Below are 144,179 nucleotides of genomic sequence, written 5' to 3'. Positions count from 1 at the left end.
TTATAGTAAAGAGGTGTATTTTTGATGCTATATATCCACAAGGAAGTGATTCTGTGGTTATTGATTGCAACAAATGTTTTAACTGTGCTTTCATATGCAATAAAGTCCCACTGTTAAAAAAAAAAAGAGAAAAAGAGTTATTTCTGAACATGTGTTTAGTGTCACCTGTTCACTCTGTGTTTATAGCATGCAATAATCAGAGCAAGGATCTCTAATTCATCCTTTAGGATTAGAGATGTGCCAGTGGGTGTATCTCCTGATTTCCATGGGCTTGGCCTCAGCCAAATGCCAGAGCTCAGTGTTGCCCTTCACACAGCACATCCCCAAGGGCTCTGACCAGAGGACATCAGCAGCCTCTGGAACAATGGGGAACTAGAAATATGGGTTTGGATATCCCTGTGCTTGGTCCAAATACAGCACGATCAAGCTGCTCTCACCCATGCCCTGCTTGCCACATGTTGTAAACACCAGCCATGACTACACTATCACAGACAGTGGCTCTGGGGACAAAACAACCACTTGCCCATGCTCCTTACCACAACCTTCCCCAAGCTTTGGGGCCTCTCCCACCACAGCTGATTTCCCCAGGGAAAACTGCAGTTGTACCCAGACTTAATGCATCCCAGAGGACACATTTCCCATGTGCGCTGCACATCCTCCAAATATCCTTGTTACTCGTGCAGTAACAATGCACCAGGGATGCAAAATGTCCATCAGACAACTGAGTCCTTTACCTGGGCATCCCTGTCTCATCTGCTGCAAAAGAGAGGAGAATTTGTTGGCAGTGTGGACTAGAGTTAGGGGAATGGAAAAAGGACTGTTGCCAATAATGAAATTGAGATCACCTTACAAGGAAAAATCAAGGATCAGTCTTACAAAACAAGTCCATGACAGTGGAAACCTATTTCTGTACTCTGATGGAACTGGTAATGTACCAAATCTGGAGAAACACTCTCACTTTTGAACTAACAAAATAAAGTTGTCTCAGACTGTCAGGGGGAGGAGTAGGGCCTTTCTTTGTGGACCTTAGTACCACCTTGTTTCATAGAAAATGCAGAGGAGAGTGTGTCCATTGAGCAATTTTCCCATAATTGCACAAATATTCCATTTTTTGCTACTCAATATTCATCACAATCTACAGTAAAAAAACCCAACTGGACCACATTTTCCTAAAACTCTTTGTATTTGGTGGAAATATATTCTCCATGCTCAATTTTGTAATTTTCAGTTATAAGTAGGCTTCCAGACTCCAGACTTGTTGTCTAAGATTAAGTGTAGCATGAATCACTTGAAATTAAATTATTTTTCAAAATTCAGTCTGCCCAATCAAGTGATATAAGGCAACTTTGTTTGTCACTCCCCTCAAGAAAGTGGTATTTTAAGAAATAGTATTTTTACAAGGTTTTTTAAAGAAATGCTAAGATGTGCAGAAAGAAAGAGGAAGGCTCTGAGACTAAACAAGAAGTTATCAGCCCGAAGTCAGGCTGAAGACAGTGGATTGCCAAACTGAGCAATGCAATCACATTTGGTTTATTTAACTTCCCTTTGATTTTTCAGACAATGGTGAGTTACTGAGTGGGACAAGGAAAAGGCATCTTTAAATATGATCCATATGCTGTCTGCAGAATGAAAGGTGGAAACCCAGAGCTTGATGCCAGCTCTCCAGGAAAGGAGAGGTTTTTGCTGCTTTGACCCAGTGGTTCCCCAGCAATCCTACCCATCAGCAGCACAATGCATCCCTCTCCTTCCAGATGCATCTCCCTCTGTCAGGGCAGACTTGCTACAGTGAGTCAGACTGCCTCGACAGCCCTGGGTCCTCTGCAAGCTGCCAAAAACCTTCACTTCCAAGTCAAAGGGCTCCTTCTGAAATCCTGCACTCCCGTCTTCTCTGCCACACTGTGCAATGGAAGACTTCCAAGCATTGCCAGCATAACATTGTTAAGTTTTATGCCATGCATTTACAAGATATTACGTTTGCCATTTGTTTTCATGGTTTTGTTGCTCAATATGTGAGTATTTGTATGAGATTAAAAAGTTCAGGGGGTTTGTAGGCATTTGGCTCCACCGCAAACTGCTAGTTTATGCAGGTTCCTCTTCACAGGAGCAGCGGTAAATCTTTGAAAATCCAAGTGAAAACCAAAATCACCATTTTAATTTTGTTTTTGTTAAGACGAAGAGTATTTTTGTAATTGTTCCTTAAAAAGCTTTGGCCTCCATGAGACATACGTGTGCTCTGAGAGCAGCAAGTAGCAAAATTTACCAGGTCTGGGTTCAGCTGCAAGCTGAGACAGGCATTGCTGCTCTTTGCTGCACTGCACCATTCAAGCCTGACAGAAAGCCCATTGATGTCTCTTTAAGAACTGGACTTTCAGTTAATTGTAGCCTTTTTTTAAAGACACAACTTCTCTTTCAAAACCTCTGCAGCAGGAAACTGTTGTTTTCTAACTGCCTGGTTACTTTACAACCTGCAAAGCTTTTCTATGTACAGCACTAATGATACATTTATCCTTAGACTGGATCAACACATCCCTGAGGACCGGCAACATCCAGTTCCTCCCCATTACCCATGAGAAAGTAAACTACTCTCAGTATGGGATAAAATCTTTCCATCTGCTATAATTTAAGGACAGAGTCTTGCTTACTTAGCAAGTCACAATTTACACATGGAAATGCACAAACACTTGTATCTATCCATTGAATAGAATTTAGTTGTGCAAAAAGAAGGTGAGGAAATCTCTGGGTTTGGCGGGTCGGTGTTGGGCTTTGGGGTTTTAAGGTTGATGAGCTATCTTTGCGTCCTAATTTTTCATTATTATCAACTTCTTTCCTGTTTGAGAATCATGCTGACACTTACCATAAATCTTTTCCCAGCTGGGTTAAGTTTGGGGAACTAGTAAAACATGAATCCAAATGTCCTTGGCAGGTTCATGACTATATTTAATGTTCTACTTAAAAACAGAATAAACAGACCTATATTTAACTGAACTGCCTGCAGTGAGACACATGGACATCCGTATTTTTTTAGGTGCCACTGTGAATGCATCTCATTCAGATATTACAACACAGTTCCAAAACAATAGATTTTGTTTTTTTTTTTTTGATTCTTGGGGATTTTTTTAACCAAAAAAAAAACTTTAAAACTTGTACAAAAAGCTTAGAAGTGCAGCTGGTCAAAGCATCACATTGGCCCAGGAAATTGCTCAGCAGTGAAAGCTGACATCTCCAGCACTGGCATCAGAAGGACCAGTCACTACCCACATATTTCCTCTGGATTCAGCATTTGGTGGGAGTGGATTTGAAGTCCTGGCCCAGGGTGGCCTGAAGTTTTAGTGATGTTCTTCACAGCGAAACTATTAATGAATTAATGGGTTATGGGTTAAATTCTCTTATTTCCATTTTGTCTCTATAACCTTTGTGAGGTCCCTCACTGAGATCTTGTGAGTGATATAAGGTCCTTGTCTTAGCAGGACAATGAGGGAACAAGTCTGATCCATGCAAATCCCAAGTCCTGCTATCACTAAAAACAAATGAGAATTATTCAAAGAAAATCTGACGTTGTACTATCTCCACCCACTGTTGCTTTTTCAGGTTCCATCTGCTAATGTAGTTATAGCCCAAGCATGATGCATATTTGCCAAAGGCCACTAACACACCACTTCTAAAATAGCCACTGAATTAAATATTTTCTGTATTAAGAACATACCTAGTCCTGCTCAAAGTTTTTCACTTTGAAAAGAAGTGAACACTGTAAACAGAAGTTTACACTTCTGTTTCTTAACTCTGTAGGACACTCAAAACTCTAATGAAAATCTGTGTTATCCAGAGTTATTATTTTGAAATTGAAGTTCAGTAATGAAAGCAAAAATTGAGAACAATTTCTAACTATTAAAAATTGGTTTCTGACACTTAACCACATACATATAGTTTCTGTTGAAGTTTGCAGTAATTCTGCTGCCACTTGTAAGCAGAACTTCCTAATTTACTTGGTAGGCACTGTAAGAGCTTGGTTTTCACCATACACACCCAAACCTCAAGGTCTGTGTTTTACATGGCCAGGGTTAACACATTGTTTTCAAAATGGAAAAAAAAAAATCCACCAACTTTTCCTGCCCAATTTTCTTGTTACACTAATATGCAACACAAAAATGTTAATATATTGCATTTTTTGTTCCTCTCCCCAGAGAAATACTGTGAAATCTCTCCCATTGGACATGGGGAAAATGGTTTGCTTTTGAAGAACAATTTGCATTTACCACATTTCTAACAATAATATTTCAATCAGCAGGAAGGAGCACATGAACTTTGTATCACTGAACGCAGAGGTTAGTGAATGGGATAGAGAATACCAGCAAGGACTCTGGCACTGCTGTTTCACTATATAGGGGATATAAACCACTTTCCCACTGCAGCTGTCATTGGAACAGTCTGTTTCCCACCCCACTCAGATTTTAAGTCTCTGATAAATTGCATGCATTTTTCACTGCCCCACATCCAGTGCAGCACAGCAGTCCCACAACACATAGGTCCAATACGCCAGGATAATGCAGGCAACTGAGAAGCTGAATTTCTCCCATGAGGAGTTCACGTTTAGCCGATCCATTTGCTACATTAAAACTAAAGCCAGCGCCACCGAGAGGGATAGAAATGTCAGCAGAGATTGCAGTGGCCAAACTTGCAGGGCACGTCAGAGGACACCGACAAAGCTGAAGGAGCAGAGCGATGATGGCTCCTGTGACAAGACAGTTCCCTCTGGTGTCACACACGAGCCACTGTCCCCATGAGGAATCTCCTGTGCCCTGGAGCAGGACAGTTCCTTGAAACCCTGCTTGAAACCCTGAGCTGCTGCTTCAATTATTTTTCCAGTCTCCAAGCAGGTCGGAGCGAACCAGAAGGGAATGGTAAATCTGAGATACACCTGGAGCAGGTTGTTGAACCATCTTTGTCCACAGCCCTTTGCCACCCATTTCTCCTCAGACAACAATTGCTGAGGATCATAGATCAAGCTCATTGATGCCAGTTTGGCCATAGCTGGAGCACAAGGCAATGGGAGCATTCCCCACTGGAGCACGGGAACCAGCAGCACATGGGGAGCTGGTAAGCGTGCCCAGGATTTGCTTCTTCAGCACCTCCTAGGGACATCATGCTAGGTCTTCTGGTACAGATGAAGGACCTTCACCTCACATCTTCTTTGCCCTGGAAAGATTGTGTCTGAGGAGGCTCAAATCTGGCTTTGCCTCTTTTGGGAATGGCAGTATTAGAGCTGACTAAAATGTACCAGGTCATAACACCTAAATGGCTTCAGACCCCCTCTGCAGTGAGTCTCTGCTTTATTGTAGTCACCCTCCCCCTTGGACTCGTGTCTTAGAAAACAGGTATCCTCATACTGTGATCAGCTTTTTTTTTTTTTTTTTTTCTTTTTTGGTTGGTTGGTTTTTTACTTATGTTTTTTGTTTTGCTTTGTGTTTTGGTTTGTTGTTTTGGTTTTGGGGTTTGGGGTTTTTTGTGTTTTGTTTTGGTTTGGTTTTATTGTTTTTTTTTCCCCAAGGGAGCCCTCATTTGAATCATTAAGGCTCACCCTCACTTGGTCTCTTGTTCAGTTCCTTTTTCTTGGTCCCATTCCTGAGCCTTGCTATCCAGACCCTCCTGGTAATTCAGGTTTCAGGAGGCTACAGTGAAGGGATGGACAAAATTCAAGGTACAATAAAAGCAACACAGAATGCCCAGGCCAGGGTTTACAGTTCAAGTCAGATTCAGAAGGTGCAACTGTAGACAGTGGCATATGTCTTTTTGCACAAGGCTAAGAGCAACTGGAGCCAAATGTTTCCAGAGTCACCACACCCTCTCACTATCCCTGTAATCACTCTTACTCATGAAGGACCCTCTGCCCTGAGCTCACTCCATCGTTCCTTCTGCCCATCTTAATGTCAGTGCTTTTGTGAAAAACGCCAATCACTTGGTTTTTTTTACATTTTAAAAGTTTAATAGTAGTAATATAATCAGAATAATAAAGTTTGAACAATTGAGGTTAGGACAATATGAGACAATAAAGACAAAGAGATACGGACATCTGGGTACCTTTTTCTGGGCAACATGAGCCCGAAAAAGGACCCTGGTTAACAAAGGATTAACCCTTAAAAACAATCACCTGTTGCATATTCATACATCTCATACATGATGCATAAATTCCATTCAAACACAGAATTCTGTCTGGTCACTGTCAACCTCTTCCTCTTAATCCTTATGGCCTCTTCCTGTCTGAGCAAGGTGGGAAGAAGTTCGTTTTCTGCTGATAAGGGAGCAATAAATTCCCTTTCTCTGAAAGATTTAGGTGTCCTGTGGCCTCTATCTGGTGCAAGTCCTTTCTTAAGCAAATATCTTACATAGCATAGGTTCTATTTTAACATTATGTTATAACCTAAAACAGTATTTAATAGTTAATTTAATACTTAAGAAAATTAATACAGCATAACTTTCTAACATACAATATTAATTTTAATACTTGCGAAAAGCCAATCATAAAATACACATTTTTCATAGCTTTCTTTGCATTTCCACCAGAAGGTGGCATTATTAAACTCCATTGGACCTGAAAGTCATTAATGGTTAAAGCGAGGCAAGTGGATGAGCAAGTACAGAGTGTAAAAAATATGTTTATGAAAAGTAAGAAAAAATTAGTCACTACATTGTGCTGATGGAAGAAACATCAGTTTCTCTGGGGTTTTATTTATTTGCTGGTGAGCAAATGAAAGTCTGTGGATGTAAAATTAACTACAGGCAGTTTCACCAACAATTCACAAAGCACATCAGAATATCCTGTGAATCACAAAGATGACAGAGATGCTCCAATGAGCCTGTCACAGTTTTATTTTGATGTCCTGAGTGGTTTCCCCTGCTACTAAAAGTGAACTGAATGTTGTATAATTTGGCTGTACAGATTGTGTTGAACAGGACTTGCAGTGAAACAGCTTTTTCCTGAGATAACAGAGTGCCTGGGCCTTAGCAAACATGGAAAGATTAGTAATCATTAGTATCAAGTATTAGTTCTTTCTCCCTATTGATCCTCTGCAAATACTTTAATTTTTTTAACTAGCATCCTTTATACTACATCTGTCTGGAAGGAGCATGGCAGAAGAGGCTTTGAAGATGTAGATGTTTAGGATAAGGCCAGACATTTAATAAGATTTTAAAGGCTACCAGCAACTGAAGTGTTTGAGACTTGGGGGCACCAACACAAAGCACACAGAACACAAAGCCTTTACACCACATTTCGTTCTTCCTCTTATCTAGACTCATCACAAAAGTGGCCTGAGAACACTTCTGCTTTCACCACAGCCTTTTTTTTTTTTTTTTTTTTTCGGGAAGACCCGACTTTAAGAGGACCTCATAGTGATGACTGAGACATTTAGGAAAAGAAAATTTTCAATCTCAGGTATCAGCTGCTCCTCAGAGTGGAAACAGCCCAGACTTCTTACGCACCTGTACAAACTGCTTGGTGACATTTCACAGATCACTGAACATGACAAAGAAAGCTCCCTGCTGTGCCATTTCACATTTAAGAAGAATAACCTCATCACCCCTAGAAGTGCCCCTGATGTTTTTTGCATCAGTGGTTTTTATTTTAAGTAAAATTCAGCATAAAAAAGACTATTTCTGTCATGTTTGAGGTGAGAAGTTTCAGTTCTTTTTTTTAAATGAGGAGTTCTGTCTATAGCAGCTTTGCAAGCAGAGCATGTAGAAAGAAAGCAAATTAGGCTGAGGAAAAGGATGACTGACACCATTCACAGAATCACCAGAGGATAGGAACAGTAGAATGCACAGGACTGGTCCACTGAAAGAAAAAAATGAGTGGAATTGCAGCAAGGAAATAGCATTGAATAAGGAAAAGAGGTTTTTGGCTTAAATAATTTCTTTGTCAGCACAAACAGCTATCTTAGCCAAAGGGAATTCATGCATTCAAAAAGATTGAAGTAAATTGTGAGTGAATCACCTGAGAAACAACAACAGTGGTTGTCTCTAAACCTAGGAAATTATTCACTTCCCTTTTAAAGTTCTCTTTCTGTTTTGCTTAGGAAATCTGGAATACATTAAGAAATTACAAAGAAAGGAACTGTACAATGAACTGGTAGCGCACACACTTTGCTAACAAGGAAGAATGGGAGCTACAGATGTGCAAACTGTGATCCAAATTCACCTGAATTGGAAAAGAAGAACCCTGCAAGGCCAGACAACACACAAAGGAGCTGGGTACCTGGTGGAAAGAATGGCTTGATAAGAAAGGTAAATGTTTGTCCATCTGTGACTTTGGCAGCCTGGATCCACGCAATCAATCATAATACCAATTCTTGCAATAGTTATCCCTTTTTATTTACTGTCATCTTCTTCTCTTGTGGGCCAGCCTCTTCCAAATGAGGACTAGTCTGAATAATCCATCCCTGGCCAGCGCTGAGATCAGACAGAATGGATGGTGCACTGGCATATCAGTTGTAAGTGTCTACTATCTACTTAGTGGGTTAGGCAAATGTCTATCTCCAGTTCTTCCTTGGGCAAAACTCCTATGCCTCCTGTAAAGTGGCAAATTAATTATAAGACTTGCCATAAAAGATGGGAGGGGCAGAAATAACCTTTAGGTGAAAAGCAAAGTTTTTTATGGTATGGGTTGTTCCACATTTTGCTTTTATTATGTTCCTTCCTGTTGCACTTAATGTGCCACCACACACACCATCCCATATAAAAGGTTAATCTCCTTCCAGTCGGGCCAATCAGGTTTGGTCCAGCCTGTGATTTATTTGGTCAGTGTCACATGTCCTGATACCTGTTAGTAAAGAGTAAAATGACTTCTTCTCTTCTTCTCTTCCCCTGCAAAACCTTTAGTTTTACAGCACCATGGCTGAGAATGCTTTCCCTTTTCCCCATAATCTTGCCATCTCCTGCCATTTTCCTTTTCTTAGTCTCTGCCAGGTTCTCCAAGAAGCATCTGAAAAAGACAAGCTGTTACAAGGGACCTCAGAGCTCCCCTACTGGAGACTACAGCTGTACTCAGTCCCTTCCACTCTCTCCCCAAGCAATTGCAGGACCTGCACTCACAAGGTCTTTCCTCTATTTTCTGCATTGTCTCGTTTGCTCAGAGATTTTTTTTTCCATTTTCTCTCCAGTTTTCCCTGCAGGATCTCCCAGGAACTCTGTTCATCAGAAGCCATCAGAAGGTATTTCAGGATTAATTCACATCCTTTTGATTTTCATGAACTGGCAGATAAATTTTTTCATCTTCATTTCTGGAGTTCAGACATCATAAATTTTCAGCATCTGTAACTGCAACCATTTTTCTCTATTTTTTTTTTTTGGCTGAGCATTCCTCTTTCTGCAGAAACATTCTTGCTCAGTTTCCCTATGAAGACAGCCCTTCCCATCTGGCAATTTAGCATGAAGTGTGTTGGTATTATGGAAGGTGCATTTCCTACTTGAAAGCCTTCCAAAGATGGACTGGGCAAAAAGCACTGTGCCAGGTAGGTGCTTTCTTCAAATTAGTGCCATATGGATCATTCTAAACTGGAATTCACATGGCTGCAGACTTTTTCCCTCCTGACAGTATGCCTGAAAGATCAGAAGCATATCTGAGCTGCAGCATGTGTGCTAAGGATAGGTCTCGAAAGACTGGTGATGATGGTCAACACATCTGCAAAATGTTGCTGCTGATGGGAAATCATTCCTTAACCAAACAGGGTTCTTAAAGGGTCAAAGAGATTTAGTATCTGGATTCAGTTCTATTCACCTCTTCATCTGGAAATCAAGAAAAATCCTCACTGATGAAATTCAAAGAAGATATCTAGTTTGATAGAGCTGAAAATAATGAGTGGGACAAGATAAGCATGCAGATGCATGGTGGTTTATTGAGGAGAAAAAATTTACAGCCAGAACTAAGAAACATCAATGCCTAAGAAAGCATTGTAAAGAGCAAGGGGTGTTTTTTTCCTGAAAAGCATGTACTTAAAGAAAGATTTCTGTCATAGTTGTTGTGGCTGAAGAGCTGAACTTGTGGCTCTAGTGCAACAACATGTCAAAGAATAGATTAAGGAGGCCCTTACAGAGACAAAGGACAGCAAGAGGAGCAGCTTCTGGTTTCTGTGAGAAGAACTGATGAAACAGGTACAACATTGTTGTCTGCTTACCTGATGTCCACATCCTCTAAGGACTGCTAGTAAACCGAAGAAAAAATGTAAGTGATCTGCAGAGCAATAACCTGTGCAGGACGAACGTCTCCCATAGATCAATTTAAAAATCTACAGACACAGCTTGTGAAAGATGACTGACAAGGTCCTTCCCACACAATTGTTTTATTCTGGCAAACCTGAAACCAGTAGATCCTGCATTTCATGCTTCAGGGTTTACACATCACAATCACATCAATCTTTTCAGCCAAACAGAAGTTATTGGGCAGTGTAACAGTGTCAGAGGCATATGAGATAGTAGCAAATGGCATAACTGAACAAAAGCTATACCTGCGTCTGGAATAACACCAGAGAGCAAATAAGAAAACATATGAACTCCTGTGGACAGAGATGTCTGATTCTTCCTACTCTCACTACCACCTTCTGTAGATTTCTTGTTTCTGCTTCTCATTGTGTATTTTCAGTTTCTGCTGATCACAAGAAAGCAGGCTTCCCTGTTGAGAAATGGCTTGTACTTTTGCTTGGCTGGCCTTTTCTGGGAAACAGAGGAGACCAGCACCTGCCAGCTGCCAGCACAGCTGTTCTGTTGGCAGACTCACAACCACCCCGCTTGACTGCCACATGTCCTCTGCGCTCTCTTCTCCCTTCTCAGAAGCCCCCAAAAGACAAATAAGGCCCATCTCACTCTCAGGAGGAATTCATAGAAGCTGCTGAGCTTCCTACTGTGACGGAGAGCCTTGGTAAACCTCAGCACTTTGCACGCTCTGCCCTTAGACCACACGCACGTGCACACATCCTACTTCTTATTCAGTATTCTGACCACTGTTTCATTCTGTGCTGGGCAGTGTTAGGAGGTAGATTTGCTGTGTATACAACTGCAACAGAAAACACCAAGCAAAAAGGTAGTGTGAATTAACATGCCTTAGTTTCTAATGAAGTAAGATAAGCAGAAGTCAGGAAGATCAAGCAATAGTGATTAACTCTTCTACAATTACATAATGCAACTTGCAAGATTAGTTATCTGTCAGAGAAGGACTAGAAACACACTTCCCACACACCCACCAAGCGCCTGCCTCCTCTCTGCTCTCTACGGAGGATTCTTTCATAAGTTTTTTTTCTGAGATTAAGAAAATAACAAAGTTTCAGTTGAATGAGAACTGAGTGACATCTATGCTTAGTGACATCAGTTTTAATGATTGTTGGATGAAAAGAAAATGCTTTAACTCAGTAATCAGTCTCCCAGTGGAAATTATGGGGTTTTTTTAACATCATGTGTTTAATTCTATTTCTGACTTGAAGGGACTATCTCTGATGAACTCTGAGGAGAGAAGTAGTTGTGATACAAGTCTAAGGAAGTCAAAGCTTCCGCTAAGAGACACAGCTACCTAGTGATATCTGCGTTTTACATCTGGTGAATACTGCTGTGTGGGTAACACCTCCCTGGCAGAGCTACCTGAGGATCAAGAGATTCTGCACCCTTAGAGCAAAGAAGATTCTTCATATCATCTGAGCAGAAAAGAGAAGAAAAGGTAAAATTCATAAAATGATTTTGCTCAAACTTTGTTTATCACGTGCACTCATGATATGCATGAATGTAATGTATTCTCATTTACCTTTTATAGTTGCTCAGGTAATTTTTTAAGCAGTTTTAAGAATTCTTGCATCATCAGAAGTGGGGTGTATTCTGTGAGCATATGTTTTTAAGTATTCAAATGTATTATGCTGAACCTAGATTAATTTCAGGTATGTCTGGGTGCAGTTGCTGTAAAGCTGTCATTTCTACACAACTGGTGTCAAATAGTTCTGTCCTTTTGACTTGTTAATCACATTAAATTCCTCTCTGTGTAGAATGGAACAGAATTGTAGGCTGGAAAGGTGTCATGCTTGGGAACACACACAGTAGGTCTCAGATTAATGATAATTAACATTTAATGGTATGCAGCAGCAACACACAGGGCTAAGACAAGTAAAGCTAAGAAATTCACTTCTCTTCTGCTTTCCATTCATGAAATTAAGACAAAGGGGAAGAAAATAGCACAGGCTTAGAGTTCTGATATGTTAGGCTAAAAAAATGCCACTTGTGATGTGAATAACGCACACAAGTAAGAACAGAACTCAGACTTAAATTTCTGGCATATTAGGCTAAAAGAATGATGCTGTGATGTGAATAACATATAGACTCATAAATCAGCAAGATATTTTCCCTGTGTTCAACTTACATCACTTAAAACTCTGTATCTGCCTATTAGAAAAGGACATACATATGAAGATGACAAATTCCTGTTATTCATTTAGCCACTGAAAATAAGCCCTTATTGAAAGCTCATGACAGCTTTCAGTAAAGGTAATTTCGTAAGAAAAGTCTGATGCATATTTATCACTGTCTTCCTATGGTGGGTGACATATACCTGATGGGAAAGGTGGGCGAGTGAAATTCTGAACTGCTGTGAACAGTGAGTTTGCTTTTTACTTTGCTCAGCATGGAACTCAACCCTCTCTGATCTGACACTTGCGGCCCACTTCTTTCACTCCCATTTGCTTTCCTGTCATCCATTTGAACGTCCCTTTGTGCTTGACATGCAAGTTGCACAGCACTGCAAGTACATGCATGCTAAGGACAATACTTTGTTCAATGCATCCATCCCATAATGCTTACATAATATCTGACAACCTGCAGTGAGTCGTGTCCAAGCTGTCACTCGTGATTCAGGTCTGTGGAGTAACCATGAGGTCTTGATACTCTGAAAGTCACTGACATTTTTATATTCTTCCCTTCTCAGAACCGGGGGAAAAAACATGAGTTCTTCAAGCACAGAGTCCCTTGAAGTCGAACCCTCAACCTTTTATGAATATTACGACAGTTATTATGATGCTCCAAAACTATGCAGTAAAGAAGGCGTCAGGAGGTTTGCAGCCTCCTTCCTACCCATTCTGTATTCCCTGGTATTCCTGGTTGGGCTCGCTGGAAACATTCTGGTCATCGTGGTCCTCTTCAAATACAAGAGGCTGAAGAGCATGACTGATGTGTACCTGCTAAACCTCGCCATCTCAGATTTGCTCTTCGTTTTGTCCTTGCCATTCTGGTCTTATTTCACAGTAGACCAATGGGTTTTTGGAACTCCCTGGTGTAAAATCATTTCGTGGATCTACCTGGTTGGGTTTTACAGTGGGATATTTTTTATTATGCTTATGAGCATAGACAGATATCTGGCAATTGTTCGTGCAGTGCTTTCCTTGAAAGCAAGGACCACCTTCCATGGCTTGATTACTAGCCTTGTTGTGTGGCTGGTAGCTCTTTCAGCCTCAGTCCCCGAGCTTGTATTTAGAGAGTCTTTTAATGAACATAATTTTACTACCTGCAAGCCGAGATTTCCAGGCAATTTCACAACATGGAAGCTTTTTTCCACTTTGGAAGTCAACATTTTAGGGCTCCTAATCCCTTTTATAATTATGACATTTTGCTACTCCATGATCATTAAAACATTAGTTCACTGTAGAAATGACAAAAAGAATAAGGCTGTGAAGATGATTTTTGTTGTCATGATTGTGTTTTTCTTTTTTTGGACCCCCTACAACATTGTTATTTTCTTACAACTGCTGGAATTTATGGGCGTCATTAAAGACTGTCAAGTGAGCAGGAGTCTGGACTATGCTTTCCAGGTAACGGAAATCCTCGGCCTTTTTCACTGCTGCCTCAACCCAGTCATCTACTTCTTCATGGGGGAGAAATTCAAGAAGTACCTGAAGATGCTCTTTAAGAACTGGCAGTTGCCAGGGTATTTCTGCAAGTGGTGTGGAGTTCACATCACCTACCACACTGAATCTACCAGCTCATTCCACACACAGTCTACAGGGGACCAAGACGCTCTGTAACGCATTTCAGACCAGCCACTGAACTCAGCAGCAAGCAAACTGACAACAGCAGGGACTTCAAAAAGCAGGAACTTCGAACAGCAGGAACTTTGAAAAGCTAAGCAAATGCAGACACATTTAACAATAAGCTAGTGCCGGATAATTACTTCAGCTTTATTTGTGCCTCTAGATTTTCCGAGTATTATGACAGAAGGTGTCCCAAATGTGGAAGACTGAGGACGGACATGCAAGGTTTCTCTGCTGTGATTACAAATCACTGCTCAGCTCTGTGCAAAGCACTGCATTGCGTGGCTTCTTTTTCACCAGCATCAAGACATTGATGGGCAGAGGTGAGAGAACACCTTGTCATCAGCACATGCACTTGGGAAAACATATCCATGTATTCGAGAGGGATGATTGTAACCATACTTTTTTATTCTGCAGTTGATCTGTGTAGGACTTGTTCACTTGTGACTCTTAGGCAGCTATTAGCAGTACCTGCTACATTTAAATGTTTTGTTTCAGCGGGGATGATATATCCCCTGTCATTAAGAAAAAAGGACAAAATATATTCTCTACGTGCACAAAGACTCAAAGCAAAGACATTACTTTTCATTGTAGGTGCATTTTTTTTCAGGTTGACATACATGCCCATATAATATGTATATATAGGCATTTTGAATTACTTTATCACTGTAATTCAGGATAGCACTTCTGTATTTTAATTAAAATGGAAAATATTTTGAATATTTTTGAATAAAAGTGTTTAAAAAAACTTATTTTCCAGCATGCATGAATAAACTTGAAGCATCTTGGTTAAAAGTATTTATTTTAAAATGAATATCCTTTCTTCCAAAAATACTTAACCCCAAAACTCAATTTTAATTCGCTGGAGATGTATCTGGCAGAACAAAAGAAAGTAAAAACAGAGATTGTGTAGAAAGAGTCTCTCATAACTTAGAAACCACACATAAAGACCTTGCATTTGATAACAGCAAAATGCAAACAATGAGATACCCCAGTAGCCACTCACAGGATATTAATTCATGAGAAATCTGTAACAGGAAGGAAACTCACAGAGCAGTGTTTAGATTTTGGCACAAAAATTATTTTAAAAGAGGCAAAAAATCAGTAATGTGGTAGCAGACAAATTAAGAATTGAAAAATATGTATTAGAAGATACTTCTGGTGTGTCTTTTTGCTGGACAACAATTCAGAAACAATTTTCTGGAAACAATTCAGGTTTCTTACTATAAACCAGATGAATTCTTTTCTTACACTGTCAGTAATAAAGTGCTTGCATTCAGCCAAGGCTGCAAAGAGCAAACAAGGAATTAAAATGCATCAGGAAAGGGCTGAAGAAGAAATGTTAAAATATTGTAGTGCCATTGTGCTCATCTCTCTCAATGAGAGACGTAAATTGAAGCTCATCTCCATGTGACCTCTCTCATGATATAAGACTGAAGATAAAATGCAGTACTCTGAATTCTCACACACACATGTATCCATCATAATTTTGGGAATGCACTACCATTTGCTGTTTGCTGAGGATGACAAGCAAGGGTCTGCATTAATGCAGATAATCATAATAGCTGTGGAAGACATTACTTGAAGTAAGATAGGACCTTTATTTTCAAGAAAAATACATAAATTCTTAATACTCAAAACGTTAGAATCCACTATGTAAATCCCTTGGGGAAAACTGATAGAAAGAGTGGGTTATGCCACCCATCACCTATTTTGTAAAGGAAGACAAATTTAAAGTGTGAGGTGCCTCAAATTCTCCCAGATGACACTGAAGCCATCATAACATCTCCAAGGGGGCACGGCACATCATCCTCACAGCTGGTGATGCTGACAGCAGAGGCACTGGGAGCTGCCCTGGAAGCCAGACAGCTTCCACTGCAGCTTCTTTTTTTTTTTTTTTGTCCTGCTCTATGATCCCTCTAGTCAGCAAGAATGGTCCTTGCTTTCCAGACTAATGGAAAGGCTGCCTGTGCTAGGCTGGCAAAAATGAGGATCAACAAGGAACAAACAAGATGAAGGCTCTTGACAGCTGTGATGTAAGAGACATCCAGGGCAAAGAGTGTTATCAGGGAATGGATTGCAGGCTGATCCAGGTCTGGGCAAACTCTGTGGTGAGAAAGGATGCTGTGGAATTAATGGGGTGCACCCAGCAGCCATGCAGCAATGCCACAAACAGAGGCAGTGCAGAGCCCTTCTCCCACACAAAACTCAAATGTGCCTCATGTCATTGCTCAGCTTTGTACCCCATGGCCTGTGCACGTTTCCCTTGCTGCAGAGAGTGCCTGGTGCAGCCAGAACTCCTCCCAGGAGAATGTTGTCTTGTTCCTCTGTGCCAAATAGCCTCTCGCAGTTCTCCCAGTAATATTCACAGCTGCTCAATGCATGTGTGGAGAGCAACTGAGCTGAGCTGAGCTGAAAGTTGAGCTCTGAGCAGCTTTGCTGGGTTGGGTGCAAAGAAGAGCTCATGTTAAATTAACGGGTTCAGGAAATCAGGTCCTGAGGCTGGAGCTCATTGAACACGGGTGGCTTCCTCCTCTGTCACCTGAACAAACCCCCCTCCCACATGCACCAAGCTGCAGTGGACAATGCTACTCCTCTTTTGAGAAAGGGTTTTGAAATCTGCTGATGAGAAAGGACGAGATAATAGTATTAATACAGACAAAAATAAAGTAGGGATTTTCAAAATGTCACTTGACAAAGGTGTTATTTCAGCTGAACAAGAGTTTCCAGCAATGAAGAATATATGTACAAACCCACTGAACCATGAAAGACGATGGATAGACATTTGAGTGAAACAAAGCTGACTCATTCTTAAAGCCACATTTTTACATTAAGGCTCCTCAGAAGGCCACCCTGCATCCTCCCTTCACTTATGCTAAGCAGCCACAGAAAGGTAGAAGAAGGGGGAAATCAGCTAATTAGATTGAATATAAATAATCATGAAAAGATAACAAGTTGATTGGTTTTCATAGCATGCTTAGGCCACCACAGTCACTCCCTAAACAAAAAGCTGAATTACACATTTGCTCTGGAGGACAGCTTTACCCCTTTTAATCGTGCAGAAGCAGCATCATGGTCAGCAGCCTGCTCCCAGACAATCTGCTCCTCTCAGTCTGAGAGCCAGTGAGGAATTGCAATTCTCCTCCTAGCCTGCAACTGCTTGTCACTGTCCTAGCACCAGTCTGCACACCTGCTCTGAAGGGGAGTATAATTCCACAGGCACCATAATGCCCCTCTGTAACCAGGATGCTTCTAAACTGCCGGCAGGGACATACATCACACATTTTCCTCCAAGAGCTCTTAATTCTTTGCAGTTTTATCCAACATCTCTCTCTTAACACCACCAGAGACCTGCTTCGTCACATCCTGCCTCATGCCAACATCTCCATCTGCCTTGATTTAGTTAGAAGTCAAGGGCCATTTAATAATATCAATCAAAATAATCATTAAAATAGCACTTAAGGCAATGCCTACTGAAAGTTTAACTTTGCTACTCCAGTCATGAAAGGAGGAGACTGGAAATGATACAATAGTGGTAAGATTTGTAGCATTTGTATGACTGATAAGACCATTCAAAGGAGAAGGAGTGGTGGTTGTATCTGCAATCATCTTACTGTGACACAGCAAGTGCCAATGGCAATCACAGAGAAATCAGTCTTAAAGCAGTGAGCCCTACCACTGAGGAGACACCAAGTTAGAAGCTCCCAGGATGATTTTCTTTCTCACAGTCATCCAGCAGCAACCCCCATCACAAAACTAGCAACATCCCATCTTATGGGACAGTCATTGAGCCAAAGACACTTCTCACAGAAATGAAGCTCAAAAACAAAGAAGCTCTTTATCTGTTCAAGGCCAACAAAATCAACTCCTCCATGTTAATGTAGCCCAAATACATGATTGATGAATCGATCACACTCCTTTAGTTTTTGTACTTTTTACTTTTTTTTTGTTTGTTTCTCAAGTAATGTTTGAAGGGTTGAAGTTTCTCTGAGTTTTATTTTCTTGTTTCAAAACAAGTAACAGAACACATCCAGTATAAGTAGCTCTGTAACTTCATAATGCAAGCTCTTTGTGAATTCCAAGTGTTGCAAAATAAAACTACTAAGATGCTGGTTTTTAAGGCACTAAGAATTTTTTTAAATTCCAAGATTTTTGCTTTCTCGAATTAAACAACAATGGCAAGTAATCAAGAATCTGATCTGCAAGAACCAGATCTTTATCCATAGGTATGAAATGCTCATAAAAAGTATTCTTGATGATGCTAGCAACATGTAAGACAACAGAGACTGAATGAAGATTGACATTACTGAAGGCCCTCTTCTTCTCCTCAAGAGAGACTAGTAGCATACAATCAGCATTTTCTAAGAAGGTCCAAGCAGCCAAGTTCAGGAAGAGACTTTGTATCTGGGACAGTTATTGGAACAATGGGTGGACATCCCTGCATGAAAAGCATACTTGTTTCTTTTGCACAGGAACTTTGCACTCCTTAAAGAACCTCCATAGGAGTATTGTGGTTTGGGCAGGACAATGGAAGAGAGGGGCCCTCCCTGGCATTTAACCTGTCACCATTACTCACAAACAGAGAGAGCAGTACCGGCTCATAGTAACATAAAAGCATCTCAATCAAAGTAAGGAAAGACCACAACACATCTCTGTACTTGCTTATAACTGGTAAACTGAAATTTGACCTCAAGAAAGACCATGACTGCAGGCTGAGTGAGCGACTTGCCTTTTCTGCTATCAAAGTACGTGGGAAAGCTGTAAAAAGTGCATAGAAGGAATATAAGGATGGATTTTGCAGTTGCTTATGCCCTCTTGCTCATTCACAAGCACTGGGAATGGAAAGAAAATGTCTGGATGATTGCAGGGAGCAATGACATGTTCTGCAGGCCCTGCAGACAAACAGCACTGAGAAGCTGCAAAGGACAGCTCTGCCTTTGCTATCAAGAATCTTGTTTATGCTTTCTAGAACAGTGAAACCCATAGTACGAGGTGTCACACAAAACTCCTCAGTCCTACCGAGAAGGGGCTGAAGGGTTTATGAAGGGAAAGATTCCGGCTGTTTTCTCCTCAATTCTGTTTTACCAGCCCTGCATAATGCAGGTCACTACTCACTTCCTTTCCTCAGAAATATCAGGGAACCTCCAAAATCTCCCGTGGGAAGGTTAGCGCCTGTCTGCTGCTGCTCTGGCTTTTTGCATGAACCTCACATGCCACCATCTCATCTCCACAGTCACATGGAGTCACTCCATTCACTTCCTCACTGGCTTAAGCTCACGTTCTCTGCACACAGAGGTCACGCAGTGGGATGACTGTCTTGTCGTGACACTGCAGAGTGTTTTCCTTTTGACAAGGCAGTTCCATGAAGATGTCCCTGCTCATTGCAGGGGAGTTTGACTGGATGACCTTTAAAGGTCCCTTCCAACCCAAAGACTTATATGACAAAGAAAATATGGAAAGGGCAAATTTTTGATGGCAGGTGCACTGGCTAATGATAAACATCTTTTAGCCTAAAATTTCCTCTACATTTTCATTTCATCTTCACATTAAAACTATTTTAGAGTAAGCCAAGCCTATTTGTCAACATTACTGCAACAAAGTATTTCATTAATTCTGCTCTGAATTCTTATTATAATTTCATTCTGATGGGGGAAATAATTTCAAAAGTCCTCACATAACCAAAAAATGTGTAAAAAAATTCAAGGATTAGTCTTATTTAATACACTTAAACAGCTTAAATAGAATAAGTCCACCACATTGCTCAATAAGTAGCTTATTACACATATACATAGGAATGCACCAGAACTTAGAAGAAAAGCTACCATTAGAAGCAAAATTTCAGTGAAGTGATGAGTGCTGAAGACTACTGGATAAAAATATGAATTTTTCTTCTGTGTTTTTTTTTTAATCTACTGCCTATAGTGTAAAAGACTACAGCATTTTATAGACTCCATCAACATGAGACTGAATAAAATTTAAACAATCAAACATCATATTAACATTTATGAAAGGTCAATTCTTAAGTGATAACTATTTACAATTTGCGTCAGAGACTGAGAAAGCAAGGTTAGTACTAGATACACAAGGTTCTGCTGAATTTTAATTTGCATGTTGTTTTTTTTTCTAATTCCAGGAACGGGTGTGCACAGAGGCAGAGCAACTATTAATAGTGTCAGAAACAGGGGGGAAGAAAAAAAGCCCACCTTTTCTCTAAGGTAATTCACAATGAAGGCTTCAGTCATAATATGATACAACTGAATGTGACCTGAATTTTCAGGAGGGCACATGCCAAATTCTTGAATTGTCATACCAGCATAATTCAGTGGGTATTTCGAGGCTTCCAGGTTCCTAGAGAAATGTGAAAAAACCCTCTATAACTGTCAACTAATTGTACATAGATATCTGTGGAAGAGCTGATACTGCCCAACAACGGAGCAAAGAGGCAGCTAGTATCAATGTTAATTTTAGGAACACCTAAAAAAGTCTGCCATGTTTTCTAGACCTGAGGCCACAAGATTCCACAAAGTTATTGCTTTTGCAAAAGCAAAATGAAACACAGTAAAAAAAAAGAAATTAAAAAAAAAAATCAGTGGGATCCTTCACAACAAAAGCCCCAGTAGCCTGGTCAAGGAATGGCGCGGGGCGTGAGTGCACTCCAACAAGAGCAGCGGCTGAGGACCTGGCAGGCGAGACCTCGCACAGGCTGAGCAGCCAGAGGTGACATTTGAATGAAAGTCAGTTTCTCCTCTGTGACTGCAAATGCAGAGTCCCACGCAGACAGACTGTGGTGGACGGGGGCAGAATGTAATTGTCAGCAGCTGTACTTGTGCAGATAATGGTCATGTTTAAAAAAAACCCCATGTTTTATTAACACCACCTTACTAAATGTCCTCAACTGTCTGCACTGGCTTCCTTATCATGGTGGTGCAGACTTCAACCAGGCAGAAGTAACCTAGCCATATCAGTACCTCTTAATCTGAGTTAATATATCCAAACCAGACTGTAGTACCCTACTCCTTTACTTCTCCCTGAAAACAAAGGAACCAAATCTATTGAGGTTCAACTTTTAGCTTTGCAAGGGATGTTGGTCAATCCAAGTCTTGCATTTGCCACATAGAAATCAAAACTCTGCCTTTGTAAAACAAGGCATTTTGCAGATGAAAAGTACTACAATTAGATAGTATTACAGAAACAAAGATCTGTGTATTACTTGCTAGATTCCTTGCTTTTCTTGTCTGAAGACATCAAGAACCATGCACTCTCATTTACTCACAGCCCAGAAAGTTTAATCTCCTTCCACAGAAGATGAAAACAACTTCATAATGCATTATTCTAAACACAAGTCTTCATTTTTGAGCAATTTCTTCCAAACATTTCTCAGTCAATGGGTGATTGTCCTGAATCATGAAGGTTTGAAGACTAAACCCCTACTTCTTTTTAACTTGCTTGTCCAATTTAACTGAGGTTTTGACATTTGTAATCAGCAGGGGGTTTCACCAATTTGCATGAACACACTAAAACAGGTAACACGAAAAAACAGAACTTCACAAGAAAGGATAGGAACATTCTTTCAAACCCAAACCAGCATCACAATTTTGTATCAAAAGGTCTACAGCCTGACAACAAATGAGCAACCTCCCAAATACACTATACACTATGAAGCACCAACCAAGACTGTTGAACAGAACTTATACTTTTAAATAATTTCAATTGCTGTACTCATTTGCCTTGCTGAGCTTTGGGATGTTATTTTTGCAAACTGAGTCATGGCAAGCGAGCAGCTGAATCAGCAGTCAAAGCTGAGTCTGTTATACTGGAAAGAGCTTGAAAGCACTGAAATTCTAGCTCAACTTTGTATGAAAAAAAGACTTCACTTTAAATTTCCAAGTCCTGAAACTCAAAAGAAGATGATCTGATATGCTCTACTTCAAAAGAAGATACTGGGCTAGATGGACCTTAGGCAAAATCGGTGCCATTATTCTTATATGAAAAAAACAAAGTTTATTAAATAAGATCAAATGCAACAAAAAATATGAGCTGGTCTTTGTGTATTTTTAAAGCCCTCAGCCTCTGAGACAAAAGGGTTCTTGTGAGCTGTGGCAAATCCTTAACAAACTCAGAGAGAGCATAAACCTTGGCAATCTCTGAAGGTTCCTTCACTCACCTTGCAGAAGTACAACAGCATGGTTAGGTGTCCAGAGAAGGTGCTTGCTCACCAGCAACCACAGTGAAAGCAAACCAGAGATCATCCAACCTATTGTTTTGTGAACAGAACAATAGATGATGCCTGTCAATGACTGACAGAACCAGCATGGTTTCTGCCTTGCTTGGATAAAATGAAAGACAAGATGGTGATGAGCAGGTGGGGAGAAAGTACCAGCAGAGCTGGTACTGATGGACATTCCCCATTCTTGCAGTTAGGCAGATTTTATTAGGATTTGGATGAATTTTCCCCACTTTCCACATCCAGCCAGGGGAGATGAACCTTTACTAGAGTTCACCTCACTTCTTTCATGTAAAAATTCTCCACTTGCAGCTAAGAAATCTGAAAATTACTACTACTAAGAGCTCAGCATCATTCACCTTTGCTAGTTTAGTGAGATGCAAGGCCATAGCCTGCAGCTGGAGGTACCAGAAGGGGAAATTATTTTCCTTCCCCTCTCCAATGCCAACCTGATTAGGTTAAAAAACAAAACAAAAACAAAAACAAAAACAAAAAAAAAAAAAAAAACCCCAAAAAAAAAAAAACCAAAAAAACCCCCACAAAAAAAAAACAAAAAAAAAACAAACCCAAAAAAAAACCCAACAAAAAGCAACCAAGGAAAGCAAAGCCAACACAAAACCAAAACCAAAAAAGAAAAGAACCCACTATTTACCCAACATATTATTATGCCTTCCTCTGTCCTCACTAGGCTTCACATCCAGATCATGCTTTGTAACACTGAATATTCTTTTTTGCTTGTAGCTCCATAGTGCTTAAACATTCCCAGTTACAGCACTTTGTACTGTACCTACAGGAACAGGGGAAACAACTTTCATGCAAGTCAAGTATGCTACTACTGTGATCTCTTTTCAGCACCTTTGCACGGACTGAGTTTTTCAGAATTTAAAAGAAAAAAACAAAACCACAACAAAAAGCCTTCTGGCTCATTTCAGCAAAGGTAGTGTCTGCTCTTGCATCTAAATTACTGGTATCTGTCCAAGTTCTCCTTATTTCCTAGGATGGGTGAAAAAACTTAGTTTTGGGATAGTAATGGTATGTGGTCCCTCTTATCACAACAAAAGACATTAAGAAGAGTACAAAATTTGGCTAATCCACACAGGATCTACCTTTTTATTTTTTTTTCCAGCACCTCTGAAGCCTTTGAATCAAAGCAAATAGACCTGAGGGGTTAGACTAGAAAAAGTTAAAAATAGGCAGCTTGCTGCTAGCTGCTTCTGCTAAACTTTCCTCTACTTCAACATAAGCTACATGGACTCAGTGCTTTAAACAAAGTCACATCTGAAAGTGTTTCTGGCCACAGTCGAAAGACTCACATTGTCTTGACTTCAGCTTTTGAAGTAGATACTGCTCTGGATCAAAGGACCAGCAAAGCAACACAGATGGGGATGCAGGGTAGCAGAAGACAAAAGACATTATTTTGCAGGAAATCATGCTAACACTTTGTGAGTTCAGTATAAGGTTCTTGGGTTCTTCAGCACACTGAATCTACCTATTTATTATGAGTACAGACCACTTCCTAAAATTGAGGGGGAAAAAGCAAAACAGCTTAAAAGAAAATATGTAAAGTGTATGCAGGATCCAGACCCATCTCTTAAAGTCTTCCAGGAAAGACCTTGATGGTACAGCAGAATGTTCCAACATCCAGAAATAGAATTTAACATGGAAGACACAAGAAAAGAGTGCAAATTTTTCTTCTGCGCAGTTTCTATGTTATTCCATTTCTATTTGCTGTGAAAAGAGCAACCAACGCTTTCAGCACACAGAAGATCCAAAGCTCAGCAGCAGGCAAGGCATGAGAAAAGTTACGAGCAAGGTATCAGTTTATTTTTTTTCCTTCTCCTCAACAGTTCATCCTGTGCTTTGGACAATCCCTTCTCCCATAGCACAGGAACAAAACCAGATCCCACAACCACAAGACACAACAGCAGTTCACCCTCTCCCAGAGCAAGTGCTTTGGACAGCGCTATTGGACAAGTCCACAGCCAGGGCAGACTTCTGGCTAAATTTAGACTAGAGATCCATAAAGAGTGTTCACTCAGTACACCTGACCAAGAGGAGTTTGAGAAAAGGAACATCTGAATGAAATTTGAAAGAAAGGAGACAGGCATAAGCAAGCTGGATGCACAGGCATCTTCATCCACCTTGCAAACTGCCAATGGGTAGGTGGAAGGATTGGAGATCAACTCCATTTTAGACAAATAAAGACATATTGAAGGAAAATTTTTCAGTTTCTCTACACGTAAGACTTCCCTACTGTGAGAGGAAGAACCAGCAAGAGTTCAGGAAGAATGAAACAGGAAATAGGCAAGAATTTCTTAGCTACAGCATCAGAGGGATGAGTTGTTAGGCATCTGCCCACTCTGGCCCAGGTCTGTGCTCTGGCCCACGTTTACAAACACTGAAAATGCTCAGTTAATATTAGTATAGAAGCATGAGCCCTGCAGAAACACCAATTTCATAAAAATAGTGCATATACTTACAGTGAAAAAGAAAACAGGAAAAACCTTTCAGAACATAGATACTGGCTGCAATTTCCTACTGAATTTACACTGATATTCAACAAATCCACTCTACTTAACAAAGGTACCTCCAGTTGGAATTTCAAACTCAATTCTTAATTTCATAAGGCTGCCTCATAAGTTTTTTTCCCCTCTCTTGTCTACCAAAAGATCTTAAAAGGCTAAATTATGATCATGTAGCTGTAAGCACAACACCAAAGTGCAACACAGTGATCTTACCATGATGCTGCCACAGGGTCTGCTATCAAAGTGTGCTGGGGAGCCTCAGGAACAAGTCTGTGCTTCCCAATCCAACTCTATGGAGTTAAATGTGGGACCTTCCTAAGACCCTGGCTTTGGAGCTCTGTATATACTTGCCTCCTGAGGGACAGGTGTATGTACTAAAGCCCAAAACAGCAGTTCTTAAATATATTCCAAATTCCTTGGCCACACCATATATCCTAGTCAAAGGGGATTGCATTACTTGAAATGAGCTCTGGTTTTGTGAAATGTGTTGACCTAACACAGACCTTCAACATTTCCCCCAAAGCAGGGGAAGGTCACTACTCCCATATTTGATAATGTAACAAGCAATAGGAAACATCTTCTGAAAAGGGATTTTTAAACATACACACTTTATTCAGCAAAAGCATAAGAAAGATCCTTGTGATATACTTTTCCATTCAGCCCATGGCACCAAGTTCTAGGATAATCTATTTCTGCCTAGTTTTGCCTTATCATTGAAGGACAACCACCAAAGCAGACCCCATTCTTCTGCAGTTTCCAGTTTCTTTTGTCACACAGTCTCCCAGCCAGGATTTTGAGGTTAACTGCTATGCCTTTAGGTCACTACCTGCAAGACAACTTTCTTGCAATTCAGTAATTTCTATCAAAAAGAGATGCTTAGCACCTGAACCAAATCATTCAGGAGCTGGTTGCCCTTTCACATCTTTACTAAATCTTCTCTGTGTTACCCTGCACCTCTTAAAATTTCTCTAAATACAGTTAAAAGAGAGCTAAGAAAGTAAGAGAGAGGTCACAAAACAGCCTCAGAGCACAAACACACTTTGTGTTGGCTGTGGGCAGTGAAAGTGGTAACTGGCTTACACACAGCAATGATGGCTTTGGTTACTGCTAACAAGTTTCCCAATAGTAAACACTGGAATAACTTGCCCAGGAAAGACTGGAGTCTTCATTACAATAAATCTTGAAGGCTAGGTTAAAGAAACACACTGAGAATATTTAAGAATATTCATTTATAGAAATGACTTTGCCTTAGGGTAGAGAGACATAGGGCTAGATCATCTCTTACAAAACTTTCATCATGTAGTATCTGTTAAAATGTTGTCACCTTCTCAGACAGTACAGTAACAGCATTACCTCCTTCAGAGCACACTGCAAACCACAGGATTATCCTTCTTCTGTAAATGTAATTTCTGAACACCTGACACATATCTGTCAGGTAAATAGTGCTTGCTGTCCAGGCAGAAGGATTATTTCTAGTCACTCCTGCAAGTATTCAAACTGTGCAAACAAAAAATTAATACTTCATCCAAAAAAACTGCAAAAGAAAACAACAGGCACTGTGAAGCTCCCAAAGAGATTGGATAGCAGGAGATTGGAGAGCTGTCTGCACCAGAGAATCACAAAAGGCACAGAGAGTCTGAAGGAGGACATGGTCAAGTCTCAATCCTGTCATTTAGGGACTAGAAAATGTTGACTAAACTTAGTAAGATAGTGACATTATGAAAGAGTATCATACATAAGTTAAGAAATATAATTCAACTATATAGCACACTGCCAGTTTTTGTTCTTCTATTTGCTCATTCATCCCAAATAATCACATTTAAATACTTTCATTCATGCATAAACAGGATTATAGACTAAGTCTACAAACCCCACTCCAGAGCTGAAAAAAAAAAAATCTGTGCTAAGCTGAGCCACTATAGCTACTCTACAGGTAGATTTCAAAGGGCATCCCCCTACAGAATTATAAGCATTTGCCTACCTTCCAGAGGGGATCAGTGTAAAACTTCTGTTTTTTATGAACTAATTCTGACCAAATACCATACTTGTACGGTCTGCCAAAATCAGAAGACACTGTGCTCATTACTCAGCTCCAGTGCAAGGAAAGCACTTACAAATTCCCAAGGAGATGCACCAGGAAAGATTTGAGCACCCACAGTTTTAGCATTAGGAATATCCCTTCTTGCCAGGCCTTCAGGAGGCAGATGGCTCCATCAGAGGGACCATCCTGCTGAACTCTAGCACTTGGAATAGTTCATACAACTACACCAGATACCAGCCAGGGGTCTGACAATGCTTTCACACCTTGCCTTTCAAAACCAAATTGAAACTAGGCCCACCATTGCCTTGCCCACTGGGTCAAAGTGAGCCAGGCAACTCCCTGTGTTTCCTCTTCTCTTACTCATTTTCCCTCAGTCAGATGGTTTGATTCTGATTACATTTCCACTTTGGACATGGCTGAACTGCATTTGAGGACAAGTTAAAATCAGTGACCTGCCCGAGGCTGCAAAGGAGGAAATGCCACGCTGTCCTGTTCTGCATCACACTCAGTCCCAGCAGGACTCCATGCCAAGGCCAGGAAACCTAAGGTAAGTCCCAGGCATGTGGTGTGGGCACAGTGCCCCAGTGTGGGCACAGGCAGGGCAGAACACTCAGCTGCAGCACCTGCAGACACATCCTTGGTAAAGCAGCAGCAACTGGCAAGAGGTTCCTCCTGATAAAGTTGTACTCTGAAGGTCCTTTAGTCACAGGGACCTCCCTTCTGCATACTCAAATAATATCTCCAGCAGCGTTTCCATGTAGGTAGAAGAGGATTCGGAATTCGGGCCACAACTTTCAGCTCTTTCCCATAGACCACTTCACTGAAAGCAGTAAATAGGGAAGTATGCTAAAGAAGCTATCTAGAGCCCTACTTGAAACACTTGAAACACATTCTTTACACATTGTTATTGTTATTCTTAGAACTAACCACATGCATGTTTATAATTTTTGATGCAAAGCCTTTCTGCTGGTAATATTACACAGTTGTGGTGAAAAGTGGAGTCTCACAGATCACACTGTTTTCACAAGTACAATGTAAAGAAATTAGAGTGAGAACCAGGAGTTCCACTGCCCTCACAGCACTAACTGCCATACAAATAAAAATACTGCCAGCTGTAACAGAACTGAACTTAAATAATACATGAATAGTACTGTCATTCTGCACACTCCAAGCCACAAAACCCATTAGTTAAAAATGAATTCTGTTTCATCCTTTACTTTCAAGGCCTAGCTCTGAGGTAATGAATAACTGATAATTAACTGCATGCAGAGTACATTCCAGGTTCTCCATAGGGATGGTGCCAAGAAACAAAAAAATCTGGAGTCAGAGCAGACCATTCCAAGAATCAAGCATGTCTGGGTATGGAACACACAGCCCTCAGACCCTGGAACTGACAGGAATGGAAATGTCAGACCCTGACATTTGAGGTCAGAATTTAAGAGCAGAACTGCTCTATCCTGGATGAGCCACATTTGTCTCCTTTGAAAGCCCATCAAACACACCAAACATGTGGCAGACATGAAGTGGGTGGTGCTCTTTTACACCCTCTTCTCCAGCGAGAGTATTGGTCCTCATCAGAAGAAATAGCCAGGATCTTGCACTGGCCATCTCAGAAAAGGGTGGCACCTCCAGTGTATGTTCAGCCCATTATAGCTGCTTCAATTTTTTCTTTGTACAGATCTTCGTAACAGAGAAAATAAACAAGACATTAACAAGAATAACTCCTCACCCACTGAGACTTTACAATCTCATTTCTCCCTTAATACTGCTCAAAATTCTCGTATCTTTTTTTTCCGTCTCAAACACACAGAGGAAGAATTTAATCTTTAAAGAATCACTTTAATAATGTCAGACAAAAATCAAAGGAAGAAATCACAAATTATGAAAATACTTGATTTGATCATCTTCTATTTTTTTAAATACCACCATGGAATTTGCATGACTGACACCAAAATCACAAGAATCAAAAAGAAGATTCTGTCTACAGGAAGTCAAATGTACTGATGGAGTTTGTGCATCTTTGCAAATATCAGGCACTTACAAAGAGCATCAGTTTACTGAAACAAAACAATTGATGTGAATTAATGACTAAAAGAGAAATAAAATTCTTTAACTTAAAGCATTCCACTTCCAAGGTGATGGCCTATGAAAAGCAGGTACACCATGACCAAGAGGGAAAAAAAAGAAATAAAACAAACAAACAAAAAAACCCCCAACTCAAACAAAAAAAATTAAAGAAAAAATTCATCATTTTAAAACCACATTTTGCAGGCAGGTTAGTCAGAAGTTGTGGTTCCACCAAAGCAGCCTAAATTTCATGTCCTTGTACTTCTTCTTTACTTTAAGTCTTCAGAGATAGCAATAGGGAAGCAGTAAACTGGCTTTCCGAGAGGGGACAGATGCAGAATCCATGTTACTGCTGTTTGGACCAGCTGGCATTTAATGCTCATTTCCATAGTTTTTCTGTGGAAAAGTCCTGTAAGAAGTCAACTGAAATTTTCTGAAAGTCACTTGCATTAAAAAATGAGGCCCGCTCAATGCTGGCAGTAAGCCCAATGAAACTAAAATGATGTTGATACTCCCATAAGGTGATTAAGGAAGCTGAAAGTGTCTTGTTTATTGGCAGCTCTGACTTAAGTCCACTTAAATAAAACCAGCAAGGTAGAGGGGGCTGCACACCTTTTGTAGGCTCCTCTCTCCAGTTGCAAAACATGGTAAAAAATAAAAGAATAGAAAGGTTATTGCAGTATAAGCGGAGTACAAGGACTACATTTTTACTAGGCTGATGGAAACAATACCTTCCAGTTGAGTTCAATTTCACAGTCCAAGGCAAATTTCAAAGCTCCAACTTTTATTTTTAAAAAGAAATTCAACATTTAACTGAGAGATTTAAAAAAATATGTCTTTGAAGAATTTAAGAAGTTGCCTCACCCAAACAACTTCCCTTTTTCGAAGACCCTCTGTTACACAGTATGGTTTTAGGGAAAGAGAAGCAAAGGGCTGAAGGTGGAAGATAAAGAAATACTCAAATTATTATGGATGCTTCATCCATAGTTCTCTAACAAAGAGTGGGGGTTTTTCAGTTTCATGCAGGGTTGCATTGATATTAGGTTCATCTACAAATTCTATTTCGCATGCCTGGGCGCTGCAAGGAGAGCGCTCCAGCTCCAACACCGTTATGTTGTTCGGCACCGAGGCAACAAGTATATTCCTTGGAACATAAAGGGTCAGCTGAGGACCACGGGCTGGCCAGTAGCGACCAAGATTAAAGCCATTGATCCAAATCTGCCCCTGTTAAAAGAGAAAGAAAAAATAACAACATTTTAATAATCTGTCAGAGGTGAAATGACAAAATCGACTTAAGCATAACATTCTTGATATAGTAACTGAACTCCCTTCACCTTTCAGTTTGATTGAACATAAGGATAGAAAATCTCTACAAGACAATGCTAATGACAGTCAAAATAACTTAAATTCCCTGAGCACTTAAAGCCACTGCTAATATTTAAAAAGAAAGTGGTAAAATACTGCAGTAATTCCAAATTTGACAATAATTAGAAAAACAACTGCAGGCTTCTTTCACTGACTTTTGCCCCAAGTTTAAGACCAAAACAAATCCAAAAACTGTATTTGCTTGAAGCTAATTATTAAAAGGAGAATGAAGTCACATAAGAAAAAAGCAGATCATAAGGCTCTTATGGTTCTCTGTACAAGTGTAAGACTACACCACCTTGGTAATCCCTGCTCTGTGATTGTGAGGACAAGATACAGCTTGTCTAGACACATGAAATTCTGATCTCTCTTTTACTTGTAATAGCTTGGTCGACAAAAATACTTGTGAAATCACACTGCAATAAAGTACTGTTGTAGTTACACACAACCATTAAAAGCCTTGGGATCTCCTAGTATTATTTGAAGTACAATGAAATTGTAGCATACAAAATTTTAAAATTGCTTTTTATAGTTGAGGTGGTCAGAACCTGTAGCTCAAAATACTGTACTAACATCATAAATACCTTAAATGCAAAAGATGAAAAAAAAAAAAAGGGCAAGAAAAAAAAGGAAAAAAGTCAAACCACTAATTTATCTATACACACACTGAAGTGACATAAATGCAGATTTTTCCAAAAGTCCATAAATTGGCAGGCTGCAGAATGTTTAATAAAACTGTAAACTGACTCCTACTGAGTTGAGCTGAGCCTTGGTTCTTAAGCAAGACAGAGGGAGGATATACTGTTGATTTGCATAAATAATTTGCTTTTACTCCTCCAGAGTGTCCTTTCACTGTATATCAAACAAGAGTTTAGTGTCAAGAAAAGGGATGGAAACAGATAACTGCATCCATGTTTCTCCCTCTTGCTTTGGTCTTTGGTAATCAAAACAAAGAGGAAAACCAGACTCATGGCATGGATGTACACTGGTAAACATAATAAAATTGTTTGAATCAGTGGAAAGTAGGACTTTTACTGCATTCACTGATTTCTAAAGTTGTCTGGGATAGCTGAAATCAGAATATTTTAACACAATTTACAGAAGCACAAAAGTAATATAACAAGTATTGCCGTTCAAGCTGTTTTATGGTATTTTTCTAGTGTTTCCTTTTCCAGGTATTTATGAAAACAAATTTTATGAAACTCACAAGAGAAACTTTTTAAGGAGTTAGTAACATGCAAATGCAGTTGAGTTATTTCACCTCTGTATCCACTTCCGTGGTATAAGATCCTATCTTGCACTGTTCTGCCAAGGTGTTAATAAACGCTGACCTCAAATGGTTGGTTTTTTTTTTTTTTTAATCAAGTTTGTCTTTATTCAAACTCACTACTTTCTGTAGTAGGTTTAGAAGAAAACATGGCATGAATGCAAGCTCCCCACACACAAGATGGATGAGTGAGTGTACTCACTAGACAGTGGCCCTCCTCTCACAGAGAATGACAGTAATCTGTGGGAAGTAGGTGTTTACTGTGGGAATCAACTGCACTAGAGTTCTGATGCAGGAGATATCATCAGGCAGGTCTCTGTTTCTGATCTGAATCAGTTAGTGGTTGCAGCCCCTTTTTCCAGTAAAGCTAAGAGCTTAAATTTCTCAATTCCAAACTGTCTTTATTAACCTTGCAGTTTCTAAAGACTCCAAACTCAGGAATTTGTATACACCAAACAAGCAAATTATGACATTATATCTACTAATAAATATGCCCTAGACAAAATAAAAGAGGGAGGAACTTCATTTTCACTAGCAAGATTTCCTTTAGCAGGGACAGCAATTATAGCCCATGATTCCACAGAAAACAAGAACAGTTCTGATTCCAAATCCTCTCTTCTTTTGAAGAAAAAAAAAGGTCAAATAAATCTAAATATTCACTCAGTAGCATGTATGCTTAAGGGCATTGTGATTCCTCATGTGGAGGGTGGAGTAAGTTTTATTACTACTGAAGGGTTTAAAAAGCACTGAAGGCAAGCAAGCTACAGCACAGGTCATGACTGTTAATACTCCACCTTTCCTTCCAGGCTGTCTCTCATGCTACATTGCTTGCCTTTGCAAAGGCAGAACCATAATTAGGACTTTAAGTTTTCTTGATAAGTGATGCTTCTGTGGTTTTTCAACTACTCAGACAGGTGAATTTTAACCCCTGTTAAGAATCCCACTCCACACTTAAGCAATTTACACAGTGCCATACAAGGAACTAAGGCCCACATACAGTGAGTGGAATTTATACCCATCTACTTTAAAGGCATTTGCTCATTTGTAAAGTTATCTGAAAGTCTCAGTTTCCAGGTGTCTTACTTAAAACTCTCATCCAACCCACATAAAGCTTGAAGGATAAATTTAACAGCCAAACTTAAGTTCATCTGAATCTCTCCCCAGGACTGCTTTACAGGGTATACAAACTACATAAAACAGAGCTCTCCATAGATTAGAGGAAAAGATTTCCACCAGTACCTAAGAACTCTCGGACTACCTTGCCATTTTAATAAGCCAGTTTGCCAACTGGCAGGTATGGCCACCTCGCCTCCTGAAGAAGATTTATAACTGATAGGGTTCAGCAATTGTGTGACATGCACATATACAGGAACAGGGACTAAGTCAGACTTCCTCATCTAAGCTTAGTGTCAGCATCACCAAGAGCATGCAATGAATCACAGCCTTCTGCATATTGTGAAGTGCTTTAACCACTACAATACTGGCAGCAGAGACAGATCAAAAGCAGCTCCTTCTCCTACTTTATTTCAATAGCAGTAAATTAATTGTTTCAGAAAAGATCAATTTTGCTACCCAACACTGCCACAGGCACTTCCCTAAAGCCTGGAGTTAAACACTTAGGCTTCCAAGAGAGTAGCACTTCAGTGCACACACTCTGCTCTCTGTGCCTCCCACCAGGAGCAGCTGAGCTGCTCCTCACCCATTCTGCATGCCAGTGGTTTCAGACATGGTACTGTGAAAACACATTCCTTCCTGCTCTAGCTACACTCCAACCCTATGAGAAATTCCCACTGGCAAAGATCTGCCCACAAGATTCTCACAGCAGTGCTCCCTGCCATTCAATCCAGGTACAGATAACCTTCTCCATGCTTTAGATCCATATCTGGGGCACACCATCAGCCACAGAGTCCAACACTCTTTATGCTTTGCAACAGGATCCATAGTTCCTAACACAGCACCTCAAATATGATCCAAGAAAACCTTGCACAACCAAATGCAACACTTCTAAACAGCCTGACAGTTAATCTCTCACTGTTGAAAAACTTGGGTGGATTGGTTCAGGTGTTTTGGTTTTGGGGCTTTTTTTGTGATGCTCCACTTTCTAGATCAACACCATGTATCTTTTGAATATGTTTCCCTTTTCTTAATGTTTTATCCCCAGATTTACTTAAAGCAAAGAATCTATTTCTTAGTAATTTAAATAAATTTGAGACACCCACTTCTATGACCAACTTCTACCCATCTAAGAGAGGTGGACTTTGATTGTCCACAGACGTTTCAATAGCTTTCTAAGTGGACTTTGATGTTTTTACAAGCAAAAAACTTGTACCTTTGTCCAACCAGGAAAATTGACATAGGTGTCTTGTGGCAAGTCTGGAATCCCTCCAGGAATTGAAAGAGTACCGGTGTAAAATGTAGGTGCTTCGTAATTCAGTGCTTTGACAGCAGATGTATTCTGGTGATGAAGAAGATAAATAATGCCATAGTTCACTGCTCCATCTATGTCTAGAGGATAGATTTCCCATCCAACAAGTATATCTTGAGCAAGAGTTAAATTTGAAACTAGACCCTAGGAGGAAGAAAAAAAAACAAACACAAAAATATAATTAGCTGATGTTACTGAAGTTATTTGGGTGTACCTACAAATCAGTCACAAATAAAAACTGAATCAAAGTAACAGCTGGCTGCCAATCTGTGTACAAAGAAACCAAGCATCTGGTCTTCACCAAGTTATAAGCTTTTCTTAAAAATAAAGGGCTTAATTTATTCTCTGTGAAAGATCTGTTCCTCTTCAGAGTTTCAGGCTTTCATTGATACACAAGGGTTTTTATCAAATTCTTTCCCTGTAACTGGAAAAATTTCTGTTTTGCTTTTACATGGATATGATTCCAAAACCTGAGGCTTAATAAAAAGGAGAAGCAACACTAAATGTCATTAAGCCTGAGATATCATCACTTGGTAACACTGAGTCACTAACCCAAGACATTAACTTGCGCAATAGCAGAGAAAGTGGCACTTGCTTCCCACAAATCTTCTCCAGATAAGACACAGTATCATAAAATCAATGCACATGCCCAATTCAGTGAAATACTTTCAGCTTACAGCCAGCTTCAAGCCCAGGGAATCCCATCTCATTTCTATGGGACCATGTACACAGTGGTTCGCAGCACACCAGGGTGCTTGCACACCGAATGCCAACGCAAGGTAAGGGCAAAATTTAAGAATGAAAATAACATCAAGTTACCCCTGCACACACCCTAATTTTGTTACAGTAATAGCTCCTAAAGTGGTGTTTCAGTGCAATGCAAGGGGTTGTTTTAACTGCTTGAATAGAGCCTGCATAGAAGCTGGTTTTCAGTGCAACACAAATTATGTTGCAAACATCACATGTCAAACAGGAACAAGCAAAACCACAGTTTCCATGGCTTTGGAGAGCTGATACTATGTCATGTGTCTGCTGTGATATCTCATAAGCATTGCACTGTCTCCAAAAGGCTCATCATCTGTACGAGCACTAAGTGGTTTTCTCTTCCTTTACCTAATGTCCACTTTACAGAACAGGAGCTTATTTTGTTTATGTCAAAATAAAATATCCGCAAGTGTCAAAAGTTAAGTGACAAAACTTTTCTATACACCCTAGACTCTGTCTAGCAATCAGATGAAGTAATGCAGCATAACTTTAGCCTGAACTTTCTAACCTGCCTCCCTAAGCTCATCCCTAGGCACTATGAACAGAGTGATTTTTCAAATTATATTAAGTACCTACTAAACATTCTTACTTAGGACTGCATAAGAATACACATTCAGTGATCCTTATCTGGAGAAGATTTGTAGGAAGTAAATACCACTTTCTCTGCTATTGTGCAAGTTAATGTCTTGAGCTAGTGACTCAGTGTTCCAAGATGTGGATATAAATTTACCCAGTAAAACTGAGATACAGGTGGCAGTGTCTTTTTATATGAAAAGACACATAAAATAACAGAAACCACACTCTTCCTTCCTTTGTATCTTTTAACAACATGATTTAGATCAACAGGATGTTTTAAAACCACAATCCTTTCAAGATTCCTTCCCAAAAGCTAGATGCCCAGTTCCATTTCAAGCTCAAAAGCGATAAAACTCCAGCCAAACAAAACCCTGAAAACCTATCCTCTTTGCTAAAAAATGCAAAGCTTCACAAGACAGGAACCTCTTCCCCTAATTGGATTTTCAAAAGCACATGGATTTTTAAAACCCAAGGAATAATTACACGCAGTTTTCAAAATCAACATGAAGGAGAGCATGAGGGATGGAGTCTACAGACAGAAGCAATGCACATGGTCCAAAACTGCCCAAGCAAGGTTGCCTTTTCTACACATAAAGATCCTACCTTTAGAGGATTATATTCACCATGGACATGTCTCTTAAACCTGATTTCACTCTTATATGGTTAAAAGGTATAAGTGTGAATTTCAGCTCAACCACAATAACTGAGCACCTCCTTAATCCAACCTCTAAACCTCTATTCTCTTACTTTAATTTAAAACAAAGTATACAGGTTTCCTTATCATCTGGCCTGTTAATAAATAAATAAATAAATAAAAGCAATGTCTCTGCTGCCTCAACATGAAGGCAAAACACTGGGGTACCAGCTTCCTTCTCCTGCCACTCAGATAAAGGCAAAGTACCTTGAAGAGACAGTGTGAAGAGCAGTGGCACTACTGCTACTTACTACATCCTAATAACATCAAAAATGAAAAAAAAAGACATGCTGTGAACTGTACACAGCACAAACATAATACAAGACTCACCTCTACAGCATTTTTGTCTTTTATTGACTGTATTGCAGCACTGGGGATCCCATTAAGTCTAAAACCAGAAAAGTTTACTTTTTGCCCCTGCCCTTCCTAGTGCTACATTAGTGGTACCTTTGTGGTATGGGGTTTACATGGCAAGGGTTTGTTAGCAAGGGGAGCTGCAGTGGGGACTTTTCTGAGAAGATGCCAAAAGCTGCCCCATGTTAGACAAAGACAGTTCCAGCTGACTCTTGAACAAACCCACTGCTGAGTCCATCAGTGATTCTGGGAGCATCTCTTTGATGACATATTTAAGAATTAATTGAGTTCCCCAGGCTGAATTTGTTCTGACTGTGACAGTAATTTCTGAGCGATCCCCTTGTCCTTATCTTGAACCACAAACTCTTCATTTTATTTTCTCCCCCTCTCCTGTTGGTGGAGGAGGAGTGACAGAATGAGCACAGCCAAGGTCAGCCCACCACAGTCACTCATGTATGGAGGTGACAGTTCTGAAGTGTAGCACACACCCAGAAGCACAGGGAAGCTCTCTGATAATTATCTCTAACACCTGGTCAGTCTGGGTGAACTGGCACTTTTGCATGCTGAAGTGCTCATGGACAGCCTTTCCCAGCCACACTCAGAGTACGGCAAGGGTACACTGCTGACAAATGGAATGGGACAAGAAGAAAGATACAACAGTGTATTTATGTACACATACATACATCCCCCCAGCCCCCAAAAGCAATCCCAGGATTCACAAGCCTCAAAGTGCACTCAAGTTCTGGACTAATTTCTATCCCATTTTTGGAGTTTATAGAAACAATTTCAACATTGTTATCTACAAACTCAACTGAAGTGGAAAATCTTGTGGGTGACACTTTGGCTGACAATGTAAGTGAACAAACAAAGTTTAAAAGCTGTCTAGCAGCTTTTAATTTCACATTGATTTTGGTGTCCTGGAAAACACGGATGCAAACTAGTGACTAGTTATATTTTAGGTAAAGTTACAGCTGTCTAATCCTGACCTTTTTGCTCTTCCTAATTCACTACTTTCTTATTAACCTGTGGAAAAGATGAAAAGCCATCACAATCCAATAACTCAATATATTTTACTTACCTTAAAGTCATTATTGTATCTACCAAAGTTGACTCGGCCCATATTCTCTACCAAGATGTCCAGATTTGCTCCAGCCTGCCCAGTTACATTTATCTTAAGTGATTTGTCCCTTTCAAGGACACCCTGAGGTACCTATATGAATTGCAACATGAAGAAAACAATAACCTGAAAATCAAGAAACTGAAAATCAAGAATGCCCTGTTACTTATTTTTTCAACTTGCATGAAAACATTAAAAGTGACAAAGGAAAAGAAAAGAGTAAACAAAATCCCTTTCCTCTCCACCTCCTACATGTGAGCACACACATACACAAAGGGTTTCTACATCAACATTCATATTTCAGTACATCAGCTGGATGTGACAGTGGGCTTTGATGCATCTGATTCACAAAAGCAAGTTCCCAAATTTAGTCCAGTGACTGAAAAGATTTTTGGCAATATCAGTGATTTAATCATTGGCTTCATCTTCCAATTATGTGTGCAACAATATTTAGTTTTATTTATTCCTATTCCCACAACACAAGGAAAGATGAGCTTGATCTGGACACAAAGGTGATGAGAGTCAATATGTGTCAAATATTAACTAAAAAATTGACTGTAGAATGCATGAATTTATATTAATTCTCATTAAGCAGGGCCAAAATCCTGCTTATGGAAAGAAAGACTAAGTTTACATTCTGTACAATAAACCTTTTTTTTTTTTGAAACTGTGGTTAGAAGCCAGTTTCATAAGGTAAGACATAGGCTCAGGCTTCCTCCTTCTTCCACCCTCAAAGGAAGAAATAAGAGAAAACTAATAAAAAAATCTTCACAAATATTGCATAAAGCCACCAACTATATATATCAGTAAAATATTCCATAAACCTAGAATTAAATTCCATTAAAAAATTCCATAAACCTGCAAATAAATCCATTCTCTAAGACTTTTATTCACCTCAGTCATGAATATGTATCAACATTTAAATATGTCAAAAATGGCAAGACAACAGACAGCCATGTTTTCTGCAATACTAATTTGAACATCTGCTATGCATCGAGTATATATTTCCTCATTTTCCTTATGTGAATAAATATGATCAGGGTTGCTTTGGTGATCTGGAGAAAGGAGGAAAAAAAAAAACCGAGTCTGCATCCTTGACTTTCAGGAAGGCCACTGATGGCAAAAATGAATACCAGCAAACAATGACTTTACCCCATCGACAGAGACATAGGCTCGATCATGGACTCCATTTAAAGGTGAAGACAGTGGCGTTGGCTCCACACAGTTCTTTGGAAGTGTAGTTCTATACAGTACATATCCAAAATACTAGGAAAAGTAAAGAAAAAAAAGCCCCAACAGATTAATAAACCAAGTAATTCTGTTGTCTCAATTCAGGTCATGAATTAAAAATATTGCACATTTCTGCCTACATGCCTGCACTGAAATGCTAACTTTCATTAATTTCAGACAGTGACTGTCACAGACACCATTTCAGGTTAGAGTTTATTTTGACTCTTAGGTAATGGGCGACCTTTAGGTAAACAGTGAAAATCCCGTTATAACTGAGTTTGTTATAAGAAACTTGTAAGTTCACTTCTCATCCTGTGCCCAGTCATAGCCATTCCTGAGACCTTAGCAGGCTTAGCAGGAGAGTTGGGTGGAGAGGTAAATAACAAACTTCAAAAAAAGGCAAGTGCAGGGCCCTGAACCTGGGGAATAATAACCCCATGTACCAGCACAGGCTGGGGGCTGATCTGCTGGGAAGCAGCTCTGTGAAGAAGGACCTGGGGGTCCTGGTGGACAACAAGCTGTTCCTGAGCCAGCAGTGCCCTGGGGGCCAAGGAGGTTGATGGTATCCTGAGGACATTAGGAAAAGCATGGACAGCAGGTCAAGAGAGATGAGCCTGCCCCCCTCCTCAGCCCTGGTGAGGCCACATCTGGAGTGTTGTGTTCAGTTCTGGGCTCCTCAGAAAGAGAGGACACAGAACTACTGCAGCAGATCCAGCAGAGGGCTATGAAAATGATTAAAAAAAAAAAAAAAGCCATTTAAGACCTGAAAATTAATGCTTCAGAGAGGAGAGAAATCAAGGTGAAAGCCTAGACAGCACAGACACCTACATCCATGGGAAGAAGAAAACCTCAGTTGCAAAACAGGAGCACTTTAGAATATGAAAAGGCCTCCAATGTAAAAATCCAGGGTACTTTTATAATACTATAACTTGTGTGCTAGATAAAGTGTAAGACATGACATAAGAAGAGTAATACCACAGAGGATTGTTCAAATAAACTCCATAAAATTACTGCAAAGTGGCCACTGCAGGAATCTTCACCTGCTTTAGCTCAACAAAGGTCAAGGGGTAAGTGCTTCTCACTGGTCCAGAAGGTGACAGTCCATCAAGAATCTCCAACACAGTGCCTGCCTGAAGCACAGAAAAGGCAGATAAATGAAGGTCAGTAAGTTTCAGTCCCAATATAACAGCTTGCACATACAGCCATCAAATCAGAAAGTTAACAAATCTTTACACCATCCTTGCAGACATTTAAAATACAATATAGCAGAGACAACTGATGAACTCTGAAAGAAACAAGCCACATGGAGAGCAGAGTTTTAATAAAAACAGATACTCTAATTTTGCTATGGATTCATAAAAATAAGTGACCCATTATTATTTAACTAGAACTACCCCAGGAGTTTCTCACGAAAGTTGTATAAGCAAACACAACTGGCCTGGATGACTTAACACAAAGCAGTATATTACCTAAATTTTACTCAGTTATACTTAGAATCAAGCCAAAATGCCACTGATTCCCACTGAGTTACTCCAGAATCATTCTGAGCTAAGTAGGGATATAGTTTAATTCCATCAAGAGCCATCCAAGATGAATTTACCCTATTTAGTCTTAAATTATTTTAGAAACTCTAAGGCTGTAATTAAGATGTCATATGTAAGTAGCTGGACTGGTTTTAATGAGACTGGGAGCAAGATTTAGGCTAGTCACACACATAAATACCTTGCTGAATAAGGACTTAGATATGTACAATTAAATTGCCTTTAATTGCCATTATGGAATATTCTACCCTTCTATGATTCTCTCTCAAACACCATCATCAGTTTTAGGTTAGTCAAAATGCACACAATATGCTTAGTGTCTTACAATCTCAGAAAATTAATTTCATGCAATTTTTCATGAAAGATGCCAGTCTGTTTCCTCAGAATTATCGTCACTGTTCAGTAGTTACTACATTTTAGACATTCAAATACCTCTCATATACCAGATTTACATACAAATGCTTAATAAAAAAGAAGAAAAAAAAGATGTTTAAAGTAATGTAAAACTATACTATTAGAGTACTCACAGCAGTACAAACTTCTGAAGGTACTTCAATAACAGAAATATTGAACTTTTGCAGAACTTACAGGAAAGTTGTACTGAAATATTAAAATGTACATACAGTATTTTGCAGTGATGGAAGAAAGCCAGCATGAATTGTTTATGTGCACATAATTAAGTCTGCAGTTTTGCCTGGGATATAGTTAATTTTCTTCACAGTACTTAGTATGGTGTTTTGGATTCTTGCTGAGACTGCTGAGAACACAGGGATATTTTGGTCATTGCTGAGCAGGGCTTACACATATTCCAGAATTTTCTGCTTCTCTCAGAAGAGAGCAAGCTGGGAATGCTCAAGAAGCTGGGAGGGAACACAGCCACGACAGCCAACCCCCACTGACCAAAGGGATATTCTGTACCATTGGTGTCATGCTCAGCAATAAAAGCTGGAGGAAAAAGGAGGAAGGAGAGATGTATGGCGTGACAGGGCTTATCTTGCCAAGTAACCAACACACATAAATTGTTCAAAAGGTGTGTGATGTGGAACTCTGGAACATGGTTTAATGAAGAACACAGTAGTGGCTGGGTTACTGTTTGGACTCAGTAACCTTAAGAGGTTTTTTCCAACATTAATAACTCCATGAAGGAGCCGTGCTTCCCTGGTGAAGGCTGAGCATCTCCCTCTGCAAAAGTAGTAGCAAATGAGCTCCTTATTTTGCTTTACTTATGTGTGCAGTTTCTGCTTACCTACTGAACTGCCTTTACCTCAACCCACAAGTTTTCACACCTCTACCTTTCTGATTCTCTCCCCCACCCTACTGGGGAACAGAATGCTGCATGGTGCTCAGCTGCCTACCAGGATTAAACCACAACAACCATGTAGACACAGATCTAAACAGACTTCTGAAATGAGCTTGTCTTAACTCTAGCTAGGAACAAGCAAGTCATAAGTAAATAAAAGGTAACACTGCCCAGCACTGTCTGGAGGTTGGGTCAGCCTTACTAGCCCACAGCTAAGCAAGCTTGCATTTGGGCAAGAAGACTGCTGGTCAAACATGGCCTGCAAAATTTTGATGAAAGTAGCTTGCTCTTATGTTTCCAGTTTAAAAGTTGTACCTGAAATAGAAATCATCTTTCATACAGTAAAATTTCCCAAACATTCCAGACTGCATACATGGTCCACTCCTTATCTTGTGCTCCTCCAAGGGAGCCAGTAATGTTACAGAAATATGCAGGACTTGCAAGGCCACAGGAGAGATTTAGCTACCAGGTCTTCAAAAAGAACTGTGAAGCAAGAGATGCACAAACACTGAAAAAGGTAATTCATAGAATTGAACAATTCTATGGGCATTAATAGTCTTAGCCCTAGGTGGACAGCAAAACCAGAAATGAATACAAGCAGCATTAAGATGTGGTTGTCACTTGAATGAGCTACTGAGTGGCAATGAATGCTGCTTTGTGCCTTGCTGATCTGAGTATTAGCAGCTTGTACATGTGCCTGCTGGACTTTTTTTTTTAAGTCCCTGCTACCAAGGGGCTTCTGTTCTGAATATGGGTCAACCACATATTATTCACTCAGGGATCGGGAGAAGGCTGTTTCTTTGAAACTTTGGTAGCTTATTTTCGTTCAGCTTTTCAGTCTTCAGTGGTACATAAAAAAAAAATCTTCAAGACAAGATCTGGTGTTGCTGCAAATTCCTGTTGACTGCTACTTAGGGGACAATCGTACCACAACAGAAATTTATCAGTAAACTGAAAAATTACAAATACTGTCAGGAATTTTTAAAAACAACCTGTAAAACAACAGATGACTGCTTATAAAAAGGCAATACTTTTTAAATCCTCCAAAGCAAAGTCTTCAAAACACAAGTGTGTAACGTCAAGCATGAAAGAAAAAAGGAATTAAATAGCTCCAACAGGAATATCAACTACAGGCAGCTGTTTGCTTAACTCCTTTCTAGCCCCAACACACACCAGCACTGCCTGCTACTTGCTATTGCTTGAGCTCGCCACATCCTAAGAACTGAATACTTCTCCAGAACCTATAAATCTGCAGACTGCTCTGCTAGGGCAAGCACCTGCTAGTGACCAAGCACTTCTCAGGGCCCCCCAAGTTTCTGGTAACCAGAAACTACCATCTGCTCACAAGCCTGCACAGCCACGTGGACACATTGCAGGAACTAAGATTCATTTACTCCCCTCTGGAAAGAATGCTTCCCAAGTTCTGGGGCTTAAATCCTTAAAATCTATCATCTTGCTCACACTTCTGGAGCCCATGTTCTGTGGTTCTGCCTTTGCTTGCCCTCATTCCTCATCTTCAACACTTCTCTTCTGCATCTATGCAACAAGATTTTTTTTCATATCACCTGCTTTCCTGTCTTTGCTCTTACATAGCAGTGTCAGTGTTTCCAGCATCTTTTAATAAACTGTATTTTTCCACCCAGGAGGATTCTTTAAAATAAATCAATAGCTCAAAATCAACAACTGTCATCAGGGGAGCTGATACTTAAGGACTGAGCTACTACAGAATATCTTGAGGAAAAAAAAAGATAGAGAACATCCTGCTCTGGGTACATGTACCTCTGTAAAGTACATCACATGGCCCCTGAAATACTCCAGAGTCTCCTTTTTCTCATCCTTTCTGCAAAAGTGTCAGGGGAGTTGGTTTCCTGGAGTAGATACAATGCTCTCCATGGCAGACTGACTGCTGGACCTCAGCTGCAGATTGAAGACCCACACAGTACTTGTGTTAGCACTGACTGTCACTGCAAATGACATAGCTAGGAAGTTTACTGTTACCAAAGCTAAGTGCTATTATTTAGAATATTCCCTCTCTGATATTCACTAAAATACATTAAGACTTCTTCACACAAGGCGCATTGGAACTGGTTCCAGCTGGAGCTAGAATGGAGTTGGGAAGGCAGCTTTGGGCTGGCACAAACCCTCTGTGATTGGAGACTCATCTTGTGTTGCAGGGTAACCCAGCAGAGCACATTGCTGCTGAAGCTAAGCAGCGGGTCACAGAGGAAAAGGCCACCTTCTTCACAGAAAACAGTTCCAGAGGGTCTCAGTGCAGATGGCAGTATATGCACAAGCATGACAGGAACCTTACATCTGGCAGTTAAAACATGCCATCTGCATTCCTAAAACTGATACCTGGAGAGTGAAACACTTCCTCTCAAAAAATCATAAAGTGTAGAAGGGGCAGGTCAGGTCAAAGATGTAATAACTGAGCAAGTTTGGTCATCTGACTCTTGAGAGAGTCCAGCAGCAATCATTTCTTGAAGGCATGAAAGAGAAATTTCTTCATTCTACTGAAACTGGACAGCCTTATCTGACAGCCATGACCCATGACAAGATGGGAGAGTCAATATCTGATAACTGGGCTGCCAAGTGCTCACAACCAAAGACAGAAGCCATGGTGGTGGGTGTAGTGATAAGAGCCTATAATTAGTCACTACTGCCGGTTCAGTGAAACCTCATATGGGAAGAAGACACTCAAAGGTTGTTGAAGGTGATACAGATCTCTTTCAACTTCACAGACGAACCACTTTTATGCAAAGAGCTCTTCTGCCTACCACTTGAGCGGAATGACTTGAAAATGCCTGCAAAGTCTTATCACTACTAAATTTTGCAATGCTTCAGCTGCAGAGATGAGACACATCACTAACTGGAAAAAATAACTGCCAAACTGAAATTACAAAGTATAAAATCAGAGCATTAGGAATTACACAACAACTGCAGTAATCCTCCATCTCAAAACTTGTATGTGCCCAACAGAAGGAATATCATTCAAATTCACACCTGCAGTCTCCTCTGTTGCCCATTAAACCATTCACTCCACTCACTGCAGGAACCTAGTTCTCAAACGCATCTCACAAAAAATTTTCCTTGTTCCCAAAATGATGGTGCTACGGTCAAACCCCTGATAGTGGTCAGCTGACCAGCTACACCACTACTGTCACATAGGCTGGGTTCTCAGTGCTTAGTTCTGTGTGCTTTTCCTACAGCAGGAAACTGATTTAATTTCTCTCATCAGCTACAGATCCAGTCAGAAACTTTATCAATAAGATTTTCAAATTTATCAAAAATGTTCCACATTCAAAATTTAAATGCCTGGAATATTTAAAATACATATATCCTACTTTTCCTTCCACTTTAGAGGCATCACCAGCTACAAAAGCACTTTGTTGTAAGTCTCATGGTAACATTTCCCCAGCTACATTACTGATACATGAGTTATCTTTAACAACTATGAATCTGTTGTGTTAATAATATATTAATTTCAGTTCAGCAAAGCTTCAGGCACATTCTGCATATTGTAAACACTATCTTCTTACAGCCAGGTAAGATGCATTTGATCATTTTCTAATACGTGCATGATTCCTAATTCCCAGACTCTGCTCCCTCCTTCCTCAAAAATTTGCTTTCAAGGTATTCCTCTTTATTTTGTAGATTATCTAGAGCCTGTTGTTACACCCTCATAAATATTTTTAATAAAAAGCAAACACAGAGCATTATGAAAAGATACACAGTGCATTACAGATATTAATTTACCTTCTGCAAGCGAACCTTCCCGTATGCAAATTTTGGTGTTGTTGGAGGGATAAGACCTTCTGGTAACTGCTTATACTAGAAAGAGAAGAAGAAAAAACACACACACACACACAAGTTACTTTAACTGAATTCTCACTCTACACTTCACAACGTACAGAATTATAACTTTAGCTAAAAGTAAATAACCTCCCTAAAGGTTACAGCTGCATCTAGTCTTCAGATGGAGGGTTGTTTTTCAAAAGAAAAAAATCTGACTTGATCACATATGGTGAACAATTTTTAATAACCATTCAACATTAGGTAAAGGTAAAAAGTGTAATGAACAAAGTGAACTACCAAAATTCCCAGTGCCCTTGGAGCCCTCCTGTGGCTACAGCCTGAGTTACTCTCTCCCACAGACTTTCTGCAGTCCCCTCCCAGTTCATGGGAGCTTGAGTGAACCTTTACTAATCTGTAAAATAGTATTTCCATCTGACCCTTTGTGAACAACACTTCCTTATAGGAATTACTAGCCTCTTGTGCCTTTCCTTTCAGTGTTACGATATCCCACCACTGCCACCTGCTACTCCATTACTGCTTGGGCTGGGGTCCTTGAGAAACAGGCCTGGAGACCACAGCTCCATGAACCCCTGAGGTCCTGCCTTTAGCTTCCCTCTGTTCCTGCTCTAGACAACTGTCCAGTCACAGGGAAACATGACAAAGAAATGCTCTGACCACCCATCTGCTTTTGGTTGCTTCTTGCCCTATACTTTTAAGAATAATCACCAGAAATCAGTAGAGAGAAGGGATGCTGGGCCTCCACTCACTCACTGATTTCCTGGACACCTTTGAGGTGGGCAGACCAGACAGTGGCTTTCTGCCCAGTACCTTGGCCTTCTCCTTTCTGTGCCTACAACCTTCCTTTCTCCTTGCCATCAACCCCTTCTCCCCCTCCTGCCTTTATTTAATAGCCACTCTTCCCATCTGTTCTTTCATTAACTAGACATGGCCTGTCTGCATATTAGAGAAAAAAATTCTGCAGATGAGATAACCATGTGAACAAGCAATCCAAGCCTACATTTTCATAAACATGTACAAAAGACCAACCTTGTGAAGAGTGTCTCCATCTGCAAATTTGGTGACTTTGGAGGGTTTACCTTGTCAGGGTTTTTTTAAAAATAAATTCAATTAGGGGCTGAGAGGGTTTTTGGTTTAGCTGGAGCTTTGTGTTTTGTTTTTAACAGACCACAGCAATAAATTCCCAATGCTACCCTGTCAAGTGTCAGTTATGGACGGATGAAAGCCTGATTTATACTTCCAGTAAGAAGTTATTTACTTCTCCTTTGTACTGCAACACAATCAAGATACCCAGATTTAAAGAAAACCAAAGTTGTATTCACCCAAGAGAAGAAATCAAAAGCAGGAAATTTCAGCCCTAATAGTAAAAATTAAAAGAATGCTATCAGCAATTGAAAGAAACTGTAGACTGAAATTTTTCATTTCATTTTTTTAACTAATGGAAGCTGTAAAGGAAGACTTGAATGCTATCCTTGTAGCACAGCTAACATGTTGCACACAGTCATTTGTTACAGGTAACTTCATTTTCTTTCATCAGTTTCACCTCAAACTGCAGCTGAGTAGATCAATTGTTACAGGTTTAGAATTCACAGGAAAACTTCACAGAAAATCTTTGGATGTGCAAGTTAAGAAACAAACCAAGCACACAAAAAAATGACCCAATACACATGAGGTCATAGAGAACATTTCACATCTTATCAAGGCTCTCTCACTGCACTAGAATACTACTAACATCTCAGAGAGGGGTCTTGGACCTTGAAGAAAACAACTCAAAATCAGGAAGTTTGTGGATTTGTCGGGTGAGAAAAGCTGTATCAAGACAGGAAACTCACCTTGGAAAGGCCACCAAAATTACCCCATCAATTTATCCCATCAGGCTTAGGGATAGTTGGTGAAATTGAAGAAAAAAAAATCCACAGCAGGCCTTCCACAGTTACAGAGATAAAGGCATTCTCAACCCTAGAGAACGTGTAGTACACTTTTGGGAGATTTACTCTCAGAATAAAAATGTCTTCTAGTGAATAGGAATGTTGCTGGTATGCAACAGGATAGTTACTACATGCCTGAGCCTTGGGATTCACATGGATCCTGTTTTTAAGCCCCATCTGAACAGCCTCCAATGCAAGGCTATTCAAAACCCAGACATACGTTCCATGTTCTACTTCAGTCTCCAGTTTGTGGAGACACCGTGCATTCTTACAGCAAGTCAAAGCTGGTCCCACCCACTAGCCTTTGTGAAAACACAAAACCAAGATGTGCTCTTTTGAGTAAGTCTGGTCTTTTGCAGAGGCCCAAAACCTCAATGTGAAGTTTGGGTCAGACAGCCAAAGCACTAAACTACAGCATAGATTGGGCTGACATCAGGCCATCAGCCTAAGCTGACTGAATGGCTGACTGATGCTGCAAGGAAAAAGCTCTGTACACTCCTCCTCCATCTCTACTCCCAGTCAAACCCTTCCCACCTCCCTCTGCTCCCCTTGTGGCAGCACTGGCTCTCATCCGACTGAGTGAGCTGATGCACCTTACAGACCTTGAGAGAAAAAAATACAGCAAAAAAGAGAGCTGAACCATGTCAGTGTCAGACCTACACCAGTATCCTCTCCTTTAAAAGGAAGGAGGAAGCCATTGGGACAGAAAGAATAGCTAGAGAGGTGCAAGATCTTCTGCTTTTTGTAACGAGAAGCAGTTAGGTTGGCCTAACTGTCTTGTTCCATTTCACTCCACCAGCTGCAGAAAATAGTATATTGAGGAGCAACTTACACCAACACAAGAACAAGAGAGTTCGGAGTACACCAAGGATGTTTCAAAGAACCCTTCTAAAAATGTCCTGGGGACACTCACCATACCAATGACTTTTCTCAAGGTAAAATACTTTTCTGTCAGATCTCCCGCCTCACTCAGGGGAGCATCATAGTCATAACTAGTGGGCTGAGGCATATAAGGCATATTAGCACCTAGGGAAGGAGGAAAAAGAAAAAGCAATAAAAACAGTGGAAAAGATGGTGTTTTTTTTTCCAAAGGTATCAACTGTCAGAATTCTTTCTGATTACAGCCAGATTCTGCTACATTTTTAGATTCACTGTAGGTCTTGATGTTTGGGATTTGGCATAAAAAACTGCTCCTGAAGAAGGACAATGTCCTTATGAGCTTACACCACTCTGTGAAATATTCTGAAGAGTAACACATTTATCTGTGTTCCAACTGTTTCACAGCACCACGTGAAGCAGAAGTAGCCTTGGAAAAGACAAATACCATGTGGGTTTGGTACAACATGCTGGCAGTAAACAAAGAACAGCTAGTGCAGTCATGTCTTTTGCCATGGGCAAGTAGGCACAGCTTACTCTTTCACAAAATATATTACTACCTAAGTCATAAACAGCCCGCCTCCACCAACAGTATAATTTAAATAATTTCTTACCATTCCAATAGGCAAAGTTAGTCCCACCTATAAACATGTACCTAAAAAGAAAAAAAATCAGGTTTTGCTGAACTGGGAAAAGAAATCCCCCCAAAATTAAGCTCCACTGAACACACACTTACAGGTTAACGTTAGCACCACGTGCCAGGATTTCATTAAGTGTTTTAGCTATAGTTTCTGCAGGCACAACAGAATGACGGTGCCCCCAGTGATCCAACCATCCAGTATAAAACTCAGAATTAACCTGAAAGGAGGAAGGGCAAAAGAGGAAGGGAAAACATGAAGAGGGAACAAGAACAGAATGCAATGTGAATTAAGGTTCCTAACTGTAAGAGGGAAGGGAAAAAAGGCACCTTGACTAATTTGAGCCATTTTTAAACTGCTATAAATACAGCAATACTAGATCAGTTGTTTTCAGCAGACTACAGGTCAAAGGAATTAAAGGATTGTTTCAATAATTGTACAGGGACATTTTGAAAACAATTGCTTAAGCATCAAAGAGTATCGATTTCCTGGGAACCTGGCAACAAGGATGTGTTTCAGGTACTTGGCATTCAAATAAATTATGGAATCAACATATTCTCTGCAGAATAGCACACACAAACTGGATGTAATGAAAAATATTTCAAATTGCTTTCTAAACAACTCCTTAGCACAGAGATAATCTGGTACCCTCAATGGGCCTTCTCCCTTTCTCAAAATGGCTTCCAGTGTTCTCACATCCCACTATAGCTTGTATAAAACCTCTAGGGTAGCTGAAAACAGGAAACAACTTCTAATCTGCCCTTTTAATTCTGCTTTTAACTTCTACCTACACACATATCTCACTAACTTGTCTAACCATCCTTAGTGTTTCCGCTGCTTTGTAAACACTTGTCTTAGCAAGGAAAACTACTGAAGCAAAATCATTACTTTTTGAGACTAAAATAGCATTTTCAGAGCAGCAGTTAATGTGGATTTGACAACACACAGAGAAGCTTCTCTATTCACTTTTTTTGACTTGGAAATTATGTCTTCGTCAACAGGTCCCTAAAATTGTTCAATGCACTGCTGTCAACCCCCCTCTGATTAACAACCTCAAGATTAGACATGATACAAAAAGTTTAAGTGAAAACACATACCAAAGGTCCCTTGGGTTCACTGCTCCTTTGAGCTAAGAACGCTGCTGTAACATTGCCACCTATAAACAGAAAGAAATAAAACTGAGTTGCTATATCCATGATTTTCTGGGTCCATCATTTTATTGAAATTGGTGTCTTATCTCCCTTCCAGCCAAGCAAAAATCATGACAAGAAAGCTGCTCCAGTAAACACAGGAATCAATATTTTTGATTCCGATTGACTTGCAAAACTTATTTTAAATATATACATGCACATATGCATGCCTGCGCATGGGTCTTTGCTTTTGAGACATATCTTTTGAAAACCTAGCTTTTCTCAGAAATGACATCCTGGTACAAGGAAGTCTGAGATGTGTCAGAATTGCTATTGATCATTGGAAACTCTAAGTCTGGGGTTACGTTACCAAGGCTACGGGGAAGAGTAGAAACCAGGCAATCTCTAAAGAGGTGTTTCACTTTTGATCACTCCTAGTGGCTCAAGCCACAGTGGCTGGAAACAACTTCTCTGGTGAGTGACTCACCATTGCATATAGGATACACATGAAGACACCCGCAATTTCATTCTACTTGCAAGAAAACAGATCCCTGCTAAGCACATGTGTTTGGCTGTAGAGAGAATAATGTACAGAAGAGGCTGCACATAAAAAAAAAAAGAAAATATCTGTCTTGGAGTTTGTTTCTTGTGCCTTAAGCCTATTTTGTCAAGTCCATGCAGTATACAAACATTTAAATCCTTAACTCTCCTATCAAAAGGAGACTCTCTGATCTCACTACGAATGCTTAGCCATTCTTCAGACCTATATCGCAGCAAATTGTAGTACTGTGCACATTTCTAATGATGATCTTCAACAGTATTTTTTTTTCCTAATAACCTCTGGCATAAAAAGAAATGTATTTGGATGTCTGGATTCCAGGACAGACAGAGAACATTAAAAAACCTCAACACCAAAAAGGAATATTGAAAAAATACAAGGAATCAATGGCAACTATTATTGCAAATTTTTAGCAGATATGTGTTATGAGCAGCATAAATTGGCTATTCATGATTTTAAAGTGCAAGGAAGTGATTATGACTTTCTAACTGGGTGGTCATGGGTGGTTGTTGTATGTTTAAGAGTATGTCAAATACACATAAATGCCTGTTACCCCATTTAAACAAAGCAGGCAAGTTTGGCAAGCATTCAAGTAAGTTTGTCCTGCCACAAACACACAGAGCTCAGAATTTTTGGAATCAAATAGCAGTCTCCAACCTGGAGCGAAGTCCACTGTTGCATAAAGACCCTGGAGAGCCCCACATTTCAAGTGAAACTGGCTTGCACCATCAGTTGTGAAGAGCACCACCTCATCCCCAAGATGCAGGCGAAAGAGCTTCAGAAGGAAGCGCAGGTAGTCGTAGTCGCAAGCAAAGTAGCTTCCATACTCATTCTCTACCTGCAGAGTAAAAGCAAGTTAGTAAAGCCATAGTCAATTCAGAAAGCACAAGTCAAACCATCTTCTTTCTTTGATAGCAATGTTGAAAATGTCATTTTAACTCCAGATCTGAAGAGTATGAGAAGACAAGACTCATTCCTCTCAACTGCACTTTACAGTGGAGGCATATCTGTGCAGACCTAAGCCATTTTCCTTCAAAATTCTGCCCCCCCACAAATTATCTACTTAGCTACAGTGATCATAATACAGTCCCACTATTAAAATCTGAGATCTATAACCCACCTCCCAAGCAGACCAATAAAACCATAGAACAGGTTGTGAAATGATCAAAACTACAACAAAACCGGACATTCAGAACAGAGACATCTACAAAGGGCTCACATGAACCACAAAGCCCTGAAATGGACTCAAAAGGACTCAAGGAAGAACAACTGGGCTACTACTGGGAGGTACACATCTTGCCCCTTTTCCAAGGAGATGAACTTTTCAGCTCCAGATACAATAGGTTCCAATCCTGAAATTTATTTCTGAAAATCCTGTTATTAAATAAGCATCTTATTTCTGCCGAAGAATAATTTTGCCCAGTGTTCTGCTCAACAGACAAAACACACTGTTCAACAAAAATATATTGGGCATATTACAAGAAGGGTCTCTTAACCCAACCTGTGCCAGTCCGGGAGTTTAAAGAAACTGAAATAAAGCTTTGTTATTATCAAATACTACAAATATAGGACAATCACTCCCACACATCTATCTAGAAGGAGTTTAGAACAGAAACTACTCACCATGAACATACAAAATTGTGCCCTGAAACATTTACAACTTGAGTTAGGTGCTAAATTAGGCTTACACTATACTGCTTTTGCTTCTATCTAAGGGTATTCTTATTCCCCTTTTTCCTGTCAGATTGTTTCAGGCAACTGTATGCATTTTGGCTTTATGTGAGAATTGCTACAAACCTCAGATCTAAAAAGCTACACAAGTTCCCTCTATTGCCTTATACAGCTGTGGGAAACAACTTTGACCGAGCAGATGAGGGCTCTCTGAGTCCTAAAAACAGTGGATTCAGTTCTTTAGAATAAGATATTTCATCAGAATCTTGCAGCTACCTGAAACTTAAGAAATACCTGTGATACCACCACCCAAGATCCATGGTATGTCTGCAAGAGCAGCATAAGCATTCATGCTGCTTGGGTTCATCTGATTTTGAGAAAGTTACCTGCACCATGATGATTGGACCTCCATTTTGATAGAGATAAGGCCTCATCTTTGGCAAAAGGACACCCATCCATCTCTCTACTGCTTCCAGGTAATCTGTGATACACGAAGTATACATGTTTCACAACTTTTCTGCCTTTTACTAATTTTGTTTTAAATTATATATGGATCATCTTTACATAGGGTTCTAATTATGTAAATTATGAACAGCATTTAATGAACAGATTGCTCTTATACTTGAACAAATGTGCTCTTCTACTTGTTCATAAATGCTTCCAGTACAGTTTACTAAAAAATAAAACATTTAAATACTGATGAACTTGGAAAATTATCAAAAGACTTCATTATGTCTCACAGGTTGTCTCAATACATTTCAACAGGAAGACAAATTCAACTGTTGATCTATGTACTATTTTTAAAATAGATAATTTAACCACAATCAACAGAACTGAAGTTGGATATGATATCTATAGATTCATCCCCTACATTCACTCCAATAAACACATTACTCTCCTGTCTCATCTTATTCTTCCATGTCTGATCCTTAAACAGGAGCACATGAGAACGCTGTAACTCGTTCTGGATTGCACACTGACCAGCCAAGAAGGATCCCCATTATGAGTGGCTGTGGCAGATCTGAAAACCTCAAAGCTGAAGCTGCATTTTTCTCAAAAATGGTGACAATGATTCTCCTCTTGGCACCAACTTGACAATACCTCGGAAACTTCCTCCCCTACTTTGATCTACACATTTTTTGAATGCACACTTCTAACTAAAAGTATTGAAGATTTTACTCACAAGAAAACTTGAGCTGAAATATGAATTATCTAGTAATGGCCTCAAACAGAAAGTCGCCTTGCTGCTACAGTGTATTTTTAGTGGTCTTTTCTGATGCCTCTACCTGAATCAGAAGACCTGAGAACAATAGATTTCTTTTCCAACAGCCATGCAGGAAGACCTCCCTGGGAAAAGAAAGTGAAACAGTGACATATTTAGGAATCCTAATAAGAATTTAGCCTCTTATCAAGACATATACTGAGACAGGAAAACTGATTTTCTATAAGAAAGTAGTAATTCCTAACAAAAAAAAAATATAAAGTAAGTTTGTATTGTAAGAAGTCATTCAGGATGCACGGATTTTAACACACTACACCAAGACTGTTGCCTAAGGATACATCAATGAGTAAGTCGGTCTACTTTAAGAAATACTTGCACTACATTTACCCTAGAAGTGAGCTGTTACAAAAGGTTGTATACCATGTCCCATTCTGCACAGATGTAAGGTCCAGCTCTCAGGATAACAAGCAATCCAGTGTCATTGGCAAGCTGCAGGAAATACTCTAGATCTTTGCCACCAAAAAAGTCATAGGTGCCCATCTGGGGTTCGTGGTAGTTCCATGGGACATACCTATTAAGAGAGAAAATCACCTTCCATTAGGAAACTGAGACTAAACCAGAATTCTGGAAAGCCACTATTCGCACTACATGCTCCACAGATCAGTAACACTACTGATCCTTCTGATCAGTAGAAGTCAGGAGTAACTCTCCTGCCCTTCTTCTGTCAGCTATTTCATATGGCAGAAGGGGTTAAAACTAACACTGAAATTAGGGTTATGTCTGCAGGAGTCCCTATCAGAGCAAGAACAGGTTCTGGTAGTGTCATTGTGAAAACATGATGCCCGTTCCAAAATTAAATAAACAGTTTTTAACCTGGCAAGGCAGCTGGCAGCTGTATAGTGCTGGGAGGCTGATGAGGAGATGAATGTGGTAAACCACTCATGAAGAAGGAGGCCAAGAATGAGCGCAAAACAACACGTGACCCTTCATGAATGGATCACCCAGCCTGCACAGGGAACAACAACCAGGCCGACAGGTCTATGCTGCTGCCACTGCAAAGAATTTGAAAAATGCCTAAGCCTCAAACAGTATTGCATCTAGGCCCCAAAAGTTTTCATTGACCAGGAACAATGCAAGTTCTGGAAAACCACCACTGGAAGAACAATTAAGTTAAGAAATGTTAAGGTGCCCAAGAGCTTGGACAAAGTAAAGCTTGATTTCAACTAAGTAATAAAGGTGCCAAACAAGCAGATCACTGCTTGAAAGAATACCTCTGTCCTACCTCTAGGACTCAGGAGACCAAAACCTCAGCACAGAATATCTCACAGAAATAAAATTTAAAAAATCCCACTTGGTTGCAAGACAACAAAGAAACAGTAATCTACCAAATACCATGAGCAGTGTTGTAGCTGATGATCCCTGCTTGACAACCGTGTTTTGTTTGGCATGGTACTAAGTGGCAGTCTAGCACAGATAGACTAAAATCAGGAATAAGTACAACCCGAGGAAGGATTCAAGGGAATGTGAAAATTCATTCCTCTAAAATTTCTAAAATTCCCAAAACTGTGTCTAGTCAAGCAAAGATCCTCTAAGGCAACACTTTCCTTGCTGCATGGGTTTGTTAATATGTTCCACATTTAATTTTGCAAAAGCCACCCAAGAGGGAAAGAAAGTCCCTAAACCAGTGTTTTCAATAAGGAAGAAAAACAGGAACTCTCTCATGAGTACACTACTAAAACGGCCATACACAGACAGACATGCACATGAACATCAAATACAAAAATTATAATCTTTCGACCTTTGTGAATATTATAGCATCTCAAATGCCAAAAATTTTAAGCCTCTGTTTGAAAAGATAAAGCTTAAAATTTGAGTGCCAGGATGGAGTCAAAGCAATGCACTCAGACATCAAAATGCAGATTTTTCCCTCTATGTGGTATATTTTATTTCTGTGTCAAGCTGCTCTAATTGTTTCTGAAGCATAATTAACTCACTTGTAAAAAAAACTACAAGTGCATTTAATGAATATATGAACCACGTGAAAACATACTTATTGAAAAGTTTTATGAACTTGTTCAGTAACAAGTCTTAAGGTTTAAATACACTTAATACTGCCTGAGGATGAAAGGGTTACTCCATGCCTCTTATGCTCAAGAAGGAAGAAGATAGATAAATCCTTCCAGAAAAAGTTTTCATTTATGTCACATGCTTGACCACAACACTGGAAAAAAAGCAGATTTTAGCAGAGAAAAAGGGAAGAAGAATAAGAAAAAAAACCTATTTGAAACTGTTGTTTTATATAATGAATCATGATAAAAATTTATTTTAAACACTGGTCTAAAAATGGTTACTAAGACACTTTAATCCCCCAATATATTTTCTACTGCTAGTGATGGTCTCAAATGGAATCATTGAAATTGTTATCTTTAATGAGTATATTTGTTACATACCATTGTCAAAATTTACGGTGAGTTGTTAATCCTGTACTGCTTTAGCTACAGAATAATGAACTTATAAAGGAAAATCCCACCATTTTCCAAACTTGAAATATGGTATTTATTCTGTATTTGAGTTTACTTTCCATTTACACACAATTTCTAAGCTTCATGCTATAACCTTCCTCTCTTTAGAAGTCACAGCTTTCCTCTCCTATGTCAGAAATTATAAACAGGTAAAAAATCACACTTTAACTTCCTTAATGTACAAGATAATTCTCTCTGCAATACCAGGGAGGTTTTTTTATTTTTTTAGTAGTGTAAAGTTAAATAAATTATACTACTTTCATCAATGAGCATGCTAGTTAAATTACTCATATATGAGTCTTTAGAAACAGTAATTTGTGTTTAAATTTTAAATATTCCATATTCTCAACAACAGATCCTTCATAAAAGGACTTTGTACAGGTTTACACCTTTCTGTTCATTAGTCAACAAATAGAGTAAAACAAAGAAAATGCTCAACACTATTTAACTTTCTATGAGCCTGGATTCTTCCAGGAAGCATCTCCACTCATCCTGTATACATCTTCTGCCCCATCTAGTGGCAATTGTTTATCTGCTCTGTGCAAAACAAACCCCAAACCTCCCGTGCTTTCCAGATGCCTTCACACTCATTTCCAGCTGGCAGATACTGCTCAGAAACTGAAAACAAGGACAGTTACCTGTGTGACCAGACACCTCTGCTGAGGTGGGGAGTGAGCTCCTCAGCATCCTCCTCCACCACCTTCTGGGACATCACACCAACCACAACATTAAATTTCAACCTGCTCTTTAGAAGGGGTAAGCCCTGATCTCTTAGGCTTTAATATAAGATCAAGCTTACTGTCATCTGTTTTCTTATGTTCTGTTATTGCTTAAGATGTTACCAGGTGCAGACAATTACACTCATGTACTGACTTCACCTATTCCAGAGACCAGGAGGAGCTGCTGCCTCAGTCATGAGATGAATGATGCATCAAGGCACAGACAGCCTTTTGGAAAAAAGGCTGCAGAGAACAAGACGGAGAACATGTCTGGTTGGCTTTATCCACAAGGTATTTACAAGCACAATCCCATAATATAAGAATCCTGCTTCCCTTTAAGTGGTAAACCTCACTGGGAACACCTTGATAAGAACAAGGACGGTTCCCATATTTCAAATTATAGCAGGACCATTCCCTGTCTTAAGAAAAAAAAAAAAAACCCCAAGCAGTAAAATCACAGTATTCAGAAGAAGCCTCAAGACTGGGAGTCTAACTACCACATTCTGCCATAAAGTCTGGCAGTGCTGCTGCCAATTCATTTCAGAATGACTTCACAAAATTTGTATCTCTGTCCCTTGCTAGCAGTATTACTGATCCAGGAACAAGTATGCAGAAGCAGGGAAAACAGAAACCAAATCACATAGATCAATTTCCATTTTTTACCAAAATCACACAAAATTATGGAGGATTTCTTTGGGATAATATGAATACTTATAGCTTTATCTTAAATAATCAAGAGCAGTAAGACTTGATTATTGGCAAATTTCAAAGAAAAACAAAAGGGGTTTTTGGTCAGTGGGGTGCTTTTTCAGCAACAGGAGAGAGAGAGCGATTAGTGTAAAATGGAAAGACACATGGATTTGATTCTTGCAGAATATGCAAGGCACAGGAGCACTTTCTGCTTCTAAAGTACACTTTCAGATTTATCTTTCACTATGGTAGAAAAAAATCCAGATGTGAGCAATAATAGGACAGAAAGTCAAAGAATCAGTCTGCTCTTAGAAAAACAAGAGGAGACTAATAAAGCTGTTATGATGTGATACAGCACCAACACCGAAAGCCACAGTTGCCATAAACACTTGCCAGCTGCACAGCACCTTTTGTGGCAAAACAGACACAGTCCAGCTCTCCCAAGACCAACAGAGTTCAGCTGGCACCAGCAAAACAACAAATCTTCACGCCTTCCTGCACAGCAGAAAGATACTAATGCAAAACAGTAAAGCAGAGTAAGAGGTCTCAACAAGGGGAAAAAAACAGAAAAGAAAGAAGGAAAAAACCCACCTTGATGGGGGGGGTTACAAATGAAGAGGGAGAAAGCAACAAGAAAAAACCCAAACCAGCCCTGCAGCAATTTTGCCATTGAACAAAAGTGACAAGGGAATGGAAAAAAAATATTACTATCTCAAAATGCCAGTGATGCATCAGAGACATGAAAAGGCAATTAAAAAAATAAAAAGAAAAAAAAGGGACTGTTTGAAAAAGCTGGAAATGAACAAGGGCATTGAAAACACATGGGTGTTGGGAGGAGGAGGAAAATTAATCAGACACATAAGGGAAGTATGAGACACCATGAATAATAGGAGTCACTGATCATAGGGTCAGTCACAGGCTGACCTTCAAGCCAGACACCAAAAGGCATAATTTTCAGGTCCACTTTAAATTACTTTTATTTCAGCAAAAAGTAATTACTTGGGCAAATCCAGCAACCTGAGCAAGTGTGTTACTTAATCCCCTTGCTCTTATTAATGTAAGCAAAGACAGAACTTGATTCCTTAATAGAAAACAAAAAAAACAACTACAAAACCACTCACCAGAGAGTGACTGCATCATCCCAACACTGGCAAGAGTCTTAAGATATGCAAAAAAACCAGAGAACCCTAAATTTGGAAAAATTCAACTTTTTTTTTCTTTCCCTGCTGTCTGTTCTTCACCTAACTCTGACTAGTCTCATCCCCAAGTGTACAAAGCAACCATGCAACTTGCAGGTCTAACAACAATACAGGTTTCAAGGGTGAGAAAGGAGTGGTGGTACAACACTCCTACTGAGCCTACAGGCTCTGCACTGTCAGAAGATGAACTTCTTACAGCACAAAAGCAGGTGGTTTAAAGAGAAACTCTAAGCCTTGCAATGACTTAAGAAAAGAAAACAAACCTGTTTGGGAATTACAACAAATGCCTGAAAAGACTGTGCCTTACACATGACCACTTCCCTTGTCAATGAAGCTATGGCAAAAATAAGAGAAAGCCAATTTTTTTTTTTTAATTTGTGCCTCATCTGTTGAATTAAGTACACAACCAGGTACAAAAGACAAGAAAAATGGACTAAGGGTTTTGCACACACACACACACACACACACACACAAATGAAAGCTGTTTAAGCTTTTTTTTTTTTTAAAGAAGTACACCTAGTTCCCCATCCATTTATCTAAATTTAAATGCTTCTGGTGAAATGTCTTGAAATAGCTTTTAAATGTTACTGCAGTCTTCACCAACATTTTCAAGGCTTCTGGGTGATACCAACCCAGGCTGTACTAACAAGTTATTGTCTCCTTACAGCTAGTCTGCCTTTTGACCAGAGAGTACAGTGTCCCCGGCAGAGGCAGAACATGTACAATTGCTCCATAGTTGCCAATGTTCATAGTCCAACAATTTATTTCAGGTCACATTTGCACCCTAGGTCGTGAAGCCAGAGGTGTTGCCTATCATCAAGGAAACAGACTGCTGGTTACAACCTGCCCAGCTGCCCCCATTTATGTGGTCAAAAGTCATCCTGTATCACCCTTAACTTCTCCAGAGCTTCCTCACCCATTACTGAAAAAATAATAAACAAGTAACAATGGCAGCATTCCTCTTAATGACTTCTCAAGCAGCTCCCAGGACCACAAATCACCTGGAAAGTCAACAGCTACTCACGTTTGAATGGCATCAAGCCCTGCCATCTTCATCTTCAGCAGGCGGTCTTTCCAGTAATACGAGGGCACCCGCGAGTAGTGAATGCTGCCGGAGATGTAACGGAAAGCTTTCCCATCCTTGACAAAGCAGTTGGAATCATAATCAATCCCAAAACTCCTCTCAGGTATATTCTGTACACAAAAACAAAACAAAAGACACAGCATAATTTTTTTCTGCCTTGAAAGACACAGCAAACAGGTCATGCAACATCTGTGTGTTGTCTACAATAGAAGATAACAATGGTCATAAAATAAGAGATGGTGAATGACTTTCCTTTAGCTATCTATAGCTCACCTGAGCCTTAGCACAACAAATCAGCAAAAGGGAGCCAGTGTAATGTGTCACAGGATTACAGAACAAGGAAACTAGCAGATATAGTTAAAAGAAAACACACTCCCTCCTGAAAAATGGAGGACAAAATTGCTAAGCCAATATGCCTATCCCTAGACTGTCATTAAAAAGAGCAACTGAGATAACACTTTACAATCATTTCAAGACTACAAACTCCAAGGAGGAAGATGACACCATGTTCCATCTGCAACAAAGGCATTATTTTACAGAAAACATAAAAAACATAGTGGAAAATGTCCTAGATACACATAGGAATTCAAAGCATTTGCCAACAGTGAAAAAGTGAAATTGTGTGGTGGATGTGTACCGACAGGTATGAGAGGATACAGCAAGAAGCTGGCAGGAAAACAAGAAAAGCAAGGAGCTGCAAAGTGCTGCACAGCACAGGCTTTTTATGCTCTATTTCCACAAACACGGACCCATTCTTAAGATTGCTTAACTTTATTAAGATAAATAAATCTTGATTCAACAAACGTATGGGCCTGTCAGGTCTCTCCAAAATCAGGACCACACAGAATTTGGAAATACAAACCAACTGCTCTGGAATACATGTAACTCAAGGGTTGGGATTCTCCGTAGGAAATTATGATGCTATAGTAACTCCAGGCTGTTAGACCTCAAACAAACTATTGCTGCAAAGGATGTACAGGTACAGCTGCTTAATTCCTGTTCAATTTAAATGTATGTGAGTTTTTCCTGATCTTTCATTTATAACCTGCATCTTGATGGCTGGGCATGCTGCACTAGGATGGAATTGTTCCATGTGTACCTATGAAGGAAACTATTCACCCTTACAGACACCAAGCAGATGTTTCACATTCTTCAAACGTTTTTACTCTAGGGTGCTGTGACAAGTGCAGAGCTAAGTGCTTCAAAATGATCATGACTAAGTGGAAACTGAAACCAAACACAACACAGAAAAGAAACCAAAAAAGGCACCACTATGGATAGAAGCACACATTAAAAGGCCACTATCCCTGGAAATAAGGAGAGGCAAATTAAATTGCTGTGGTGTCCCTCTGTAAGGGGATTTTAACCTCCTCATTCAGACTAACCACATCAAGAGGTCTAGGGAAAAGACCGTTCCATTCATGGCAGAGAACTGTTGAGATCAGAAACGTAGGAAAAAACTTTACATGCCCTCAGGGACAGACACTCCTGGCAGAGAGCCATGGCTATCTTAAAACAATTAAAGGGAGGTGCTAATTATGAAAGTGGTAATCATTGAACCAATTACCATTTAGAAGTCAGGTTTTTTAAGCTGTGACCATAGCTGTAAATCACCTTCCCAACACATACACTTCCTGACACAGTGGTACTACGTGGCTGAGGAGAGGGAGGAAGCTACCAGAATACTTTGAATTCACCTCATTCATCATCCATTGTAAACAGACTTCCTTCATGATCAATTCCTCAGCATCACTTCATTGTCAGTGGATGATCCAGGGCTTGAAACAAAAACAAGAGAGTTCTCCTCATGAATTTAAGTCTGGCTCTGCCAATACTGTATACTCACCGTTGTGAATATGCAGGGAATTCATTCCCACTTTGTCTCCCTAGAAGATGGGGTAGTGGCTTTGCTTGTTTGGTAAGCAACACAAACAGCACTGTTTGGGGTCCCACTGCCTTCATACCAAATCATATCAGTGTCCAGCTGAAAATTCAGATCCTTACAGGTAATGGTATCATGTTGCACCTTACATCCTCAGAGCATACTCACATGGAAATGAGAAGAACTAAAGAATTTGTCCTTGCTTAAATCAAGTAAGAGTTTATTTTTGCAACCTTAATGCTATTTCAAAATTTTATAATGTGCATGTCTCTTGACACAAAATTTTTCTTCCCATCTTCAACACATGACTATTTATCAGTAGCAAAAATCTCTCATTCTGCAAATCTACAAAACAGGGGTGGGTTTTTTTCTTATTTAGAAAGCAAACAAATGCAGGTACCAATCCTCCGTCTCTGAAGATTTTTAGCCTCTCTTAGACCAATCACAGAACACCTCTTTCTCAACCTCAAAGCTTAAGTATCAAAATTGAGTACCATAAAACACTAATTTTCTTCTGTTCCTCCCAAAATATTCTCTTAGTAACCTCTCTGTGCCCTCTCAGTGGTCCTTTTCTCTGCATCACACCCTCACCCCTGCTGTCTGCACCTTTTTCTCCTAATAGGCTTCAGGCAAACGTAACAGTGGCCTTTCCCACTTTCCACCATAACTCATTTAGCAGTAAGGGTGTAAGAGTTTACAAAACTAGTCAGGTTTATTTTTGGTAGCTTTTTGTTGGTAAATAGAATGAGTGTGTTAAAACTATTCAGCATGAACTGCTACAATACATACTGGCACAAAATAAAAGGTCATTAGAGGCCTCATAGTTGATTATAAGAATAAAGTTTTATTAAATCCCAACATTTAAAGCATTTGTTATACCACAATTTACATATTTTCCAATCCATTCTATAGTAATTATATAATAAATATAATTTTCACAAAGTGACAATACTATTATATTCTGCTATAAATTCTGACATTAATTAACTCCTCCTCAGCCCCCAATGAACTGGCCTTTTATAGGACAAAATATATATGTTCATTTAGTTAAGTTCTCCAGATTAAATACATTACACACACACACATAAAATTTACAAAAACAAATTTAAAAATTAAAAAATAAGGAGCACAGCAATTTTTCTTCATCTGAAATACTGAACACAGGTCTGCGTTGAGTACATTCAAATCAAACTGGAAAAAGTATAGAAAGAACCTTGAGGGACAGATAGAGACTGCTGATTAGAGAGATTATAGAAATGGTTCATTTCTTTTATCAAACAGAAGGCTGATCTAGGATACTTTCCATTCATAATTAAAAAGCAAAATAAGAAAAGGCTTTGAAGTCTTTTGGCACAGAAAGAAAGCATTTTAAGTATGAAGTAATCAGCAGCAAACAACCTCTCAGAGGGAGAGATACAAAAAAAGGTGCAAGAACTAAGTTACATCAGGAGAACTCAACAAATGTATGAAATGACAATATGACCACTCCTAAAACGATGCATATCTGCTTCTGAAAGGATACATAATTATCTTCCAAGAGAGGCACATACAAAGTAATGAAGAAATTCTGGGATGGAAGGACCCCTTCAGCTATGTTTTTGCAGACACTTGATCAGAATGAAGAGAGATATAAAAAGGGCAGGAAAAAAAATGTAAATAATACTAGCAACTCAATGAGAAACTGACACGATCTAAAATCAGTCCCACAAATGCCTCCTGTTGAGGAAACTGGCTTAACAATTAGCCTTCTTAACACGGTAAGAACATTCAGTGCAACAAGTGTAAAAATCCTCCTGGACTACTGGCCAGGTGAGAATACTCTGCACCACTAAACCCAGAACACAGCTCTTAACTGAAGGCGAGCTGACAAGTAACTAGAGGGTTACAGGCAATCAAAACTCCTTCCTTATTCCTTCCCCATGTGACACTATGCCACCAACTGCAAAAAGCCTCAGATGGATCCCACATGGACAGTGGGCAGTGTTGAACACACATGGATACTTTAGTATACTTAAGCAGATATTATCACACAATCATAAAAAAAAAGTTTACAAAATTATAAATGGTGGGAAATAGAAATTATCTAATCTGGCAAGCAGAGAGCATGGCTGGTAAGGTATTCAGTCTTTCAGAAGAGGACTGCCTTCTCCAACAATTCCACTAACCTTTGTGACACATTTAGAGTATTTCTCATTATTCCTGAGTAAAAATGTAAGATGCTTGTACAGAGGAGTAGGATACAAAACCTAGCATAGGAATTAGAAGCTCTGCCTGGGAGATGTTCAGAGTGGATGAACCTGAAAATTTAATTTACAAAACCCCTAAACTTTACAAAGCCTACAGTACTTTTCAAACACAACCCTACTTATCTCCTTCAACATGAGAACAGAAGCTGAAGAATGGAACCATGTGTATATGGTTGTTTGGTTCAGGATCACACAGGAACACAGGAAAAGACTGAACACCACAGCTCTGGTCTTCCATCCTCAGTTTCCTGGATAAGAATGACTCTCTTTTGTCTCATGCTGTGGGTCTGCCTGAGGGAAACACGGGCACTGGTGGCCAGAAAGGCAGAGCAAGGCAAACCCTGCAGCTACAGCTGCAGACTACAGAGGCAGAATTCCCTGGCTCTAATAGTTTGTGGTGTTTCATGCAGCAACAATGAGGTGGGAGAGAAGGGGAGAGAAGATGCACAGAAGTAAAGTATTTCATTAGCCTGGACAGAAGTCACACATTATTTTATATCCTGGCTTTCTTACGTGAACACAAAGATATAGAAACAAGAATGTTCGTATCAATTATTCTCTAATACCTCAAATTTCCCATAATTATGTTAATTTATGACAAGCTCTTCTATGAAAGATGGGAAGAAATCCTCCATCCCTCATTATCCTGTAGCAGTTACTCTCCTATGTGCCCATCAGACAACCAGGACACTGACATGCAAATGTTCTTAGGGAAAGTCATCTGCTGCAGAGTTTAGTCTCATTAAAAGAGGATATAATTTACTTAACTATTAAAGCCTTTAACAAATTTCAAGCATTAACTCATTTGCATTGTTTTCAAATAGCATCTGCTTACTCTTGCAAGAGAAAAATAATGGAGAAGAAATTAGGCATAAAGAAAAAAATACAGAATGAAAACAAAAGACACTGAGTATTTCAGCTCTGGAAATAGGGCCTTATATAAGGAGGTACTGTATGCTCAGACAGCAACAGAAGTTAATTTTGGAATTTTCCTCATTTGCTTTTATTAGAGCTATTTTCAGTAAACAATTACTTGATGCCCAACTATTCCAGGGAAAATGCCTGAGAAAGACAGCTACTTTTACCTTTTGGTGTCAGTCTCACCAACTTTTTTAACTGGACAAAACTGAATTTCAGAACTGATGCCTGGCAACTTATAGTACTAGTAAGCACAGACTTGAAGCCCTGGTGCATGCTGCAGACAGCTAGCAGGATGAAAATATCCAGCCTCAATTAAAAAAAAAACCAAACACTAAACTATTAAACTCTTCGTTTCCCAAGCCTCCTAGAGTTTACATACTCAGTGCACACACTTGCAGGCCTTTCTGCAAAGCATGCATACGTGACTTCACTGCACAAGCTCAGAACTTCTTCTGCCTGAGATGTGATAAGGCAGCTGCCTGATGGACACCAAACAGTGGAACATGAAGTAGCTGCAGGACACAGGTATTACTAAACATGCACAGGACACATTATCTCTGTGACATCAGTGTTATCATTAAATGCAGAACCTCAACAATAATGAACTCAAAGACGTAATTACTTCAGTAATTTAACATGTCCCAAATTTGTTTCATAGGCCCAAGATACAGTTAGTGTTTTCTGCTCAAACTTAACAGAACCTGCTGAAGTTCAGCCCAACACATCTTCTCTGGCTTCCCTGAAAAAGGATTTGCTTTCATAGTAGAAGAGCCAATATACTGGCCAAGAAAAAAAAACAATTAGAAGTCTGTCAAACAGAAAACTCCTCAAGGAGAACGTAGAATAATCTCTGTTATTTCAGCTCTGCTGCCCAGCCTCATGGGTATTCCATAGTACATCGTTCCCGGGCTGACGTAGACAAAGGTATTCTGCCCAACTTGGTACAAGCCAACAAAGAATGGATTCAGAAGATAAGCTCCAGCATTTAGAGGGAAAATCTGCCCCCCATGAGTATGGCCAGAGAGAATTAAATTTATGTCTGGTCTCTCCTGAAGGGCCCACTTTGCAGCAATTGGCTGATGAGCTAAGAGCACTATTGCATGCTCACTGCTACAACCTCTGAGAGCTTTTTTCAAATCCATGCCATGTCCCGAATAGCGCAACACATCTGCTTCAATATCATCCACGCCAGCCAGGCAGAACCAGTCAGAAGCGCTCTTTGGTGAAACAATCTTCACGTTCTCGTTATGCAATGGCTGAATGTTAAATGATTTTAACAGCTCAAACCAGTTGCTAACATCTGAGGTGTAGTACTCATGGTTTCCTGTCACAAAGTAAGTGCCCAAAGGGGAATCAAGTTTTCCAAGAGGCTCAACAGCAGGTCGTATGATCTTTGCCTCAGCATCAGATAGATCCCCAACAATCACGGTGATATCTGGTTTTAAAGCCTTAACCATTCTCACTATCATGGCAAGCTTGGTCTTCCCAACTGTAGGCCCCAGATGGATATCTGAAAGCAACACCACTTTCAGGTTGTTCATTGTTGAGGGCAGCTTGTGAACTGGAATCTCCACTGAATTCACCGTAGGGGGCTGGGAAGCATTTAACAGCCCAACAACAGTCAGCACAACAGTCAGCAAGACTGCCAGAACTGGTTTCAGTGCTGTTCTGTTCTTGTTGCCAGTGCCTGCCTTAGCGCCTCTCCCAGCCAAGAGCTTGTAAGCCTGCTCTACAGTGCCTAGAGTGAAGAGGAAAAAGATCAGAATAATATAGGCTCCCAAGCAAGTGTAGGCAGCTAAAGAAAAGAAATAGGGCTCTTCTGCAACAAGAAATAGCAATGTAAAGAAGCTTGAATGAGCCAAAGCTAGAAATATGAACACAGCTAATTTCCACAGCATGAAACAGAAGGAGCTGGCAGCTGAAGACCTGGTGAACGTGGTGACTGTGCTTCTCCAAACATGAAGAGATCCCGTCAACATGAGGGTATTAGCAAATAGTGCCATTTGCAGCCTTAGAAGCCAGCGCCGCGTCCTGAAATCAAGTTTTTCCGCCAGGTAACTCCGTGATAGCATCATGGAGAAGAAAACCACTCCTGCAGCCACTGCAGCCTTGGCTTCAATGGGCAGTTGCTTGAAGGAGATCATCTTTGCTTCCTGACTGTTCCCTTCTGTTCTGCAGAAGTCTCCAGAAGTCAATAATGTGGTTATGAAGGGATGCCTTGGGTCAACAAAGCCTGCAACCAGGAACCAGTATGAGCCGCTTTAAAATATTACACACATTCCCTTTTTCCCAAACTGCAATAAAAGACTGTTACTCTACATAATACACAAGATACTGGGTCATGCAGAATCACTGTCACAATGACATAAAGGAGATGTCCTTTACGTCATTGTGATGAAGTGGAGTAAACAGACAACAGAAAAGACTGGATGCTGGAAGTCCCCTTCCAAACTCCTTGTCTGCCTCCCTCAATCATTTCTCCCCAACACCCCCTCTTCTTTTAAACACTTTTTTCTCATCAAGACTTCCTAATGGTAGATGGCAATACATCACAATGTATCACAACAGTGATGCAATGAGTCCTGGGAAAAACCATTATAGCATTTGTAAATCCCACACATGTTCTGGGACTAAGTTGCTTCTGATATTAACTTAATACATGATTTCTGTTCTTCTTGCCAAGCAGTTGGCTCCATCTGAAAAGCAGGCATCGCCCTACATCATTCTTACCAAATGCAAGAGTTTCTACTAACACATGCTACAGCAGCAGTGAAATCCCCACTGCAACAGGTGCAACTGTGGTCCCAGAAACTGCAGATGATCAGCAGATATCCTTGTCTGCTGTTGTGAATCAGATTTCTCCAAAGCCCTGCAAATCAGTAGGATCAGTGAAACTCACACTGTGTCTTGCTACTCACTTCCAGCTCACTTCCACTACATGTAGTTTTCCAAGACTCAACACCTGTTCTAGTATATCCTGGTCTAACAGGATGCAACCAAGCTGAAAAGAGATTAAAATACTACACCCTGCTCCTTTAGAGGGGAGCACAGAAACTAATGCATGACTGCTCACAGACTGGAAACAAACAAGCAAGCACCAGTTATGTTTCAATGGTAGCAGAATTCCCTGGTTTGCTCTGTATTTTGCTCAATCATGGTATTTCTATTAATGCTCAGGTTGCACATTTCTATTTAGAAGAAACCTATTGTTTTATCTTAATCATAGATGAAAAAAATTTGGGTAGTCTTTCATAACATACAACAGAAACTGTGTCTGACATAATAGTCCCATAACAGCACAATTATTTTCAAAACACTTCCTGTCTCTCAATCCACACTTAGAGAAAGCAAGCGATCATTACAGCCAAAAATATCCCAGAACTAGGGCACAAAAGCAGCATTGTAGGGCTCAGCAGTGAGCCTAAGCCCAGAAGTCTGCAAACCCCAGTTTGCCTGGTTACTTATCTGCTGCATATGTCCTCTCAAGCTAATTTAAAATAACATTAGCACACCTGTGATGACAAGACCCTGATCTACTCTGAGGACTAGACCAAGTTTCAAAAAAAACCCTTCCCTCACTGCTTGTGTCAGGGAACGGTGGGCTGATAAGGGAAATTATGCCTGCCAGCCTCAGCTCCTCAAACCCTCTCAGTTGTTACTAAACTACTCTTAAGAAATAGTGCTATTTTGCACATATGTCTCTACAGGAAACACACAGAGCTAGGAAGATAAGAGCACAAGAAATGCCCTACTGATTCAAGTCCATAGGTCCTCCAGGCACCATGCAATACTCTGTCTGGACAACAGCAGTTAGAAATGCTGTTTAAGGAAATGACAGGACCCTGGCCACAGTCTGTGGTCTGCTCCTTCATACTCCTTCAGCTGACCCAGCTGCTACACTAGGGATGTTAGAGGGCAAAATCCTTGCACAGTCATTTCTTGTTAAAAACGGATGTTGGAAAGTCTTGGATGTTGCTTGTGAGCCTGATGTATTTAAATGTGACAAATCCATTTTTTTAATCTGTTGAGTACTGTCTGGTTCTACAACCACCCATGGCAGAAAATTCTCAAAACTATGTATTTTTACAATATTTTATCTGCTTGAAACGAACCTATTAAATCCCCCAAAAGTGCTAATACTACCAAGTTTGAAGAGTATTTGTTCCTGCCTGCCACCTTCAAAATTTTGGAAGACTCAGCAACAACCTCACCCCTAAGAAAGCACACACTAACTGTGACCCAATCTTCCCTTCCATACGGTCTCACGTGATGTTGTTCTATTTTTCATACATCTTTAACCACCCGTGCCCCATCCAACCACAACATCTACCACGGTCATAGCATCACTCTGCCTTCAACTCGAGGCATAAACCACGAGAACTGCGGAGCATGAGGATTCATCCTTAGGCTGTGGTATTGTGTGCCCCGGGACAAGGCAGCTACAACAGAATCTGTGGAGAACAGGAAAAACCTCTTTCCCTCCTCTCACACACCACAGGACGAGCATGTTTTCCCACGGGATCTACCAGCAGTGTCCGTACCGGTTCCCCCACGGCTCCGGGTTGCTCAGCGAGGCCTCCGCGATTCCCGGGCGCGCAGGGAGCCCCGGCGCCGGCAGCACCGCTGCGGCCGGGCGGCCACGCCGGCCACCACCCCCGTTAGGCGGCACCGCCAGCCCTTCCACACCTCCAGCGGGCCGGGAGCGGCCGGCCTGCTCGGGAGAAGGGCACCGACCCCTCCCTGCCCCGGCTCCGGGCTCTCCCCCTCGGCGCAGCCACAAGCCCGGCACCCGCGCCCCGTGCGCCGCCCACTAGCCCTAAATTGCTCATGCTTTAAAAAAGGACCGAGGCGAAGCGCCTTCCTCCAGCGGCGACAGGAGGCCCCTGCCAGCCCTCCCTCCGCCACGCCGGCCCCCGCGCCCCTCAGAGCCGGCCCCCGCTGCCCCGGGCGTCCCTGGCGGAGGGGGAGGCGAGGCGGGCACTCACCGCCGCCCGGAGGAGCGCGGCCAGGGCGGCCAGCGGGAGCAGGAGCCGCAGCATGGCGGGCGGCAGCCAGGAAACGGCGGCGTCAGCTGACGGCTCCGCCGGGAAACGGCCGGCGCAGGACGGGCATCCCTCCTCCTCCTCCTACTCCCTCCGCACCGGCACCCGGCAGCGGCGCTCCACCCCTCCGAGCCCGGCCTCCTCCTGCCCTTCCCTCCCGGGACACCCCCTGGCAGCCCGTCGGGTGCTCCTGAGGCCCTGCGGCTGGGTGCGCTGCTTGCCGTGTGTAAGCACTGCCGTGCAGAGTCAGGAACTCACTGGAGACTTTGGGATACAACCTCCGATGCTGAATGCATCCAAGCATTTCTCCCATACAGAAGTTTCCAAGATGGAAAGGTCTTGCTGACTTTTACCTCCCCTGGGCAGCCCATCGTCCTGACGGGAAGCACTGGGCCTGTGAGCTCTCCTTCCCATGTTAAAGCACTGTCATCCTCTTTCGGGAGCGCTGCGCTGAAATCAAGAGACGGCCGCCAATGCTGAGTACGTCTCCAAGGATTGCTCCCACGCAATAGGTGCCAGGACAGAAAGCTGATTCTGGCCTTTACCTCCAGTGGTAAATGAGTGGTTTTGGACCATCATCTACAGCCCCACACACATTCCGGCTGGTCCAAAGCCAAGGACTTGCCCCAGCTCCCCAGAGGAATGACAGAACAGCCACAGCCTCTGCCACCTTGGCTGGGCAGAAAGGCAGAAAGAGGCATTTTCCCAGGGGACCTCACTAACTAGTTCCCAGAGCGGCCTGAATTTTGCTCACTTCATATCCAGAGTTGAAGTTTTGCTGGCAGTTTGCCTCCTGTCAGCAGAGATTTTAAACTTGATTGCCTCATGGTTGCAGTGGCCAAGAAAGCCGCAAATCATCACTCAAGAAAGTCACAAATCATCACTTTGCCCACAAGTCCCTCTCTGTTAACAAGCAACAAATCAAGGAGGGCACCTTTCCCAGTCAGTTCTCATAGTACCTGTACCAAGAGGTGTTTCAGGAATCCTATGGACCTGTTATCAGCTATTTTGATTTACAAGTACTTAATTGCTTAAAGACTAATTTGTTGGTGTTGCCATCCTGGCTGGGTGGCCTATAGTAGACTCCCACAATCACAGACGCTTTATTTGTTTGTCCTTTAATCCTTACCTGGAGGCTCACTTATGCCAGTGACTGTGCATCTCTGGGGCTGAGCCAAGGCTTCTAAGCTCCTCTTGCTTGTTCCTCATGCTGTGTGTAGAAGCACTTCAAATGCAGTTCCTTATACCCAGTGCCTCGTGTAGCCAGCTAGGATCTCACTGGCGCACGGTCTCTCAATCTTTGGTGTGCCATTCCTTTGCTCATCCCTGGTGAGCCTCATTTTATCCCTTTGCCCAGCACACCTCTGCAGGGAGTTAACTCGGGAGTTAAAAGTACGAGCCAGCCTGCAGCATGAGTTACAAAGCCATTGGTTCTTCTAAAATAGTAGTTGGACCTGAGATCTGTAGTTTTTCTATCTCTCAGGAACAGATGCAGCCAAAAGGATGTTTACTCTAAAATGGGTACTCCAAACTAGGCAAGCAGACACAGGCAGCTCCCAATTTAATTAAGAATACACAGCACAGGAATATGAAGACCTGACAGAAATGAGAATCTTTAACACCAGCCTTTAGGGTCTGGTTTGTCTGTCCCCACTTGCCAAGTGCCCTGTAAAAGGAGCTGCTGGTGACATGGCTCTTTACAGGAATTGCTAAAACAGTCCATGCAAGCAAACAGGAACTGGATTCACAGAAATATGTATATATATATATTTGTGGTAGAAACTTGATAACTATGTATCTTCAGTACCTAGACTTTGAACCTGTCCTATTTTTGTGGAGGAAAAGTGTTGCTGCACTTAGGGTAACATAAATAATCCTTTTTTCCCTTCAAGCTCTGTGCTTGCAACTGATCCTTATAGCCAAAACTGTTATTTCAGCTATTTTTAGGAGTTTTTCTGTGCAGGCCTGGGCTGATGCATTTTTGTGATGGATGTTCTAATTGCCAGGACCATTCAGAGAGTTTTCAAGCTGTTTTTTTCCTTTAACTCTCCACCTTTCTGAAGAGAAGGAAAAGTTTAATGACTGTGGACCCATGCTGGAACAAGAAGACCCTTTTGTTTCCTATTTATGGAAATCCCCAGGGACCCCTATGGGTAATCTACATAAGCGAGTAACCTGTCTGGAATTGCAATCAGAGGCACTGATCTCACTGACTGCAAATATCCTCCTCATAGAGTACCGTGAGCTGCAGCCACAACCTTAATGGATCATCTGAGGAGTTACTGAACCTCTCAAGCAGCCTGCTTGGAATGAAGCAGCTTAATGTCCTCTTTTTACCCAAGGAAAGGAAAATAGGCATGTTAAAAGATAGATTTACTGCAAACATGGTGCAGTTTTCACTGTGAAAAAAGGAAACTTCATGGTCAGGCTCAGAAGAGGATATAACCCTAAGTTTTGTTTTGTTTCTGCAAAATCTTTCCAGCTAAGTAAAAACTAATGTTAAATGAAGTACTTCTCTGCCTATAGTACCTGCAATAAATGAAGAGCTTTAAAAATTATCCCCAAATTATGCTTATGCACCTCAAAGTTAAAAAGAAGACAGAAGAAATGTTGGTGGCTTTAGTTTTCTCACTTTAAACAAAACAAAAAACAGTGTTTCACTTGCAAGTTCTCTTGATGAACATGAAAGCAATATATTTGTAAGGAAAACAGAGATTCTTAGTTTTGCATCAATATGAGCTGAAGGGAAATCACAAGTTATCTCACAATGCATGCTGATACTGCAAGAACTGACTGCCTTGTCTCTGGTTTTGCTTGAAAGGATTTAACTATGGATGGCATTGAGTGTGCATACAAGTCAGGAACCAGTTTGGCAGAAATTTGGGAAGAGGAGCTAACATGCACACTTTTCTGCTTCAGTTCGGATTGGGGGCAAAAAAAGCAGCTGTTGTCAGCAATAGTCGCTTAACAAATGTTGTGTGGCAGAAAAGTGATGAACAGGATGAGCAGCTGCCTGTGTTCTGGTCTGGAGGTTTATCTACCCTGGGGGCTTTTAGTACAGTGGGACTGGCTCTGTAAAGTGGTGGGTTAAATTATACTTATTACTTTGCTTCCAGGGAGAATTAAACTAAGTCTGATTAAAGTCACTTAAATCCTGAACGTGAGGGTTCAGATTCATGAAGGAGAGACCAAAGGATGTGAAGATCCTTTGCATCAGAGGCTTTGCTCATGGGCATGCCTTTACTCTACTGCAGTTAATGTAGCTCTCCCAATGCTGAATCAGCTTGCATTATACCAAGGGCCAAACTAGCTTGAATTAAGGATAATTGCCATGGATCCACCGCCAGGCAGCCATTTGCAAGCTCAGAGTAACTCATCCCTAATTCCAGAGACCATGCCTGTGCTTTCACATGTGCTTTCCTTAGCAGGTGCCCTGGGTTTGGCTGAGATCTACTCCCCCTCTTCTGCTTTTCTACAGGATGGCCCACGAGGTAGAAGAGGCCAAGTCCTGTACAGTGGTATCATTATACACATCTATTCCTGTTTCATGAGGAGTTTCAAGATAACAACCAATTATTAGAGATATGCAGACACCTTGGGGGAGATTTTGCAGTGAAACATCCTGGGCTCCTTCATCTTGGAAGGAGATGCTTTGCTGCTGACATGAGCATGATGCCAAGTAACAGCAGAGCCCAACCCAAAACCTAGCCAGAATCACTGTTTTCTCCGTAACTGGAACCGAGCCTGAACTGCAATTTGGAAATTTCCTTGAAGTCTGAGTCAAATGAGCATTGGTCACAGCTGAACACCATGATTAAAGCAAAACCTCATGGTGCTCAGACTTCCTGCAGAGAGAGGAACTTAAATCAGCATCATTTGCATGCCAGCTTACCAGAAAGAAGACATAAGATGTGCAAGTTCATACTTTTATTAACCACTTCTCACTGCCTTTTCAAAGTCTTCCCTGCCACACTCTTCTGGATGGTTGTCACATAAAGATGTGCCACCAGTAGGGACTTCATGGGACTGCCTGCCCTCCTGCCCTGGGTCTCCCCACTTTCTGCAGTAGGAATAGCCTGGCCTTTCCTCTTGAAGGTGGTGTACTTTTGGTTTGCTCCCTTTTGCTGTTGCCAAGCACCTGGTGTTGCAGATCATGAGACAGACCCTGCAATCTTGAGTCCTGCCTGCTGGCAGCCTTGGCAGGCAGCAGTGGGAAGCTGTGACCTTGGGTCAACCTGGAGAGGGCAGGACTAGACCTGGCTCCTCATTCCTGTCCCAGCCTCCCAAAAAGACAGAAGAATTCAGTTCTTGTTCAGGGGTACTTTTTCTCCCCAGTGAAAGTGTTTTGCAGCAGGACACAGCCTAAGAGCAACATCTGATTTGCCCTGTGCTAGATGATGTGCATGAGCAGAAAATTGATGGTATGGGACATGGTCCTTTTGGTATCAAAACAGCTTACCAGGAAAAAAAAAAAAAAAAAAAAAAAAGAAAGAAAGAGAAGATTACCACATGTGTTTGAGCCACCTAAAACATGAAAACCGCAGAGTAAGCAGTCTGTGACAGGTCTAATCAGGCTGAGGCCCCAGGAGTACACACTCAGCTCAGCCTACAAAAAGGTTAATTGTAGGTGTAAATAGCAAACATCACATGCAGAGTGACTCCTGGGTGCCACATCCAGGCTGACCCCCCTGCAGCAACTGTCCCCTCACTCCTCCACTATTCATGTCTCTCTTTCCCATGAGCAGCCTCCATGAAAAAGGAACTAAATTACAAATCACCTATTTTTTTTTCCCCCCACCAAAGTGACCCAGTTACAATGATCTTTCTGTTTGCAATTTCAGATAGGTCTGACAGCTAGAAGAAAATAACATAAAAAAGGTCCCTGGGGATACAGAGCTCTGCACCCTTCACCAGATGCTTCAATGACATGTTAGAAGTGAGTTCTGGGGACAAATCAGGAGTCCACTGACTTGTGCCAGCCATAGCCACAGGTACTTTTAGTCAGCCCACAACAAGAGGGAAGTCAGAGCATGAACATGGGCCATTTCCCCATGGAGGAGGTTTGGCTCCATCTGCTTCTGCTGTGGTTTCTGCAAAGTAACCTCTCAGTTACGTGAGCTGCTTTTGAAGGGGTCTGTGCTAGTTTAAGGTCCCCAGTAGCACTGACTCACCTTGTGTTGTCACCAGGCTTTGTCCCCAGGCATTATTCTGGACAAGCTGGTGCAGAACATGTGGAATACTTACGTGCATTTTCCTTACATCGAGCCCACCAGGCTCAGCTACCTTTTGTGATGGTGAACTGACTAGAAAAGCAATCTACAGCAGAAAAAGCCCAATATTTTTTTGCTTACTGGGGCTTAATGATCAGCTTTGCAAGCCAACAGCAATGAGCACTGTGCCTAAACTCACAGATAAGAAAGAGAAGTTGCAGGTAGAGATTAATCACTTGCTGCAGAGGATGCAAATATTTAAGATTGCAAAGTACTACTAAAGCCAGGTACTTTCCCTTCTTAGTTGCTAGGTAATTTAAGATGAAAATTTCATTTTTTCTCATCAATCTTTTGCAAGATACAGTACTTTTAGATTACTTTTTACATGTGCACACTGGGAAGCCTACAGCTTGTTAAAAATGAGATTGCAGTGACTGTAGTGCATCCAAAGACTTAATAAGCACAGTGACATAGAGAAGCTGAAGACCCAATGTAAGCTAAATGTAAATTTGTAAAATGAAAATAAGTAAATAATTCAAATCAGCATTATCAATTTCTGTGTGGTTTGTTCTTCTTCCGGCCAGAGTTGTTTCAAAGAGCTGAGGTTTTTATTAAAGGTAGAAGAAGAAGAAGTATAAGGAAGAGAGTCACAGTCCTGCTTCAGAGTTGTTTCAAATCAGTTGTTTTCCCCCATCTTTCCCGTCCAGGATACAGAGCTTCTTTCAGGACTGAGGAGCAATCTGGCTGAAGATGGCAGCTGCAAGTGTTGTGAGTATAGAGCTATGTCACTGTTCGTCCCCTTTTCCTTCCCCCCCTCTTTGTCTCTATCAGTTTTCTGCCTCTTTTGAGCCACTGGTCCGTCCCAATGTAGCAGTAACACAAAGACTTCTTCACCTCTTTCCAAGTTGGACAATTTGCCTTTTATTATATGTTTGAAGCCAAGTAAACTATTGTTTGAATTATCTGACAGACATAATGCTTTCACCACCTGCCATTTTAATAACTGAAGTTGGCTGGATGTCGTGAACTGCTCTTTTGAACTGCTCTTTTGAGTTTTTCACTCAATGGGTCATTTTTTAAAATCTCTGCTGTGCTGCACACTCCAAGAAGTCAGAAATGACCTGTTTCACTGGTATCCTTTGCACTTTCTCATTTAAATGGAATACATTAAGCATCTTCAATTGCATCTGGTGGAGAGGGGCAAATGTATGCTTTACTGAGCTTCTCAACACAAATTTACTAGATGTCCTATTGCAGGTCACACATCCTGGCAAGAGTAGCCTGGATTACTACAGGAATGACAGCATGGTGCTATCCCTGTGTGAGAACCCAGTGAACAGCACAGACTTCATGTGTGACAAGAGGCAGGTCAGGCAGTTTGCTCAAGCCTTTCTGCCAGTGTTTTTCTGGCTCATCTTCGCTGTGGGCACAGTGGGCAACACCTTGGTCATCCTTGTCTATTGCAAATACCACTTCAGGAGGAGCATGATGGATCTGTACCTGTTGCACCTGGCCATCGCAGACCTCCTGCTCCTTTTCACCTTCCCCTTCTGGGCCAAGGCTGCTTCTGATGGATGGATCTTTAAGGACTTCATGTGCAAAGTTGTCAACAGCATGTATAAGATCAACTTCTATGGCTGCAGCTTGCTTCTAACCTGCATCAGCTTTGACAGGTACATCACTGTAGTCCAAGCTATGAAAGCTAAAAATTGTAGGCAAAGGTGGCTCCTGCGCAGCAGGCTCATGTGCCTGGCTGTCTGGCTGACATCTGTGAGCCTGTGCATCCCAGAACTCATTTACAGCCAGAGCACACAGGTGGGTGACGTAACAGTTTGCAAAATTATGTACCCACCAAATGTCAGTGTGATCTTCAGAGTTATGGTCCTGGCCTTGAAAGTCATCATAGGATTCTTCCTTCCGCTCATTGTCATGGTGATTTGTTATGCCCTTATCATCAACACCCTCCTACAGGCCAAAAGATTTCAAAAGCAGAAGTCACTGAAGATCATCACCATGATTCTTACAGCTTTCCTCCTCTCTCAGTTCCCGTACAATATTGTTTTGCTGGTCAAAGCCATCAACACTTACACGGGGGTGGTGCACGGTTGTCAGGCTGCCAACCAGCTGGACATCGGGCTGCAGGTCACCCAGATCATCGCCTTCCTCCACAGCTGCCTCAACCCCTTCCTCTATGTCTTTGCTGGTGAGCGGTTCAGGATGGCGCTGGGCAGGATGATGCAAAGCTGTGGCTGCTGCTGGAGCAGGGGCCAGGAGCCCTCCTCTGCCTGTGACAGCCAGGAGCACAGCTCAAACTGGTCCTTTGCCATGCTGGGGGGGCGGCGGGTCAGGAACTCCCTGATCCTCAACACACACTGGACCTCCTCTGTTATGTCCCCTCCTTGCAAAGTCATCCTGTAAGTTAGACCTCACCTTCTCCTCTCCAGAGAAGCACCAAGCTCTTTGGAAACCATTTGTATACCCCAAAGATTATCCCAGAGGGGCAGAAAGGGTTGGAGGCCTGCCCTTGACGTGTGGGACTCAGCTGAGGGTTGCTGGCTGAGAGAACAGGAAACCTTTGGCAGATGGGAGCAAAATGGAACCAATGGAACCATTGCTATAAACAGAACTGATAGATGTCAAAAACTATCTTCGTGACAGCTGGCCCATCTTCAGCTCAGACCACAACCTGAAATAACAAGTCTTACAGCAGGTGATAAACCCAGCTATGGAAGCAACAGAGGCAGATGAAGCATTCTGTCCATAGGAAGCAGCAGAAGGGGCTTCAGCTTTCATTTGCTGTCACACCAGGTTCCCCTATGAATGTGGCCTGACTTGGGAGTCCTGCCAGATTCCTACACCAGATCCTGTCCTGTGTAAAGGAGAATGGCCTTTAGCTCTGACACTGGTTTGTAGCAGTGAACAAATGCTGCTCTCTGTGCCTGGGGAAATGCAACTCTGTTTGGCTGCATAGGTGTTTTTTCTTGCAGAGAAAAGCCAGTTGTTCATGTACATAAAGTGGGCATTGCAGAATGTGGTCTGTCTTTCTCCTGTATTTTAGCTGTGTGATGTTGGGTACGATGGCTCCTGTTTTGATACTGGAATCACATCAACCCTCACAGTAACAAATTGAGGGCTTTGGAGACATTGAGTTGTCTGTGCTGGAGATATTTGTTGTACAGTGCAAAGCTGTCATAAACCAGACCACAAAAGCCAAACCAATGGTTCAGCTGACCACCAGTTATGCACCAATGTCTTTGGAAAATATATTTAACCTAGGACCAGCAAGATAGGGAGTAATTAAGTGTCAAACCTGATGAAATTTGGAATGAGACATCAGGTTGTGGAGGCTGCCATTCCCAGAAGCAGTGTGCTGCAGTGCACCTCAAAACCTGGGCCCACAGGGCATCATTTATCTGTTCCCCCTTGCTCATCCTCTCACAGGAACATGGCCCCACCTGTCCTGCCTGACCGCAGCCTGCACCTCCCACTCTTCAGTTGCAGGATGTACTGCTCAGGAGGCTTTGTTTTAAATAATCTCATGGAACCTGGTTTGCTTTCTGGTGCTTAGCTCTTCGAGGGAAAAAGGGTTTTCATTGTGCATTTATCATTAAAGCATGTTGATAAACAAGAGCTTTCTGCACAGATTGGTGCTGCTTTTCTAGCTAATAGGGTATACCTAGGCAGATGGGGTTCACGTTTCATGTACATTTATTAGGATTTTTTTTTTTTTTACCTTTTCCTTAAAAAGAAAAATGGTCAAAGATGTATATAATTTTCACTGTATGTATAAGAAGGGTATGGGGGGTTTTTGTAATTTGTGCTCAGCAGACAGAAGCCAAAATTAAATAAAGGCACTGTCACATACACCAAGGAGATGAACTGGTTGTTTCTTTTCCAGACATCCTTCCCACTTTGGATCCATACACATAACCTGTTTGCAATCACAGCATTTACCCCTCTCAAAAGAGGCTAAAGGAGAACTTTGCTAAGAGGGTTTATTTCAAATATCTGACCCTCGTGGTGTGGAAGCTGCAGCTGAGAACGCTGAAGGCACCTGAGCAGGTTTAGGCTCCTGAGGTGAGGGCTGGGGTGCAGTCTGGGGAGGTAGGGCAGATTTCTGGGGGCAGGGGAGGAGGGACCACAATGGGGGCAGATGCTTCCCCACAGCCGCTCAGTCCCACTACCCCTTCCTGAGGCTAGGGGTGATAGGGCTCTTACTCAGAGGGCTCTCCTGGCCACCAAAGAGGCCTTTAGTTATGCAAACAAGTAAGTGTGCAAACCTTAGGTGCTGCAAACTCCTCTTCCCTGCACTACGTCTCACCAGCCCCAGGAACCTGAACTTTCTGTGGCCATCTCACAGAAAGTAAAGCTTCTTTAGTCCCGAAAACGCAGTGAGAAACATTCATGCTCAATCAGCAGGTGAAACTGCTGAGGGTGGTGAAACAGCAATGAATTTGCAGCAGTTTGGGGTGACGGGATTGTCCCTGGGTCGTGCACATCCTGCCCTGAGTCAGGCTACTCCCATCACTGTGCCAGGGGAAGCTGGGGACCAACCTCCCTGGGGGTGGTTTTCCCTCTTGGGGTTGGTTCCACCACAGCTGCCTGTGGTCCAGCAGCTGCTGGTGACTCCCCAAGCTGCTCTCACCACACAAATGGGGCGAAGCTGCCTCCCTGCACCCCTCTGGCTGCAACCCTTCTTGTTGGTCAGCACACAGCAGGGACTTGGTCATGGAGGTGTTTTCTGCCATTACTTCCTCCTGCATCTGCTGGGGGCCTCTGTCCACCAGCAGCACAGCTCCTTGTAGTCAAACCCTTCTTGGGCTCCTCTGTCCCTCTGCCCTGATATTTTACTTGGATCTATCCCACCACAATCCCTCTTGTGCCTGGCTAGGGTGTCCCCAACCTTCACCTCATGCTCTCTTCCAGGATGGGAGGTTTCCTCACAGGCAAAGGGTATTGCCTCCCTTGCTCCACGAGCAGTCCCAGGGGACTCTACTCATGTTTTCTGCACAGTTCTAGCAGGATGGGCACCCAGCAGTTGCTGGAAGTCCTGGGAGAGGCCTGAGATCTTCCATAGCTTGGGTCCTTTCCCTTCTCTTTGAGGCCAGTTTTTCCCAGGTCTTCCCAGTTTTGGGCTGTAGTCTCCTATGCTGTTGCTCTTCTTCGAAGAAGAAGCAGCTGGACTCATCCCTGCCCCAAGTGCTGCACTGTCACCGTGGTGCAGGCAGTCACATAGCACAGCACCAGCCTGCTTGCGGTACAAGGGGAGGAAGCTGGGAGAGCCATAGGAAACTTTCACTCTCTGCAGGCAAACGTGCCTACCTGGTGCCTGCTCTGCCCAAAACAGAGACATCTTTATAGAAGCACCTCTTCCAGAGAGCAGGGAAGTGACAGAAAGGTGTGAAAGTACAGGAATTATTACTGTATTTGGACTTCAAAGCATCCCTGTGACACTTCAAGGACTAATGCAGAGGATATGACAAACAACCTTGCAGCAGCTTCACATGGTCCCCACAGAAAAATGCTAGCCTGTGTGTGTACCAAGGCCTGTTCTTGGGGCACAGAAATATAAGGCAGAAGGAGGGTTAGGAAAGCCTTTCCCCTAGCACCAAGGGAGGGGATATTATCCAGGATGGATGAAAATGCATTACTGGAGATGGACACAAAGACTTTCAATGGCTGCAGCAGTTCCCTGCAGGGCTGAGGTACAGCAACGTATGGTCACTTACACATGTACTGGCTATACATAAAACTCATTCTTTGCAGGTTCCTCATACTCCAGATTAGGCTTTGCTGGAGCCTCTCCTAGAGGGAAGCTTCTGAATATGAAGCCAGGACTCTGGAGATGCTCTGAACCTTCTATTGGTAATTGTAGCTTTGAAATGAGGGGATGGAACAACATAAATTTCATAAAACCCCCAAGTAGATGATACAATTATAGATTTATCTTCCACACAATGTTATCTCTACAAGGTAAAAAAGGGACAAACATTCACAATGATAAAGAATTTTATTCTTAAATTCCTGAGGTTAAAAAAAGGGAAAAAAAGCATCAAGAAAAACATTCCAACACAACCATTAACATTTCAGTAACTGTACAGACACTGGTATACATGATTTTTCCCATATCTGGAGCAGGAAGTTTGATGTGAACCGGGCTTGCATTTCTTTGGCAGTTAAGACCAAAAGATGCTTTTGAACAAGTTACAACCTCAGTGATTGAGCATAATTAAAACTAGAATGCAATTTCAGTTTCAGGAAGTCAGGCTTTTGTAGTTTTGCTATTTTTTAATATGGTACACTCTTGTGCAATATGGTACACTCTTTCATTTTTCATAAAGAAACATTGAGTAATGTTGAGTAAAGGAACACTGTCATTTTCTTGAAGAAGCTACATTCTTTCCTTTGCAGAAACCTTTGTAATAAAAAAATCTTACCTCTATATCTCTTTACCCTTTCCAGCACCCAGAAAAACATCTAATTACTTATGCTAATCACAATGTATAATCTAATTGTCCTATGAATGTGACATCTCCTTCAATTAATTTCATGATCAATTAAAAATATTTTTCTCTTTATTTCATTCCTGCAGATAATAAAAAGCCCAATTCAACAAATCCACCTGAGCACCAGTAAATAAACAGATTTTTCAGCATTGCTGGCATAGCTCACACGAACAAGAATTTTATGAATGGAAGAATGAGATGCTTGAATGAAATAATCTCTTGCACAATTAAATAATCTCTTGCACAAGCCTTCCCATGTGCAAAGTCCTTTATTGGAGTTTCCATGATTCCAGTAATGAACTGTCTGGGACATTTAAACAACAGTAATGAACTGTCTGGGACATTTAAACAACTAATGCCAGGTTCTTTACTGTCTCTTCACAGCCTTTTCCAGCAGTTATGATGGGATTAGTGCTCCTGGGAAGCTTCTTTGAACAGCTGCACTCCTGTCCACTTTCACCTTACCAGCCTGATGTTTCATCATTTGAAACTTTTTCTCCTTAAGGATTGTCTTTGGTCAGAAACAAACACTTTCTTTTCATCTTTAAACTACAGGTTCTGACTCCCACTCTTAATCTTCTTCCAGAAAGAGAAAAAAAAACCCAATAAAATTATTCTCAAAGGGCAGGAAAACCTGAAGAAAATACTCAAATGCTAAATGAGAACAATGCAGTGAATTTACTCCCCTTCTCCCAAACACAGGCTTCAGCCAGTCTCAGGACTGTCTACATGAGAGACCTCCACAGAAACATCTGGCATATTACATGGAGACAATTATTTTAAGAGGTACATGAACAGGGGCTTAAAAATATTTGCCACAGGATAAAAAAATGTCAAGAACTGGATGTGGAGAGAAATCAAGAGGCAAGGCTGTCAAATTATTTTTAGTAGAGAGACTTCAAATACTTTTTAAGAGAGATGTCATATTTTGGCTGAAGATACTTGACAGTGTCCCTTTACCTTACATTTGGCATGTTAGAAAGATATCCCTGGTATCAGGGATTCTAAGCAAAATTAGTATTCTAAGTAAACAACAGCAAAATGTTTTTAAAAACCACAACCAAAAGCTTAAAAGAAAACTGCAGCAGACTTCAGTAACAGCTCAGTGAAATTGCATAGCATATGGTACACAGTACTCCATTTTTAAGCAATAAATAATCTCTTCTTACCTAATTAAATATAAAACATAGCTTCAGGACTGAAATATGCTGTAATTCATGAACCGATCCGTGCCATTTATTGCTGTTTATTGCCCACGTCAGTCTCTCGTCCATCTCATTTTCATGCACACAACCAGGTCAGGGCTTAACTACACTGCAGCCTTCAGGAGCTTGCACCTTCCACTAACCATTCTGCCCAGCAGAGGGTTGGGAGCACACCAGCATCATGGGCAAAAAGGCAGCTGAAGGCAAGGGAATGCTATCGATGAGCCAGAGACCTAAATCCTAGGTGCTCCATGAAAAGTAGTCATTTTTTCACAATCTTTTTCAGGATCACTGTATTATAGATTGTTAACAACTGGAACAAATGATGAGCAACCTTTAACTGCAATTATTTTCTTTTCCATGATTAGAAATTTCCCTCTGCCTCAGCTGCTCCTGTGTAAATGTCCAACACTTGGTTTGTGATCTCCACCTTTTAAACAGCCAGTTCTTTGGGGTGGGAGATCCCTTATGGTTATTGGATTGGACCAGCAAAACATAAACACCAGCTGGCCTCTCCTGACCACCTTCCCTAGCTGAGCTTGTTCCTCCAATTTCCTCTTCTTGCTTTTACAAGTTTGCCCCTTTCCTCTCTCCAAACCATTTGCTGTAGTTTATGCTTGCCCTTTTTTCTTCTTCCCCCTCATGCTTTATTTTCTGTCTCCCACCATGACCCCTGTATGTCAACTACACCTGCCACCATGTCTCCACAGGGTTCCTCACAGGTTTTGCTGGTCTTCTACCAACTGCTGCACTAAAACCCTCCAGGTCTGAGGTTTCTTGGGAGAACAGTAACATGAGAAATCAGACACACTTAAATTATGAGGAGGGCTGGTTGGGAGAAAGAGCTTTTCTTCTTTCTCCTGCCAAATGTTTTGCCATTCTATTGGAAGACAGGGATTTTTTTGTACAAAAAATCCACTTTCAGGTATTTGGAAAAAAGCTGAAATTCTATATGGAAAGCAGATGGTTTGCATAGAAGTTTTGTATAAGCGAGAACCCAGTCTTCCCTTAAAAGGCAGTGTTAACAGCCCCCAAATCTGAGATGGAAAGTTAGCAGTTGGATAGGGCAACTGCAAGGCTTAAGAAAAGGACAGAATGCACTAACACGACTGGGAGGAGAGCTCACCAGGCCTGGATATGCATTCCATTTTGGATGGATATTTTGAGACCCGTCAAGCATTATGGCTGCCTTCCACGTGGTCTGGAGAGAGAGATGCTGCTGATCTCCTCAGAATCTGTGCTTTCCTGTGAATGCTGATGAGTAAGGTGCTAAGGCAGGAAAAAGGAATGCTCCTCTTCCTGATATCACTCAGTGAGCAGTACTTTATTCCACAGGGGATGTTCTGTGTTCTGCCACTGGTGCTCACCGTAGGAACTGGGTTCCGTGGGCTAACGTAGAGTATGGTGAGCCAAAGTGAAAGGAGCTGCTGCTTCGTGTTTATTATTTTGTAACTGGTATTCGGTGCCAAAGTATTGGAAAAAGCCAGTTAAGACTTACCAAATCTTAGCCCAGAATGTATAAAACTCCTATGGTTTGCTGCTTATAAAACTTGGAAAAGATAAAAAATTCTAGATGGATTACAATAATTGTGAAGACTGAAGTATTGCATAATTGCTGCTCTGACTGTAAGAGCAGTACAGCAGAACAGAGATGCTTATGTTTACACCTCAAGAGGTGTAAAAATAGGCATTTTTCTTTAAATTTCCTTTTGAAGGATATTTCTGGAAGAAAAATAGCTCAATTTTCAGCAGAAAATTTCAGTTTGCATTTAGATACCCCCAAGTTTATTTTTCTCCCCACTGAAAAAATATTGGTTATTATTGACCTGTTAAACCACACAACATGGCTTTTCAGCAATCTGTACACAGTACAGAACCATTAGTGTTCCTGAAAAGGCTTCTGATTTTAGTGTACACATCTTCTTTTAAGTGCATTAGAACTATTGCATAGTTTCAAAGTCTTCAAACACAGTGGTAATCAGAATGCTTACACATGTACATAAATAATAGCATATCTTAAAAATTTAATTAAAAATACACAGTATAGTAAAGGCTATGGAAAATCACTTCCATCATAGATGACAGGTCGCTCAACAGCCAAGTGATAAAACACTCTTTTTGTGATAAATCTGTTAAGGAAAGAAAGAGAGCAAAAAGATCACATTAGCTGAAGCCAACAAAGAGGGGAAGCCTTAAAAGTGTATTCAGTCTTTCAATTCACTGTTGCCAAAAAGTATGCCTGTGCAAGGGCATCAGGTTTGTTGTTAAAAAGATTACAGTCCTGACTGAACTGTCTTGGAATGAGTCACCAATGACTTGCTTACTTCTGTTAAGAGGTTCAGAAAGAAGAGTAGAATTCTGCTGTAGGGGTAGGAAAAAAAACCCCAAACAAGAACAAGAATCAAAACTCAGTCTTGAAGACCTCTTGGCAAGCAAGGAAAATTTTCTTATACTTACTTCTGAATGGCAGAATAATGGTACATCTGATCTGTTCCACATCCTGTAAAACCAAGCTTATCACCTTTCTAGGACCTACCTAGAGAATGTGTTGTCAAATATCAGGGTGTAGATTCCAGCGTTTCTGACTTTCACCTGTCCTCTGATAGTTTCCTTATGAGAGTTGCAGCGAGTCATAGGGATAAGAACCTGGAATTCAATACAAATCAAAATGAAGTTTGCTATTTGCCCTATAAATTGGCACTTTCTTTCAGAAAGCTTTGATTTCAGCCACCTTGAAACTGCCAAAGTGCATCTATGCCTGTAAAACTAATTACTCTGATTAGCATTAAAAGCTCTCCCAAACTAAAATCTCACAGTGATACATCTGTTTTCCTTGGATTATATATTTACAGCACTAACCTATGACTATTCATCTCTGCTTTAGAGATAGAATCAAATCCTGAACTTTTAAATGTTAATCTAAGAAACTTTAATAACTTAATCAAGTAGTATATATCCAAGAGCAGGATTTAGCTAAATATATCTTTTAATATACGTTTTTATACTCCCCGTGTTATAAAATAAGCTTTCTGAGCAAATCTTAATTTTTTATCTGAGCTTACAGCAAAAATGTATGTATCTGTGGTTCTATGTGTGTCTTGCTGTAAAACTTCAGCACAGCTGTCAGAAGAGCAGCTGACATGGATCAAGGATGACCCTATTCAACACAATGTTTTACCACAGAAATATATCAAAACAAAAGCAGCATTCACACTTCATTCAGCTTTCAGATTAAGAAAAAGAGATATTTTACATGGAGTTAATAATAACCGTTCAGTGAATTAACACACTTATTCCCCCAGTAAATCACAGTCATAGAGTTCACCCTACCCCGGTGAATTAAACCAACAGCTGCCATGTCTTCAGCAAAACTTTGCAATTAATTGAGTAAAACAGATTCACTTAATCTGTAATCCTCATGAAATATGGACAGCACATATAAAACCAGGTACTTTGGGCACTGGCAAAGAGATTTTGCACACCATCCAGGCACTTAAGTATATGCTTCATTGTAAGAAATGTAGGTAAACCGAGAAATGAATCTATTTCTCTGTGGCTTCCTCTCAAGAGCCTGGCAAAACCAGCCTTAAAGAGTTCACAAATTAAGTGAAATTGAGAAAAAAAAAAAGAATTTTGCACACTTGGATGTTCAGTTTTGCTTAATAATACTGGGTGAATTTCAGATGCAACCAGTAGAAGCTACAGGGCTTTTCAACTCAACTTTTGCAGGCAACATTAAAGATGTAGCTTTGCCTTTAGCAGAACTGCAGCTCAACTGGAGAAACAAATCCTTAATGCATTAACAAGTGCCATTCTGGTGAAGACCTCCTAGCAATCCTTGTCAATTCCTGTAGGCTGGATGAGAGTAGAGCAGTACAACCTGTAAGGTAGTACGGAGACAAAGGCCTTACTTTGCACTGATCCAGCGGCGTGTCTTCGGACTCTTGGTAGACAACACTGAAGGATATGCTTTTGGGGTCTGATGAGAAGATCCAGCTGATTGTTAGTCCCATCTCTGTAACAGTGATGGGAATGATACTGTAGGTGCTGGATTTGATGAACAGCTCTCTGTTGCTTTCTCCAAAATTCATGATCTCTTCTACTGTAAGGGGTAATTTCATCCTGTGACGGAGAAATATATGATTACTTCAATAGATCCAATCCACTTACTCAGACAAAACCACTAATCATTGATTTTTATTTTCCACCTATTTCAAGTAGTCTCCACAGTGTATTTGGGACACGTCCACAAGATGCATGAAAATTCAGCCTCAGATGAAGGTAAAAACTACAAAAAAGCTGACTGATATTAAGAACCTTCACTGCTCTGGCACGAGTGCATTTTGTTCAGCTATTTATCTTATGTCAACTGAAGAAAACCAGTGCTGTAATAAAGCTTTTTAGAGTTACTACAGATGAGAAAGGAGGGCTGCCCTCTACTGTTCTTTTTAAGCAAAAAGTAAGTGACCTGGTTTATTCACCTTCCTAGTTGAATATAAAAATTTGCACAGGAAACAGGAGGGATCAGGATTACAGAGGGGACAGGTGGGTGAAATGTGAACAGCAGCTCTGTTCTGAAGCGCTTAATGCTACATCTGGGTCTGCTTTATCCAACCAAGCTGCAAAAAACCTGACTCAAAATACTTACAGTTAAAAAGGAAACTCTTAGCATCTAGATGATGCAGAGTCCTACAGCATTAGATGAGCTGACTTCATTCTGGTGTCTGTTTAAGACTGTGATCAGTGAGACCGTGAAGCAGAACACTGGTTACTTTCTTCAGGGGAAACCTGTAATTTCTAAAATCTGTGGGATCTCACCCACATTACCCTAACTAAAACTAATCTGATATGTCACTCTTCAGGCCAAATAAACTGTTTGCCAAAAAATGAGATCAGAGTAAACTACAGTCCTGTCGTGTCTCAGGTGACCTTTGATTTTAATAAACTAAATATCATTCTTGGTTTTGCCTTACAGCCCAGCTATGATTCCAGTTACTGCTTCATTTACCTGGATCTCTGAACAGCAGCAACAAGTTTGAAACATGGACTGATTTATCTAGTTGCACTCACAAGTTTAAAACCTTTCCCATAACTAAGGCAAAATTTCAAAGCTAGGTTTAAAGGGACAGTGAGCAAAGGTGAATTTCTCTAAGTTGTGCATTTCCACACAATGGATTCCATTCTTGGCTGTGCAAGTGACATGCTGTACCACTACTGCATGTAGCTAGGAATTTCAGAGCAGGACACATGCAGAGAATTGTACATACAGTACACACAGAGCTTGAGCTGAGGCTTAGACAAACATTTTATGCTATGGCATGCATCAACCAGAGCAGGCAAAACAGATTCTGGGAAGCCACCAATAAATAACAGATACATTAGGCCATGAATTCCCTGCCTTTGGCAAAGTTCCAACTAGAGCTGCATCCCTGACTTGCCCTTGCAGTTTCTTTCAGAGACTGTTAGAACTGCACAGCCTTTTCTCTAAACCCCCTTCATGTTGACAGCAATTCCTGCAATAAAAATAGGAAATGTTTTCTCATATGATGTGGACCTACATCTTTCCTGCTTATTTCCCAGTTGCACTGTGATTGAAGAGAGAGGACCTGGCTCATTGCTGCTGCTCTGTGTGGTTGAGTTACAACCTCTCATCCTCGTCAGACCAAATTTTACCATGGGACACAAGTGAGCAGCCCTTCGAGGAGCCTGCAAGGCTTGTGCTCACATAGCTGGTATCTGAGCTCAGCCTTTATGCTTTCACCCATAGTAATGAAATTGTTCTGCTTACATAATTTCTCCTGACTTCAACAAGCATATCTCAGCATCTTGAGCAACTTGCCAGTCTTCGGATTCATCGAAAGTTGAAGAATTACACGTGCTGTTTCTAGAACAAGGAAAAGAAGGAAAGTCATGATTCTCTGAGTAGTATGTGATGAAATACAATCTGCATGCTGATGCCTTCCTAAAATATAAATGTTTTGATAGTCCTGATACCAAATTCTAGGATTCTTAGTTGGCCCATTCTAGTGACAAAACTGGGCAAAACCACAGCCCCCTTCTGCTCATCACTGTGCACAAATGTAAATCTGTTTTTATCCTGGTTTCATGAGCTAAGAGAAACACATAAATACAGCCAGAAAATCTTTTCTGCAATCATAACATAAATTTCTTATTGAGATGATGACAGGTTTTGAAGATTCTCTGGCAGGTGGGAACTTGAGGGGCAGACACAAGCAAAAAAGTCTCCACTTGTCCCTTAAACAAAGCTTGCAAAAGGATAAGATGTCTCCCTGGATTTAATCTGGGAGGTGTTTTACAGACATATTATCCAGTTCCTTACTCTGACAATTGTACACAAAACAAATTCTATTGCTGTAGAATTGCTACCATGTGTCTTCTTTTTGTACAAAAAATACTGCATGATCCAACACAAACACACCAAAGATACTGTTACAAGATGACAAAGCAGGATGTTTCCTCCACACCTTGATGTGTCCCAGAGAGCAGTGAAGCAGAGGGAAGAACCTGCTATCCACTCCTTACCTCAAAAAAGATGTATGCTCTGGGTGAACGCTGGAGTAGCACCAGGTATGAATTACAGGGCTGGACACAGAGAGAAGGATGAGTTTGAGAATCAGGGAACAAACGCTGATAGTTTCCAAGTAAATTAGAGCTTCTCTGACTGATTCTTGTTTTGTTTCTCTGCATTCCAGAAATTTGAGACAATTAAGCTGTCCCAGAAAAATGCCAAGGATTCTCATTTACAGGGAACGAGCTGGTTGGTTCCTTCCAAAAACCAGTGGAGTCTAATAAAATACGTGCTTCTGAACCATCAAGTGCTGTAATGCCCCAAGAGAGCATAACTGCCACACCTGCTGTAGACCAATTCTCAAAATCAATGCACAGTTTAGCATTTTCTTTTAAATCCAATGGGACATTGCTCTACAAGCAGCACTGCTGAGCAGAAGAGCATGAGAAAATATCTCCCTCAGGTGGTTATGAGCAGCATCTGAATATACTGTGTCACCAACACGCAATCACATGCCAGTTTAGTGCAGTGACATTATGGTTTGGAGACTGGATGGATTTACTGTTATGACTGCAAATTAAACTGCACCCACTGTCTATACATTTCCTAAACTCTTGATATTACTATTTTATTCTTGCAGTCTCTTGAATACCTCTTGACTTCTTCAGACACACCACTACTGTTAATACCCTAAAGTGACAGCTGGGATGTGCATGGGAGACTCAAAGCTGTAATTAAGTGCCAAAACCTGAGCTGTAACCAGATACAAGGAATGTAGGCATGAAGTACTTACTACTGTTGTTCCATAAAGGTTAGTACAACATCTGTGCAAATACTTACTGATAAGAATAATTTCTTGTTAACTATCTTTATACAACCGGATAAGAAAATTGATTCTGGAATAAAAACACCAAAACCACAAACTGGAAAATTAAACTATAGCTTGTAAACCTACACATACATTTTGCTTGCACAGTGGGAACAGCAACCAGCTTCATGCTGTGATCCACATAAGTCTCCCATCCCACCAGGTCAGCTACACAGCTTTAATTTCACAGCCTTGAATTCATGCAGAGCAAGAGAACTACACAATTACAGGCTTTCCAGAAGTGTCAAACTCCACAATTTCCTACACAACGCCATTAGAGTTCTTGATTTAGTCCATTAATTTCATCTTTCATTAGGAAACCTGAAATGTAAATTAAATCCCAGGACCAATATATGTTCATGTTCTTCTCTAACACATGATTTTCCTTATTCCTGCTGCTGCAACCCAGTACATGGTTAGGTGGTTACCTTGCCACTTGGCTGTTCCAACCAATACATTCACCACACATCTAAGGCTAAGAGAGTGCTAAGTATCCTGATTTGTGTATTAAACCAAAGTGCCTATAATCACAAAGAAAATCCTCCTTCTCTTTATGATATCTCACAGAGTCTAACAGTCTAAACTAAGTTCTGGTAGGCTATAATATCAGAAACAGTATCATGATTCAACTGGAACATTTTTCCCCTGACAAGAGAATTTATTCTTGCGTGACCCACTCACCCTTTGTGTTAGCACTAAGGATATTCCTACAGTTTGCCAGGTCCCCAGATTATAAATATGTAGCCTCTAGTGTATCTATTTAAACAGTCTGTATTCTTTCACTTCTTTTTCTTTTTAAAAGTGAAATGGAGTGGGACGAAAAGCAGAAAGAACTGATACATGGAAAAGACACTACAGCAAGAAGAGAACAGCTCTGATTCAGCAAAGCCTCGAGACATGGATTGTTGGAAGCTGACAGAGCATTTTGAAGAATTATTGCCTCATGCTGGTCTTGTTCTTATGCACTTCCTCAGGCACCTGCTGTTGGTCACTGTCCCTAAGGTGGATGGCCTTGTCCACTGTGCCTGTTCTTATACATGGAAAGCATTTCTTATAAATGATACTAAAAATACTATGGCCAACATCATAAATGGCTTGGGGAGTTAAAAGTTAGAAGTCACTTTTAGAATTATAACCTGAAAAAAAATGGTTCAAATCTAAATTTTCTGTTTTCATAAACACCTGAACTCTGAGAGCTGTAGCTACATGCCAGAGGTGTTGGCTTCATGTGGCTGAGCAGTGAAATCCCAGAAGCCATCTGCCTGTCAGCAGTGCAATGATTTCTGGAGAGAACTTCTGTCATCCAGGTGAGAGTCTTACCGAATTGTGTGAAAGGCAGAAACCTGAAACGGAGACTGGAGGCTGTACAGAGCCCCTAACAGCTGCTTAGCCCAGCAAACACATCTGAAAATGCAAAGAAACATCAAAGGCATTATGCTGAAGTGCACCAATTACTCCCTGGGCCTGCTGTTATCTAGCAGGTCAAACCCACCCCAGGCACCCTAACTTATTTATTAGCCTTCCTCTACAACCCAATAGAGAGCAGAAAAAATGGAAAGAGGACACTAAAGGATCAGAAGAAAAGATACCACAGACAGCCCCTCACATGGGCAAGAAAAGAGGCATCATGTGGGATGGAGCAAGGGGGATACAGAGCTCACTGATTTTTAACAGAGTGCAAGACAGTGTCTTGCATGAAGGTGTATGGGTGGGAAAGGGAAGTATTAAGGGCAAACCCGGACATGTTGACATGGCAAAAAATCACACAGACAATTGCAAAACTACACAGAAAAAGATGGATGGACACGAAGATCCATCACTGTGTGCTATGGGTCAGATGCTTACTGCTATAAATGAAATCCCAGCTATTTCTCAAAAAAGTATCTATGACTTAGCTATGCTACGTCCTGTATGAAACAAAGGAAAACAACCAAGAAACAATACAAAAGGACTCCCCTGCCTTAAACCTGGTCACACTCTATTAGGGATTACCAGGGTGCTTTCAGGTTCCCTTCCCAGCAGGAGGCAGCAAACAGAAGACGAGAAATCAACACTAAAAATACTGACAAGCTGCTGTCAGTATAGCCCAAATACTGCAGCCTGTAGATCACCAAGGCTATAGCCACCTCTACCACTAGTGGGTAGCACTAGTTAAGACACCTTTGAATTTTCTTTTCACAAAGTTCTTTAGAAGCTGTTAAGGGAAACTCAGGCATAATTATAGGAGAGATACAGCAGAAGCAGTTTCTGGCCTGAGTTTACAACAGTATTCACCAGGAGCCCCATGTCCTTTCAGCAGAGCTGCTGCCCAGCCCTCCCTGCCCAGCCTGCAGCTCCACAGAGGCTGCTCCATCCCAGAGCCTGCAGGTTCCCTGCAGCCAGGGTGGTTTCTGCACCCAAGGTCCTTCACAGATCTACAATCAAATGTTCTTCAGACTGACCCAACCAGGAGTAAGAGCTACTCTCTCAGCCCACTCCTTATAGGGGATAAATTCACACAACCCATATGTTATCACATAGCTTAGCCACTGCTCTGTCATCCTCATACCTTATTCTGCATCTCAAAATAACTGATAAAAGCAGGTGGTTATCACAACGTATTGCTCTGCTGTTTGACAGGAACAGTTTGTGAATATTTAGCACCTTGCTCCCAGTTTGTTTCTTAGAGGCAAAGAAATTTCTATCACATGCAATGAAGCACAAAGGAGAACTCAGTTTTTAAAGAGCATTACACAGCCTTACATTTCTCATGTCAGTAGTGTTCTTTCAATAAATGATGCTGCAGAAGTAAGACAATTTTTTTTCTTTATGTGCATTTGCAGGCACCAAACTCAAGCAGTCACAGATACAAGCTCACAGCTCCACAAGTCAGAGTTCCAAAAGTACTCCAGCTACAGTAGCACAGGCTGCTGCAAAGATCTGCTTGTGTGGGCTCATTTCTCTCAGCAGTGTTTCCCTCTCTTGCAGAACCAGGGGACCCTCGAACTGCTGTACATTAGAACTCACCAGGTGACGCCTTTCAGGCAATCTTGAATCAGAGGTGAGTTCTGCTAATCTTATGCAGAGTAATATCTTTAGTAGCATTAATCTCACAGAAACATGGTGTTTGTAGCTCAGAAGAGAGGGCATTTAGCATTTGGGCTGAATCTTTAAAAAGCCAATAAACCTGTCTTACAAAAGACTTAATTTACCAGGTAAACAGCTTGCAAAGATCACTAGTCTTGGGGCTGTTACTTTATGTGCTGGCAACATCCCTGACTGTAGGGCTGTTGAGTTAAGGAGAGGCTTAAGGAATTAAGCCTCTCCTTAACTTGGAGAGCTAACACTGCAAAACCCCATCAACTCTTGCAAGGGAGTGTGATGGAAGGGGCTGACAGAGAATTGGTGACACCTTCCTCTGAGAGTAATACAAATATAGTGCATTAATGAAAATCCTCCATGTTTCAGTAAGTCGCTTGAAATGGGGAAAGGAAGAAGTGCTGCCATCTGATGATGTGACTGACATCTAAAGAACAAGATGAGGCTTAACTGAAACACAAGTTCTGAAGTACTCATTGAGACTCAAATCCTTACTTTTGGGACAGGTCCAACCCAAGCCAAACAACTCTGATGCTCAGTCTGCAACCTGAGCCTAAATGGCACATTTGACAAAACAAATTTTATTTCTCTCATGGGTTTCTCCAGAAACCCCAATTCAAGCACTAAATCACTGATGTATTAGAAAGCTTAATCCTTACACTGTTTCCAGAAGCCTCTTTGTAATTGTCTTTTGAGTATGCTTTTGAGTCCCCATCAATATAAATCTAGTAACAGATGATGTGTTCAAATCCACCAGCTGTTGTGTTTAGGCCCTGACTCAAGACAATCCTCTTCAGCAAATAAATAGATTTGCCTTTGTCTGTCATGGATGCTTTACTACAACTCTTATCTGTTAGCACTTAGGATTTTGTCTGTCTCCTGGGTGCATTAGGATTTAATTATTTGCTGAGTAAAAAATCTCAATATGTATCCTTCCAGGCTGCCTTTAAAAAGAAGGCAACATGGCAACTACAGATAGTGCTAACTTTTATTATACCTTCTCCCTCACTTATCCCTATGAAAACAGAAATGAGAATTTTCATATTAATAAGAGTCTTTCTGCCACATATGTATTTTGTTGTTTTCATCCTCGGCCTAACAGGAAATGCACTGGTCTTTGTCATACTAAGTTTCTACATGAAACTGAAGACGCTGACAGAAACTGACAGTACTTTTGCTGAACCTGGCTATAGCTGACTGGGTTTTTCTTTGGATGCTGCCACTCTGAGCATACTCTGCTGCTCAGGAGTGGATTTCAGGCACTGTGGCATGTCATGGGGCTTGTATACACTTCAATGTTAATTCTAATGTCTATCACCTTTGACCAGCTTATTGCTGTTACTTTTGCCACCAAAGCACATGTGTCAAACCAAACAAATGACATGGGGCAAATTAATCTCTGTCTTGATCCGGGTGATCTCACAAGCATTTGCTGGACCACACTTTGTTTTTTGGGAGGTGTTAATTTTGATAATGAAATATGTCAGGAAGAATACCCAAACTGTCACACAGAACAGGTTCTTGAAGTGATCCAAGTGAGTCTTGCTTACTTTATTCCCATGCTTGCCATGATCATCTGCTACTCACTAATTATTAAAACCTTACTGTGTGCTAAAAGTCTTCAAAAGAACAAATCTATAAAATATTTTCTGTAGTTGTCCTGTTTATTCTTACCCAGATACCCTATACTTTCTTCAGATTGATAAAAATCATAGACTGGAGCTTTAAATTGAACAGCAGCTTTGAATATGCAATTACCATAACAAAAGCTCTTGCTTATTTTTATGCCTGTCTTAATCCTCTACTTCTTCACAGGAATGAAAATCAGGAAGTACTAACACAAAGTTATTAAAAAATCAAGATGTGCCAAATGGTAAGTTACAGCTCAACAGTGGCAAACCATCAAAGAGGAAGACTCTAAATCTTTTACTGCTTTATATAGTGCAGATGCCACAAACATGTACTCACTATAAAACTGCCTAGAAAATCTGGTAACTATTTTTCAGCTTCTTTTTTTCTGTCTGTTTTGTTTGTAAATACTGATGTGGGGAGTCTGAGTGAAAGAGGAAATACCATTACTAAAAACATCGTGATCAGCTTAGAACCAACCTATTTTTATCATGATACTTTTTATTACTTCCTGCTTTTTCAGTCCAAGCTGGTAACTGAGTTAACAGTGCAGATCTTCAAAAAGTATAAAAAACAATGAGATAAAACTGCACTTTTCATGACATAAAGGTAATTTGAATTTCCTGACTCCCAAACCTCTTGCCTGCTGGTTTTCTATGAATGGTGTTTGTTAATGAAAGCTTTTATGAGTTGTTTCAAATATATTACATATTTTAGTTCAGCCCATTCACTTAATGAGAATTCCTAGATTTTAAACATATATATTTCAATTTTCATGCTGAGTTTCATGTGTGGTTGAGTTTTTTTGGATGTTTTGGGGTTTTTTTTCCATCTAGGACAAGGTCTGTAGACAAAATCCTTTAGCATTCATCTAAAATTTCTGTGATAAAGTAGCGTTTTCCTCTGCCTTTCACTTACTATCAGGTTCACGGTCTGAGTGTCCCATACACATCTCTTTCTTTATTTTATAACAGAGCTCATGTTGCCAGATTACCAGGCCCCTTGTGAACACCAGGAATATCATATCACACACACATGGGCTCCAACAATGAGCAGTGTTTCTGTAGATGCAAACTCTCACACCCTGATTCTCCACACATTCTTTGCATCATGACATCTTTCCAGTCTGTTTTTCCTGGCACCTTGGTTCCCTTGTCATTAAACTGTGGATTCCTTGGCTGTTTTCCAACCTTGTTCCACCAGTTCTCCCTTTCCACTTCTGGCCTTTTCACTTTCCAGTTGGAGGGAAAAAGATGTGCAGGGGGCAGAAAAGTGTGCAAAAGCTCTTGCACAAAGTAGTAGAGCAGGTGTGAGACTGGAACAGGGAAAAGAAAGAAGGGATGTTGCAGAGGAGCAAAGGGAGGACTTTACACAGCTGTGGGCTGCTTGCAATAAAAGCAGGGTTGGGTGTGGCCCAAAGGGTCAAAATCCTTTGCATTACACCTTTGAAATACCAATTTTAACTACTTCAAACCATTCTTGCAAAAACCACACTCTCTGGATGGTCCTTTACTCCCCATTAATACCCAGACCTTCCTATAAGAGCACTGCAGCTCAGAGGAACCTGACCCTTTTTGGCAGCAGTGTGCCCATCTCACCACTTTTCCCTTTAGGAAACAACTCCTTGGGCAATCCTTTCCTTACTACACAATTGTTTCTCCCACAGCGAAATATCCTTAAAAACAAACCTACAAAGCAATGTGGTGTGACTGCATGTGTAAAGGTGCCATCTCAACACACAGCTGCAAGGTGGCAGGGTGCTCCAGCACAGGGTGGCAAGAGGTGCTCCTGTCCCCTCTCCTTCCTGGCTGGTTCTGCACTGGGCAGGGAACACTTCAGACAACATGCACTTCCCCCTTTCAGCTATGCCGCACCCTGCCCAGCCACATGAGTTGTAATTAGGCCAGCAAAGAGTGTTATGAGTCATCAAGAAAAAAAGCAATCCAAACAAAAGCAACCACTATGCAGACAGGCTGAGACGTTCTTTCTACCACTACCAAGATGTGAATAAACTTTGTTCCTGTACCAGGCTAGTGGCAACTTTGGGGTTTTTTCACTCTTCTGCTGTCTGTGACCTTGATTTTGCTGCTGCAACATTGATTACAGGCATGTTATGCCTACAACACATAAAAATGGAAACACAGTGCACTGGTTTATCCTGGGGCCCTTTGTTTTATAATACAATATGCAAATGTACTTTAGAAATAAGAGTTCAAAATACAACACTTCAAAAGAAAACCCCTGCGCCTTGAAGTAGCAAGATGTATCACAATTGCACAATTAATCTCAGCTTCTCACATTCAAGATTTTGATCAGGTTGGTCCAAACGCACATAACAAACTTGAAAGGATGAACAAACTGCTGCTTAATCCTAACCTTTAGGAAATAGCTACTTCAAGGTCAGCCAGACTTATGTTGGTACAATCATCTCTCTTATTCTGCCACACACCTCTGCAGATGATGACTAAGGCGAGTTTTAATTGATTCTCAACTGATCGGTACCCATCTCAAGATTTGCTCTTATGAAAGAATTTTGTTGTAATTGTTTCATGTCACTTCAAGGAAAGAACAACAGTGGCAGGGCTAAGACACCAAGTGAAAAATAGAGTAAAAGTACAGTAGGCACCATAAGGGGGACAAATAGGAACAGGAATGTCCTTTAAGATAATTCACTGCTTTGAAGACCAACTTGCATTTTTAGTCCAGCAAGGACTCACACCTAGTATTATAGGTATGGTCAGTGTGAAAAACTCTGCTGTCAGCCAGAGAGAGAGATCATAAGAAACTATGTCAACAAAGCATGTCAATTGCAGATCTTCTACTTGGACAGCCAGCCTCCCTTCTCTTCCCTCTCCTTCATTTTTAAAGCTCCACCAGCTGGTTTAAATCTCTGGCAAAATCAAAATAGCTTGGATTATTTTCAGCAGATCTCAATAAAGAAGTTTAGCTGGAAAACTGACTTATTTGTATGCTTTCCTCAGAACTGCATCTAGCAACCACAATCTTAGATTCTTTGTGTGTTCCCCAGACAGTATATCTAAGAAAATTCTACTCCAAATATTCAATTTAATGCAAAGAGAACATTATTGGAATGCCAGTGGAGACTATGTGATGTTTCCACCTAGAAATCAGGCCACATTTAGCTGGACACTTTAGAAAGAGAAAGAATAAAGATGATACGTCTATATGAAGTTCAAGGTGGTCAGCCCAGTACAGCCAAGAAATCTGCAGCAATCAAATCAGTAGCTCAGAAAGTCACTGAACTGCAGGTCCTTGAACTGTGGGAGAAAACACTGTGGAAAATTTTTAGTACATCTCTCAAGGGCTGCTGTTAAAGATAGGACAGAGGGTCAGCAGACAATACAGTGGCTCTGGCACATTTACTCACAAACAACCCAAGTATCTCATGCTGCACTTCCTGCTCCTTCCTGTGCTAAGTGACACTCAAGCTTTGGGTACAGGTGTACACCTCACCACTGAAACAAGTGAGAAGACCTGTGTGCTGTCACAATCAGCACTGTGCCATGCTGTTTTTCTTTAACATTCACCACAGGCATCACACCATCATCTGAATCATGTATCAGTTTCTAGATCTCTCCCATAACACAAACCCACAATCAACAAATCATCTGCAATGCAAGAAGGCCATTCTCCTCTCCAGTGCTCAGGCTAGTGAGCCTGAGCCTTCCAAACATTACAGGTGTCATGGGAAAGGGCAGGTGTCATTTGTGTTCTCTGCAAAGAATGTCTCAAGTTCAAAGTACAGCCACAGTTCAAAGACTCACCCACCTGCTCATGAAACTGCTAACAAAAAGCAACAGAGGATAAAGCACTATTTCCTGGCTCTCCTGCTTATAATCTCACAACAAGGGAATCTGGACAACCTTTAAAAGTTTACATGGTGTAAGTAAGTTGTTCCATGGGTGCTCTTCAAGAATAGTATCTTCTTGTTAGTGGCAATCCTTCCTTTCTGCCTGAATACTTTGTCAGACAAGATGAATTTAGACCAATCTTGAATTAAAACAAATGGTGACCCACACTTATTTCTCATCTCCTTGTTGTTTTCTTCAGAGCTAACTCACCTGTAATATACCTCCCGCAGATAGCATGAATCAAAAGAAGTAGTACACTTCACTTTTTTCTTCATAAAACAAACAAAAATTCCCCCCCACAAACTGTCCTTTTGAAAAACAAAGGCAATACTAAATTCAGTTCATTCATGTCCACCCAGCACATGATAAGCTGGAATACACCGTCAGTGTTACCTGTCTACAAGGTAGGCAGAATATATTGAAGGTATTTACCAAGAAACAAATATGTAGAATTTTGAAAAGTCTTTTTTTACCAAATAAACAACTCTGTACTCTCTGTCTTCAACCCAAACTGCAAGTCATTGTGGTTTATACCGGAAATTTGTCTGTTTGGTGCAAAGTGTCTAGGTCTGCTTTCTCAGCAGCAGATTATTTACTCTGTGACTATTTTCAGTTCAGCATTTAGATTTATCCTGTCTATTTTTTCTGCTTGGAAGCAAAACAAGTACATAATTTAGGTGAAATTTCTCTTTTTGTTTTTTCTTCTCAAAAGACAATATATTTTAAAGAACAGAATTTTTGTAAAACATTTGAAAATATCTGAACAATAGTAAAACAATATTTTTGCTAAAAAATAGATACAGATTAAAATATAATACTACAATGTTATTTGCAAACCAAGTATTTGGACATTCAGATGGCCTTAAATCCTTTTCATTGGTAATTTAGGTAGAATTAAATATTAAGCTATTACTGAAATCTGCACTCACCCCCATTTTCTTCAAAAAGAAAAGAACAAACTTGTGCCAGATTTAGCTACACAATTGTTCTTTTCTGTAAGCTGTCATTTCTAAGGTAGTAAGGAAGTCTACATACACAGAGAGCCTGAATGCTGACTTTAATGGTGACAGCTGGCCTGATGACAGCACAGAGCTGGGACTACTCCCCTGTGTTGTGGTGAAGCAGGTGGAGAGAGTGCATGGAGTGGTTTAGATTTACTAGACTGAATGCTGACTGTGCAAACAGACCAAAATGATCTTGTGTTGTTCTACTGAACACGTGGCCTGGGAACAGACGTCTTCACTTTACACAGAGGTTGACTGCTCTCACTGAATGGGAGAAAAAGAACATTCTAAAGCCAATTCCAAAGAGTCCCCTCTTTGAGAAGTAGTGATAACTCACAGATCTGTCACACTTTGATCCAGAGAGTCTCTTTCCATCTGACTTTCATTGTGCAGAGAGTCTGATTCCTGTACTTGGCACAGCTCCTCATCAGTGATTATATCAAAAGCTGCATCATCTGGTGGTTTAGAATCTTCATTTGCAACTGTGCCAGAAAAAAACATGAGAAGAAACATGAACACTATTAGCTGGTTGTTTGCAAAACAAACAACCAAAACTCTTAAGGGGGAAGTCTGGGCCATTCCTCTTCATTTACAGGAGCATTAGATAACTATTAGAACTAATGGAAAACCTTGTCTGACTGACACTCATTTAATACATTAATGTTTCTCTCAATATCAATTCAATTCAAAGACGGGGTCAGTCCCACCCTGAAAACACTGCATGACCTCCTGCAGGTCATTGGAGCAGGAGGTGACCGTGTGGTTTCTTGGAGACTGTCAAAGAACCGTACTTATTTCTCCACAGCATGCAAATAATAAACTAACCAAAAGCCCTCTCAGGTGGTGATACAGGTGATTCCAGTGAAGCTGGTGATCCTTCCTGGTTGGCACTGGATCCAGAGTCATCTGTACTGTCCACAATGACTCTAGGCTTATTAAAGCAAGCTCTGCAGCAACGCTCCTTTTTTCCACCAGGCTTTGTCACCATGTAGTTGTTGCAGCAGTAATAGCAGAAAATGCGGCCACACATTCTAGAAATGATTCAAAACCAAAGGTGTTAGAAAACTACCACACACAGCTGGAACATATCTCTGTGACAGAGGCTGGGGCTCTCTCATAATGGTCTTGTTTTCTGCAAAAGCATGAAAGCTACACCCACTGACAGAACTCATAACAGACCACACTCCTTTCTGACGTGAAGCAAGACAAGCACAGGACAGAAATTCACATTCACACTTTGCTAATAAACAGGTAAAACAGAAAAAACCCTAAAAATACAAAAAAAAAATCAAAAAAACAAAACAAAACAAAAAAAAACCACAAAAAAAGGCAAAAAAGCAATTAAATGTCCACAAATATGTAATGCAAATAAATAATATTTATATTAAGTATGTAAGAAGAAAATGAACTTAATACTACACAGGCCAAATCTCACAGACAGGTAGAACAAAACTTGATTTGATTATAAGGACTTTAAAAACACATCTGTATGTCTCTGCTTAATAATGACCCCTCTTCCCTTCAGAAAGGAAAAAAATCCAATATTGGATGCATATATGTACATTCATTCCTCCTGCCCTATCCACTCTGAAGCCTCACAGTATTAAACTTGTCAACTACTTTTTAATGAGGATGTTGAGATTTTCATGAATTAAAGCATCCATCAGGGATGACTGCTACTCAGGAAATTTTAATGGTTTTGTTTTTCTTAATAATTTAAAACATTACTGGGTGAAGACACAAGCAGCTTTCAGAGACCTTAGCAAAAAGGAGTAATTTGGAAGCTGTTACCCAAAATGACTTCACCATTCACTAATCCCTATAGAATGTTGTTTACATTCACGTGGAATGGAAACAGTTTCAGTGTTTCCTTCTTTCTTTACATGAAAAATCAGGTCATGAGGCTAAGGAACACTAAAGAGCCAAACCAAACATATCACTAGGACCCTGAAATGTATCAATTTAAATACTTTTTAATAAATCTAGATTGGATAACTAACTGTAGGGGAAATAATTTAATAACCACTTAAAAAAAAAAGATTATGCTGCAATAGTTAATTATCTCTGAACACACCTAGTGTAAGTAAACAAATTTATAATTGCACAGTATGTTGAAACTTGTTCTGGAATACTTCCACCACAGTAGCAAAGCCATCCTAGTGAATATTGTGTAGAGAAAGAACAGAGCAGTGCACAGTCCTTCAGAGAGACATACTATACAGGGTGTGATTATCTTTGTTTCAAGAAATGAGAAACTAACAGACTCCCCAAGATGGAGATACAACCAGATCTTTGTTTTAATACATGTCAAGGGATCTTTCCAATAATGTCTTATCCCCTTGTAAGCTCATGTGTTCTTTCAGCCTCTACAATGTCATGTATCAACAATTTTGATCACTGAACTGTGAACATCCAGAAATATTTCCTCCACACAGACAACCACACTGAGTTTTACTTTTGAACACAGCAATACAGTTCAACAACTGACCTGCAGTGGTGTCGGCGCACCATCCATGAGAACTCTCTCTGGCAGTCCAGACAGTGATTGACTTCTGTGTCCCCCTGCCACCTCTGCTCTGCACTAAGCTTCTGCTGGAACTCCAGAGCATCAGACTTTTGCCACAAAGCATCCTTATCTCTGCAGTGACACAGTTAAAAGAAAGAAAAACACATAGAAGTTGTCACAGTGTTGGTTTATTGCTAACCAACCTCAACTGGAATGCTGGTGAAAGCTTCACAGTAAAAATTCCTTTGCTCCTAAAATTCTGAGGAGCTTTCAGACATAAAGATAGATCAAAAAACCTACTGAAGCTTCTGCAAAGACAGGGTGAAGAACACATGCCATGCAGAGAACTACATACTTTTTAAAACAAAATGACAGCAAATCAAGGAGATATCATTGAGTGTTACATTTTTTGACTATATTATGGAAATGCAAAATTTCAACTACTAATGAGTTTGGCCTTTACTTGTATCTTCAATTTGGGAATATAAGCCTGGATCCCTGAACATCCTAAGCAAGGATTTTAATTTCTCCTTGCTGTTCATTTTGATGCCAACCTGATAAGTTCTATCAAACGTTCTTCAAGGAACTGCTTTGTTCTTGTCAGGTCATCCAGCTCAGCAAATAACTTCTGGTCACTGCTATCTTTGTCTGCTGCCACCTTGCTGAGCTTCTCAGTGTAATCCAGGATCTTCTCTTTTGCTTCATCAGCTTCTTTTTGGATCCTGATCAAATACAAAGGCAATTATGAATCATTTTTAGCTCATGTAAATTCAAGTCTTTCCTGTGAAACAAAGGGCTCTTCCACCCTGATAAGCAGGTAGCTTCAGTGAAATTTTTCTCAGTGTGCATATTTTTTAGAGCTAGACGGAATCTCCCCAGTTTTCTGCTTCACTGAAAATGCACATAGATCCATTATCTAGTGAACACAGCCAGCAACCAGCAATTTCTTGGATGCCCCACTTATAGTAAAGCTTATGATGGCTACCAACTAGAAATAATACCTATGATATCAGCACAAATGTATAAAAATACATAGGCTTTAGTTAACCTATTAGACTCTGTGTGAGCCCACGCCTCATGAAGATCTATTTCTGACTGCCAGATTTTCCACACCACACCGGCCCACGTTACAGACTTTGAAAACACATCCTGAGTTTAGATTATTAAGGCTGATAAGAAACCTGACAAAGACAGGCAGGATGTGGTCCCATTCAGATAATTCTTACTGATTCCCTGAAACTTCATGAAGAGGAAAGAAAAAAAAAACTGTCCAAAAGTACAAATTTTCCATTCCTTACAAAGACTGCCAATATTATTTTAATTTTGTGCTTAACTTATAAGGTAAAAAGAGGTTATAAAAATGTCTTTCATTAATTTATATCAGCTAAATTAACAATACATTAAAAACTATGTCATGCATTCACGTGTGCTCATAATTTCCATATTTCTTATGTGAAGTGTCAATCTGATATTCCCTGCCAGTGCCCATGAGCTCTTTGTTCTATATAAACCCTGTGACATATGGTACTTCATAAACCATGGTGATTTTCAATATGTTTTGATTATTGTCCCCTTCCTTGGCCTACAAATTAACAGCTTCTGTAAAAAAAAATCCAAACTCTCACCTTTCCAAGAGTTCTCTAAGAGAAGTCACTTCCTCTTCCTTCTGAAGCCGAGCAGATTCTGATTCTGACAGCTGCTCTCTTGCTTCATCCAGCTTTCTACACAAACTCGTGTTTGCAGCCTAGTGAAATGAATTACTGTATTTCCTTATATATAAAACCAAGATTTTACCATGCATTGGACAATTACCAGGACAGCTAAAAATGTTTTAAAACAATCAGCTACAGCCAAATGACCAATTAAGATATTATTGTATAAGCAGGCAGTAATTAGTTGTGTACTAGAGACTGATTACTTCTGTCACACTGAATAAGGGATACATGCTAAAGTAACACACTGTTAAGCCTGTAATTCTTGTCAGTCCATGTCAGTTGAAGTTTTGCCTCCTTATCAAGAAAAATCTCTCAAAAATAATGGCAAAAGAATATACCCTGAAAGCTTTTTCACCACCTAAAAGCTTCACAAGAGAAAAATTAAATAGGAAGAAAATGCTGTTTATTAAAGCCCATGTGGAATACGAAGGACAATCGAAAACAACCCAACTTCTTTCCCAGCTAGACTCTCTAGAGAAGTCTGCCAAACTTGGAGTCCTCAGGGCACATAGCTAATTGCATCTAAAGGTATGTATTTCTCCTAGCAGGCAAGGCCACATCCACTAATCTTAACTTTCTTCTTTCTGAATTCCTTACAACTCAGTGTGGCCCTTCTAACTCAATCATTTGATAAACTTATTGCAAAAAATTATGTTTTTTTCTGGCTGGGCTATTTCTCAGCCACATTAATTCCCTAATTCACTGCCCTTTGCACCTGCAAATAGATGGATCTACACTTGTGGCTGTATGGGAATGCAGGGCCTAAGAAAAACACATCTTAAACTGCACCCCCATTTAAGAAGAGAACACACAACCAGATGTTTTATGGTTTTTTTACATAAAACCTGACCAGCTTTCAAGGCAGGACAAATCCTAAGTGATATCATGCTTTTCATAATCTCTGCTACAGTGGCTGCCAGCTGCCCAGTATTTTGTCTGCAGCACCTGTATATATACAGGGGCATTCTCAGACTCACAGCCAGTCATCAGAAATGCTGCTCACCTTCCCAGTTGTAACACTAATGCCTGATGACACAAACACCTCTGGTTTTAATTCAGATCAAGCACCTACTTGTAACTCCGTAATCTCTTCCTCAGCTGCATGCTGTTGCCGCTTCTGCTCCTCAAGTTGCTCTCTTACTTTCCCACACTCCTCACTGGCAGCCTGGCAGAGAGATTGAGCCAGTAGTTAATAATCCTCCAGCAGCCACCCCTTCACCTACAAAATTCCCAGCTGTGAATTATGAGTGCTTTTACTGCCATGCAGGGGATAAATGCAGCACTGCTGGCTCATGAAAGACAGTTAAAAGACAGTCTCAGAATCAAGCAAACTCACTTTATGGTGGCACATTGACTGTGTTTTACTGTTACTTTGCATTGGCTGTTTCAATTCTCAACTAAAAGAAGGTCAAACGCATGTAGTGGCATAAGCCTCTGATCAACCACCAATCTTAGACATTTTATCAGAATGGCAAAGCAAACACAGTGAAATCTTCAGCCTTTAGGTATGCTGTTTCGTATACACAGGGCTGACTCATGCTTTTTTTGAAGCAACACTTTGATCTTCCCAGCTGCTACCTTGAGCAGCTGAAAGCAAGAATACATGAGGGAATTAAATGCAAAAGCAACAGCTGTGACCAGAGGGACAGCAGATGCCACCTTCACCTCCAATGTAAGAAATCATCACCCTTTTACTTTAGATAGGTCTAGGTCATGAGCACAGAGATATTTTCAGACTCCCAGGCTAAGGCAGGTTGCATGCTAGTCTCAGAGCCTGACCCACACAAACCTTAGGAATTCATGCAGTAATTGTTGTAGCAGATGGTAAAGCAGCTTCCTCAGCTATAATAATTACATTAATTTACCTTGAATTTTGTCTGATAATTTAGAATCTCTGTGCTCATTTGAAATTTTATTGCAGATAGCTCTTCTTGGCTGGTCTCTTGGAAACTCTGTGCCTGTTTCTTTATTGTCTCCAGCTGCAATTGCAGACTTGGGACAGCTGCAGCACACATTTGAGCCTCCTCTAATTTCTCTTGCAGGCTCTTGTTCTCCTCTCTGAGATTAGAGATGTCAAGTTTCAGCTTCTCCTGTTGCTCTGCTGCCTGTTCTTCCAGTCCTTTGAACCTTTCTGTGGCCTGGGCCAACTGCTCTTCTGCATCCACCTTTTCAGAGGTCAAGGCACAAATCTGAATACCAAGTTCAGCCATATCAGTGTTGGTCCTGTGGAGGAGATCTTTATTTTCTTCATTTTCCACTCTAGCATTTTCCAAATACTGCTTAACCTTAGACAGCTCTTCCCTTAGGTTCATTAAATTATTTTCCAGCTCAGCTTTTTGATGGGCTGTTCTCTCCTGCTCCTTTTTCAGCTTTTCTTCCCTTTCTTTACATTGCACCAGTTCTTGCACGTGATTTCTGTTGAGAGACTCACTGTGCTCTTTCAGCTGCTGGACAAGCGTCTTCTGCTCACTCAAGACAGTCTCAGTGACTGCCAGCTCACCTCTCATCCTCTCTCTCTCATCAGTGGCCTGCTGAAGCTTGACTCGCAAATCAAGGACTTCTGCCTGCAGCCTGGACACTTCACCTCTGTTGACCTCCAGCTGCTCTTCACTCATGGTCAGTCTGAAGGCCAGCTCTTTTGCCTCCTTCTCCAGGGATGCTGACTGCTGTAGTTGCTGTTTTTCCACAGATTCCTTTTCTGATGTGAGAGATTCTATAAGTTTTGTCTGATGAAGGCATGTCTTTTCTACACTGAGCTTTTCTATCTCAAGAGTCTCTGCTCTCTTCCTGTGTCTTTCACCTTCTGCTCTTAGCTGCTGACATTGGCTCTCCATGCCCTGCAGTTCTACTTCCTTCTGTGTGAGCTGTGACTGGAGAGACTCTTTGCTTTCCTTCAAGGTGTCCAAGCTTTTTTCCATTTGTAAACTATGCTGTTTGGCACTCTTCATTTGTGCTTCAAGTGAGGCGTAAGACTCCTTGGAAGTCTCTTCTCTTTGCTTTAGTTCTTCATATTCTGAGTGCAGAGCCTCCAGCCTCTCCTCTAGAATTTGGCTTTGCCTCCTGGCATTCTGCAAGTCTTCATCCAGCTGCTTGTTCTCACTCCGGAGCTTCTTCTCTTTTTCATCAACTGACACCAGGGCATCATCTATCTCGCTCTGAAGTTGTTTCTCAGAGGCTCTCAACCTGGCTACATCAGCTTCTAGGGAAGCTTTAGAAGCTTCCAGATTTTTCAGCTTCTCTTCCATCTTCTTCTTAGACTGTTGCAAATTCTCATTCTCTGCTTTCAGTTTCCTGCTCTCCTCATCCAATTCACTCACTGCAGAGTTTTGCTGCTCCATCTGCTCCTCCAGCTCCTTGACTTTCTGCCTGAGATGCTCCTTCTCAGACATGAGTTTCTGGTTTTGCTCCTGAAGGCTACACACAGTCTGACTCACCTTTGTTAAGCGACCCTCCTGTAGTTCAAGTTGCTCTGCTTGTAACTGGGCTTCCTGCTTCAGTGCTCCTTCTCTCCTACCATACTCCTCCTCAAGTTTCTCTTTTTCTTTCCTGGCTTCCTCAAGATTTTTTTCCAGTGAACCCAGCTGAGCCAGCGACCCCATTACCTGGGTCTGCAGCTCAGCCATCTCCTTTCTTTTCAGAGTCAGGGCCTCCTGAAGAGCATCCTTTTCCTTTGCCATGGTCTCCAGGCTCCCAGTCAGCTTTCCACTCTCTTCTTTGGAGTTAGCAGTGAGGCTACTGTATCTGGATTCCAGTTCCTTCTGTGCCTGTTCTTTCAGCAGCAGCTCCTCCCTTGCTGCCTTCAGCTGAGATGCATGTTCAGCATTGAGTCTTTGCATATCTGCCTTTTCCTTTTCCATCTCCTGAAGCTTCTCTAACAGTGCCTGTATTTGTAGGGCAGAATCATACTGGGCTGTGGCTTGCTGTCCCTTTTCCTCCAAGGCAGCATCAACTTTTGCAAGGAGGTTGAGGTTCTTCTGTTCTGTGGAACTCAGCTTGACTTTGAGCTCATCAATGCACAGATCCTTCACAGCAATCAAAGCACTAGAGGTCTCCAGCTCCTGATTTGAAACCTGCAATTTTGAGGCACAATCTTCCTTGCTGGTCAAGAGCTGCTCCACCTTTGTTGAGTGTCCCTTCTGCAGCTCCGCTGCACTCAGTTCCAGTGACTGTAGGCACTTCTGCAGGTCATGGACAGTGCTCTGAGTGGAGTGTGAGACCTCATACTGCTTCTGTAACTCTGTGATCATCTTTGTCAGCCGGGAGTTCTCCTCACTGTAGTTATTGCTCTTCTCCTTTTCTACCTGTACTTGTTCCTTTTGAAGGCTGACAGCTGCCTGGAGCTCCTGGTTTTCAATTTCTAGCTGGTGAATACGATCTTGAAGTTCCCTCTGCCTCAGCTCAGCCTGGTCAAGTTCTAAACGCATCTCTTCGTAGCCCTCAAGGTGTTCAGCATTTAGTGAGTTATTTACATCAGGGCTGGAAGGAAACTCTTGTGCCTAAATGAACAGAAGGGGAAAATCAGAAAGTTTAAGCAGCATTAAACATTCATTTAAATGGTGTATTCAAATGAGAGCAAATTCAGGTTCTTAATGTACAGTGACATTGTGTGTTGCCTTCATAGCACTACAAGATATCAGTTTGTAGGAAATGAGGCTTGTTTTCCCAAAAGATGAAAACATGCCTGTCTGCAGGTAGTCTTATGAACGTATTTTTTTCTTTTACAAGATTTGCATGTTAAGCTGAAGCAGCTGTCAGACAATTCCCTTTACTTTTAATTAAAAATGCTTTTTGCAGTTTAGATTATAAGACTCATAACCATCATAAAAGTTCTCTGAAACTACATCAACCAAGGACCTATAAACATATAAACATTTATTTACAATATGCTTACCTGCAAATAATTGCTCACTAAACTGCTCATGCTGGAACTGCGACTTGGGGGTTTCCATAAATATGCTGAAGATCCAAGTGACGACAGAGTCCTCCTGTTTATCACACAGAGAAACAATATCTAAGGTAAGTCTAAGCACATATATAGGTGTCTTTTTACTTGTATATGCAAGATTTATCTAGAGGTAAGTAACACATAAAAAAGGACCTAACTGCATCTGCAGTCTTGGCCAGCAACCACTTAAGTTGATGAAAAATAAGATAGGGATAGCCAAGGCATCTATAAAAGGTGATGGGGCCAGTAGCTGTCACTTCCCTTATCCACAAAAACCAACGCAGCCTTGCTCTAAGGAATTGTATCGCTGTGTGGTGGCGGCTCAACCAGAGGATGGCAGCAAAGGGCCCATTGATACAAATAGCTCTGGACCAGACCTGGTAGTTTTTGTTATCCCCCACTTGTATGTGGGATCACCGTGGCTGCAAGTGAAGCACACTGCTTGGCTGTGAAGTCACTACATGTCTCAGCTCTTGAAACAGAGGAAACTAAGAAGATTTCTTCTTGTGTGTGTATAGATGAGAATAGCTTGGGATTTGGGCCTAAACTGCAGCTATTGGAAGTGTCCTATTATAGAGCACATTCTCTGATCCCTGGTGCTCAGTACACTGAAGGAGAAACAGGACAATGTGGTATAATGGATTAATTACATGGAAAAAGCATATACCTACTCAAACACAAGTGTTCCTACCCACAAAAGCAGAAGCTTTTACAGATACTTTAGCAAGCAGGTTTTTTATGCACTTGTTAATACAAAATCACCATGTGGCTCCATCTTACCTGGCAAATGCTGGCCAAGCAGCATCTAAATCATAGCCTCGTGATGCCAAGTCAAACTGAACATCAGTGAGCTCATAGAGTTGACCCACAATGTCAGAACTCATTTTGGAATTCAGAAATGGACTTCTTGCATAGTACCAGTCACTTGAAAACAAACAAAAGATAAGTAATACTCATTCATAGGCAAAAGGGAAGCAGCAGTTTCCCTTACACAAAAATCTCCTACATCATTATGCATTCCACCACAGAAGAACTATGACACAGTATTTTAAACACAAATGAAAACAATCAGACCCACCAAACAATATTCCATCTCTTCAATGTCAATGAAATGAAACAAATTTAATTAATTCCATATAAATATCTTTAAAGGAATCCCTGCACAAAATATTTTTTTCCTCTAGTGCTTGGGCAAATCACTGACAATACAAAATATTTGCAATACACTGGATAATCACACAGTTACTAAAGCATATATTTAATACATCAGAAATGAGGAACAAAAAGCAGCATCCAGCGTTAAATACATTGTGAAAATAGGTGGCTTTTTCTTAAAGCCCTAGCAGTGTCCCTCCAACCGAATACAAAATATCTTCGGAATTTCCTAGCCAAGGGCAAGTTTGGTCCTTTGTGTGACCATCCACAGATATAAGTAAATGCTTTCTGGGGCTTTGTGCAACACTTCCAGATTAATCCTCTCTCGTGATGAATAGCCCATGAAACCCAGGATCTTCAATACTCACAAATACATGACCTTTGAAACTGATGTACAGAAGCATCAGCACAACCCACTCCACATATATTAAGCTGTAATAACTTTCAGTCTTTACAAGCCCAAGATAGGTATGAACCAGTGACCCAGGCCAAAAGGTCTATGATCCTTCATATCCTATTACTAGCTCTCTAAGCCAAACAATTGGAAGCATTTCAATTTCTTTCAATAAGTACGAGGTGCTTGATCACATGGAGCAAACACCCATCAGCTAAAAAAGAACTTTGCTATTCACCTGGTGACTTTGGTGTTCATAAAACATTGCTGCAAGGTGTCTGCCAGCCTTTGGTGAACCAGGGAATAACGAAGAAATGCTCTTCCTTTTCCAAGAGAGGTTCGCAGCTTGAGGGGAGAAACCACAAGAAAATAAAGTTAAGTATCATTTGTGATCATGTAGAGACATGGCCAGAACAGCCTACAAAGCAACACAAAAATACTCACAATAAGCCACTGTAAAGAAAAAAGTTGTAAAGGAAGCCAGTAAGAACCGCCACTGAGAAACACCTTTTCCTAAGCGTCGTTGGGTGGAATCTTTTCAGAATGATGAATTTGTTTCTACAGCTGGCTGTTGTTCACTTTATAATAATATAAAAGGCACCACAGGACCAATGAATCATCTAATATATTGAGTACCTGAGCACAGACTAAGCTAAGGACAATTCAAAATATAAGGCAAATCTCAATATGCCCAGCCAAGACAGAAGTGACAGCTTAAGTTACTGAAGATGTGTATGGCCACAGCTGGAAGAGCTTTAGGAAAGATTAAGTCATAGAACAAAGATGTATATATACAAATATACATCCCCATGGACACAGTAACCCCACAAAATGCAAAAAGCCTTTCTTAATACTTAGCCATTGAGTTGATTAAAATCTAATTCTTTCTTCAGACCAAGAACAGCTGCATGGCCAAAATTAATGGATCTTTTTATGAAGACAGCTGTTAAATCAACATAAGGGGGATGACAAAGCTCAGTACTGAATTTTTATAGCTATTGACTTGAAAAAATCAATACTTTGTTTTTACATCTGAACCATTTTCTGTCCTGCAAAATAGTGAAACACTGAATAGTTGTGTTTCTTCTTTCCACCAAAGTCAGTAATCAATTTAGAAATGGAAAAGGAGCGTGATGAAAGAATTTCTCACCTAACTGTTCATCTACCTAACAAAGCAAACACATTTATGTGTTTAAAATAGAAGCCAAGACAAATAATAGAGAGACTGAGGTACAAGTTAGTAGGTTACTTAAACTTTGTTTGAAAGGTTAATGTGAAAGAAGGCTCAAAGGCCACACAGGCTTTCTTTCCCAGCGATCAGTATTCCACTGTGCTGAAGCGAGAGCAATACCCTCAGCTTCCCTATTTTGCTGTTACTGGGCTTCTGCTCTGAAGTAACACAGGCTCTTCATTTAGTTCAGTAACCCACTACATACAAAAATGTTCCTTATAAATGGAACCTGAATGAAATGCAAAGCAAAGAAAGCAACACTTTTTACTGATTTTTGTTTTGAACTCACTGCTCACCTACGGCTCTCAAGAATAAGGCCCTCTGCTTAATTAACAGATAACAGCTTCCAGGGGGTTCTTATTTGCTTCCTTGCTCCACCTCTCTAGCATATCGTGCACCCTAATATTAGAAGCACTGCAAGAAGAGCAGAAGAGGCATTTATGCTGTTGAATGTTTGACTGTTCTTTAAGTTAACTGCTATTACTCTTTCCTTTTGGTTCACTTCTAGGTTTGAAAGTCAACTAGTATTGTTCAGTAAGCAAATAAAGGACATTTGGAAACCTTTATGTTCTATCCAGCCAGGTTAAAAAATTTGCTGCTGATTTCTATCTGTAATGAAGGGGAATAGCAAACATATATTTTTGCCATATGTCATTTAATTTCTGGGCCCAAATCTGCCAGCTCAGTTACACAAAACAGATCACTGTTTCCTTTTTTAGGAGTTTGTATTTCTAAACCACAAGTTAATAAAGATTAAAGAAGCCTTCCACAAGCTAATTTCTATGGCTGCACATAAATTGAAGTAGAAAATATCCTGCTTCCAAACTATAATTTCTGACACTGTGCTAACAATCTAACAGCCAGAGATACTGAAGAAGGAAAAAGCGGAGCAGTCTTTACATGTGGCAATATGCAGGTGATACCAAAGGCAACAAACTGCTGAAGACTACAGCACAGCCACCTTTGCAGAGAAATCTGCAATCACCACACCACTGCCTCTTCTACCCACTAGGAAAATCTTCTTCAAACAATTCTAAAGACTCAGACAGGCTCAACACAGAAAGCTTCTCACAACTTTTATTTCACCCACGCATTGAACTGAAAACATAATATGGTTTTTACAAGATGAAGTTTTATTACTAATCTAAATCTAACAGGAACAAGGCTTTTTGTGCTGTTCCTGACAGCTTACCCCAGGGAATAATGACAATCATCCCTAGACATTTCATCATGCTATTTCACACAGAGGAACAGAGTTCAGACAGAAGATGAAATTGCCGCTCTCAGTCAGTCCTCCTCAACTCCATGGACCACTTTAAGAAGTCTTAACAAGAGTAAAATATGGTGAACCTTTCATCTTACACTTGGAGTCAGACCCTGCTGTAAGTTTTGCTGAAGGGCATGCACTACCCTTGACTTAATTTTTCATTTATTTTTAGAGAAAATGGCATTAAGTTTATGAAAACGCAGGGCACAACCAGAGACAAACAGGTCCACTCACTTGTCTAAGTGGTCTTTGAAACAGGAATCAGGCTTTTGAATCCTACATCATTTAGTGCCCAAGTAAAAAAAGTCATCTTGCATTTTTACACTTCATGTGAAAATTAGAAAAAAAAAATCCCCAGGTTTCTTGCTATATGTTAAAAGCATTTTTTTGTTTTGTTTGTTGTTAGTCTAAAAAAACATGGCTAAACATAAACCACATACTCTGATGCTTAACTGATATACTTACTTCTGTAATAGACTTGACAAAGCGGATTCCATCATTAGCTCCTTTGATTTTTGCCAGACAGTCACAGAAATAATCCCAGTAGTCTTTTCTGTTTCCCAGCAATGTGCTTTTTTCTTTCTGGTCAAACTTAAACCAGGAAAACATAATACAATAAACAAAACTCAAATAGAAATATACTTATATATAGCTACTTGGAATTCTGTTCCTCTCCCAGCAGCATGTGCTTTTATGATTCCTCTTAGCTTTAGCCAAAGCATTCACAAAGCAAAGAGACACTGAACTGTACTAATGTAATCCAGCAGTTACAAAAGCTACTTAACTGACAGTAAGAGATAATAATGTTCTGGGTCTCTTTAAAATACAGACATCCATTCAAAACTCCTGACACAAAGACTGGCAGCAGATTCAGCAGCTGTTCAAGAGCAAGGCACTAACAACCAGTTGCTGAGAGACCTGCAATTAAGTGTGGCAGAAGCACACATGTACATACCAAAAAAACCTGCACTAGCTAAATCATGTTCAGAGCAGCAATGCAGCAAGGGCATGGACTGCACCTTGGACCATTCAAATCCCAAAGGATTTTCCAGTTTCTGCTCTGCAACCCCACTAAAACTCCCTTGCCTAGATTAAGGCTAGATTAGCACTTGTTGCAAATTAGCATTTGTTGCAATCAGTGGCATGATTACTATGCAAACTGAATTTCAGTTTGTCCAGCAGTGTCCCTTCTACTTAAACCTTAAGGGTGGACAAAAAGCAGCACTCCAGATTAAAAATCAGCCTTTTGCCTTAAGCCTTCCATACAATTAAAAAAAACTTTCCAAAGTGAAATTGCTGAAAATTCTACAAATTATTCACATCCAATATTTATTTTTCATTAAAATGTCAAGATATCATTGCCACAGTTTTTTCAGGATAATTTAGCAAGATATATCTTTAAAATCAAGCTCAGATCTTTCAGATCAATAAATACCTTACATTCCTCAAGTCTTCCAGCACTGCCTTTTGATTACATTTATTTTTACTTGAAATAAGTATATTAGGCAGCACATATTTCAGTCCTCTTATTACACACACCAAAATAAAATAAAAGAGAGACTCAACTGGATATTTGGTTATTTGAGTTATATGGTATGATATTTGGTCACATGGTTATTTGAGTTAAACTCCACATACTGAAGAGTCAGCAAGAGAAAATAAGGCTGAGCTTTGCTGGTGGATCACAAATGACACAAATCACATTTTACCTGTAAGAGGTACTCAAGCTTGTAGGAGAATTTTTGCAAGTTGACACTGTCATCTGTGATCGGTTCACCTCCTTCTTTAAATTCTTTACTTAATTCAGTCACTGCATCTTTAAAACAAGACACCAAAATAGTTAACTAATGCAAAGGACATATAGCATTGAATCCATAAACAACAAAATAAATGCTTTATTCATGGACACTCTGCATGTGGACTCATTTTCTTTTAGCTGAAATGTCTTAACAACAGTATGAAAAAATGACTGATAAGCTTGCAGTTTGAGACCACCTATAAGAAAACAGGAGTTCAAACTGTGTCAATCTGTTGTATGGATTATTTCTTCTTAAAAACACACCTAGCACTTCTGACACTTAGCAAAACCTGCTAAGAGACAATTGCTAATTGCTACCTCAGCAGAGGGAAGCGAAACAACTTTTTGCTGTCTCATGTGCACATTAAGGTATTGCCACAGGACAAACAGAATTCTGATTAGAAAGGACAAAGCATGTAATCTGCTAAAGGGGATCAGTAACATGACAACAGTCATCCAGTCAGCACATTTATCTTCTCCATGCTTTATTCAGGAAGGTTCAGCTTGTGCTGGTTACAAACACAAATGAAAAAATAATTTACATAAAAAATAAGCATACAGCAACTCCTCTTCCCTGAAATGTACACCCATAGTGGGTAAGGAAATCTCAAGTCAAAATACACTTTATTGTCTCCCTGGACACTCTAGCCCCAAAAGGATGTACTTCTCAGCATGAGAAATTACCGATTTTCACCTTGCTTTCCCCTTGGTCTTATATTTATTTCAGGTGACTGAGTGAGCTTTTGCTCCCAGTCCCACTCAATAACCCTTTGCAAATTAAAATTTCTTGTTAGTCGTCACATAGATCTTCTTTATGCTACAAGAAGATGTAGATGCTCAGCTTTGGTGCATATACCTTTTATTTAATAAAAATTAAAAGGAAAAATATCAGAATCTTGGGATAGGCAGCTGATTAGGACAGATGGAGAGCAGAAAAACTGTTATGAGTCTGATACCAATTTTGCCTGCAACAAAACTGTTTAAATCAAGTTGGCTACTTCAAGAACAGCAGGTGTAATTCTCCAGCACCCTTCATCTGGGTCTTCTTTCTCAGCTAGGTTTGTCCTCCTGTTTTTTCCCTTCCCATATTAGCATCAATTCCACACCAGCTTCCCATTAAGGAAGACTGAGTTTTAGGCCCTTTCTCCTTTCTTCACAAGAAGTCTTGTAGCAGCACAGCTCTATGCATGCTGATGAAGTACTAGTTCACAATGCACACCTCACACACCCCTTTCTTTCAATTGTAAAACGTATTTTTTCTCTTATATGTTTAAATTTACAGAATTTAAGAATTCAGGGTCCTGCAGGAGTTACAGCACTTGTTTCACAAAAAAAAATCAGTCACACTGCATACCTTGAATTATGTTGCTGCAATGCTGCAGGAACAAGTTACACAATTAAAAAAAAACAACTCCTGCTCTCTGTTATCTAAACCCTGGAGGATGCAGTCCAGCCTCCAGAACGGATCTGTCAGCATGGCACTCAGTGTACCTTGCAAGTCTCTGATAATCCGCTGCAGCTGGCTTTCACCACTTGTTGCTGCCATCTTGCAAACAAAAGGAACTCCCCTCCTGGGCTGTTAAACTTTTCATCCATCTAGATAAAAACTGCAGGGTTCATATCCTTGAAGATCATTGGGTTGACGCTGATTATTTTTCTCTGTGACACCTGAAACTGTAAAAGTCAAAAATAAAATTAAATTCTTTATCAGCTCAAATGAGTAGAAAAGAGGTGCTTTGGCATTTTAGATCCCATTGAGTAATGAATTCCAAGGCCAACCCTTTTCCAGGAATCTCCTTAATGTTTTCTTCTAGTTTTTACTTTCCATTTCAGTTATTTCTTCAGTTATATCTTTCAAAACAACCAAGCAAACCTCAGAGAGCAATTTTCTATGGCTGGAGTTACAACACAGTTGGTAGTACAGCTCAGCCGTGGCTGGCATTTCACTCAATCTATCTTGTGACCCTGAGGAAGGTTCCAATGACATGTGATTTTCCCTCCCAAACCCTCTGCCAGGTCTTCCCTACAGGCTGTAGAGTAAAAAGATAAGACAACTTTTCCATTTCAGAAGGACTTTCAAGACACAGAGTAGGCACGAGCCAAGGAGTCAAAAATTATGCATGCTTGACTCTCTGACACTGGAGCATATTTTTAATGTGCAAGAACTATTTAAATATTTAGTACTGGAGTGTGATTTTAGCACAAGGAGCTCCTCTCAACCTCTTCTCAGAACCCACTGTTCCCTACACATGTAAGACAACACCACTTTATTTTAAGCTCTGTTACAGCATCCCTGGCTGTATCAACATACCTTGCACCACCTTCTTTGCTTAGGATAAGTTCTACTTGGCACTCACATAAAATCTTTCTTAAGGTAAAATTAATTAAAAGGCTTAAACACTTTACTAAAACAATCATGCCTGGGGATGCAATCTTTCCAATGCTAATCTGAGAACAGTCATTCAAAGAAAAAAGCCACATAGAAACCACGTAAGGAACTTATACTAAGCATCCTGTTCAAAGGTTGCTCAGAATTCTGTCTGCAGAGGTACAGCCAAAGTTTCAAGCAAAGACAACACCCAAAGTACTGAATCTTTAGAAAAACTGCTGTTGCACATCAGTGCTTTTGTTATGATTCAAGCTGAACTACAATTAAATTAAGTTGTAATTAAAATCTTGCAAACTTTTGTATCTAATGTGATTAGGTCACATTATTATATCTCGTTTCTCTTACCATTCTTTCACTCCCAAAAGAGCTACATTGGTATGACTAAAGTAGGTGCCTGAATTAATCAAACAGATCATCCTTCCTACCCTATGTATTAAGGTATTGCTAGGAAGTGATCCCAATGTGATCCTGTATTCTTTCCTGTTTGACACAAAGCAAACATTAACAAAGCCATAGAGACATTAGAACATTAAATATAAAGAGAAGGCTGAAACTAGGCTTATTCCTGAGTTTCTCTGCATACCTGTGCTTTGTCACATGCTAATTTCCATTTCCATTTCCATGTTTTGGTAGTTGTTATGTTATGACACAAGTGTCATTGGACCATTTGCTGTCTGGGGAAAGGCTTTTGCCTGCAAAATCCCCACCACAACCAGTTGCTTCAGGAACAGAAGACCAGAACAGCATAGACCACCTGTGTGTCAAACACAATTTTTTACCTTAAATCAACAATGTAACATACCCAGAATTCCTATCTCGATGCTACCCAGAGACCACACAAAGTACCACACCTCTTGGGGACTTGCTGAGTTTGGGTACTACGGAAAAAAGCAAGAGTAACAAACTCAGTGAGTCAATGTTTCCTTTGCTAAGCACTCACAGTAATGTCAGCCTATCTGTTCAGTTTGGCAACTGTTACAAGAAAGGAGCAGAAGTGAGAAGATTGTGCCCTATGGACAAATAAAAGCCAAAAAGTGTGTCCAAACCTTTTCCTCACACAAAGAGGGAAAAGAGCAAGGGCCATCAAGGGGGTTCTGCCTGTGCTTCCCAAAAGCCAGAATAAGCTCCCATTCAAGGCTCCAGAGACACAAAGGCTTTGGAAGAGGCATGCCAGGAAAACTGACCAGACCAACTGCATCTACACAGAGAGTAGGAAGTTGGGAATTGAACCTTTATTTTGCAATAAACAGCAGGGAGCGGGACACTGGGCATCTTATGGCAGCCAGGCACAGCATGGGACCTTGTCAAGTGGTAATTCCCAGCAGAGTGCACAGGCAGACATTCACTGGAAGAGGACTAAGGCTGTTCAGAGATTCCCCAGCCCCATTAGCACTGCTTAAATCAATGTGTATGCCCAGAAGCCACAAAGAAATGACTACTGGGTGCACAACAGCTCAGTGGCACAGGGCAAGAGAAGGCTCTGTGCTCCCAGTGGGTTGATCTTGCTGTGCCAGAGCAGCCCAAGATACACATCTTTACTCCTGTTTGGATCGCCTAGGTAGAATGTGAGAACCCTGAAAAGAAACCACAACTCAGCTGGAGACATGCCCACTCCTCTGCCTACTCCCTGTCACCTCTTAATACCTGGAGCAAGGTCTCACAGCTTCCCTCTTCCTTGCTTCAGCTCCCACAGATGACACACACATTTATCCCCTTCTCTTCCCAGAGGTGAAGGGCGTCTTTTGACTTGGACTATGACATAGGGTAAATGTGCTGAAACTTCTACTTGCTTTCTCCTCTACAAAATGGGGAGAAAGGTTCTTCTCCCCTCCATGGTCCTTCTAGAGGTGTTCTCAGAAAACACAGTTCATCCCACAGAAAGGTGCAGAGCTCTCACTTTCTATGGCAAAGAAAGTTGACAATGTATCTTAACTGGTTTCCCAAGGTTTCAAAATAGGAAGAGCTTCTGTAAACATCTGATCTAGTCCTTCCTGATCACAGAACATTTTGCCCAGAATTCTTTAGTTCCTCCAGAATTCCCTGTTCCTCCAGCATTTCCTATCCTACTATAATACCTGTAAACATTTGCTTTGTGAAAGCAGCATGATACATTCCTCAGGCACGAGTGACCTGCTGTGGGTCGAGAGTTTTTTAGATGATGCATTGTTACCTCTTATATAACAGCTCTGGGCTAAGGCTGATGGCATTAACTTGCCCAGAACTGCTGAGCTGCAATGACACCAGCACAGCTACACTAAGGACCTGGCACAGAGGAGGCAAGACAGGGCACGCCACCAGTCCCTCCTCGCACTCCTGGGCTGTGCCTGCTGATCTCTGAAGGTGGTTCCTGCCTTCCCTGCTGGCTTACGTGCTAGTGTGGGGGTGGCAATCTTCTTTACAGAGGAGGATATCCTGGAGATTAAAGAAAGAAGCAGAAAGGAAATAGCCCACATACAGGAAAAGGAAAGATTTACCTGAAGGGGAGTGAGACACACATAAAACAGGCAACAAAGTATAATGACTGTAATTAAACTGGTTAATGAAGTAGCTACAATGACCTATATTTAATCTGATTTTATAAAATGTATCTATCTTCATTTTTTTACATTACGTCTGCATCTCCAACAGCTAGCTCTTTATTTTTTTATCAACTGGTCAGTTTTAGCCAACCTTGACATAAGGTAGCCATCTTCAAAACATTTCATCTTCAAAATATTACTTCTCCATGTGCAATGAAAACAGGAAGCAGGGAGGATGTCAATGAGCAGAGTGTCTCCGCACTGTTAAAAATGCTACAGTGAGACCTCTGCTATAGCCTGATACCAGAGAATCCACTCCCCACCCCAATGTGTTTTCAGTGTGCAGTAAGAGCAGAGCTCACACTGCAGACTTGGTGTAATTCAGATAAACAGTAAATCAGATTTGCAAAAAATATTAATTGGAAACCAAGATCCACTACTTTCCACTGCTTACGGAAATATTTCTTGTTAATATGATTACTCTGATCTAGTCGTTCCAAACAAGGGCACTTCATCACATGCCCCCAGATGGTATCACAAGACCTTTAATTATTTGGTGCCTGCAAGCAAGTATACTGAGACAAATCCTAAGTTTGTGAGTCACAACTTTAACTGCATTATTCCTTTGTGTAGGGTGAACATGATGTGTTCTATAAAAGCAGATACTGACTGATAACTACAAGGCACACTGTGGGAAAAAACCCCAAACAGCTACCTGGTCATCCAGCTGGCTACAAGACATACTGACAAAAAACACTGAATGCAAACCTAATGGCAAAGATGAAGGAAGAACTGGGGAAAAAAAAAAGTCCCTAACTCTCAGAACTGTAACAGGAATGATTTAGTTAAATAATATCATTCAAGTAATTGTCTGAAAAAACTGCTTTGTACTTTGTTGTTGCACCAAACATAGAGACCCAGGGAAATTCACAGCAGCTGTGCTGCAGCTTTACTTATTTTGTACCATGCAGGAACATAGAGCTGCACATCCATAAAGCTGAAGAACTATTCGCTGGAAGTAAGGGTCTGCAGTATAAAAAAGACAGCACGATTCTTCTGTCATGAACACACATGCTTTTTATGGGGCAACTCCACCCTCTGTGCTTTAACACTGCATACAAAGATACGTGACTGATAAAAACACACACTGGACTATATTAAATAGGAGGATTAAAAGCAAAAGGCAGGCACAGCCTGAAAGACAGCTAGGGTTTCCATTCTGAGAAGTGAAATTTTCTTTTCAAATTAATCACTCCCCTTCATTTTCTACACCAACAAAATTTCACATTTCAGTGACAAAAACATGGTTTGGGAATAGAAACAATTACTAATAAATACATCTCGCTGAAAACACGTCCAGAAAAACAAATTCTCAGAGGATCATAACATAGTGGAAGAGAGTAACTAGATGAAAAGCATAAAAACATTCACATTTCACAAATAGTTGGCAGAAAAGAAGTATTTTTGTTGTTAAGGACTCCTTACAGTAAAGCCTTTTTGTGGGAAGGCTCTTGCACTCTAGGAATATTTACATTTTGCAGCATAAGAACACAAATTATTGACTTCATAAAATATGGCTTGTACTCCTAACCTGACAGAAGAGACTGACACAAAAGAACCAGGAATGTTTTAAAAGTTTTTTTGTGCCATCTTCTCTATTCTATGGACAACTGACCTACATTCCATCCCTATTCCTTGTATTTGCAAACTCTTCTCAGAAAAAGATCAAAACTAGGCAACAGACAAGAGTATACAGTGGCACGATAAGAACTCCATAAGACTGAGTTAATCTTTAACCTTGAGTGGACAAAGCTGGCACTTCACAAATTTTTTTAATGATGCACCTATCAAACTGGATCTTCACTCTTAACACCTGGCTTGAAACCTTTCAAAACCTTATGGAGTACTTTGCCAAACAGGACACATGCATCAGACCAGGGACACAGATCCCTGACTTGGAGAATATTATTTTGTCTCTGATATTCCTTCACATCAATAAATGTTGAACAACATGAACTCAAATGACCACTTTCTGCAAACAACACCAGAGGGATGACCTAGCACATATCTCACAAAGACAACCTTGTCTCAGCCCTATCTCACGATGACAGAACTTCCCTGTTTGAGGAAGCAGTCAGTTTACAAAGAGAAGAGCTCTCTTCTGATAACAGGAATTTTACAAGTATCGCTTTTAACAAACTTGTCTGCCCTTTTCCCTTAGGACACGCCAACCTCACCCCATGTCAGGAAAGCTACACCTTGTTTACTAACATCTATCAATTAACCCAACCATAACTCTCCCAGAGATTTGCTTCTCCACGCTGTTCCCATCCTCTTTCACTCCCCCTGGGAGAAGGTACCCTTGCTGTCTCAATGCCTGTATGGTGAGCTGAAAAGACAGAGTTCATTCAAAAGTGAAAAGGTTTTTTCCCCCTTCATGCTCTCATTCTCGTAAACAATTCTCCCTGTGTCCCAACCTGCCACAAATCCTGCTCTTTCTCTCTACAAGGCATACAACCATTTAAATGCCTTACACATTCTTCAAGCCAGGCACATGACACTCAGGTGCTACTCTGAGAAGCACCACGTAGACACCTACAGAAATACAAACACCAGAGGATTTCCAGCTGCAGAGGAGCATTTGGTGATTCGTGACACTCAACTCGCTCATTGTACAAGCTTGGAGACATCAAAAAATCTCTTATCTTTCAGGTCTCCAAAATTTGTCTTGAGCCTTGTTAGCTTCCTCATCAAGCTTGGCCTGACTAAAGTATCTCAGCCATGTCTGAGACTTTGGAATAGTTAAAACCAACATCCTGGCTTTTAATGGGACCTCTCCTCAGCAGTACTTTTTACCTCTGTATCTACCGTTGCACACTGTCCCTCCAAGCTGAGGTTTCAGAAGTACTGGAAAAGGCTTCCTCCAGCTAATGGTTTTGGGAAGTCTGGCAGATGAGTGTTGAGTCTTGCCCACTTGTAGCACCTCATGTGTCCTCCCTCCAGCCAGCAGCTCCCCAGAACAACTCCTGGCCTATACGCAGTTCCCAGTGAAATACCAGCTTGCAACACTGAAAATTACAGGTTTTGACCACACGTGTAGACCAAATAGAGGGCGAGGCAAGCAAAAACCAGGCTGAGACAACCCAAACTGACAGGCCACTGAGTGAGTCACGCTGCCCAGAGTCAACAGAAAGAATTCTTGTTTTCCTCCCTCTGTAGCAGGAATAATGGAGTATTTCCTCTCTCCGTCTTTTCTTGTGAGTTTTCCAGTGCAGGTCACCATTTTGGGGGGAAAGGGGAAATTTCAGAGTTACAAATCCCAAAGATTTAGAAGCATTTGGAGGAGATGCCTTTATGAGACTGTCATGCTGGGTGGCTGGGAGGAGACAGGCTCACAGATGACGCAGGCTTGGCCCAAGCCCAGTTATTTGGGATATCCTGATCCAACCAGTTCACTTTCGAAACCTAAACTGACTTGTAGCAGTAGCAAGACCTTTCCTGTCTTCATCCTTCTTCCCAGCAGGACTCATTCAGGGTGAACTGTTTGTAAATATCTGCTGAGGTCACTATACCACCAACCAACACAGAACATCAACACGGGCAAAAGTATTAAACCAAAGGAAGGGCATGCACGTCAAAATCCTGTGCTTGCACTGAGATCCAGGCACTTTGCATTAAAAGTTCTGCTCTTTCTACCAGTGTTACAAACTGTAAAACCTTCTTCAGAATACATTTGGGCAAAGGATTTTAAATGATTACTATTAGAAAACTTTTGGACACAAACAGCTACCTCTCCACGACCAAAATGGAATTACTACATCAAAATATGAACTAGACTAGATATAAGCTGCTAAAGTGTCCTTACATTGGCAAAACCAAACAAATAAACACACAGTAATAAAAAGAAAAAAAAAAAGATAATGTATAACAATAAAAACACTTAGGGCTCTTACAGTTCCCTTAAGTTTAATAATCTCAAAAACATGTAAAGAGTAATATAAGAGTTTGATGTTTACCTGACAAATAAGCAATAGTTAATTTTTAAATGTGATCAATTAAGAAAAACAAATAATAATCTGGGTTAAAAAAATTTTCAGCATTACTTTTCCTGCATAATTTCTGCAACTTTACAGACTACATCTTGACTAGTTTTTTCTCCCTAGTTGTTTCTTTAGGTCTTGATCATGTACCAAACAAGTCTTAGAGGAAGCTAGCCTCCAGGATGTCAGGACAAATTCCTATTCCTTTTATGTAACCCTCCAGCAGTGGAGGAAGGGACTGCAAACATAATACACTCTTTCACTGTTATCAAATGGTGTACGTAAGAGACTCCTTTACACACGAAAATCAGGCTCCATAACTAACAGTTTCTTGAGAAGTAGTAGTGAAACCAGGTTTATAAGAAATCCTGTCAAATATATATACTACAGATATTACATATGTATACTACAACAAGCAGAGCAAAATTGACTATCAGTTGTTTTGCACCACAGTTTTGCAACTTTTTAACTGCAGCACCGTCTCCTAAATGTGAATGTTAGGAAACACTATTTGGAACGTCTAGAACATTTTTTAAATTTAAGCACTCCCACGAGGACTCGAAGAAACTTCCTTGCACCCCATAAAAATCTGGAAAACATAAAACCCACTACTGCATGGCAGTAAGAGAGAACATGTTGCCGTGTTACTGACCAGACAGAGAACTTGTTTTACCCTGAAAGTTTCACCCTAGCTTGCCTAGCTTTGCATACAAAGTCAGAGCTGGATAAAATCATCCACTTTCACTCTTCAGCATTAAAGAAACAAAGGCCTGGTACTTCTCCCTCTGTTTCAACTTCAAATTTAAAGCTTCAAGCTTGGTTTCAAGTGACAGGCAAAACCAGGAGAGTGAAGTCTACAGCTGACCAACTCTGTGTGCCAAACCAACCTTGCAAAACTCAGCAGCAGGCTGGAAGCAGTGACCCGGGCAGAAAGCAGGCCCTGCGCTCGGGCAGCTGCAGCACCAGGGCATTCACCAGCTTCCAGAACACGGCACAGCCCCTCCGCAGCCCGACTCACCACCGCAGCACCTCTGCCCGAGTGGAACCCAGTGTCCAAAGGCAGCAGACAACCATTTCACTAAAACCTTGGGTTTTTTCCTTCTCCTTGCTCACTGGATTACCAGGATCAACATAAGCCGGAGGAGGAGGGCCGGCTGCAAACCCGGCATCTGCTCTGGAGACAGCCCCAGCCGCCCCGTGTGCCAGCAAAACCCTCTCCCTGTCCATCCGCCGGAGATTTGCCGACACAAGGGCAAAGTGGGATTAGGGCCGCGGCAAATATTTGCCTGTCAGCACTTCACAGCGGGGTGAGGGCACGGACGCGGGCGGGTGTTTGGTTTCCATCAGGGTGACTCCGCTCCCCCTGCAGCTGCAGGAGGGCAGAAAACAGAGGGCAGTGCTGATGTCGGCCTAAAGTCAGGAACACGATGACACTTCAGGGGACTGGGTCTAGATGGGACATTGGACGGGGACTCCCCGTTCCCGTGGGCTCCCCGTTCCCAGGGGCTCCCAGGCGATGACAGCCAGCATCCAGCCCACCCCGGGCTGCTGTGCCCCTGCCATGCCCGCGCTCACTCCGCCGCTGAGCCGACCCGGGCACCCCCTAAGGCGCCCGACAACTCTCGCCCCGCCGGGGCTCCTCCCCTCGAAGCCGAGCTCGGCGAAGCAACAAGTGGAAGCCGGCGAAGTCACTTCCCCCTCTCCCCGTCAGCTCCCTCCGCCCGCCACCGCCTCCCCGCCCCGCCGCGCTCCCTCGGGGGTGTGCGGGAGCGGTCTCTCGGTACCTGCGCGGCCGCCGCCGCCATGTCGCGCAGAGGCGGCCCGGGGTGAGGCTGCGGCGCTCCCCGCCCGACTACAAATCCCGTGAGGCCGCGGAGGGGCCGCCCCACACCCGGGGCGGTGTCTGGCTGCAGCGCCGGGGGGGCCCGGAGGTAGTGGAGGCGGAGCGCCGCGGGGAAAGCTGAGGGGTTTGGAGCGGCTTTCGGGGAGAAATCGTCGCTTTCGGGGAGAAATCGTCGCTTTCGGCTACAGCTGCAGCGTTGGGATGGTTTCCTTTCGGGGACGCTGGTGTTTCTGGTGTCCTCAAGCAAGGTGGCTTTTTACAGAATCACGGTCGTTAGGGTTGGGCTGGGCTCTGGAGACGCCTGGTCCAACCCCCAAGGCAGAGTCACCTCGAGCAGGTGACACAGGAACGCGTCCAGGTGGGTTTGGAGTGTCTCCAGAAAGGGAGACTCCATGGCCTCCCTGGGCAGCCTGTTCAGTGCTCTGCCTCCCTCAGTGCAAAATTCTTCCTCACGCTGAGGTGAAACTTCCCTGTGTTTTGGCTTATGGTCATTGCCCCTTGGCCTGTTGCTGGGCACCACTAAAAAAAACCACAAAACCAAACTTAATAAATTTTTGTTGTTTGTTTTAATACTTTTAATATAGTACTGACTGTTGCTTTCAGGACTATTCTGTATGGAGGTTTTCCTTTATTTTTTTTTCGTCTCTCATATGCACATCAGTTCATCAAATTCTTTGTGCAGACGACTGAGGCATGATAAATCTGGTATGCAGCAATTTCCTCTCTCTGCTCTTGCCAGTTTATGAAAGGAAAATCCTCATCACTGAACTGAAGGGATGAGAGGACATAGTCTCAAGCCGTGCCAGGAGGGGTTTAGGTTGGACATTAGGAGGAATTTCTTCACAGAAAGTGTGGTTAGACATTGGAGTGGGCTGGAGTCGCCATCCCTGGAGGTGGTTAAAGAAAGACTGGACGCGGCACTCAGTGCTGTGGAATGGTTGACAGGGTGGTGTTTGTTTGGTCATGGGTTGGACTCAATCTCAAAGGTCCTTTCCAACCTAATTGATTCTGTGACTCTGTGAAAGACATAGGGAGAGATTAGTATGGCCACAAAAAGTAAGAGACTGGCTGAAAGCGGGTGTGAAACTGGAGCAAGAGGTTGCTTCCTGAGACGAGGTGTGGGGGGTACAGGGGCACAGGGTTCCTAACACTCCCAGCACCAGGCTCCTACAAGCAGGTTGTTTCCTCTTTTCAGATTTTATCCCTCCCATAATGCATATGATTCTCTGAAAGGACGTTTCTTTCCCAGTGCCTGAAATAGGCTATGTTTGTTTTGCACTTGAAGTGCAAATTTGAAAAACGTCCTTTGCTTTTTTCCCCCACATTTGTTTGGTAAATAAAAAATTTTAAATTAAATTTGTGAACAAGCAGTTTGTCATCAGTTCTTGCCACAATGCTTGTGACTTTCTTAGCGTCATAAACATCAGCTTAAGCTGAAGATCAAAGCATCAAATTTTCAAGAGTCTTGAGGAAATATATGTAGTATGTGGTCACTGGCATGTCTTCATCATCCTTCACACATAAGAAGTGACTAAGTGACCTTAGGTTTTGGTGATTAATCTTCATCTAATGTGTGTTTTTTGAATAGCTCAAAAGCATTTTAGTGCCCTCAGAAATGCAGGTTATTTGCATTTGGGATGCAGTGGGATGTCTTACACCGTTTGGAAGCAACCTTTCGGCTTACTTTACTTGGCACGCTTTGCTGAATCATGCAGCAGTGCCAGGAGCATCTGCTGAAAATCAGTGTTTGTTTTCCATTGATCTCCAGGCAACTGGGTGTCTTCCAAATGTAATCTCAGGGCCATCAGACACAAATAATGGTAGATAAAATCCCATATTATTTCACTGCAATGGATTTTATTTTACAAATTTTCAAAAAGTCTGTGTGAAATTCTACTTTTCCCTAAAAAATAATCAATTAGAATGGATTGTTCCTCTTTTTAATTATGTAGTAACAAGCTGCTTTCAGAAATATTTAGTTATTGATGTTAACTATTGAATTATTGCCTGTTTATGTACACATCAATTTCTTCAGGCAAAAACATGCTGTTTCCAACTAGGTCCATAGCTGACCAACACTTCCTTAGAATTTTTCATATTTCCTCATTTCTTAGCAATAGAAGATGGTAGAGATCTTTCCTTTTTGGAAGCTGCACTAGAAAAACCCCACATTGTCTGCTCCACCAGTGTTGCTTTCCTGTATGTTTACTCTGATAAAATTTATTTATTAACTTCATCATAAACCATGATGGGCTAGATGGAAATTATTTTCAGTTTTACTAACCAGGAAAGGCAATGTTAGTCATGCCACCAAAAGGAAAGCCTTTGCTGGGAAATGCTTTCTCACTGGGTAATAGAGGCAGCTAGCTCAATCAACTAAAACAACTAAATTGCTGCTTAGTGATCTCCTGTGCACCACAGATGAGTGTTTTATGATGGGCTCTGAGTATGTGTCCATAGAATATGTTCCTTCATCTGTCTGACGTTATTGTTATATGTGCTACATGTTTTCTTTAAATTTTTTGCAAGAGTTAATTGATGTTATGTAGTGACTGGAAGGCCTTTGCTTCCACTAGCACTTGAGGTATTTTATGAGGGTAGCTAACTCCCAGTTCCCCTGGTCACCCTCAATGGATTAACATACCATTGTAGCTAGTCTGAACAACAGGCTGCTGTTCATCATCAGAAGCCTTCTGTGACTGTGGGGAGAAAGCTTTGGAAGCACTTTTTGCATTTGTTTGCATTCTGTTTTGAATAGGTGGACAAATAATTGTCAGTAGGTATAAAGCTGGGAGTAGGCAACATAAAAAGAACGAGCAAAGCTCTGGAAAACATCTAGAAGCAAATATGGCATTTTAGACAAAGTGGCTGAGGAGCTTGGAAGAATATTCTGCTAAATATCAGGTCAGCTTCCGAGACTGACTTCCACCAGAGCACATGAGATTTAGGAGCTATCACTAATCAGAACTGGCTGCATTTCACTCCTGTGTGGACAAAGTAGGTACCAAGAATTTTATCTGGTTTGGTGCTGGTTCAACTGCACCAGCAACAATAAGACAGACTCTGGACTGTGCAGTTTAAATGAAACAGAGTCTTTTATATACATCTATATGGGTGGCACAGGGATAAAGAGCTTTTTTTTTTTCTTCTCTTTGTTGGAAGAAAGCAGCATTGTTTAGAGGAATGAAACAAACTGAAATATGTTTTAGTTCCATTACCTCAGCAGTTCCTGAATATGGAGAGAGTACTCCAGTCCTCACACTTTTCTTTGTCCTTCTCAGTATTTTGCTTCTGTGGATGAGTAAGGGTATTTTCAGCTGCAGAGTAACCATAAGGAGAAGATAAAGTAGAATTTTATTTATTATTACAATAAACTCAATATTTCAAAACATTGAGAATATTAAGGTTTCCTGAATCTCAGTGAAAACACTTCTGACGCTAAAGAAGTACAGGCTATGCTTTGCCAAAATTGCACACATTTATGAATCTGAGTCTTGCTCTGATTATGATCAGAAGCAAAAGTATCATTGATTTTAGTGGAAACAGGGCATTTCCTTAAACATGGAGTTAGAGGTCAGCTTTGCCAGAAAAGATCTTGGATTTCGAGTGGACAAAAACTTGAACACAACACAGGCATATGGCCTTGCAGCAGTGAAGACTAACTGTTTATGGGCCTGTGCTGCCATCAGGCTGAGGGAAACCTTTATTCCACTCTGCCTGACATCCTTGTGGGCACTGAGAATGTCTCAGTACTGCAGGTCTCATGATCTGCAGTAGAGTATCTAGTTTTGGGGCCACCAATGTAAGAGATATTGACTGGCTGAAGTCAGCCCTATGAAGGATCACCAAGATGGACAGGGAATGGGAGCACATGACATGTGAGAACACTAAATTGGCTGGGATATGTTTAGCCCCAGGAAAAAACAAGATTTAGGGGAGATCTGATGGCTCTTTTCCATTCTCTAATGTGAAGACATGGAGAAGGCAAGGAAAAAGCAATATCGCCAGGATGCAGCAAAAGAATTTTTGTTTGTGTGGAAGCAAAAACATCCACCATAAGAGTTACTAAGCATTGTAACAAGGATTCAGAGGAATTATGGAGCCCCTGTTCTTGCAGAGTATCAGTTTGACCAGATAAAACCCTGAGTGACCTTGTCTGATCAGGTAGATAAAACTTCTGTGAGCAACATGGAGTAGTGGATCACCTCCAGAATTCTCTTCCATGCTAAATTAACCTATGACAATTCACAATTACTTCTTCAATTGAAAATACCTTAATAGGTGGTTATCAGAGGCTGAGAACAATAGTCACAGGGTAGAATTCCATTGGATTTCTGAATGTTTATTGATACTACTTCATAATATTAGGAGGCAGCATATCTACATTCTGAGTTACTTTGGTTATGGCAGCAATACAGTTGGGTAATATCAAAAATTATTTTTACATACTCAGATACACTGTAATAAAATAACAAAATATGCTGAAGTCACAAACAGATTTAAATAATTTGCTAAAACCTGGGCAGAGCAGGATCATTTCAGACCTTGTGCTTCTATTGTAATTCTCAGCTTTGTTTTAGACAGATGTAAAATATATTAACAGTAATTATTTCACAGTCATGTGGCTCTAGGACAATGAGTTGAATGACAGCTTGTTGAAATTATGTAGGTGCATGAGACCTTCTTGGTACTCATGGTCACAGAATGTTACTCTTGTGGAGATTTGCTGGTAACAATTAAGTGGTCCTGGCTTGCCAGAATAGAAGAAATTGGACTAATTTAAACTTCAATAAGTTATTTAATAATTCAATAATATTGAATAATTCAATTCAATAATTCAATAATTGACAGTATTCAGTCCCCAGCCCAAAGTCTCTTGAAGCCACATTCATTTCAAATGTTTCTTGTCAGGAAGCAATAGCCAAAGGCTGGTCTCCACCACAGCCAAAAAAATGACAACATCTATCTTTCCATGGTTTGTTTGAACACAAGTGAATTGGAACCCTGTGGAATTAATGAGTCCCCTTTTTAAATTTTTTATATTATAGGCAGTTGCTGTAGTAAGTGAGGTACCAGGACTGATCTGTTCAGAAGGGTGCATTTGATGGGAAGGGACATGATGTGAACACTTTATTCTGGCAACTAAACCAAAGCGCAAATTAAAAACTATGTACAAGCCCTAGGAAGACTGTATGGGTCTGTGTCATGTATGTTCACCCCATTCTTATGCTTTTCCTTAGGTACTCTTGCTTCTGGGTATAATCAGAAATAGGATATTGTATTATGGGCCTGTCTGAGTTTCCCCTTTTTGTAAACTACAGAGCAGCTGTAAAGAATCTGTTGTCTGCTCCAGATAATCTTTGGAGGTCAAATGAAATAGTGTAGAAACAGCATAGACATTTTAAGACAGACGCCTGAAAAGCCAAATTGTGGCTTAGAACCATTGGTAAACAATTGCTTGGTGCCACTGCAAAACCACTTTGGCTTTCTATATAAATGCTGGGAAATTAAATATCCTGCTTTGTAGGGACTTTGTCATTCAGCTACACCGGAGTAGGTACTATATGTTACACTGCCTGGGGTTAAAAATACCTATTGACCTAGAGTGAAGAAGGGTGTCAGTTTATCTTAAAAAAAACCAACCCAAAAGAAAACCCCAAACATCAATTTTACAAATAAAGCAAGCCATTTTTTTCCTGCTATTTTAAAAGCCATTTGTTCTTGCACTATAACCTATTTATAAGTTTAAGTGTTCTCAGCACCATGGCAAAGGGAGAAAAGGAGGGAAAAGAGCAATTAGAGGCAAATAGGCTCCCGCTCTGTTCAGGAGATAAGCTATAGATCTGCTGCAGTCATCTGAAATTATATTCAAAGTCTGGAAGAATCCTGTGGCAAAGAGCAGTAACAGAAGGAAAACTGATATCCTAGTGATGTATCTGTTTAGCATCTGTGTTCCTTCTAGGGCTCTCCTAAAGTTTCCATTTCAGACCCAAAAGACTACTTTTACACAAATCCAGTTTTATATATATTCATCTATCGAAAGATAAAATAACATTTGCCCTGAGAACCTCAGAAACTGTAAGGCATTGCAGCTATTGTCAGAACAGTTAATCCAGAGATATCACCCCCCCCCCAAAAAAAAAAAAAGGCCAATGAGTAAACTGAAAAACATTGAAAGGCATTAAAATTTACAAAAATACCTATGTGTCTATTGCTATATAAAATCCAAGTATTTTAAGTCAGGTAAGAAAAAGATATGCAACAACTTTTATGCTAAAACCTATGTTTTAATGCCCAAAGAAAAAAGCATTTTCTTTAATTTCAAAAGAGAGTATAAGTGAGAGAAAATCCATCTCACTGTTCAAAAAATTGTGAACTTAAGACTTTCAGGCCAGTAAAGTAATTTCTTGGCATTCTCATCTCTTCATCCCACTGCAAATACATTTTGTTATCTTCCATACACATCATGTTTGCAAAGAGGAAATTTGTGTGTCTTTCTCAGGGAATTGCCTCTAAGAATTAGAGGCTATCCATAGCATACAAAGTCTGAAAGTTCATTCAGGATTAATCTCTAATAGTTAGGTCTTGCTTCAGTAGAGGGATATCCCTTCATTCTGGAATTTGCCTTCATAGCCGATGCTGGGGCTGGGAGGTTGACCATTGCTGCAGTGTAAACACAGACTGCATAACTGTGCCAAATGCCTCTTGAACTTGACTCCAACAAATACATAGAGCACAGGGTTGAGGCAGCAGTGGGAGAAAGCAATTTTACGGCTGATGTGAAAGGCAAGGTTGGAATCTTTCACATACTGACAAGTAGGTGGTGGTAAAGTAGTCAGGAAGCTGAGGATGTTGTAGGGTGCCCAGCACAGGAAAAAAGCCACCACAATAATGAGGATGAGTCTCACAGTTCTGTGCTTTCTGCGAGATCTTGCTCTTAGCAGGATTATGAGTATCTTGAAGTAACAGAATATGATGACTCCAAAGGAAAACAGGAAGAGTACATTTCTCACATAAATGTCCACCTTTTTCCAGTTCCCATCGGCATAATCACAGAACCTGTGGTCTTCCAAGTCTTCTTGCACTGTGGTGTGAATCACCTCAGGAACCACAATTAAGATGCTAACAGTCCAAACAGCCAAGGACACCAGAACACCACAGCACTGTGTCTGGGATCTCAGAGTTGAAAGGGGGTTCACTACAAACAAGTACCTCAGGATAGTCATGAGAGTCAAAAAGAAAACACCGCTGTAGTAGCCAATGGAGAAAATAGCATTTGATGCTTTGCAAAGGAACTCACCAAAAATCCATCCAAAGGACTGGTCCACTACCCAAAAAGGCAGCATGCAGGAGAAGACTAAATCAGAGATACAGAGATTCATGATGAAGATGTTTGTTAAAGATGTAAGGTTTTCATATTTCAATAGGATCCATAACACCAAAGTGTTTCCTAGCAGACTGAGGAAAAATACGAGAATGTAGAGAACAGCAGTGAGATAGATGTTAAATGTGAAATAGTCACCCATTTCGCAGACGTTCGTTTCATGAGGGTATTCATATGAGGAATTATCATCTAAATAATAGTCTTCATCCATTTTTCTGGCAAATCTTGTGCTGTTCTCCAGCAGCTACTTCAAAGGACTGCAACAAATCAAGTGAAATCTTTTGTGAAAATCAACTCAATAATTAAACTCCCACTGTGGAGGCTTCTGTTTTAAGACAGAAAAAGCAGCAGTGAAACTAGCAATTTGGGGAGACAAAGGACTCATTTCTTCTTATGACTAGAACATGAACAGGTAGATACCAAAGACTTACTGCAAAACACTCAAATACGTAAGTCAGAAATTCAGTTTCTGAACCAAAATGTTTGGTGACAACTTTCAATTGCTGAATTTCTACTATATGAATGTGCATTGTTTTTTTGATGTAAATGTCTCAGGTGCCAAGACTTTCAAATATGCTAGTGTTTTTTCAGTTTTCTGGAGTGGTATCCAACTCCTAAGCACTTCACTGTATAGATGATTCTTGGGCACTGAAGTTCTGCAGTGCATAAACTTAAAAAGCTGATCTGTACCAGTAGCAAAAACTGTAAGCACTAAGAGCAGGAAAAGTCAGGTTTCTTACAGATTTTTATCTTGAGGTTTGTTGATATCTAAACATCTCAAAGCTGTGGCAGAAGCATCATCATGCTGGGTGCTCTGTGCACCTCTGTGGCCTGATGATTCTCAGGGATGCAACAGGGGCAGAGATCACATCACAGTACTTTTCTGATAGTGCTGCCTCTCCGTCTGCATGCAGGCAGGAATTTAATCCCAGGTGGATGGTGAGTTGAAACTGGCCAACAGGATCAAAAGTTAATGGGAAGATGGCATACAATTAAGTCAGAGTTTTCTTTATGCAAATTAGCTTAAAAATAGGCACAGAAAAATCAGTAATGCCTTTGACCAATGGTTTAAAGTCTAAATTCACTTTATCCTAGAAGAAGGCTTATCTGCAACACCATGTTTTGATCTTGCTTTGACTGAAGCCAGAGAGAGACCTGCCACCAAGTTCCTTCAAAGTACAAAGAAACCCCACAGCTCAGGCCAAAATTGTGCTGGTGACATTTTCCTTTTTTAATCAGTGAAGGAAGATTCTGTCTTCTATAGCCAGACAAAGACATGCTGCCTTTGGAGGATAGGAGAGCTATGTCTACACTAGGAAAGCATGTCAGTGAGCACTCCTGGCTGCCAGAACTTAACGCCATCCATGGGGGTAGGTGGTTCAGGTCAGCCAGAACATGACACAGGCAGCACAGGACAGGGACCATCTATCCAGTGGGTTATGATCAGCAAGTTTTGGAGGCAAGGGATGTGTAGGATTCAGTACTGTGACAGCAAGTGGCCCTGGAACATTTACCACCAGAGTCACAGCTCTAACTGGAAAGATATTTGTAGCCCTCAGTTTGTACAACGCTGAAATTTTCAGGTATGCAGGGTAAGTCCTTGCAAAGGCAGTAGCTTTTACATGATAGTACAGACAACATTTCAGCAATGAATAGTTTAGATTGAGGTCCTGACCATCGTTGTGTCCTATTTCAGCTCAGGCTGGGGTATGCTGCTCCTAAGCAGTTCCTTCCTTCCTAAGGAAGCAGAGAAGCCTCTTTGTGAAAAATCAAGGTTCTCCAGGGATGAGAGGACAGTCCTAACCTGTGTCTTCACCACTTACTCTCTCCTTTTGTGCTGACCACTCGGTGACAGCAAGTCCCATGGCAGGTCTGCCCACAGGCCAGGAGCTTTAGAGCCAGCAGGACTGCTCTTGGGCTGCTCCTGATCTCTGCCACAATTGCTGCTGGCCTCTGATACAGGAACCTTCTCACAAAGATCTTGGCCCTGATCGCTGCCTCTGTCTGGGAAGTGTTCTGACCTGCACATGCCCTGTCCCTCATCACATCATGCCATTCTGTTCTTCACACCCTTGCTGCAGGGTAGGCAGTGGTTAGAGAGCAGGTATCTGCTGGGGAGCTTTGCTCACCCTCCTGCTTGCTGTCAGGAGCTAAGCAATACTTGCAAGGCAGAAAGCACCATTTTACAAAGGTGTTTTGAGATTACATCAGATAACAGTTAACTGCCAAAATAAAGAAGTGTACCAACACATCTATTTTCTTCACAGTTCAAATGATAGGAGATGGTAAATTGTTTCTGCAGTCCAAAAAGTCTCTATTTTTCTCCATCTTCCCCAAGGACACTGATGCTGAGTGTGCAGGCACTTGATTCATGATGGCAGACAGCTGTGATTGGAAATTCTGTTAGTAACTCTTGCTATTTCTGTCTCCAAATTCCCTTATGCCATGGCATCTTACCCACCTGACCCAAATGGTCTTGCACTTTGGGAGGAGCCAGAGGAATGCTTGGTTACATGAGGACAGGAGTCCTCTCTGTGATTTTGTGCCCAGCATTTCCAGAGAATTTGGGAAAATGCTTCTGTGAGGTAGCTTGTTCCTGGTTGATTTTTAATGCTGCAAAGTTAGCTCTTGGATAATGCCACATTTCACAAAACAAGTTCATTCATCTTATGCCATCTTACCTGGTGCAGACTGCATGGAATTACAGATGGAAGCTCCAGCCTACAAAGCATCAGACCTTGTGGATGGTTGATCAGGATTATATGTTCTGATATTATGTTTCTACCAGCTGAGAAAGCCCTCCATCAGGTCAGTGATGGTAAAGAGAATCTTGCAGGAACCTAAGGCACTTAGATATTTTTCTTTTTATCTCAAAACCCCTTAAATCAAAACCTGTATTTTTGTTCTACTGTATTTTATCTTCCCCATTTCAACTCTACAAGTAAGAAAAGCTGTGTATGGATTTTCAGTTAATATATATGCAGAGGAGATAAAAATTATGTGATTGGATCAACAGGTAAAAAATATGTCAGTGTCACACAAGAAAACAAATAATGCAACAGTTTTCAATGTATATATAATGGCACAAGTGAGAGTAGAAGTTGGTTGAAAGATGGAAATTACCTTAATTTCAGTTGTCAGGACAAATAGTAATAGAGAAACACATCATACAGTTTAAAGTCATTCCTGCCCTTCTGAAGAGCACTCAGCAAAGCATTCAACATTCATTTCACTTTTGTCCACAAAAACTGCTTCTCCAGAAGCCTTCATTTTCTAGCAGGGCTGTGCTTTGTCTTGGAGCATCATATTAAAAATTCTAATACAGAAATGGGGAAATGATACTATGAGTGACATCCAGTTCAATTTTCTTTTTCTCTGAAAATTCAGTTTGACTTCTGTCAGATGAAGTTACATATTATTCATCAGTTTATTTCATTTTCAAACTGAGCATTTGAATGAGTGGCAGGGAGGAGTTGTCTGCTCACTTTGCAGTCAGTGGAGGGAGAGAGAGCCACTGGCAGGAGCCACATCAGCCCCCACTCTGTACTCTACCAGTCTCCTCCCCAGGCAGAGGCAGCTGAGACAGACCCCTTTAAGAAGATTCCTGGCATTTACACAGACAAGCTGAGGTTAATCTCGTCTTAACTGGAAAAGTCAAGGGGAGTGCAGTAGAGAGAAGCCCCCTACCATAAGGCATGCACTGATGGCATTTTTTAATTTACCTTATTCAAAAAGCCTCTGGACTTCACCGCTTGTTCTCCATGTTTCTCAGGGGGAAAAAATGAAAAAAAAATCAGATGTTTTTGCAGACTGGCTCACAAAGGCAACAAGCATTGACACATAAAATAATTTTCTGTTCCCCTAAACTAAATTTATCTGGTAGCTGCTTCCCTAGCCAATCTCTTGTTCCAGACTGAGATAAGAAGAAAAAAATCCCAAATGTGACCTTTTCTGGCAAGAAAAGGCTTTAGTTTTTCAAATAGGTTTATGGAGCAGGCATTTAATTTAAGGAAATTAAAACACAATAAATAACATTTCTCCTTCCCTAACTATGACTGGTATCTGTGTCTTGGAGCACAGCCTCGAAGTCACATGTGGGAGATGGACAGGAAAGTCCTGGAAGTCATGACTGGCAGGTAGACTTGGTCCAAAACACTAGGGTATTCCTGACAATGTGGTCTATGCTGGTAGATGAACTTTTTGTCTGCCTTAGAGGAAATTTGCACATGGTAACAAACTCTTCCAGGACATGGATAAAGCAAAAGATCAAAGTAAAATGAAAAGTCAGTAGGAATTCCCTTGTCCAATTCAGTTTTGCAAAGCCTCAAGAAATCCATCTCATCAAGGAATCTCTTACCCTACTTTTAAAGCAAAATGTTCTGTTGGGTAGGAATCATTTTCTGAGACCAATGCTCCCACTTTTGCCCCATGGGTTTCACAAGGCAGGTACAACACTCACAGTGAGCCCAGAATTTTGGTGGCCTCATATTCCCCCTGAGCTCTGCCTCTCAGTCCTGACCATCAGCCCTGTGATAACCACAATATATGGAAGCAGAAACATCCCAAATGAAGACTCTGGAACCCATCCTGAAAAACACACTTGAGTTCAAATTTCCATACTAAGTTGGCAGCCCACAGCTTGGACAGGTGCAGCCTTTGCTGGGTTAAGAACTGGCTGGATGGCCGAGCCCAGAGAGTCACGGTGAATGGTGCCACATCCAGCCACTACTGGTGTCCCCCAGGGAGCCGTGCTGGACCCAGTGCTATTTAATATCTTTATTCATGATCTGGGTGAGGGGATTCAGTCCACCATTAGCAAATTTGTTGTATTGTGCTAAGGCTGGTCAGAAAGGACGTGGTGCCGGCAGCTGGGCAGCAGCTGGGCAGCAGCTGTCCAACAGAGCACAGGCAGGAGCAACCTTGGCCAAAGAGGTTTGTGTGGAAGTGGAGGTGGTTGGTATCCTGCCTGTGGTTTCCTGCAACAGGCTTTGTGCCAGCAGGATTGTAGCTCTGGGTATTCTCTACTGTCCCCAGGGCAAGGGCAAGGAGAAATCCAGCCCCTTATTTTTTGTGGGATGGTGCAAATGAGAGCACCTCTCCCTGCTTGCAGCCAGGCAGGGTTTGGCTATAGTTATCCTGGTAGTTCGTGCAGGGATGGGATGAGTAAGCAGTTCTGCAGGATTATAACAAATAGTCCTTTTGGTAATAGTTGGCTGTGAGGAAACAGAAAACAAGAGCTTTTTGAGTTTTTTTGAGTGGAGAAATTGTCAATTTGTTTCTACAGTGTAGACGAGTGCAAGTTTAAATGCACTTCTTGCAAGCAAAGAGCGTGTATTGATCTCTGTGTCTGACATGTGATTCTGATTTTTCTTAATAGCAACACTCCTGCCAGGCCCAGAACACCAGCCCATTTCTCTTTGCCAGGCAGCAGTGACATGGGATATCACTTTCCCATCTGCTCCATAGAGAACATAAATGCTCCATTATTTGCCCATGAAAAAGAGCATCACTTTGTTTCTTAGTAGCTGTGTTTTTTGGCAGTTGAAACCAAGCAAAACCACTTCTTATTTTTCTTGCTAAAGCAGAACATATCTGCAGGTTTCTGCTGCCAGCAAAATGTTGATCCCTCCCTGTCTCTGTGTGCAGATGTACACATACCCTCCTGACAATATACTGGAAGATGGGGCTGTCCCTGAGAGATCTCACCAGCCACTGCACTATATTTAAATAGCAATCTTAGACCTGAATAAGGACTCTGTTAAGTAAAATGTGTGTAAAGAAGCTGACTCTATTCCCTCAGAGATTCTTATAGACAAAAAACAAAGATGATTATTAAGACAAAGGAGCACATCACAGTTTTGGGAGAAATAACCTCATGTCTTTCTCTAAAGCTTAGCAAAATTCAAGCCTCTACACAAAGTTCATGAACTCGTTTTTATGCCTCAGAGACCATATGAACTGTAGGGTTGTATTTTTCCACAAAATTCCATTCTACTGGTGTATTTAATCTGTATTACCGATTTTTTTTTTCCCAAGAGGATTATAAGCCATATGTCTAAAGAATTTGTGTACAACATTTTGGGTGGGATTTCCAGTGTTCCTGCTGGGCCCAGTGCTGCAGGAATGATGCTGAAACAGATGGAAACTGTGCTGACAGCCACTGAGTGACCAGTATGCCCTGCTCCTGATGCTCCTGACTGCAGGCTTAGGATGTGGTCTGGGGAGAGATGATGGGGGGGCAGCCTCAGCATCTGTGCGTGCAGGCAGAGGGAGGTGTATTTTCTGGGGAGATGGATGAGCAGTGTTGCTGCAAGAAGCCCAGCTTTGTCACAGAGTCTGTCCTTGTCCCTGGCAGTGCAGGCACAACCTGTTTTTGTTGAGTATTAAATGGGCTCACTCATATTACACCATTCCCAGTCATGAAGCCATTCTGATGCTGAAGTCCCAGGGACTTGCAAGGCTTTAGCCTAATGGAGAAAGAAAAGAGAGAAAATCCTACCCTCTGAGTCAGGCTTGCACAAAGTGAAAGGCTGGGCATAGTGTAAGGAAGCAAACAATACAGAATCATAGAATGTTAAGGGGTAGGAAGGGACCTTAAAGATCATCTAGTCCCAACCCTCCTGCCTCAGGCAGGGACACTTCCCACTAGACCAGGTTGCTCAATGCCCTATCCAACCTGGCTTTGAACACTGCCAGGATTGGGGCATCCACAACATCCCTGGGCAACCTGTGCCAGTGTCTCATCCCTCTCAGAGTAAAAATTTTCTTCCCAATATCTAACCTAAATTTCCCCTCTTTCAATTTGTCTCCATTGTACTCCCTCTCCCATCACTGCAGTTCCCGATGAAGAGTCCCTCTCTGGTTTCCCTGTAGGCCCCCAGCAGATACTGGAAGGCTGCTATGAGGACTCCACACAACCTTCTCTTCTCCAGGCTGAACAGCCCCAATTTTCTCAGCCTGTCTTCCTGGAGCAGGTACTCCAGTCTCCTTATCAATTTTGTGGCCTCATCTGGACTTGTTCCAACATTTCCATGTCCTTCTTTTTTCAGGGACACAAGAACTGTACTCAGCACACTAGGTGGGGCATCACAAGAGCAGAGCAGAGGAACAGAATCACCTTTTTTGACCTGCTGGACACACTCCTTTTGATGCAGCCCAGGATTCATTTGGCTTTCCAGCACTTTCTAACAATTTTTTTTTTTTTTTTTTGCTTTCCCTTCATGACATCTCTTATGCTTTGCAGAACATCAGAGAGTTTGGTCTTGCCTTATTCACCCCACTTTTACTCAGCTACTCCCTGCCCTGTCCTGGATGGCTCCTTGACATGCAAACCCAGCTGTATGCCTCCACTGCTCCCAAAGGGCTTCCCTGGCCAGGCTGGGAGCCCTTGCACGCTCCCCCCAGTGTGGAACTCAGCTGAGGCAGCCTTTTCATGTGGATGCAAAAGCAAGACTGAAGAACAAAGGGCTACAGCCAGGTCAATATATGAACCATCTCTGTATCCCCGTCTCCTCTGGCTGTATGATGGTCCCTCCTCTGATGGTGTGAATTGCTACCTGCTCTCTTAAATGGACATGCTGCATGAAGAATAAATGAAGACTCTCATGAAAAATAAAACCTGATTTACAAGCAGCCTCCTGTTGCCAGAGAGGTAATGTGTCTCAACATGAGGCAAGTGACAGTATGACACTTGCTTTTAACCAGGAAAAAATTGTTGGCTGCTCTGTAATCCCTACTTTTTCTCAGAATGGCAGCTGCTCTGTGTTCTGATAGAAGTTTGGATGTGGCAATCTTTGACACTGCAGACCTGAAGTGCTGCCACTGCCATGGAGGTACAGAATGTCTGAGCCCACCTTGCTGCTGTTCTGCTGCCCCCTTTGCTGCCACCCATCTAGCTACTTGGCTCCCAAAATTGCCACTTTGTATTGCAGCCTGTGAAGAGGGTGATGCTAGAAAACCAGATGAAACAATAAAGGAAGACAAAAGAAACCACTCTGCTCACCACTGACCACTCATTTCCTGTGAGTTTTTGAGAAGATTATATAGAGATTGCCCATATTATATATATATATATATATATATATATATATGTTCTCTTTGCCCCTGGTGGCCATCTACTTCTGGAGCATCTACTTCTGGAGAGAACCAAAGGCTGGGGTGTCCTTTGGGTTAAATTTAGAGTCAGAGAAAAGAGGTGCAGGATGCAGGATGGTCAGGACGATAACAGCTTTAAAAAAAAAAAATAAATTGCAAGGCAGAAGCGAAAATTGCAAGGGAGAATAGCCTGAGGCTTTATTGGGTTGATAACCTGATGGCATCAAAAATGGTTGTTGGGAAGTAGCTCAGTGAGGGGATGGCTCAGTCAGACTTTGGGAAAACAGAACTGACTGGGGAAAACAAAGCTTTTCATAATTAAAATTACATTTTCTACAGAAGACAGAGTTGGGAGGAATTTCCTTGTGCAAGGACATTTCCAGAGTACAGCTAGTTTCCCAACACTCTTTGTCTGATGAGTCAAAGCAAAATAAATCACATTTGATAAAACAACCCCAAAACACTGTACATTCAGAGCACTGTTTACGTTAACAGTGAAGCAATTAATAGCTTGCACCAGAAACAATTGACCACAACCGAGAACATTCCTGTCCTGTTTTAGTCCCTACTTCCCCAAACCCCAGCACTTCCTCCTGATGTGCCATGCCTGCTCACAGACTAGAGGCACAGCCCGGGCACAGTGCATCTCTTCAAATGTCTTCCCCCAGCTCCCCCAGAGCAACTGCAGCAGCAAAGAATTCTCAAGCTGACCCTGCAGTGACTGCAGTTCAGACAGCCCTGGACTGCATTTGGTCTGTGCCACCAGGTGAAATCCATCTCCTGGCAGACAGAGTCAGTGCATTCTTTCCTCTCAATAGGCTTTTCAGAGAAATCCTTTCATTTGGCTACCCCTGTGAGCACAGCTGTTCTTTTCAAAGGTTTGGGCTGAAATACCGCTGGCTGAAATATTCAGTCTGAGCTCAGAAATTCTTAAGATCCTGCTAGACCTGGCTTGGTCTCACACTCCCACATCTTTTTCTCTAGCATTTTGCTCATTTGTTTATATTGAAGATTCACTGTTGTCACAAGAGGCATGTCAAAGTGCTTTACCACTTTACTGAAGACATCTGCACACTCCCATCTGCCACGCCGTGCTGCTTGTACACACATATTTCAGCACCACAGTACGAGCAAGCAGGTGGCCAGCAGCAGCAAGTCCACCCAGAAAAGGGGCTCTTTAGCAGAAAGTCAACTTTAGCCCACATTCCCCAGCAGGGGATAACATCAGGGGCTCTGTGTGTCAAGCATTGGTGAACCGAGACAAAATCTTAATATTCCAGTTCCTGAGCCATTTCATAACATCTCCGGCCATCTGTCCTTTGGCAAGATCTTGTGGTGAGTGCAGTGAGGGTAAATAATGCTTTATGCAACAAGGTTTGGCATGCTCTTCCCAAAACTGTTCCCCAGCTCCTAGATTGCCCTACACTTACCCCAAGATGGCTCCAGTCACTCAGGCCACCTGTCCTCTTTAATCCACCTGGCAGAGGCATATTCTTTAGTGATATTATGCTCAACCACTGTTGTGTCTTTCAAGAAGAATCAAGTTTGTGAGCTGGGAATTGTGGGCAGCTCCTTCCCACAAATTAAAGGGGAAAACCAAAAGGCAAGAAGCTGAAGGTTGTAATGTTATTAGGAGCTGTTAGCAAGAGTCTCCAGGCCTGCATAAAGGTGAAATAATCTAGAAAAATGGTCTCCTTGGACACTTTCCCTTTTCAAATTATTCCTTACTTAAAACAGAATTTAAATACATTTGTGGATGATAAGGAAATTCAGGCTAGTTAACCATGGATCACATGAAGAATCCACATGGGACATAGAATTAACAAACACATTTCCTTCTTCAAAACTGGGATGTGATCCCACCTATTGCCTCCCAGTCCAAAGAAGCATCTCCATGGTGTCTCAGCAGAAGGGAGCATATGACTTTCAAGTTTCCCTGCAAAGGCTTTAAGACTCAGAGACAAAACTCTTGAATTGTGCTACATATTTTAGTCACCATCCCAAGTGACCAGAGCTACTTCTGTGCATGTCAGTACCTCTTCTCCAGCAGCTGAGCTGACTGAGGTGCAAAGAGCAGACCTTCAGCCCTGATCTTCCAGCAGGCCCTTGTGGGGCTGTGCAGTGCAGTGGAATCAAGCATGCATTTGTTAAACCACCTGGTGTGATGACTGAGGCTGCTTCTTCGCGGGGGAAGAGGCAGCCAAGAACAAAGGATGTGGGTAATGCAAAGCACTTGGTCCTGGGGGTCTGCAGCAGCCTGTCTGTCTTGGAAGGTGTAGCCAAAGCATTGTGTAGTCATGGCTGTGTGAAATACAGCAAGCAGACTTTGTGAACTGCTCCCGAGCTTTGTGTCAGTTCTTGTGTAACTCTGCCCTAACCAGGGTCAGGACCCTGCACCAACAAACTCCTTGTTCAGCTCTGAAGGCCAGAGATACTGGAAGTGTAAACCCCAGCTCTAAATGTACATTCCCATCTCAACCAAAATTGAAGTCTTCATTATTTCAGAGTAATGTCTGTGTTTTGTTCCTTTTTGTCACAAACTACCTCTTCTTTTCCTGAAAAAAAAAACCCTGCAATTCTCCCCTACTTTGGAATTTCCCACAGCACCAAAAAGGCCAGCTTCTGCTGAGCCCTACTCAAGATGCTGCCACCAGTGGTGTATAAAATTGTCAGTAGCACTCTGTGGTTGATGTGAGCAAAGTGAGGTTTGCAGAAGGAGGTTTTTAAAGACATGACACAGAAAGAAAAACCAAGATGCTTGGAGAGCTTGTCTGCTGGTAGAGGAGCCTCAGTGAGTCCTTCCCATTCATGTTTTCTTCTATGATTGAGATATCAAATATCTCAGCTTCATGCATCCATTGTCGCTTTCCCCACCAATATCTCTTGTTCCAAGCAAAAGATGCAACCTGTTGCTGCAGGTAAAGTCTGGCTGACTCAGCTATTAGGAAGAAATTCTTCACTATGGGGATGTTGAGGCACTGAAACAGGTTGTCCAGAGAAGCTATGGATGCCCCATCCCCAGCAGTGTTCAAGGCCAGGCTGGATGAGGCTGTGAGCAGCTTGGTCTGGTGGGAGGTATCCCTGTCCTTGTCCATGGCAGGGGGGTTGGAACTAGATGGACTTTTCACCTCAAACCATTCTATGATTCCATGACTCCAGGTTTAACACAGCTCCCTAGAGCACATGCACATTGTAGGAGGCACCCTAAGAACCAGAATGATTCTTGGGATGTCAGCTTTTGTAGCCATCCTGCTTGGCAGCAGCCCACCCTGCTCATGCCCTTCAGCAGCAGCACTGTGCTTCTCTATCCAGGTTAAGGG

The 144,179-nt window shown here is 41.2% G+C and overlaps 7 protein-coding genes across 17 annotated transcripts; 3 read left to right on the top strand and 4 right to left on the bottom strand.

The window, feature by feature from the left end:
* The first annotated feature begins 11,620 nt into the window (after window positions 1-11,620).
* Window positions 11,621-14,647, top strand: CCR4 (C-C motif chemokine receptor 4). The gene is made up of 2 exons (XM_041407833.1): window positions 11,621-11,695; window positions 12,947-14,647. Exon 2 carries the CDS (start codon window positions 12,963-12,965, stop codon window positions 14,037-14,039), a length of 1,077 nt encoding a protein of 358 aa, XP_041263767.1. The 5' UTR covers window positions 11,621-11,695; window positions 12,947-12,962; the 3' UTR covers window positions 14,040-14,647.
* A 14,012-nt stretch (window positions 14,648-28,659) lies between these two features.
* GLB1 (galactosidase beta 1) lies at window positions 28,660-69,754 on the bottom strand. The gene is made up of 16 exons (XM_041407788.1): window positions 69,622-69,754; window positions 59,528-59,697; window positions 53,794-53,944; window positions 53,438-53,498; window positions 52,538-52,632; window positions 51,138-51,318; window positions 49,889-49,947; window positions 48,890-49,011; window positions 48,768-48,808; window positions 48,191-48,303; window positions 45,293-45,367; window positions 39,736-39,825; window positions 38,618-38,731; window positions 37,427-37,558; window positions 33,864-34,103; window positions 28,660-30,126 (listed from the first exon to the last, which is right to left on the bottom strand). Exons 1-16 carry the CDS (start codon window positions 69,673-69,675, stop codon window positions 29,869-29,871), a joined length of 1,956 nt encoding a protein of 651 aa, XP_041263722.1. The 5' UTR covers window positions 69,676-69,754; the 3' UTR covers window positions 28,660-29,868.
* On the bottom strand, window positions 62,323-69,757 carry TMPPE (transmembrane protein with metallophosphoesterase domain). 2 transcript variants are annotated; one of them, XM_041407789.1, is made up of 2 exons: window positions 69,622-69,757; window positions 62,323-66,869 (listed from the first exon to the last, which is right to left on the bottom strand). In XM_041407789.1, the coding sequence occupies exon 2, from the start codon at window positions 66,778-66,780 to the stop codon at window positions 65,464-65,466; it is 1,317 nt and encodes a 438-aa protein (XP_041263723.1). In that variant the 5' UTR covers window positions 66,781-66,869; window positions 69,622-69,757; the 3' UTR covers window positions 62,323-65,463. The 2 variants fall into 2 exon arrangements, with proteins under 2 accessions (XP_041263723.1, XP_041263724.1); XM_041407790.1 differs by lacking the exon at window positions 69,622-69,757 and adding an exon at window positions 69,178-69,304 and having other exon boundaries at window positions 62,332-66,869.
* Window positions 69,674-77,306, top strand: CCR9 (C-C motif chemokine receptor 9). The gene is made up of 2 exons (XM_041407721.1): window positions 69,674-69,904; window positions 76,146-77,306. Exons 1-2 carry the CDS (start codon window positions 69,674-69,676, stop codon window positions 77,304-77,306), a joined length of 1,392 nt encoding a protein of 463 aa, XP_041263655.1.
* A 3,573-nt stretch (window positions 77,307-80,879) lies between these two features.
* Window positions 80,880-125,858, bottom strand: FYCO1 (FYVE and coiled-coil domain autophagy adaptor 1). 10 transcript variants are annotated; one of them, XM_041407769.1, is made up of 20 exons: window positions 125,323-125,858; window positions 116,082-116,264; window positions 114,502-114,608; window positions 113,258-113,383; window positions 110,533-110,639; window positions 109,526-109,669; window positions 108,692-108,785; window positions 105,666-108,296; window positions 104,873-104,965; window positions 103,711-103,829; window positions 102,640-102,807; window positions 102,068-102,217; window positions 100,405-100,610; window positions 99,917-100,061; window positions 91,317-91,400; window positions 89,143-89,202; window positions 88,388-88,483; window positions 86,511-86,721; window positions 85,136-85,245; window positions 80,880-84,728 (listed from the first exon to the last, which is right to left on the bottom strand). In XM_041407769.1, the coding sequence occupies exons 2-20, from the start codon at window positions 116,134-116,136 to the stop codon at window positions 84,653-84,655; spliced, it is 4,782 nt and encodes a 1,593-aa protein (XP_041263703.1). In that variant the 5' UTR covers window positions 116,137-116,264; window positions 125,323-125,858; the 3' UTR covers window positions 80,880-84,652. The 10 variants fall into 10 exon arrangements, with proteins under 10 accessions (XP_041263703.1, XP_041263702.1, XP_041263705.1 ...); XM_041407768.1 differs by lacking the exon at window positions 125,323-125,858 and adding an exon at window positions 124,426-124,788; XM_041407771.1 differs by lacking the exon at window positions 125,323-125,858 and adding an exon at window positions 124,557-124,788.
* Window positions 91,409-99,909, top strand: CXCR6 (C-X-C motif chemokine receptor 6). The gene is given in 7 exon segments (XM_041407779.1): window positions 91,409-94,241; window positions 94,243-94,346; window positions 94,348-94,434; window positions 94,436-94,533; window positions 94,536-94,715; window positions 94,718-94,874; window positions 94,876-99,909. Coding segments are annotated over 7 exon segments (948 nt in total). The 5' UTR covers window positions 91,409-94,091; the 3' UTR covers window positions 95,048-99,909.
* Window positions 125,859-131,971: 6,113 nt separating the features above from the next.
* On the bottom strand, window positions 131,972-133,564 carry XCR1 (X-C motif chemokine receptor 1). The gene is made up of 2 exons (XM_041407926.1): window positions 133,506-133,564; window positions 131,972-133,022 (listed from the first exon to the last, which is right to left on the bottom strand). Exon 2 carries the CDS (start codon window positions 132,974-132,976, stop codon window positions 131,972-131,974), a length of 1,005 nt encoding a protein of 334 aa, XP_041263860.1. The 5' UTR covers window positions 132,977-133,022; window positions 133,506-133,564.
* Between the last annotated feature and the right edge of the window lie 10,615 nt (window positions 133,565-144,179).

The sequence above is a fragment of the Onychostruthus taczanowskii genome, unplaced genomic scaffold, assembly GCF_017590055.1.
Source record: "Onychostruthus taczanowskii isolate IOZ18803 unplaced genomic scaffold, ASM1759005v1 scaffold28, whole genome shotgun sequence".
NCBI classification, from domain to species: Eukaryota; Metazoa; Chordata; class Aves; order Passeriformes; family Passeridae; genus Onychostruthus; species Onychostruthus taczanowskii.
Note: the sequence above shows the minus strand (reverse complement) of the source record. Positions and strands in the feature narration are given on the sequence as shown.

Bases quoted from the DNA above. Each gene is read 5' to 3' on its own strand.
- TMPPE (XM_041407789.1), bottom strand. From the start codon at position 66,780: ATGATCTCCTTCAAGCAACTGCCCATTGAAGCCAAGGCTGCAGTGGCT.
- CCR4 (XM_041407833.1), top strand. From the start codon at position 12,963: ATGAGTTCTTCAAGCACAGAGTCCCTTGAAGTCGAACCCTCAACCTTT.
- CCR9 (XM_041407721.1), top strand. From the start codon at position 69,674: ATGGCGGGCGGCAGCCAGGAAACGGCGGCGTCAGCTGACGGCTCCGCC. The intron at 69,905-76,145 runs GTAAGCACTGCC...GTCCTATTGCAG, and splicing joins GGGTGCGCTGCTTGCCGTGT to GTCACACATCCTGGCAAGAG.
- XCR1 (XM_041407926.1), bottom strand. From the start codon at position 132,976: ATGGATGAAGACTATTATTTAGATGATAATTCCTCATATGAATACCCT.
- GLB1 (XM_041407788.1), bottom strand. From the start codon at position 69,675: ATGCTGCGGCTCCTGCTCCCGCTGGCCGCCCTGGCCGCGCTCCTCCGG. The intron at 53,945-59,527 runs GTGAGTAGCTGT...CTCTCTTAATAG, and splicing joins GGGCTTGATGCCATTCAAAC to GTATGTCCCATGGAACTACC. The intron at 45,368-48,190 runs GTGAGTGTCCCC...TTCTCTTTCTAG, and splicing joins TGAGAAAAGTCATTGGTATG to TATAAGCAGTTACCAGAAGG.
- FYCO1 (XM_041407769.1), bottom strand. From the start codon at position 116,136: ATGGCAGCAACAAGTGGTGAAAGCCAGCTGCAGCGGATTATCAGAGAC. The intron at 102,808-103,710 runs GTGAGAGTTTGG...GTATTTGATCAG, and splicing joins CTTAGAGAACTCTTGGAAAG to GATCCAAAAAGAAGCTGATG. The intron at 86,722-88,387 runs GTAAGCAGAACA...TCTCCGTCACAG, and splicing joins TTGAAGTCAGGAGAAATTAT to GATGAAATTACCCCTTACAG.